The 144,179-nt window shown below is 43.1% G+C and overlaps 2 protein-coding genes across 3 annotated transcripts; both read left to right on the top strand.

The window, feature by feature from the left end:
• Positions 1-56,721: 56,721 nt before the first annotated feature.
• On the top strand, positions 56,722-132,212 carry LOC147615323 (uncharacterized). 2 transcript variants are annotated; one of them, XM_086779403.1, is made up of 3 exons: positions 56,741-58,558; positions 58,673-59,105; positions 131,783-132,212. In XM_086779403.1, the coding sequence occupies exons 1-3, from the start codon at positions 56,977-56,979 to the stop codon at positions 131,937-131,939; spliced, it is 2,172 nt and encodes a 723-aa protein (XP_086635529.1). In that variant the 5' UTR covers positions 56,741-56,976; the 3' UTR covers positions 131,940-132,212. The 2 variants fall into 2 exon arrangements, with proteins under 2 accessions (XP_086635528.1, XP_086635529.1); XM_086779402.1 differs by having other exon boundaries at positions 56,722-59,105.
• Positions 110,177-113,224, top strand: LOC147615324 (uncharacterized). The gene is made up of 4 exons (XM_086779401.1): positions 110,177-111,800; positions 111,912-112,257; positions 112,363-112,524; positions 112,630-113,224. Exons 1-4 carry the CDS (start codon positions 110,302-110,304, stop codon positions 113,050-113,052), a joined length of 2,430 nt encoding a protein of 809 aa, XP_086635527.1. The 5' UTR covers positions 110,177-110,301; the 3' UTR covers positions 113,053-113,224.
• Positions 132,213-144,179: the final 11,967 nt, after the last annotated feature.

Below are 144,179 nucleotides of genomic sequence, written 5' to 3'. Positions count from 1 at the left end.
GTAAGTCACACTTCAAATGTGTGTGTGGGGGGGGGGGAATGTGAGTGAGAAGACACACACAATGACTTAACTACTAAGCACCTTAGCATGTGTGTGTTACCCCACAAAGCACAAGTTAGTGGCCGTAGCATCCATCTTAAGACTCGCATTCACACTCAGGGTGGTGTTTTCATCTCGAGGAGAACTCTGAGTGTATTCATCTTTTTTCAAGTATGCCGTAGATGTATACAAGCATTCTAATATGCGTGATAAGGAATCATTAATGAACTTGACAATGCATTTGAAAAACTAATGACATGGTCCCATATGTTGACCATGAGTATTTGGCAGGATACAAGGGAAGGCTGGATTGTGAGTGGTTTTACTTACTCAAAATCCTCTGAACGGTCGATTTTATGACTAAAAATGTTAAATTTTCAGCCTAATTTAACATTTTTGTCTCTAAGTGTGTGTAGTCACACATGGCATTATCTATGAGAAGGGTTCTCGCGTAGCTGAAAAAGAATTTTGATTCATGGCCGCAGTTACCATAAAATTGGTGCCATTGTCGTATGAAGCTATGACCAAACAAATATGTACATTTATGAAATGACTGTGCGAGAATGCACATGAGTCATTTGCTTGCTTGTACAATCTGGGTGGGTGTTGTAGAGATAAGCAAAGTTGTGGTGCTCATAGTAATGATGCTATTTTACTCATGTGGCCATAGTGGTCTCGTGAATTGTACCATATTTTAAACCACAAATAATATCTTGAGAGTATGATGCTATTTTACTCATGTGGCCATAGTGGTCTCGTGAATTGTACCATATTTTAAACCACAAATAATATCTTGAGAGTATGATAACACTACAATGTTTGTTGCTAAACAATCAAAGTGTATTATGCTTGGTTTGTAGAGATGCAAGAACTTGTGCATGGTCCTAGAGATCAATTATTGTAAGATTTGTAATAATCTTAGAGTGAGGTCCGTAGGTGATCTTTCAATTCAGAGTTTACCAAAATCTGATGTTAACAGTCTAATTGTTCAACACAGCTTGTAATAGAGTACAAAGCTACTCTACCCACCTTTGGGGTATGTCATTTCTCCTTTCATTTGATAGGATGGGAGTGTCCATGAGAGGTCTTGCTCTAAAAGCTACCTTGTGGGCTAGTCTTTAGACCTTCCCTTGTTACTTCATATACTGGCTTGATCACTAGTTTATGTAGTGGGCCATTGGGACGTTGTCGGATTGTTCTCTCATAAATACTCTAGACTGAGTATCTGAGGCTATAGAACTTGATATAGCTCTTAAAATTATAGCCATGTTAAACTTTGGAGCAAACTGCATGGTTTGTCTAGTGCAAACACTCATGGGTACGTAGTCATCCACATGCTTGAGATTTTGTTTCTCAAGGACAGGAAAAGAGTCTGCTTGTGTGTCATGGTGAGCTTCATGCTCATTTGATGGTATGGGATATCAAATGTTCATGAAGGTCATTGCTTGGTGGTATGGGACACCAAGGCTCATACACAGAGGTTAAGCCTTTGATTGGTTGTATGCTTGTTCCGTAGTGATTAAGTGTTTGGACAAAATTGAGTTTGAGACTCACTTATAGCCTTTTGTTGGGAAGAAATCCAATGACAAAGTTCGAAGAAGCTTTGTGTAGCATAGCCATGATTAAACACTAGTGCTGATGACAGAGCAGTTTCTATTTTGTGAGTGCTATAGAACCATTGGTGAGCAGGGAGACTAGTATTGTTGGATGGTTCCAATATGTGGGGGACACCCTACAACAGTCAAGGAGTGTAATCTAGCCTATATCCAACACTGGTGTTCATTTTTAGGCACATGTTTGGTTGTTACCACACAAATTATGGAAGTATGGAATGACTTTCATAAATTAAAAAAGTAAATTCTTAGTTTGCTTGGGCTATTTAGTGTTTCAAAGTTCGTGTCCTTGTAGAACCTACCAGTTGTTGTTGTTTGCAAGGCACTAGGAAATGAATGAATCATTACTAGTATATGATGGGGTTACTACCTAGTTAAAGTGATACGTAATACACTCCACATGAGCATGGTTATTTATTGTCATTAGATCCAACATAGATTTATAAACCAGCTGGAGAGCTTAGCGGAGTATTCTAACATGTTTGCTGAGTTTAGGATTGAACATGGTGGTTTAAAAGTAAACTCAAGGTTTGAAGCTAATTTAGAGAGATTAGAGGCAAGCCACACTAGATTTGGCCTTAATTCAGAGTGATTACACAAATCTTGATCTTGATGTTGGTTTGGAATGCCTAGCAATTACCTTGATCATTTTATACTTTGGCATGGTATTGTTTTATGTGCATGCACTTTCCCCAACAATCATCACCTTCTGTTGAAATATACAAGTGAATAGGGTGTGTGCGGGAACAAGCCCTTGGCTAGAGGTTGTAAAAGAGAATCTATAAATGTGAGAGAACTTGTGAAAAGGTGAGAAGAATCTATTGGGAGAGAATAAAGGGTAGCATGAGAAGATTTAGGAAGTGTGGAGATATTCTGGGAGGAGAGGTGGAGAGAGAATCAAGCAAAAGAGGTGGAGTGAATCAAGGAGAAATCAGTGGGATTAGATGCTTGGATGTAAACTCTATAAATGAGGCATTGGCCTAATGAGAATTTGCTGGTTTTTGATTATCCATGCCTACATTGAGCTATTAGTTAATTACTCACTAATCATGTCTTAATTATCATCTAATCTCTTTGTTAATGATGTTGATTCTAGCATTTGATCCACCATAGCTCATCACATTGCTATAATTTAAAAATGGTATCAGAGCCAAGCCTAGAATCCATCAATTTGTGAGCCCATTATCTTGCTAATCTCTGGGCTAATTAGGATTAGTAGCTAACTAATATTTTCACCTCTTTTTAGGATTAGTAGCTAACTAATATTTTCACATATTTTTCAACTAACCTCTGCACCCCCAGCCAATGGAGGAGCTCTCTCTCCCTTCACACATAACCATTGCCCAAGCCCTTTTAGGGACTCATACTAGACTCAAGGGCCTACACACAGCCCAAAGCAATTGAAGTAATTCTGCGCAGAATGCCGAGCCCTTTTAGGGACTCATACTAGACTCAAGGGCCTACACACAGCCCAAAGCAATTGAAGTAATTCTGCGCAGAATGCCGACGACAGCGCAATTTACAGGTGCCAAATTTTTTAAGAAAAAAGCTCCATGCGACGTACCCACTTCAAGTTGGTCTAATTCCAGCTAGCCCCGGGGGTTTTCAAGCATGCTCTACAAGCTGGTGAAGTCAGAATTTGATTTGATCAAGTCTACAGTGAGATCCAAGCTCTTCATCAAATCTGCAGGTGACTTTGGTAAAACAGAGATTAAGCATTCAATGTTTGGTCAAATCTTGTGTTTCTTGGCTTAATCCTCTACTAAACTAATTGCTATTGATGGCCTTGAAAGGATTTGAGCTCATTTGAACTCTAAGGCCTCAGATCTGGGCTCCCACATACTCTGTTTTCTGCAACTAATCACTGTATTTTGGTGCAATTGACGGTTCAAATTAACCATTAGGTAACTGATACGCATCCCTATAATTTCAAATTGCAATTCGGAGATGGTTTGATACTCCAACCATTCCGTACAAAAATTGGTTACCCTTGATTTAATGTAATTTCTGGTGATTTTATGCTGATAAATTTGTTGTAATCATCTCTTAAACACCAGATTGAGTTGTAAAAGGGTAGACACTGCCCTTGAATCTTGAAATTGGATCAAGAGGTAAGATCCCCTTCACATCATCATGAGTACAGCAGCCAAATTTAATGGGGAGGAGTTTTACACATGGTAGACAAAAACCATGTATCTGCTCATGAGTAAGGAAAAATCTGTGGGGGCTAGTTGAGGGAAGAGATGAATGCCCAGAGGTGAGAGGGAAAAATCAGTGGAAGAGCAAGAATGAAAAAGCATTGGGACTTATTGCACTCAGTTTAAATGATGAAATCATTCATCACATCACAGGGATACAATGGGCAAAAGATGCATGGGATGAACTCAATAAATTATTTGGCACACAAGCTAAAAATTCAAAGATAAATCTGTTAATGCAATTCTACAAATTGGATATGAAGGAAAGTGAACCTTTAATCACACACTTGAACAGATATAAAAGCATTAAGCAACAACTGGCAGCTATTGGCAAAAAGGTAAACGATGATGAGGCACTAGCAGTGAGTGTGGACAAAGGTGAATATGAAAACATTGTAGCAACACTAAAGAATGTACCTGAATTGAAGCTACATGAGATAGAAGGAGCTCTACTAGAGCAAGAGAGCAGAGGCAAAGAGAAGAAATGGCTCGACTCAACAGTAGAAGAAGAAATGGCTCGACTCAACAATAGGAAAAGAAAAAGCATTCTTCGCCCGAGGAGGATTCTCTCGAGGACGAGCTCTACTAGAGCAAGAGAGCAGAGGCAAAGAGAATAAATGGCTCGACTCAACAATAGGAAAAGAAAAAGCATTCTTCGCCCGAGGAGGATTCTCTTGAGGACGAGGACAAGGAATAGGCAAAGTAGGAGGAAGGACCTTCACTTGCCACAACTGTGGAAAGCCAGGACACATGGCAAGAGACTGCTATAACAAACCCAGTGGAGAAGGAACGACATCGGCAAACTTCATGGAGGCTCCTAAGGAAGAGGAGTCGGATCATCTTTTCTGAGAGAGAGAGAGAGAGAGAGAGAGAGAGAGAGAGAGAGAGAGAGAGAGAGAGAGAGAGAGAACCCCACAACCCAATGTAACATGCCCCAACATAGTAAAACCACCTCTGAGCCATCGATGATGTAGGCCACATGGTAGATGTATGTGTGAGCACTTTAGTCAAGGTCGCGGGCACTTGCAGTAGCCTTGGACACATAGAGAGAGAGAGTGTCAAGGACTATGAGTTTAGGGACTTGAGGCACTGGTCGCGGACTATCAAGTAAGAGGGAAACTTGGTATAGGGTCCAGGTGTGCTAGTAGTATTCACTTGAGGGGAGGTGTTGTAATATACAAGTGAATAGGGTGTGTGCGGGAACAAGCCCTTGGTGGCTAGAGGCTGTAAAAGAGAATCTGTAAATGTGAGAGAACCTATGAAAAGGTGAGAAGAATCTACTGGGAAAGAATAAAGGGTAGCATGAGAAGATTTAGGAAGTGTGGAGATATTCTGGGAGAGGTGGAGAGAATCAAGCAAAAGAGGTGGAGTGAATCAAGGAGAAATCAGTGGGATTAGATGCTTGGATGTAAACTCTATAAATTGAGGCATTGGCCTAATGAGAATTTGTTAGTTTTTGATTATCCATGCCTACATTAAGCTATTAGTTAATCACTAATCACTAATCATGTCTTAATTAATTACTCACTAATCATGTCTTAATTAATTACTCACTAATCACATCTTAATTAATTACTCACTAATCACATCTCAATTAATTACTCACTAATCACGTCTTAATTATTGTCTAATCTGATTCTAGCATTTGATCCACCATAGCTCATCACATTGCTGTAATTTTAACACCTTCCTTGAAAGGTGTGTTAATCCGGAGTGATTAGTCAAGGTTTCTATCAGAAGGAGAGTGAGCACTGATCTAGAGTGATCAAACGAATCACTTGGGTTATATACTAAGACGAAGCACTTAGGGGTGGACCCTTCATGCTCGCCTTACCTTGTGTCAAATGGGGATGATAAATTTATCTGAAGAAAGTGATAGATTCATTTAACCGATATGGGTTGACTTCTAAACGAGCTCAAATTTTATGAAAAGTCACAAACCTTAGGTGCTTGTTATTTTAGATAAAGCCCTAACCTTGTCAATTTGGTGCTAAACCAAATTGGTAAGTGTGTTCAGTGTGTAGTTGAGTATGCATGAAATTGTTTTCACACTATGCTCAGGCATGGTAGATGGCCATGAGGTGGTACCACAAAGTTTTGAGAAACTTCTTTAGGGACTTTGCTATTTATATTCGCATTGAAAGTTGAAGTCTAAGGCTACTATCACAACCTAGTGAATGTCTTTGAATCAACAACAATTGGGTGCTAGAATGCCCCATACTTTGTGCACCGTATTGCCAAAGGTTTTAAGTCAATCTAGATGATCACTTCGCCATAAGTGGCTTGAGAATCTAGATGATCACTTCACCATAAGTGGCTTGAGAATCTTATTAAAGATGGATTTTTGGATATTCCAACTCGGGAAAGGTGTATCCATGAGTATGGAGTTGCTTGTAAAGAGTACGGAATTACTTAGCCAAATTGAGAAAGAATTTGGTATTTAAGATAGACTGGATAAGTGGCGAATTCCAACTTTACCAAAATACATAAGATGATTCACTTGTACAAATTTGTGTTTTGTAATATATTTATGAAGTGCGTACAACAGTGGTTATTTTTGTTATCATCGGTTCCGTTGGGTAGTATATTGCCACCTATGGGTAGGTATTGCATTGCCATTGTCATGGGAAGGCAACAAAGATTTGTTATATACTAGACTTCATATTGGTATTGAACACAAATTGGATGTTGTGTTATTCATGTCAAAGCAGTCTCAAAGTACATAGATCGATTTTGTTTGTCTATCAATGTAAAGGTGTGTTGGAGGCATACCTAATCCACATATTATAGCATATGTATATACAAATTGGGTAAGCGATAAAAATCTCTCATTTATTTCTTTATAGTAAATCATTTCCCATAATTGAAATGGTTTACGATATTGTTTCATATAGTAGAGGTGTCCAGGGAAACCACACTTGTAGAGGTGTGCATGTATGGTGCTATTAACTTTTGGATGTGACCGTAGATAGCCTATAAACATGTCCATAGAGACATGGTTGCTGTAGAGACATAGATATGTATTGCCAAGTAACCAAAGTGGTTGTAGGAGTAGAGATGTGGATAGACATATATCTACTCGTGGGGGCTAAGAATGGTACTCTTATTGGTTCACATTACTCTTGATTTTCTAGTAGTGCGTAGATACTGTACATCACATAGACGTTGTCTATGTGGAGATCATCTTCATTTGCAAGATGTGTAAACTATTCTTGGAAGAACGCAAGAAATTTTGGAGAGAGGAAAGTGTAGCTTTCCTTAAACTATGTGTAGTCAATTAAACTTTACCACATTATAGAACAATTTGCTAAAGACTTGTAACAATTGTGCAAATTTATTGAATTAAACTCCATGTGGTTTCTAACCACAAGATGAAACATCTTTGATGTCGTAGAATATGCAAAGGAATTCCTTGAATGTCAGAGCACATTCATTGTGAGGTTCTTGAATATTTGAGAACTTCTGGCGTATACGAAAGGCATGATGTTATTCAATGCCTTAGTAGCAATTTGTGTTATATTGACATCTTTCATAGCAACTTACAAGTCGCAACAATGGTTGGTGTTCCAAATGAAACACAAGTGTTGCATGTTTCCTTGGTTATAGTACTTAAGGAAAATAATATATGATGTGTGTCCTGCTTTCCTTATTGTAGTACTTAGGGAAGTTATAGAAGTAGATGACCATATGGTCTACACATAGACACTTGTTTACAACTTTCTGAATCATTTTTGCACGGATGAAAACTCTTCTTAAAGGAAAAGTAAAAAGGTCAACATTTGACCAAGTAGTAAGATGTGAAAACATCTGACTTTGAAAGGCTCTTTATCAAACATCTCTCTACAAACTATATGGCCTGCCTGCTGTGCTGCAAATATAGTGTTGGGTAGAGATAGAAAGTTTAATAGTCATCTTTGAAGGAAAATCTTCAAAGGATAAATATAACTCTAAGTAAGAGTGAGGTCAACCATCCATAGATTGATGGTGGTGAAATTGAATACCCAATGAGATTCTAGAGCATATGCTTGTGCATAGATGAATAATCTAGTGAAGAGGGAGTACCTCTTGTGAGACCCCTCTACCCCCTCCGTGCACCGGATTCCAGGTTGCTAGCAGCGGAAGTAGCTTCCTCTTGCGTGGGGCAGGGTTTCCCACTCGGGGCATCGCCCTCGAATGTCCAGACATAAGACTAATCTGGTGGTCATTCCGAAACCGAAACCGGGAAAATTTCCCTTGCCCGGAAAACAGGGATGATTCCACCTTTTTGATTTACTTAAACGAATTTTCTAACGGGGTCAAGAGACTAATCTATCCTTCACCTCATTAAACTGGATAGAAAGAAAACTATTACTGACTTAGTTTGAAGAAATCAACGCTTTTTTCCTAGCCGAAATCAGGCACAGTCGTTGATCTAATCATTTGAGAAATTCTTCAGGTTTTTATTTAACTACTCAAATTCTAAGCGTATTCCTATTATTTCAATTTAATTATTAAAACTCCACTGATTCCAGCCTATCCGTCCCATGGGTTAGCCACCACCCAACCACTGGAATTGGTAGAACCAGACAATTACTCACCCACCCATAATTGAATGCCTTTCTTAACTTTTGCTTTCGAATACAGATACGCACACACTCCTCTTTAAAACTTTAATATATAAAATAATCCATTGACAAACAGTTATTGGTTACAGATGTCATAACTCAAAAATTCTATCCAGTCCCTTGTTTCTCAAAAAATAGTATCACTCTCGACTCTCCGTTGAGACCAACTGGTCAGCAACAACAACAAGATCCAGTAATAGATTACAATAATCATTTCGTCCATCATACATATCTTCCAGTATCACTCTGGACTCTCCATTGAGACCAAGTGGTCAGCAAAACGAGATCCAGTAACAGATTACAATAATCATTTCGTCCATCATACATATCTTCCAGTATCACTCTGGACTCTCCGTTGAGACCAACTGGTCAACCAACGAGATCCAGTAACAGATTACAATAATCATTTCGTCAGTCATACATATCTTCCTCCATGACATACGCATGGGTGTCCTAGTAGGCACCGCGAGCCCGTACATCACCTGGTCAGAACCCTCCAAGATCCTCCTTAGGTGTCCTCGCACTTCACTCAGGGACCTCTTCATCGGCCCTCACCCATCGTACCGGAAGCACACCATTTTTCAACCATACCAAGGCTAGTCATGCTTTGCCGCGTGAGCCGTCCTTTGAACACTCCCCACCAGTTGTTGCAACCGAACTTCCCTTAGAAAAACATATACCAAATGCTCCCTCTAGCATTCTGGCGTAAGACAGTCCTTTAAGAAAACAAGGTTTCCATGCAAGTGTTCAGTTTGATTTTCTTTTGAATACAAGGAGTATTTCTTGAATCAGTATCCCCAAAACTTCTTGATCGTAATTCTGAATTTCATACCAGAATTCCTTGAATTCTATAACCTTGATCCACATATCAATTCGAAGGGTCTCAAACTTAGTTTCAGATTTGGCGGGAGTTTTGAGTGTATTTTTCTAAACTGGTCACACCTTCTTTCCTTGAAGTTGACGAAAGAGTTTGGTCTTAGTCATAGTTTGACTCAAGGTTCGAGTTGGATAAGATTTTTTTTGAACTATCTTTCTCGAAAAGGTTTAGTGATTCAATTACTATTTTACTGAATTTCTTTCTTTAAATATTCACTTAATTGATTTCTAAATTAGTTACGAATTCCAATGAGGAATAAATTAATCATTTATCTGAATATTTCGATCTCAATAGATTTCTTGAATCTTCTTTTTACAATCCGTGTGAATATAAAACGATAGAAATTTCTCTATTAGAGTATTTGATTATTCATTTATCAAATACTCATAGAATTTAAACATAGAATTTAAGAGAATCCTAATTTTGATATAAAAATTCTTTATTCATCTATTTATGCATAAAAATCAACTTCAATGGGAATAACACTTTTATAAAAAGAAAATCCTTTTATGCATAAAATCAAATTTAATAGGAATAAAACTTTTAAAATAAAAATAATTTCTTTATGCATCTTTCTATGCATAGAAATCAAATTTAATAACACTTTTATAATTTTAAAAAAAATCCTTTATGCATCTTTCTATGCATAAAAATCAAATTTAATAAGAATAACACTTTTGTAATAAAAAACATTCCTTTATGCATCTTTCTATGCATAAAAATCAAATTTAATAAGAATAACACTTTTATAATAAAAAATTCTTTTATGCATATTTCTATGCATAAAAATCAAATTTAATAAGAATAACACTTTTATAATTAAAAAATTTTCTTTATGCATCTTTCTATGCATAAAAATTAAATTTAATAAGAATAACACTTTTATAATAAAAGAAATTCCTTTATGCATCTTTCTATGCATAAAAATCAAATTTAATAAGAATAAAACTTTTATAATTAAAAAATTCCTTTATGCATCTTTCCTTGCATAAAAATCAAATTTAATAAGAATAACACTTTTATAATTAAAAAATTTTCTTTATGCATCATTCTATGCATAAAAATCAAATTTAATAAGAATAACACTTTTATAATTAAAAAATTTCCTTTATGCATCTTTCTAAGCATAAAAATCAAATTTAATAAGAATAACACTTTTATAAAAAAATTCCTTTATGCATCTTTCTATGCATAAAAATCAAAATAACATATTAATAAGAATAACACTTTTATAATAAAAAACTTCCTTCATGCATCTTTCTATGCATAAAAATCAAATTTAATAATTAATATCAGTGATATCTATGCATATTCATAGGTGAATATGTACATGGAGTAATTAGAATATTTCTTTTAGATGCAAAAATGGTGGGAATTACTCTTTTTAAAACATAAAAAATAAACTTTGTTTTTCACAGAATTGTGGAAAAATTTGCCATAACCTCCTTTGTATGGCTGACCATTTCTCATTTTTATCTATCTTTATGTAACTTAATTAACCCAATTTAGAATTATAGAACTCTAATCTACATAATTTTCTAAATTCAAAAGAGTAAATAATAAGAAGAGTTTAATTAATCCCTTAGTTAATCTTTCTAGGATTAAGAAAGGCTGGAATGTAAAGAAGAGAAGGGGGTGGCCTTTTCATCAAAGGCATAGCATTTGAATTTAATTCAATCATTTACAAAACATAAAAATCAAGAAAACCATAGATTTTTCATTAAAATTTATAAACAAAGTAAGAAAATCAGCTTACATGGAGCTTGTAAGCTCTCCTTTGGCTTGAGGGATTGAGGGTTCTACTCTTGTTTGAAGCAAGAGCGGCCACCAATTCACTTTGGAGAGGATTAGGCCAAAAACAATTGAATTATTAAGAAATTCAATGTAGATGGTCAGGACACGAGTAGAGTAACAGTGCATAAACACCATTAAGCTTTTACAAAGGGGGAGGCTTCTATTTATAGAAAAAAGTGAGCCTCTAACCAAGCAAACTGATTCTAGAATTTTCCAGATCAGTTTGGTCAATTTTTGACCATTTTTGGGTCAGTTCAGCTTACTTTTTGGATCTAGTTTTGAAACAGGAGAGAGGAGAGATGAAAATATCTCATTTTATTGATTCAAAATTAGGGATAATGATGAGAAAAGCGTGTCTACTTCATGAGGGGAGATCTTTCTATGCGTAAAAATCAAATTTAATAAGAATAACACTTTTATAATAAAAAAATTCCTTTATGCATCTTTCTATGCATAAAAATCAAATTTAAAAAGAATAACACTTTTAGAATTAAAAAAATTCCTTTATGCATCTTTCTATGCATAAAATTCAAATTTAATAAGAATAACACTTTTATAATAAAAAATTTCCTTTATGCATCTTTCTATGCATAAAATCAATTTAATAATTAAGATAGGTGATATCCATGCATATTCATAGGTGAATATGTACATGGAGTAATTAGAATATTTCTTTTAGATGCAAAAATGGTGGGAATTACTCTTTTGGAATAACATAAAAAATAAACTTTCTTTTTCACAGAATTGTGAAAAATTTTGCCATAACCTCCTTTGTATGGCTGACCATTTCTCATTTTTATCTATCTTTACTTAACTTAATTAACCCAATTTAGAGTTATAGAACTCTAATTTACACAATTTTCTAAATTCAAGAGAGTAAACAATAAGAAGAGTTTAATTAATCCCTTAGTTAATTTTTCTAGGATTAGGAAAGGCTCGAATGTAAAGAAGAGAAGGGGGTGGCCTTTTCATCAAAGGCATAGCATTTGAATTTAATTCAATCATTTACAAAACATAAAAATCAAGAAAACCATAGATTTTTCATTAAAATTTGTAAACAAAGTAAGAAAATTACCTTACATGGAGCTTGTAAGCTCTCCTTTGGCTTGAGGGATTGAGGGTTCTACTCTTGTTTGAAGCAAGAGTGGCCACCAATTCACTTTGGAGAGGATTAGGCCAAAAACATTTGAATTATTAAGAAATTCAATGTAGATAGCTCAAGACAAGAGTAGAGTAACAGTGCATAAACACCATTAAGCTTTTACAGAGGGGGAGGTTTCTATTTATAGAAAAAAGTGAGCCTCTAACCAAGCAAACTGATTCTAGAATTTTCCACATCAGTTTCGTCAATTTTTGACCATTTTTGGGTCAGTTCAGCTTAATTTTTGGATCTAGTTTTGAAACAGGAGAGAGGAGAGATGAAAATATCTCATTTTAAAAATTGGGGGTAATGATAAGAAAAAGGCGCCTACTTCATGAGGGGAGATCCCCACTCTGAGGTGTCAAAATTTAGATTTTTAATTCTTTTCTTTGGTCCTTAGTCCACTCTTCATCTTATGTGAGCATTTACTCATTTTTGGGTTTTCTTTTATTCTTCAATTTATCTCCTCCCTACATTTGGATTAATCTTATTGGTCCATAGGAACCTTAATTGGACTATAATCCAAAATTTTCAGACAATCTTGACCCATAGGCTAAGGTCTTTTGTGCACATTATAATTTATTTCTAATGCACCTTAGGAATTTCTTTTTAAACTTCTATTTTGAGGAAATTTATTTTAATAAGAAAGGATAATTTTCCATCCAAAGATATCTAAAAACTGAATTATCTCTCTCTAGAATATTTTCTCTCTCTAGGCCAAAACAGGTAGAAACAAGATCTTTTATTATTCTGAAAAGGGGATTGATTACAAGGGAAGAAACTGGACATCTTGAGGGGCTGGGGAGGAGTCTTACACTCTGGCTACAGATTGGCGCATAACTCTTTCTCTTTGGTTACCCCAGTTCTGGGAGGGAGTTTTGAGATTACTCTGAACAGAGGCAGATGGTTGAGCTAGAGTCCTCCTGGGATTGCCCTGATTTTGGCAAGACGGACCCTGATTTGATTGATACGAAGGGGCTGGTCTCTGCACTCTAGGTCCTTGACTTCCCTGTCCTCTTGACATGGTAGGAGTCGCACAGTCTTTAAGCTGGTGACCGAAACCCGAACACCCAAAACACCTGTTCTCACTTCTAAGCTCATCCCTTTGAATCCTTAAAAAGAGGTGGGACTCCTGAGACACTACTAGAGCTTGAGGGCATACCGACGTTAAAATACCGACGCAAATGTCGAACATCGGTATGCCCGTCGTAATCTTGGAGGAGACAAGTCGGGCGGGGTAATTTGAAATTTTCGTATACCGACGCGTATACCGAAGCACATACCGACGCGTATACCGAAGCACATACCGACGCATATTCCGAAGTATATACCGGCACTGATACCGACGTGCATACCGACGCTCGTAAGTTTTTTACAGCCGAGAGCGTATTTTCTCTGTTTTTCGCGGCGTTGCAGAGAAGGTATGCAACGTCTCTTTTCTCTCCTTCTCCTCTTTTCTCCTCTCTCCTCTTTTCTCCTTCTTTCTTCTTTTCTCCTCTTCTCCTTCTCCACTTTTACTAATATGCTCTTGCTTTTGCTTTTTAATTTAGGATATAGGATGTTTAGGGTTTTGTGTTTTTTTTGGCTCTCTATGCATGTTGAGAGCTCTCTATGTATGCATAGATCTCCTAATGCATGCATAGAGATTTTAGGGTTTTGTATTAGTTCTTATTCTTGTGTTTAATTTACTAATTATTTTGTTTAATATTTTGTTTTGCAGCTCTTTCACCAATCCTCTCCTTCAGCTTCGCAAAAAAGAGGTAGATCCTCTTTCGATTTTCCTTGTTTATGCTTTTTTCTACGTATTATTGCATCCCTGTTTTATGGTTTAGGGTTAGTTTAGGGTTCTTGTAAGCTTATACATAGGATTAATTCAAGATCTATGCATAAAACCTATCATAAGCTTGCAATCTCTATGCATAGCCTTCTTGCAAGCTTTACGCATAAGCTCTATTCATAGAGCTTGCGAGCTTGTGAAATCTCTATGCATAAGCTCTATGCATAGGCTTTATGCATAGAGTTTGCAAGCTTATAAAATCTCTATGCATAGGTTTCTTGAAAGCTTGCATGAACATTGTACATAGAGCTTGCATAGCCTTCTTGTTGAAAGCTCTATGCATAGCCTTCTTGTAAAAGCTTAATGCATATGCTCTATGTATAGGCTTTATACATAGAGGTTGTAAGATTATGAAAGCTCCATACATAGGGCTTGTAAGCTTATGCAAGCTCTATACATAGAGTTTATGCATAGAGCTATATGAATCTAGCTGAATGCATGAATTAAGATCTATGCATAAAGCTTAATACATAATGTTTTATGTATAAATCTTATGGATGAGCTTTATGCATAAGGCTTCACATGCGTTATGTTTTTATGCATAAAGCTTTTTTTGATGTAGAGTGCCTTGCATGGATGGAGAGCATAAGCTTTTTGAATGTTTATACTCTCTTATACATATAACATATATTTCTTATGCTCTGTTTTTCTATGCATAAGGTATTCTCTCTATTCATAGAGTTTATATATGTTATCAAGGTAAGATCTCTTATCCATGTAAGACAAGATCATGTTTATTACACCATTGGGTGATGGGATTAAGGGTTAGCATAGTGCATAAGGCTTATAGCATAGAGCTTATGCATAAGACTTATGCATATGGCTTATGCATAGAGCTTATGCATAAGTCTTGCATAGAGCTTATGCATAAGACTTATGCATATGGCTTATGCATAGAGCTTATGCATAAGTCTTGCAGCCTTATTATGCAAGCTTATACTTAAGGCTTGCAAGCCTTACTATGCATACGATTGCATAAACCTTATTCATAAAGCTTGCATAAGACTTACGTATAGAGCATTACACATAAGCTTATGTATAGATCATTATGCATAGGCTTTATGCATAAGACTCTATGCGTTCAGCTTTAGGTGTAGGCTTCTATGCATAGAGCTCAATGTGTAGGCTCTATTTATAGAATCTATGCATAGATTTTTGCATAAGGCCTTTATAAATAGCTATTTATGAATAGAGATAGCTTCTCTCTCCATCCTTGTTCTAATTACCTTCTTAATTTTGTATGGAGAGAAGATAAGCTAATGTATAAGTTATTTTTAAAATCTCCCTCAAAACGGCTGGGGAAAAGAAGCCCGTTTGACGCTTTTTTTAATATTTTTAAAGTCTCCCTCAACGGCTGGGGAAAAGAAGCCCGTTTGACGCTTTAAATGTTATTTTTTAAAATCTCCCTCACGGTTGGGAAAAAGAAGCCCTGTTTTATGGTTTACATAATGCTTTGTGTAATGCATAATGATTTGTATTTAATGAGCTACATATACATGTTATCCTGCTAGATGGAGCCTCTCAATCTTGAAGAGAGAATAGCGTGTCCATGCATGCGATGTAAGTACCAAATCTTTCGAAAACGAAGGATTTGCAACCAGCATGTTCATGACGCTGGCATATTTCCAATGGAGCGCTTGCAAAATTTACGGTTTCAATCGTACAACCAAGCAAGTGTGCAGCCGCATCTTGATAACATTGCGCCTGTGAATTCTCGTCCCCAACAAAGGATGAGGATATCGCAGGAGGGAGTGACAGATGGAGCTCAATTAACAGCACCCGAGGGAATGGAAGAAGGTCAGGAAATGGAAGAAGGTCCAATGGAAGAAATGTTGGATGCCTTCATCGAGCAACAAGAAGCTCTCTTCGAGGAGCATGAACATGAAGATCATCAACCACGACATTCTCAACGGTCAAATTATGAACCAGAGGAAGAGGCCATGCGTAAACTTGCACGCCTTCCATTATACAATGGTGCTAATATATCTGTATTGCGTGCATCTCTTATGATGCTAAATTTGCAGTCAATTTTTGGATGGTCTAATACAAGTGTCACTGAACTATTCAAGTAAGGACTTTTTTTGGAGATTACACCTACTGTTGAAATGATAAATTTTCAACTTGTATTTCAGAAAATCTTAATAGTAACGATCAGATATTGCCATACTTGCAGGCTTTTGAAAGACCAGATATTGCCCCCTGGCAACGAGATGCCTCCATCTCGTGCAGATGCCAAGAAGTTATTGAAATCCATAGGCATGGATTACAATAATATTCATGCTTGTCGCAATGATTGTTGTCTCTTCCGCCATGAATATAAGCATTTGCAAGAATGTCCCCATTGTGGCTCTAACAGATATAGAGAAGATGTTCAGGGGGAAGCTGTCCCGGTAAAGGTTCTTAGGCACTTTCCAATCATCCCAAGAATAAAAAGCATGTTCAGGTGCAAATCTATAGCAAGCTTGATGACATGGCATGCCACAACTCGATCCACAGATGAAGTGATGCGTGTGCCTGCTGATTCACCCGCATGGAGACACATTGAAGAGAAATGGCCGGCTTTTAAGGAAGAACCTCGAAACCTCCGTCTTGGCCTAGCAATGGATGGTGTAAACCCTTTTGGTTTAAGGAGCTCTTCATGGAGCACATGGCCTGTTTGCCTTGTGAATTATAATCTTCCGCCATGGTTAGCAATAAAGAAAGGTCATTTGTTGCTCTCATTAATAGTTCCAGGAAAGTACAAGGTGAAGAACATGGATGTATATTTGGCACCACTTATTGATGAGTTACGCACCTTGTGGAACGGAATTGAAGTGAAGGACATGTCAAAGCAGCAGAGTGGCCAAAGACTTACAACTGTGCAAGGTATTCTCATGTGGACAATGCATGATTGGTTCTGGCTATGGAGAATGCTCAGGTTTGTCTATATCGGGTTACAATGCATGTCCTGTATGTGGTCCTCGACTTGATTCAAGATACTCAAAAGCATTACGAAAGAATGTCTACCAAGGACATGTTAGGTATCTTCCAGAAAATCATGAATTGCGGGATGGTAATCTAGGAAGACCTCCTCCAAGTGCATTGTTAGGTTGGCTTCAGAAGTTTTGAGTTGTTTATCTTTGATGTGAAGTGGTTCAAGGTAATCACGAATGGGCCACATGCAACTGTACGTAGAGACAAGAGTGGCCTCATCCAAGTGGACTCCACAAAGGTATGGACCGATCAGCAAGATACTTTTGTGTGCCCAGAGCATTGTGAGCAGGTTGTCTTTAAAGCGGATCCAAAAGATCCACGCTGGCTATTTGTGGTTCAAGTCGCCCCCCAGTAAGCAAATTTTTGAAGAATTTGAGCTACAACAAGGTGATGTGGATGCACAGGGTGGTGGAGAGCAGCAAGAACAAGCCGATATCAACAATGAAGAGGAGCAAGCAAATGAAGAGGAGCAACTAGAGCAAGATCCAAATGAAGAGGTGCAAACCAAGGAAGCTGAAAAACATGTTGAGGAAGAAGACATAGATGATGAAGACATCCTTCATCAAGGGACTTTTAATGATGAGGATGCTGAAATGTACATAGACATAGATCTCTTTGGGGCTACTGATCTTAATGAGGATGATAGAATAGATAATGATTTTTAAAATGATGTATCTTAATGATTATGCAAATAGTTATGACATATTTGTAATGATTTTATGACATTGAAGGTCCTTTCATTGTTTACCATTGTTAATGTTTACCATCATAATCACTACTGTAGGAGCAAGTTGATATAGTTTTACCAATGTTGTTTATCATTGTTAATGTTTGTCATATGGTTCTTTCATTGTTTACCGTGTAATTTTCATTTCGCACAAGTTTGTCATATGGTTTTTTGTCCAACAGGCCATGGGTGACTCACCGCCCTATGACTACAGTCCTGATTTCTCATTTAATCCTACACCGCAGGGCATGAGTCCCCAGCAGTTATATGGTTTCCTTTCGTCCATGACTCCAGAGCAGAGAGCCATGGCTCAGAGTTATTGGGGTTCTGGAGCAGGGACATCTGCCTCACCATCTGGCTTCCCGACGCCAGTTTCCACACCCGTGGGTACGACAGCAGCTCCCACACCTCATACCACACAGCCTTCCACTCCTCTTACAGCTCGATCTACCACCTCTTCACATAGACGGCGCTCACGTAGTAGGTCTTCAGGGGGAGGTTGTTGTGGTGGTAGTGCCACAATGCTATGACACCACCACCACGTGAGCGTCGTCCTTCGCTCTCATCTGTTGATAGCACACCCATAGGGTCACCTTCCACTCCCTGGGGTGCACATGACCATGACAACAGCAAGATATACACAATTAGGGATGGGGCACCAATAATGAATAGTGCAGGGAAGGCAATGAAGACACGGATTCGACAATTGTGCATTATACAGTTTCACGACTCTGTCATGACTAAATGGGATCAGCAAGATAAGGGGAAGAAAAATTATATAAATACAAAGATAAAGCAAGAGTTTCAGCCATCTGACCCTATGAATGTCGTCTCTAATGAGTGGATACAGTATACAGCTCGCATTTTGATGGGGCATCGTAGGTCAGAGGCGAGGGATGCATTTAGAGAGGGGAAAGAGAAACCTGTTTGGCTAGATGACAGGGAGTGGGCAGCCATTGCTCAGGAGCTCACAGAGACACCAGAGAGGTTTCAACAACAAAGAGAGGCGGCAAGGGCAAGACTCCAAACAGTAGGGGCTTCTCTTCTTGGGAGTGGTGGTTACGAAACCATGCGCCATGAATTCGTAAGTATTTGTAGCAATTTTATTTATGTAAATGTATGTATGTGGGCTAAATGTTGATTTCTAAAAGTTATAATTGTTAATCGTTTGTGTAGGAGTTGGCCATGAATCACCCACCAAGTAGGCGAGAGGAGAAGTACGCTCACAAACATGGCCTTGTGGCCTTATTTGAGATGCTTGAAGAAGAAGGAGAGACCGTCAATTGGGAGGCATTACCATGATGTAAGATGACCTTCAAACTAATGGTATATGAGCAAAACATTCTTGAGTATTAATGTTTAATTTAATTTCTTGTTTATCGATCTGGAAAATAAAAAAACGAGCACGGTTGTTTTTGTGCTATATTTTAGACAGAATGGTGCTGTCTGTTTGCTGTTGTTGATCCTGTTCATTGCAGGCAGCCAGGCAACACTATTCTGCCCAAAAAAAAAAATTTGGTACAGCGTCGGTATATTCCCCAGTATGTACACCGGTATATTCATTGGTATATCTGCCGGTATTGCCGTCGGTATAGATGCCAGTGAACGTCGGTATGGCGGCAGGTATACACCCCGGTATAAGTGCTGGTATAATAGCCGGTATAGACGCCGGAATAGCCGTCGGTATTAGCGCCGGTGAGACGTCGGTATAGACACCGGTATATGCGCCGGTATTGTTTCCCGATGCTTATACCGACGTCGTGGTTCCGACGCGTATACCGGCGTTTATACCGATGACGGGGCTTTTTTAGACCCCGTTCAATGACGTCGGTATAAGCACCGGTATTAGGGTAACATGTAGTAGTGAGAAAGTGTTCTGAGGGAAGGGTCTTCCTTCACTTCTGAATCTCCCAGCATCTTGATTCTAAGGGCCTTGCTGCCTCTTTGGGGGTGAAAAGTTTGAAGCACTTCCAGGGTTTGGAACCTTATAAAGTTTGAGGGTGCAGGGACCTTAACAAAACAAATGCTTTGGCAAAGTTCTTTGCCATTCTTATAGCTTCTGCCATTGAGACTAGTTTGGCATTTTTCACTAAAGTGTCCAATGGCTCGTTCATCCCTGGAATAAATCTGGCCACCATCAGCTGCTCTTCATCCAAAAGTGGAGAATATTTGAGGAGAAGGGAAAATGCCTGATGGTATTTTTCAATCGTTCGGCTATCCTACTTCAGTTCCAAGAACTCATTCATTTTGGTTTCCAGGAAGCCCGAAGGACAGAACCTCTTCCTGAGGTAAGCTTTAAGATCTGACCAGGTCTGGGTATTTCGATCGAGATAGTTTGTCTCGCAATGGTTCCTCCATGCAACCCTGGCCGTTTCCACAATTTTCAACCTGGCAAGAGTCATCTTGCTCTTCTCGTTATAACCGGTTACATCAAAATACTCTTCCATTGCAATGATCCATTTTTCCACTCCTTCCCTTGAAGGGACCAAGTTGGGATCGGTGTAGGGCTTTACGAACGTCCGGATCTAACTCTTCATCATCGAAAAAAGAGGATCCGGCTACCTACCACGGGCCGCGTGCCTCATGACTCTGACAAAACAATATTTTTGTCAATTTAACTTTGTCATCATATTTATGACATTTAATTTTTGAGATTATTTCTTAAACAAATAAATATTCCATCATAATTCTTGAAAACAAGATTCACTCTGATAATTTTATTAACCAATATTCACAACCACAAAAACAATTTGGAATCTTTTGCAAAACATCATTTATTATCCAAAGCTTTTGATATATACATAGAGCGTCTCGGCTCCAAAAGTCACCACCTACAATCGCGTATGCATAAAAAGGTGATACTGCAATGGAGACATGCTATGATATACACGATTCATCACTGATAATGGTGCTGTAATTCTTCTCCTAGGAATAAAGCGGCTAAGAAGTCTAAAAATACAGCAAGAAACTCTAAAATTTTGAGGTGAATGTTTATAGACTTGTACATAATGAACAACTCCTAGCCTTATATCAAGATCATGGTTAGCGAGATATTCTATCTGAGTCTCTATTGTTGATTGGTATTTACGCGAATACTTTGCCCTCCAGAGAACCACATACGCTGACGTCGCTCTACTGGATCAAGAAAGTATGATCCTCAAAGTGACGAGTAAGTCTCACTCTGCTTTCTCAGGCTGTAGCGAAGTTGATGAGATTTTCGAAGGCAAAGGCGATCATATCCTAACTCTGTGAGAGTCCAGGAATGCTAGGACAGATCTAAAAATCCAGTTCAATTTATGAGTTTTCAATTTATGAAGTTCATTTCAGACATAATCTTAACAGTGAAAACATTATTTTCTAGATTTACTCTAAAATTTTAGGCAAGTTCTACTACTGTTTCGTAAGTTTACAACAACGCTCTTATACCAGCTGTGGGACCCCTCTGCCCCCTCCGCGCACCGGATTCCAAGTTGCTAGCAGCGGAAGTAGCTTCCTCTTGCACGGGGCAAGGTTTCTCACTCGGGGCCTGGCCCTCGAATGTCCAGACACGAGACTAATCTGGTGGTCATTCCGAAACCAAAACTGGGAAAATTTTCCTTGCCCGAAAAATGGGGACAATTCCACCTTTTTAATTTTCTTAATGAATTTTCTAACGGGGTCAAGAGACTAATCTATCCTTCGCCTGATTAAACCAGATAGAAGGAAGACTATTATTGACTTAGTTTGAAGAAATCAACGCTTTTTTCCTAACGGAAATCAGGTACAGCCGTTGATCTAATCATTTGAAAAATTCTTCAGGTTTTTATTTAATTACTCGAATTCTAAGCGTATTCCTATTATTTCAATTTAATTATTAAAACTCCACTGATTCTAGCCTAACCCCATCCGGCCCATGGGTTAGCCACTACCCAACCACCACTGGAAATGGTAGAACTAGACAATTCCTCACCCACCCATAATTGAATGCATTTCTTATCTTTTGCTTTCGAATATAGATACGCACACACTCCTCTTTAAAACTTTAACATATAAAATAATCCATTGACAAACAGTTATTGGTTACAGATGTCATAACTCAAAAATTCCATCCAGTCCCTTGTTTTGCAAAAAACAGTATCACTCTGGACTCTCCGTTGAGACCAACTGGTCAGCAACGACAAGATCCAGTAAACAGATTATAATAATCATTTTGTCCATCATACATATCTTCTAGTATCCCTCTAGACTCTTCGTATATAGACCAACTCGTCTCAGCACAACGAGATCCAGTAAGAGATTACAATAATCATTTTGTCCATCATATATATCTTCCTTTTATGCATCTATTTATGCATAAAATCAAATTTAATAGATATCACACTTTTAAAATAAAAAGAATTTCTTTATACATCTTTCTATGCATAGAAATCAAATTTAATAAGAATGACACTTTTATAAAAAAGAAAATTCCTTTATGCATCTTTCTATGCATAAAAATCAAATTTAATAAGAATAACACTTTTGTAATGAAAAAACATTCCTTTATGCATCTTTCTATGCATAAAAATCAAATTTAATAAGAATAACACTTTTATAATAAAAAATTTTCTTTATGCATCTTTCTATGCATAAAAATCAAATTTAATAAGAATAACACTTTTATAATAAAGAAAATTCCTTTATGCATCTTTCTATGCATAAAAATCGAATTTAATAAGAATAACACTTTTATAATTAAAAAATTTTCTTTATGCATCTTTCTATGCATAAAAATCAAAATTAGTAAGAATAACACTTTTATAATAAAAAATTTCCTTTATGTATCTTTTTATGCATAAAAATCAAATTTAATAAGAATAACACTTATAATTAAAAAATTTCCTTTATCCATCTTTCTAAGCATAAAAATCAAATTTAATAAGAATAACACTTTTATAATAAAAAGTTTCCTTTACGCATCTTTCTATGCGTAAAAATCAAAATAACATATTAATAAGAAAAAAAACTCTTATAAATAAAAAAATCCTTTATGCAATTTTCTATGCATAAAAATCAAATTTAATAATTAATATCAATGATATCCATGCATATTCATAGGTGAATATGTACATGGAGTAATTAGAATATTTCTTGTAGATGCAAAAATGGTGGGAATTACTCTTTTGGGATAACATAAAAAACAAATTTTCTTTTTTCACAGAATTGTGAAAAATTTTGCTATAACCTCCTTTGTATGGTATCGGAAATTCCGGACACGGAATCACCTGCCTCTATAGCTGTCCCTCCAACAGCCTTGGAAAAAAACACCATGAACGGGGGCACCACCAGCCACCGGCTGGAACACTTCTCTCACGGTTCACCACACCACCCACACCAGAAAGATAGCACAAAACAGGGGCACCATAGACCAAGTAAACACCCAGCAATTATATTCCCAGTCAACACATCATACAAGCTTCTCCCGACACAGAAGCCTTACTCACACAACCATTACAAACACTCGGGCTTGGATTTACTGCCAAGGGAATTCCACCACGGCCTCACAACCTCAGGAATTACGACCTTGCGTCTGACGACCAAGCCTCTTCAACCACACGACCCATCAACACTTCTCTGCACTGCACTCTCTCTCCTGATGGCAACCATACACGAAACGACCAGCCACCACCAGTAGCTTCCGTGGCTACGCCAACTACACCAGAAAGAACCTGGCCACTCTCTCTCTTCAGAGGGCGCCCCACCAGCAACCCTCAACTCTCTCTGCAGCCCATCACTTCTGTGTGTGTCGTCGCCAGCACTCTCTGAAACGGCTACCTCTCTTCCCTTCGCTTGCGTCAGTCACCGCCACGACCACTAGTGCTTCGACGTCGCCACCTTGTCTTCAGCAGCAGTCACAGCTAGCACCCAATTCCCAAGGCATTTTCCTGTCTTTGCCTGTGCATCCAGCCCCTGCCTGCTTCACGTGCCAGCCACCACCGTCGTTGAAGCGGCCCCTTCTCTACGTCCAGCACCACACTCTGCTGAAGACGACCCTCCTCCTTGTAGAGCTGCCCACGTCTGTCTCCTCGTTGCGCTAGCGAGACTGCAGGCGACCTCCCTTCCACTTCACCGGCCTCTGTCAGCCCATCACTTCAGCACCCGTCGGCGCTTCTACATCCTTGGTCTTGCTGCGCTACTAGCTTCAAAGGCGGCCCCTTCTGCACGCTCCCTTTGCCCAGTCAGCCACAGCCACGCCGTCCACCAGCCAAAGGCGGCCTCCACCTGTTGACGCCAGCCCCTCTCTCGTACCGCCAACCCGACCACCAGCGCTCACTGCCCCGTCTACCCCTCGCTAGACAGCTCCTCTGGCTGCCAAAAACAAACCCCAACGCCAGGCGTCTCCCCTGCGCCTGCGTGTGCTGCATTAACCCCTTTTTCTTCTTCCGAAAAACCCCCGCCAGCTCTACCTTCGCAGTTTTCCAGTTCGCCAACCTTCTGGCATCTTCCTTCGCTGTGCTGGCAGTTAAACAAGCCTCCATGTGGTTATTTCTTTGTTGGCCATGTTTATGTTATTTATTCTTTTTTTTTTTAAGCCTGGAAAATGGCCATCATCACCCTTTCCCTCCATCCAATGCTTTTGTGCCATCTCCTTCGCTACCATGCATATGCCCATCCAAACTTGACATTTCACTCCTTCGCTACCATGCATACGCCCATCCAAACTTGACATTTCACACCATCTATAAGGCAACATTGGCCCATGCTTCCACACACCTTCGAATACGACTTGGTGCCCACTCATTTCTTGGACGCGTACACAAACAAAGCGGCCGAAGAGCTGATACCATCTCCAGCGGACCACACTCCAGACAAACCTCTACAAGTCCAAAACCAAACCATCCACCCTGTACATCTGCCAAGGCATTTCAGGGCAAAACTCTCCACACGCCATGCATTCCATATGTACACAAGCCCAAAACCATACTCAAAAAAAACTCCTCATATATGGCTGACCATTGCTCTTTTTTATCTATCTTAACTTAATTAACCCAATTTAGAATTATAGAACTCTAATCTACACAATTTTCTAAATTCAAGAGAGTAAACAATAAGAAGAGTTTAATTAATCCCTTAGTTAATCTTTCTAGGATTAAGAAAGGCTGGAATGTAAAGAAGAGAAGGGGGTGGCCTTGTCATCAAAGGCATAGCATTTGAATTTAATTCAATCATTTACAAAACATAAAAATCAAGAAAACCATAGATTTTTCATTAAAATTTGTAAACAAAGTAAGAAAATTACCTTACATGGAGCTTGTAAGCTCTCCTTTGGCTTGAGGGATTGAGGGTTCTAAGCTTGTTTGAAGCAAGAGTGGCCACCAATTTACTTTGGAGAGGATAGGCCAAAAACAATTGAATTATTAAGAAATTCAATGTAGACAGGAGTAGAGTAACAGTGCATAAACACCATTAGGCTTTTACAAAGGGGGAGGCTTCTATTTATAGGAAAAAGTGAGCCTCTAACCAAGCAAACTGATTCTAGAATTTTCCAGATTAGTTTCGTCAATTTTTTACCATTTTTGGGTCAGGTCAGCTTACTTTTTGGATCTAGGTTTGAAACAGGAGAGAGGAGAGATGAAAATATCTCATTTTATTGATTAAAAATTGGGGGTGATGAGAAAAAGATGCCTACTTCATAAGGGGAGATCCCCACTCTGAGGTGTCAAAATTTAGTTTTTTAATTCTTTTCTTTGGTCCTTAGTCCACTCTTCATTTTATGTGAGCATTTACTCATTTTTGGGGGGGGTTTTCTTTTATTCTTCAATTTATCTCCTCCCTACATTTGGATTAATCTTATTGGTCCATAGGAACCTTAATTGGACCATAATCCAAAATTTTCAAAAAATCTTGACCCTTAGGCCAAGGTCTTTTGTGCACATTATAATTTATTTCTAATGCACCTTAGGAATTTCTTTTTAAACTTCTGTTTTCAAGGAATTTATTTTAATAAGAAGGGATATTTTTTCATCCAAAGATATCTAAAAACCGAATTATCTCTCTCTAGAATATTTTCTCTCTCTAGGCCAAAACAGTAGAAACAAGATCTCTTATTTTTCTAAAAAGGGGATTGATTATAGGGAAAGAAACTGGACATCTTGAGGGACTGGGGAGGAATCTTACATCCTCTCCCACTTGAAAAACGCGAGATGTCTCATCTCGCAAACTGGGGGTAATCCCGCATCAGTTCGGCTTCTTTCTCCCAGGTGGCATCTTCAAAAGGATAGAACTTCCATTTGACTAATAATTCTCTCATAATTTTGTTCCTGAGAACCTTCTCTCGAACATCAAGGATTTCTTCAGGTTTGAGTTCCATCTGCCCTTGGGTTGAAGAAGTTAAGAGTTCACATTAAGCACATGATTCGAGCTCGGTACATACTTCTTAAGTAGGCTAACATGAAATACATTATGTACTTTGAGATGAGGAGGCAGAAGAAGTTCATAGGCTAAGTCACCTACTTTCTTTGTAATCAGATATGGCCCACAGTATCTGGGAGATAACTTCTTGTACTTCCCCCATGGGATAGAGAACTTCTTTTGGGGCGTACTCGAATGAAGACCATATCTGCTTCTTTGAATTTTCTGTTTAACCTCTTCTTATCTGCATACTGCTTCTGTCTATCCTAGACAGCTTTTATATCCTTGTGGATTGACTGCATCTACAGCTCCATGTCGTCAAGCATCTGTTTGGACATCTCGACCCTAATCAATGGGTCAGACCAAGTTAATAGTGTTAGACAGTCTTGTCCATACAGAGCTTTGAAAGGGCTCATCCCGATACTTCGGTGTGATAAGAAGCATTATAGGCGAATTCGACTAGGTGCAGATAGCTTAGCCACTTCTTGGGTTCCCTGCCACAGTATGACCGAAGTATATCTTCGATTACTTGGTACTTCGGTGTGATAAGAAGCATTGTAGGCGAATTCGACTAGGTGCAGATAGCTTAGCCACTTCTTGGGTTCCCTGCCACAGTATGACCGAAGTATATCTTCGATTACTTGGTTCACCCTTTCTGTTCGACCATCGGTCTCGGGGTGGTAAGCTATGCTGAGATCCAAGAAAGTTCCTACTACTTCGAAGAATGCAGTCCAGAATCTTGATGTGAATTTGGGATCTCGATCACTTACTATTCTCTTGGGTAGGCCATGCAATCTAAAGATTTCCTTGAGGAACACTCTGGCCACATCCACTACAGTGTAGGTTTCTTTTACTGAAAGTGGAGCCAATCCATTTCAAGGATTCCATCGAAAACTCCCAAAGGTAAGATTTTGAACTGGTAGTTAGTTACATTCCCATCTAGATTAAACTGAATACGATCTGTCTCATAGTGAGTGAAAAGAATCTTCCCACTGGCTAATTCAACTTGCATAGGTTTCCCTGATTTCTACTCTAAGACTAGCTTACACAAGCATCTTGGGGAAATAAATGAATGAGTACTGCCTGAATCAATCAAAAGCTTAAATGGCTTACCCTTATACTCAGCTGGAGCATGGATGACACAGAATTGACGATTTGGCCCTTGGTTTTCAATTGCGGCATAAATCTAACCTCTTTCCTCTTCCACTACTTCTGCTATCGTAACTGCTTTGGCTACTTCAAATTGGGGCGGAACTCTTTCTCTTTGGTTACCCAAGTTCTGGGAGGGAGTTCTGAGATTACTCTGAACAGAGGCTGATGGTTGAGCTGGAGTCCTCCTGGAATTTTACCAAGAACTCGTTCATTTTGGTCTCCAGGAAGCCCGGAGGACAGAACCTCTTCATGAGGTAAGTTTTCCTGAGATAAGTTTTAAGATCTGACCAAGTCTAGGTATTTCGATCGAGACGATTTGTCTCGACTCGCAATGGTTCCTCCATGCGACCCTGGCCGTTTCCACAATTTTCAATCTAGCGAGAGCCATCTTGCTCTTCTCGTTATAACCAGTTACATCAAAATAACCAAGAAGAGCCGTCTTGCTCTTCTCGTTATAACCGGTTACATCAAAATACTCTTCTCGTTATAACCGGTTACATCAAAATACTCTTCCATTGCCTCGATCTATTTTTCCACTGCTTCTCCTAACTATTCCCCTTTACCCTTGAATGGACCAGGTTGGGATTGGTGCAGGGCTTTACGAACATCCAGATCTAACTCTTCATCATCGGAAAGAGGATCCGGCTACCTACTACCATGGCCCGCGCGTCTCATGATTCTGACAAAACGATATTTTTGTCAATTTAACTTTGTCATCAAATTTATGACTTTAATTTTCGAGATTATTTCTTAAACAAATAAATATTCCATCATAATTCTTGAAAACAAGATTCACTCTGATAATTATATTAACCAATATTCACAACCATGAAAACAAGATTCACTCTGATAATTATATTAACCAATATTCACAACCAATATTCACAACCATGAAAACAATTTGAAATCTTTTGCAAAACATCATTTATTATCAAAAGTTTTTGATATATACATAGAGCGTCTTGGCTCCAAAAGTCACTGCCTCAATCGCGTACGCATAAAAAGGCGATACTGCAATGGAGACATGCTATGATATACACGATTCATCACTGATAATGGTGCTATAATTCTTCTCCTAGGAATAAAGCGGCTAAGAAGTCAAAAATACGACAAGAAATTCTAAAATTTCGGGGTGAATGATTATAGAGTTGTACATAATGAACAACTCCTAGCCTTATCAAGATCATAGCTAGCGAGATATTCTATCTGAGTCTCTGTCGTTGATTGGTATTGACCTTAATACTTCGCCCTCTAGAGAACCACATATGCTAACGTCGCTCTAGTGGATCAAGAAAGTATATATCCTCAAAGTGACGAGCGAGCCTCACTTTGCTTTCTCGAGTTGTAGCAGAGTTGACGAGATTTTCAAAGGCAAAGACGATCATATCCTGACTCTGGGAGAGTCCAAGAATGCTAGACAGATTTGGAATATCCATCTAAAAATCCAGTTCAATTTATGAAGTTCATTTCAAATATAATCTTAACAAGTGAAAACATTATTTCCCAAATTTACTTTAAAATTTTAGGCAATTTCTGCTGCTGTTTCGTAAGTTTACAATAGCGCTCTAATACCACCTGTGAGACCCCTCTGCCCCTCCGTGCACCAGATTCCTGGTTGCTACTAGCAGCGAAAGTAGCTTCCTCTTGCGCGGGGCAAGGTTTCCCACTCAGGGCCTCGCCCTCGAATGTCCGGACACGAGACTAATCTAGTGGTCATTCCGAAACTGAAACCGGGAAAATTTCCCTTGCCTGGAAAATGGGAACGATTCCACCTTTTTTTATTTTCTTAACGAATTTTCTAACGAGGTCAAGAGACTGAACTATCCTTCACCTGATTAAACCAGATAGAAGGAGAACTATCACTGACTTAATTTGAAGAAATCAATGCTTTTTTCTAACCGAAATCAGGCACAGCCGTTGATCTAATCATTTGAGAAAATCAACGCTTTTTTCTTAACCGAAATCAGGCACAGCTGTTGAGCTTCTCATTTGAGAAATTCTTTAGGTTTTTATTTAACTACTCCAATTCTAAGCGTATTCCTATTATTTCAATTTAATTATTAAAACTCCACTGTTTCCAGCCTCTAACCCCATCCAGCCCATGGGTTAGCCCACCACCCAACCACTAGAATCGGTAGAACTAGACAATTACTCACCCACCCATAATTGAATGTCTTTCTTATCTTTCTCTTTCGAATACAGATACGCACACACTCCTCTGTAAAACTTTAACATATAAAATAATCCCTTGACAAACAATTATTGGTTACAGATGTCATAACTCAAAAATTCCATCCAGTCCCTTGTTTTTCAAAAAACAATATCACTCTGGACTCTCCGTTTGAGACTAACTGGTCAGCAACAACGAGATCCAGTAAACAGATTACAATAATCATTTCGTCCATCATACATATCTTCCACGACATACGCATGGGTGTCCTAGGCACCGCGAGCCCGTGCATTGCTTGGTCAGAACCCTCCTGGATCCTCCTTAGGTGTCCTCACACTTCACTCAGGGACCGCTTTGTCGGCCCTCACCCATCGTAGCAGAAGCGCACCATTTTTTAACCATACCGAGGCAGGTCAAGACCTGAGCAGGCTTTGCTGTGTGAGCCGTTCTTTGAACACTCCTCGTGCACTGCTAGCTGTTGCAACCGAACTTCCCTTAGAAAAACATATACCAAATGCTCCCTCCAGCATGCTGGCGTAAGACAGTCTTTTAAGAAAACAGGGTTTCTATGCAAGTTTTCAGTTTGATTTTCTTTTGAATACAAGGAGTATTTCTTGAATCAGTATCCCTAAAACTTCTTGATCGGAATTCTTAATTTCATACCAGAATTCCTCGAATTCTATAACCTTGATCCACAGATCAATTCGAAGGATCTCAAACTTAGTTTCAGATTTGGCGAGAGTTTTGAGTGTATTTTTCTAAACTGGTCACACCTTCTTTCCTAGAAACTGACAAAAGAGTTTGGTCTTGGTCATAGTTTGATTCAAGGTTCGAGTCAGATAAGATTTTTCTTGAACTATCTTTCTCGAAAAGGTTTGGTAATTTAGTTACTATTTTACTAAATTTCTTTCTTTGAATATTCACTTAACTAATTTCTAAATTCGTTTTACGAATTCCAATGAGGAATAAATTAATCATTTATCTGAATATTTTGATCTCGATAGATTTCTTGAATCTTCTTTTTACAATCCATGTGAATAAAAAAATGATAGAAATTTCTCTCTTAGAGTATTTGATTATTCATTTATCAAATACTCATAGAATTTAAGAGAATTCTAATTTTGATATAAAAATTCTTTATGCATCTATTTATGCATAAAAATCAACTTCAATAAGAATAACACTTTTATAAAAAGAAAATCCTTTTATGCATCTATTTATGCATAAAATCAAATTTAATAGGAATAACACTTTTAAAATAAAAAGAATTTCTTTATGCATCTTCCTATGCATAGAAATCAAATTTAATAAGAATAACACTTTTATAATTTAAAAAAATTCCTTTATGCATATTTCTATGCATAAAAATCAAATTTAATAAGAATAACACTTTTGTAATCAAAAAATTTACTTTATGCATCTTTCTATGCATAAAAATCAAATTTAATAAGAATAACACTTTTATAATATAAAAATTTCCTTATGCATAAAAATCAAATTTAATAAAAATAACACTTTTGTAATTAAAAAAATTCCTTTATACATCTTTCTATGCATAAAAATCAAATGTAATAAGCATAACACTTTTATAATAAAAAATTTCTTTTATGCATCTTTCTATGCATAAAAATCAAATTTAATAAGAATAAAACTTTTGTAATTAGAAAAATTCCTTTATGCATCTTTCTATGCATAAAAATCAAATTTAATAAGAATAACACTTTTATAATTAAAAAATTCCTTTATGCATCTTTCTATGCATAAAAATCAAATTTAATAAGAATAACACTTTTATAATTAAAAAATTTTCTTTATGCATCTTTCTATGCATAAAAATCAAATTTAATAAGAATAACACTTTTGTAATTAAAAAATTTCCTTTATGCATCTTTCTATGCATAAAAATCAAATTTAATAAGAATAACACTTTTATAATAAAAAATTTTCTTTATGCATCTTTCTATGCATAAAATAAATTTAATAATTAATATCAGTGATATCCATGCATATTCATAGGTGAATATGTACATGGAGTAATTAGAATATTTCTTTTAGATGCAAAAATGGTGGGAATTACTCTTTTGCAATAACATAAAAAACAAACTTTCTTTTTCACAGAATTGTGAAAAATTTTACCATGACCTCCTTTGTATAGCTGACCATTTCTCATTTTTATCTATCTTTACTTAACTTAATTAACCCAATTTAGAGTTATAGAACTCTAATCTACACAATTTTCTAAATTCAAGAGAGTAAACAATAAGAAGAGTTTAATTAATCCGTTAGTTAATCTTTCTAGGATTAAAAAAGGCTGGAATGTAAAGAAGAGAAGGGGGTGGCCTTTTCATCAAAGGCATAGCATTTGAATTTAATTCAATCATTTACAAAACATAAAAATCAAGAAAACCATAGATTTTTCATTAAAATTTGTAAACAAAGTAAGAAAATTACTTTACATGGAGCTTGTAAGCTCTCCTTTGGCTTGAGGGATTGAGGGTTCTACTCTTGTTTGAAGCAAGAGTGGCCACCAATTCACTTTGGAGAGGATTAGGCCAAAAACAATTGAATTATTAAGAAATTCAATGTAGATGGCTCAGGACAGGAGTAGAGTAACAGTGCATAAACACCATTAAGCTTTTACAAAGGGGGGGCTTCTATTTATAGGAAAAAGTGAACCTCTAACCAAGCAAACTGATTTTAGAATTTTCCAGATCAGTGTGGTCAATTTTTGACCTTTTTTGGTCAGTTCAGCTTACTTTTTGGATCTAGTTTTGAAACAGGAGAGAGGAGAGATAAAAATGTCTCATTTTATTGATTAAAAATTGGAGGTAATGATGAGAAAAAGGCACCTACTTCATGAGGGGGAGATCCCCACTCTAAGGTGTCAAAATTCAGTTTTTTAATTCTTTTCTTTAGTCCTTAGTCCACTCTTCATCTTATGTGAGCATTTACTCATTTTTGGGAGGTTTTTCTTTTATTCTTCAATTTATCTCCTCCTTACATTTGGATTAATCTTATTGGTCCATAGGAACCTTAATTGGACCATAATCCAAAATTTTCAAAAAATCTTGACCCTTAGGCAAGGTCTTTTGTGCACATTATAATTTATTTCTAATGCACCTTAGGAATTTCTTTTTAAACTGTTGTTTCGGAGAAATTTATTTTAATAAGAAGGGATATTTTTCCATCCAAAGATATCTAAAAACTTAATTATCTCTCTCTATAATATTTTCTCTCTCTAGGCTAAAATAGGAAGAAACAAGATCTCTTATTATTCTGAAAAGGGGATTGATTACAGGGAAAGAAACTAGACATCTTGAAGGGCTAGGGAAGAATCTTACACCTCTTACCTTTGGAATCTGTTTTTTGTTGTTCATGACTAGATTTGCTCCATTTAGATTGTTTTATGGACTCTAGTATAGATCTCCTATGGTCGTAGAGCTATACAAGGAGAAGAGTCAACAAGTTGGTACCATAGCGTGGTAGCTTAGTCTACGAATATTTAGTAGCATAGTCTACAAATGGTTGGTAGCGTAGTCTACAAACTTGAGTTGCCAAAGAGCTCTCGTGTACACTTAGTTTTTCATGTCAGTGGCATGTCAAAACAATGTATCACCAAGACAACATAGTTTATCTTAAAGTTGTAGCTAAGTCGTCGGAGTTACCGCACTTCCACATGAACCAAGGAAAATTCTTAGGTTCAAAGACCGGAACACAAGGTGTACTGTGTACCGATGAGAAATTGTTAAGTGGAAGGGCAGGTCTGAAAAGATCTCAAGTGAGAACAACTATATATGCTTACCAACAATTTTTCCCAGTTTGTTTTCGCATACGAAAACTCTTTAGAAGTGGGGGTAATGTCACGTAGCCTATAACAACATGCGTGAGTCGTCCGTATAGGTGGCAGCGGAGCTCGACCAATGTTATGGGTCACCTTAACCCTCCTTGAAATACATCCAACAAGAGATTACCTAATGAACTGCAATTGTCGTGAGTATCTTTCCAATGGCCAAGCTCGTAACCCTTGAGGTCTCCAAGCTCTACAAACTGCTTGAGAAGCAATTCCACCGTGTTTGTCACACCGCCGCGTTGCAGTACGGGTACTCGTCCCTCCTCTCACCTCACTTCACTCACAGACACTCACTAACATGCATTAGGGATAGAGATTAGCAAGAGCAAGACTCAATTGCACAATGGGAGAGTATGTTGTATTATGATAGATATTCACTTATATACATGGCCATAAGTGTTCACACTCGCTTAAATTGTGGTCGGCCGGGCACTTTAGTCTCATAAGAGGCCTAATGCTATTACAATGACTACTCTTATAATATATCCATGAAGTACATCATTAGGACTTCATCCTAACTTGCTACCACACGCTCTTGAAGCAGGAATCACCATAAATACTCCGTCATCACACCATTATGGGCGCCCGTTCAAGCTGTAGCTTAGGACACTATTGCTTCATATCTTGAATGTATGACCCTTTGGTGTATCTATCGTGACTCCTTGATGTAAGATAGTGGTGGTAGATCTTGTTAACCCTAGAATTGGGTTAACATCCCCCCCTTTCGAATAGCGATCGCGTCCTCATGGGGATCACATTGAAGACCTTTGTGTGGGGAGAATGGACAAGCTTTGTCGATGGCTTTGATGTTTATTGACGCTCAATGATCTTTGCCCCTCCGAAAGGAATAAGAAAATCTAGTTAGTGAATGAAAAGGTTAGTAGTTTATTGGGAATTCCTAACGGGGTGGGGGGTGGGGTTTTTGTTATGAATGATTGCATTTTTATATTTGTGTGAGCCTTTTTTTTCTCTCACTTTGTTTTTTGGCAATCATAAGCAAGGTTATATGTGATTTGTGTTAGTGGGGATACTAAGAGATGTTAATAATGGGAGAGAGAGAAACGTAGACTTAATCATTAAAACGAGATGGTGATTCTCAGTTGCTCAATTGATTCATTGAAGTAACATTCATCATTTGAAGAAATTGGCCTATGATGATGTCCCTTTATGTGGCAGGATTCTTGTTAAATATTGTTGAGTAGGGCATGTTCTTGCTTTCTTCTATCCATGTGGTTTTTATATTTTTATATATATTTAAATGCTCTTATGAAAGCAGATATACATAAAGTACAAGAATTGAGTCATATAGACTACTCTGTTGTTGAAGTAGCCACTTGTTGGAGAGGATTGAAAGAATTATGTTGACTTGCGAGGCTGATATAGATATTGATTTGTGAAGATGGTAGCGTCGTTTGGAGAGGTTTAGAATTTGAAGGAAATTTCCAGGCGATGGGTTATACCATTGACCAAGCTTTCGCCCACCATGGGCCCCCCATCCAAAGATGTATCTAGAAATTTGTCAATGGTGAGGCTTTGGTGTAAATGTTCTCCAGTGCATGAGTATGGATATGTACTCATGGAGCAACTGCTACATTAATTTAGCCAAAACAATAGTAAGCTATAAGCTTAACAAATATATAATGGGCTATTGAAGATCGTTGGGAAAGTGTTAATGTGTGAGATGGCTTAATCCTTGATATGGCTTAAATCATGAAAGTGCGGGTTCTTAAGCAGTGAGGCTATTAATTCGTGAGAGACCTGAACTCGTGAGATTGCAAGTTTTTTGGCCGTGATAGGATATTCCGCCTAATCCTGTGAAAGTAGCAAGCCGTGAAAGGGTAATTCCATGAAATGGAGTAAACACGTGAAAGTTAGTTCCGTGAAATGGAATTCTGTGAAATGTTCTAAGATCGTGAAAGTGCAGGCTATGAAATTGCAGGTTTTGACCCTGTGAAATTGCAAGTTTTGACCTTGTGAAATCGTAGGATTTAACCTCGATGGTTTTTTATTTGAAATGATTCTATGGGTTAGCTAGGGCATGACGTGCGAGCAATAGGTTCTTGTACACTTATGCTTCACATCCAGAGAGGTGACAAGAGCATTGTGAGTTTGTCTCGAATGCGCTCATAAGTCTCCATTGCAAACGTGGGTATTGATTCTTGAATTTTTGGCTCAAATGTTGTCGAGGCGGTAAGTAAAACTACTGGTTGGTTACCATTGAGGTTGTTTGAACACACAAGCTCTTGTATAGGTGCTGAATGCATGAGAGTGGTTGAGTGACTTGCTTGGTGTTTCTTGGGCCTCCATTCTTGTTGAAGTTTAGGTGAAGCTGTTGGGGTTGAAGTTGGTGGTGAGGTTGTCTTCACGTTGTTTGATTTTGGCAACCATATGATGGGATTACCATCATAGTATTCTTGTTGTTGAAGCACATGCATAGGCACCCATCTTTGATGAACCTTATAAATTGGTGGCTGATGCGTTTGGTGCTGAGGTTTCCTTCTTTGAGCAAGCTTGGGGGGCTTTGTGAAGCGCTTGGGAATCTAAGCTTTGGTATTATCTTGGTAGTACCCTTGTGCTTGCAGTAATCTTTTTAGTACCCACACTTGTTGCCTTGGTGGAGTTCTTTGTTGAGGAACTCGCATAGGCTTTTGTGGATAGTGTTATGGAGCACTTTTCTTTTTCCTTGGCCTCTAAGTGTGCTGAGTTGAGGAAGAGGCTTTAACTGTCGAGGAACCCAAATTTGATTGGCACATTTGTAGTAGCCTTGGGCTACAAGTAGCTGCATTTCCACCCACATTTTGATACCATTAAGATACCTTGATCTTGGCTGTCTTGGTGGAGTTTTCTTTTGGGTTAACGTGAAAGGTTTGGGACCCTCTTTGACTTTGGTTGGCGCTGAGGCTACAGGTTTGAGACTCATGGGTATTATTAATGATGATGAGGCTAGAGTCTCTTATGGAGTGGCTGTCGCGCGATGATGAGGCTTTCGAGAATGTGGTTGTCTCCTTTGGTGGGGTTTGTCAATGAAGAGGCATAGGCTCCGAGGCTTTTCCTTTGAGTTCCTTGTTAGAGATAGATGGTTGCACTCTGGGAACTTCTTTAGGAATAGCTATTGATTTCGAGGTATTGGCATCTAACTTTGTTGGTGAGGATGGGGTTGAAGGAGTAGATGCTTTATCAAAAGCGGTCATGACGCAGATGGTAGGTCTTTGTGTAGAGGGGCTTCTGTGGAAGAGGCTTGTAACGTTTTTTGCGTTCAGCATCATAGAAATCCATTAAAGTTGAATCCTCTTCCTTGCAGTATGGTATTGTTAACTTTTTGTCATTGACCATCACGATGACTCTATCACTAGCAAAGCAAAGTGGTGCTTAGGCAGCAATAGTCCATTTATGTCCCAAGATCATATCTGCTTCCAACACATACTCAACCATAAAAAACTTGCAAGTAAGGGGATTAGTTTCAATATACATTGTATGTTCAAAGTATCCCAAACATAGCATGTTCAAGTCTTGTGTAAAAGGAATCCTTTCAGGATGAGCCGTGAGTATTGGTTTACCTAACAAATCCCATAACTCAAGGGTCATGAGATTGTGTTCTCGTGTTGAATAAAGCTGTGCTTGAGCTGTGGTAATTTTATATGAAATTTTCAATCCAACAAGAATCCTAGGGATCTTTTCAATAAGATATGTTGGAAGTTCTAGCTCCTCCAAAGTCTCTTCCTCCCGTAATAGCAATTGTACATTGCGTGCAGGAGTGTTCAAGAAGGTGACTGTTTCCATGGATTCATCCATTGAATACAATGAGGCACGTATCCAAGTTCCACCAAGGATGACATCATACTTAAGGGAATCTAGGGTTACATGGAATGTAAATTCCACATCTCCATCGATTGTTTAAGTAGCATAGCTAAAATAAACCTAGAACTTCAATGTTTTGTCCATTGCCTCCTCTTGTAAGACCATTTTCTGTAGGGATAAGTTTAGGTTGTCCCGATGATAACAAAATATCAATTGTCATGATGTTATGACTAGCTCGAGGGCTAAAAAAAGTGTTTGCACTTAACATAATTGCTTGTAGGAAAATCCAACCATATCATGATAGAATCTTCTAGAGGAACCATGGATGTTTCAGTTTTTGTTTCATTTTCAAATCCCGTTTCGGTTTCATATTCCCATTCACTTTCATCCTCTTTTTGGCTCTCAGCTTTTTCAAGAGTAGCCAATGTGTACATTGGCACACTTGGTCCTCTAACAATTCTAAATGAGGTCTGTTTGGACACGTGCAAATCCTCACAGTCCTATTCTATGGAGCTCTTTAGGTCTTGGTATAACTCATGTTGAGCCCTTAAAGGTGCAAGTGCTGATGTAATGCTAGCTTTACCATGAGAGAAGAGCATTCCTCCAAATGAGATTTTGAGAGACTGCTTTAATTTTGTAAGGAATTATTCCTCATGTGCTTTATCAACTACGTAATTCGTGCAATCTATCTCGAATGACTTTTCTGTAGAGAGTATGTCTTCCTCTTGAAAGCAGTACTCCTCTGGGTGCTGTATTTTGGCTATTTTTTTAGGATTGGCATTATGAGGCTCAATCACAACCAGTGATCTTATAAGACATTCAACCAAGCTAAGCATGCTCTCTTGAGCTTGCTTTTTGTGTTTCGCATATGTCATGTGATCAATTTATTATCAATTTGGGGTGGTTGGGTGGGTTCTAGTTTCTTGATTGGTCTATTAAGTGCACTGAGTGACAAATCAGAACTTGTTTCATCTTCACGAAGTGACATACTAGAACTTGTTTCATCTTCTGACTTTCTTTGGATTGTCAGGTTTTCTTTATGTTTTCCCATACAATGGGATCGAATTTTTCTTTGGGCTTTTGGATCATGTGTCACACATATGGGTTTTGTGGTTTGTGTGGTGGCCTTTAAGGTGGATGCTTCTGCATCATGTATAGCTTTTGGCTTTTTTGGGTCCATGTCCCCTTTTGGGTTTATGTCCTCCACACGCTCCTTTTCCTTGTCCTCTTTTTCAACCTTGGTTTCGATAGTTTGTTATTCCTTGTTTGTCTTAGGTTTAGAAGGTTTTGTTTCCTGTTTTGGGTCCTGCTTTAAAGCATGTTCTTCTACCCATGTTGAGGTATTGTCTTTGCATTCTTTTTTACCATTTCTCGTGCCTTCGCTTGTAAGCGTGTAAGACCACATTCAAGGGTATCGTGGACAATTGCCAGTTTTGTACACTTAAGATATTGAGAATTGTATTTTGTGAGACAAGTTGCATTGAAGCAACTCATCTTGGGCAATCTTGGAACATGTAATCAATGCCACATCAGTGAGGTTGCAGCCACAGGCATTCGGTCTTCGGAAACCGAATCCAATCGACAAACGGGACCGGACGAACTGTCCACGTTCACACATGGGTCGCAAAGTGTCAATGACTATGGGCATGGAAGTAGTCCAAACTGTGCAGTCTACCACCTTGTGAGGTCCACAACAATAGAAACACTAAAGTGTTTGATTAACTACTTCCTGAGCAGTTTCTACCCTTTGGACTATTTCTATTTGGGGCACGGGAGATGGAGGTTTTCAGTCAATTGTGGATGAAGTGAAACACTTTTTAGTATCATGATCAAAGGTTTTACAATATATGCAGTATAGAAAAACAAGTGCCTTGTATGCACAATGGGGATTGGGATGGTCATAGTAGTGATTGCACTCAACACAAGGCATTTCATTCCTCACCTGTAGAGGCATTAAGGATGTTTGGTTTTGAAGGAGCTCATCTTCTCTTAGAGATGTCGATTGAAAGCTTTTAAGCAAGGCTGCATAGAATTCAGGGAATGACAATTTTGAGATCAATCTTTCTTTTGCCATTGCTTCACTTGGTTTAGATGAGGAACAACTCGTAGCATGATCATCTTCTAGCATGTCATCTAAACGTATCATCAGATATACGGTTTAGGAGATACGGGCCTCCAAATAGGGGTGTTTTCTAGAGTCCCTTTTTTTTTCCCAACGGACCCCCTTTCACATCGTGACCTAGCAGGGTGCAGTTCACGGTGTGAAGCGGACTTCACGAATTTTATCAATTTGATTATTATTATTATTATTTGCCACGTGAACGAAGGGTTTCACGCCGTGAAGCGGACTTCATGAAAAAATTAAATTTGATATATATATATATATATATATTATTTTTATTTTTACGAGAGCGTGAACGAAGTGTTTCACGTTGTAAAACCTTAGGGTTTCACGTCGTGAAGTGAACTTCACAAAAAAGTTAAATTCGATTTTTTTTAAACATGAACGAAGTGTTTTATGCTGTGAAGCGGACTTCACGGAAAAGTTAAATTCTTTTTTTTTGGGCCGCGTGAACGAAGTGTTTCATGCCGTAAAGTGGACTTCACGGCAAAGTTAAATTCAAATTTTTTTCGGCACGAACTCCTAGGACGTGAAACCTTAGGCCATGAAAGTGCAAAAATGGTTCACAGCGTGAACTTTTTTTTTTGGAGTCTAGTGGGAAATACGAATTTCTTTTTTTGGGGAGAATATTTTTTAAATTTAAAATAAAGGAGATATGGGCATTTTCCTTAAAAAAAGTCAACCTTTTTATGACGCCCCTTACACCCTTCATAAAATGACCCCCAAAATGGACAATTTGATAACTCATAAGCATCTACTCATTGAATGCTCATTAGCCTTAATGAATTATGTAAAAAAGTGATTAAGAATTAATCAAAGATTAATCCTTTCACTAATATTTTTCTCTTTTACACTAATCAAAGACTCTAATTAACCACTAATCCTTAATTAATTCACACAATTGAGCACATCATTGGATAGAGCAAGAGAATGCTTATCTATGTGCATCAACAAATGTGTAAATTAATCTAAAATAGGAGATTAATTAGACTCTTAATTTTGGTCTCCTCTTTTAAGACAAAATTAAGCAGAGAGTCAAATTCCTCCAATTGATGAAGAAACTGATGTAATTAGGCGTTTTGATGCATCTAGGTGCTCTCAAAACACTCAAAAACACTAACTTCGACTACTCATATGATCAAGTTAGACTCCAATTAACATATTTTCTAATCTTTTTATCTCTTGAACAAGATTAATCACCCTTAATAACAAAAACCAATCCATTAAGAGAAATTAGTCAAATTCAAGGGTTTTAAGAAATTTTTTGAAAGATTAAGCTACTCCTAATACTTGCTAACACTCTAAAGTAAACAATTCCAACAAAAAACACACAATTAAGCTAAAATTAATTATTTTAGTTCTATGTTTAACACTAAAGAGAGCTAACATTCACTAAAAATTACATTCCATTGCATTGTTTGATGCAATGGATACAAGCTAAGCCTAATACAACCTATGTGCAAGCCCTAAGAACATGAAAAACCACAATAACAACTATAAAAACAACAAATTAAGCAAAAAACATTCTTTACAAAACAAAAAAGAGAGCTATTCTACACCAAATCACCATCAAATCCACATCTTTTTCATGGGAAACCATTAATCAAGATAATGGGGAATGGGTAATGCGTACATTAGAGGAAAACGATGGAAAAAGCCAAGGGATGGCTCTTCGACAACGATGCCGAAAATGTTATGGGTCACCCTAACCCTCCTTGAAACACATCCAAGAGATTACTTGGTGAACTGCAACTATCATGGGGATCTTTCCAATGGCCGAGCTCATAACCCTTGAGGTCTTCAAGCTCTATCACTCCTTGAGAAGCAATTCCACCGTGCCTCCCACCCGCGAGCATTGTCACACCACCGCGTTGCACTATGGGTACTCGTCCTTCCTCTCACCTCACTTAACTCACACACACTCACTAGCATGCATTAGGGAGAGATATTAACAAGAGGATTAGCAAGAACAAGACTCAATTACACAATGGGAGAGTATGTTATATTATGAGAGATATTCACTTATATACATGGCAATAAGTGTTCACACTCACTTAAACTATGGTCGGTCGGGCGCTTTAGGCTCATAAGAGGCCTAATGCTATTACAATGACTACTTTCATAATATATCCATGAAGTACATCGCTTAGCACTTCATCCCCTGACTTGCTACCACATGCTCTTGAAGTGGGAATCGCCACATAAATACTCTGTCACACCATTACGGGCGCCCGTCCAAGTTGTAGCTTAGGGCACTATTGCTTCATATCTTGAATGTAGGACCCTTTGGTGTATCTATCATGACTCCTTGATGTAAGATAATGGCGGTAGATCTTGTTAACCCTAGAATTGGGTTAACAACCGGACACGTAGTCCACATGCCAAAGTGCATGTGGCGAGTGTGTCTAGGGTTCAGGGGTGAGATGCCCGGGTCGGAGGACTGTGGGGGCCAGGCTAGTGTGGGTAGGTAGGCCACTATATAAGCCAAAAATGTGGACACTTATCCCCATTCCTCTATGGTTGGGTGGTGACCAGAGCTCAGAGCCCTCCTTGGCTATGGCGGCAAGCGACTACCGCGATGTTCTCTCTCTCTCTCTCTCTCTCTCTCTCTCTCTCTCTCTCTCACACACACACACACACACACACACACACACACACATTTACCACTTTAATTTTCCCTACCTCTCTCTCTGTCTCTCCCCGCCTCTTTCTTCATATTGTTTTTAGATTACTATCTCTTTTTGCCTCTTTCTCTCTCTCTTTTTTAGACTACCCTCTCTCTCTCTCTCTCTCTCTCTCTCTCTCTCTCTTTAGCTCTCTTTTTCTCTCTATAGCTCTACCTCTCTCTCCTCTCTCTATATATATATCTCTCTCTCTCTATAACTATAGAGAGAGAGCTCTACAGCTAGAGAGATCTAAACAGATAGAGGGAGGGGGATAGAGAGAGTTTGAGATAGGGAGGGATAGAGAAAGAGTTTGAGAGAGATGGAATTAGGCTTTTTTATTATTTTGAAATAGAATTTTTTATTTTTTTCTATTTCTTTTTTTAATAAAAGCTCCGAGAGAGAGAGAGAGAGAGAGAGAGAGAGAGAGAGAGAGAGAGGTTAACATGGTTTTGCCCGCCTAACCTATCATAAGACGCTTTATCATATTGCTCATGCACAAATAGGCACTTATGTATTATAAGATAATGTTGGATTATATAAGGTGGCCTTACCATGAGCTTAATGTTAAATATAAAAAGTCAACGGACTTAGTGTACATAGTTACTTAAGACTAGTACAGAGGCCATACCATTTTTAAGTGTGATCGGCCTAGTGTGAAAACCTCTCTTCTTGCTTAATGCTTTTGAATTTATGCTTGCTTGATGGGGATGCATGCCTGAGTAACTGATAATCCCCTCTGCAAATAGAAGTTATATAGTGCATCCATGTGCTTTTGTAGTCCCTCTTGAGTCTACAATAAACACTATATCATCAACATATAAGAGAATAAACACAAGTATGCCCCTCCACCTCCCACTCTATCAATAAAGTCTAAGATCTCATCAATGTATAGCCTGAGGAAGGTGGGGAATATTGAATAGTCCTATTTCACCCCAATAGTACTAGATATCTCCTATGAGAGTCCTCCAGGGCATCTCGCCCTCCCAAACCACTGACTCATATAAAGCAATAATGCCCCAAATCATGTCTAATAGAACCCCAAGGATCTACAGGCACTGTAGTAGGCAATCACATGGCACCATATCAAAATAAAGCAATAGTAGATGCGTCGGTCAGTCAGCCTTGGCCTCCTCAATGAGACTCCTTAGTGTGAAGATGTGATCCACAGTGGAGAAGGTCTACCGGAACCCTACCTAGCCTCATGCTCTATGCCCCTCTCTCTCTGCCAATGAGCTGAGCTCTATCTCCAACATGGATTCATATAGCTTGGCCAAGGTATGGCAAATCATAATGCTCCATAGTGTCCCCAGCTTTGTGTATGGGTGAGATGATGTGTGATGACTAAGTTTGGGGAAAGCCTTCCGCTAGTGCCCTGTTAAACATGTAAGCCAAGAGGGGTGCAAGTGTGTCGATTGCATGTAATAGGTGCTCCAATCTAATCCCCTGATGATCTTGGGAGAAGCCATTTTGGAGACATTAGATGTTCCACCATGGTTCATGTGAAGAAAGTGGATGTAGTGGGGTGAGGTTCAGGTGGGTGTGGGAGTGGAGGTTGATTGGGAATATGGTAAAGTGAGTTTGCATAAGTGTGCAAGATGTGAGGATTTGTGATGGATGTGGGTGGACATCATTCCCTCAACTTATACCAGGCCTCCTCAGAGCCTCTCAAGAAGACTTGGTATATCTCTCAGTATTACTTTATCGGCATATGCTCGTTCTTGCAAGACGAGTGAGAGAGAAGATAATCCTTTGAGCATCATGCTCGAGGAGAGAACTTGTGAAAAGGTGAGAAGAATCTACTGGGAGAGAATAAAGGGTAGCATGAGGAGATTTAAGAGGTGTGGAGATATTCTGGGAGAGGTGGAGAGAATCAAGCAAAAGAGGTGGAGTGAATCAAGGAGAAATCAGTGGGATTAGATGCTTGGATGTAAACTCAATAAATTGAGGCATTGGCCTAATGAGAATTTGCTGGTTTTTGATTATCCATGCCTACATTAAGCTATCAGTTAATTGCTCACTAATCACATCTTAATTATCATCTAATCTCTTTATTAATGATGTTAATTCTAGCATTTGATCCACCATAGCTCATCACATTGTTGTAATTTTAACATGGTATCAGAGCCTAGCCTAGAATCCATCAAGTTTATGAGCCCATTATCTAACTAATTGGATTAGTAGATAATTAAGAAATAATTTTTTTTAGTTATTTTCAACGAGCCCACTGTACCCCTAGCCAGTGGAGGGGCTTGATCTCCCTCCAGGAGCAACATTAGCTCAAGCCCTTCTAGGCATACATAGCTAACATCCTTGAGCTCTAGCCCATCCAAACAAAATTGCAAACCGCCAAGCATAGTTACCAATTTTTGCTAAATCGCTGGTGCCTTTTTTTTAAAGAAGATTTGATATCTCTGCTGCTCCAGATCAAATTGCTCTAATTCCTCTTGGCCCTAAGGGTTTTCAAGGGTGCTCTACAAGCTGGTGAAGTCAGAATTTGATTTGATCGAGTCTACAGTGAGATCCAAGCTCTTCATCAAATCGGGGCCCTTGCATTATTATTTGGGGATTCAGTTTATGCAACGCAATAATGGCATTGTTATGCTACAGTCTAAATATATACAGAAGCTATTGAATAGGTTTAATCTTGAAGACTTTAAACTTGTGGCTACACCTATGGAGACATGTACTCAACTTAGTCTTCAAGATGCAGGAGACTCTTTTGATGCTAGTTTGTATCAGCAGGCTGTTGGATCCCTTCTTTATGTATGCAACACGAGGCCAGATATACAGTATGCGGTCTCACAGTTGAGCAGATTTATGCATAGCCCAGGTACAAAGCATTGGCAAGCTATCAAGCAAGTTTTTCGCTATTTGTAGGGCACTCAATATTTTGGGTTGTTTTATCCAAAGGGGGATGAGTCACAGTTGCATGCTTTTAGTGATACAGATTGGGTTGGATGTTATGACACACGAGTGTCCACTAGTGGGTTTTTCTTTTGCCTTGGTGATTCATGTATATCATAGCTCAGCAAGAAACAATCTACAGTGGCCACTTCCAGCTGTGAAGCTGAGTACATGACAGCTTTTACAGCTATAGTTGAGTGTGTGTGGCTCAGACGTCTTATGGCTGATTTGAGTGCCGTCTAGCACTATGATTTTCAATGACAGCCAAAGTGCATTAGCACTTGCAAGGAACCTAGTGTTTAATGCTCACACTAAGCACATTGAGGTGCATTACCACTTTGTCAAGGAAAGACTCTCTACAACAGAGATCAGCTTGGCCTATTTGACTTTGGTAAAACAGAGATTAAGCATTCAATGTTTGGTCAAATCTTGTGTTTCTTGGCTTAATCCTCTACTAGACTAATTGCTATTGATGTCCTTGAAAGTATTTGAGCTCATTTGAACTCTAAGGCCTCAGATCTGGGCTCCCCGTATACTCTGTTTTTTGCACACAAAACAAAGGATTAATTTGGTAATCAGTGATTAGTCAATGCTAATCACTATTTTTTGGTACAATTAAGGGTTCAAATTAACCATTAGGTATCTGATACAGATCCCTATACTTTAGATTGCAATTCGGAGATGGTTTGATACTCTAACCATTCCGTACAAATTGATTACCCTTGATTTAATGTAATTTCTAGTAGTAAAATTATGCTGATAAATTTGTGGTAATCATCATTTTGTATTCAACCCTTGGTTAATGCCTGCAAATCACACTCAAATTCAAGATTATTCACAGCCAGAGTTACATTTGGGAATGTGCATAAGAATGAATGCTATATGCATTATGTATTGGGCACAATACATCAGTGTAAAAATGGGATCAGACACTACCCTTGTCTAGAATAAGGCAAGAGGTAAGACCTCCCGCATAGATTTGGGTTTGCATTGCATAATGACACAAGATAAACATCAAAAGCCCAAAAGAACTGTCAACAAAACATTAAAACATGTTGCTCACATGGAGCAAGAACTGACGGTCAAGCTCATGGCCCCAGCCATGAAAGAAGAAGCACATCTCTTTCCAAGAGGAAGATCCACACCAAGAAGAAAAGCTAGAGGAAGCATTGAAGGAAGACATGGACACATGAAGAGAAGCTGCCATAACAAGAAGACTAAAGACAAAAGACTGAAGACAAGAGAAGATGTGAGGCTCCAAAGAGTGAGGAGCCATGTGAAAATCTCAGAGAGAGAGAGAGAGAGAGAGAGAGAGAGAGAGAGAGAGAGAGAGAGAGAGAGAGAGAGAGAAACCCCACAACCCAATGCAACATGCCCCAACAAAGTAAAACCACCTCATGATGTAGGCCATGGACGCATGAAGAGAAGATGCCATGACAAGAAGACTGAAGACAAGAGAAGATGTGAGGCTCCAGAGAGTGAGGAGCCATGTGAAAATCTATGAGAGAGAGAGAGAGAGAGAGAGAGAGAGAGAGAGAGAGAAACCCCACAACCCAATGTAACCTGCCCCAACAAAGTAAAACCACCTCTGAGCCACAGATGATGTAGGCCATGTGGTAGATGTATGTGTGAGCACTTTAGTCAAGGTCACGGGCACTTATAGTAGCGTTGGACACATAGAGAGAGAGAGTGTCAAGGACTATGAGTTTAGGGACTTGAGGCACTAGTCACAGACTATCAAGTAAGAGGGAAACTTGGTATAGGGTCCAGGTGTGCTAGGAGTATTCACTTGAAAGGGGAGGTGTTGAAATATATAAATGAATAGGGTGTGTGAGGGAACAAGCCCTTGGCTAGAGGCTGTAAAAGAGAATCTGTAAATGTGAGAGAACCTGTGAAAAGGAGAGAATAAAGGGTAGCATGAGGAGATTTAGGAGGTGTGGAGATATTTTGGGAGAGATGGAGAGAATCAAGCAAAAGAGGTGGAGTGAATCAAGGAGAAATCAGTGGGATTAGATGCTTGGATGTAAACTCTATAAATTGAGGCATTGGCCTAATGAGAATTTGCTGGTTTTTTATTATCCATGCCTACATTAAGCTATCAGTTAATTTCTCACTCTAATCATGTCTTAATTATCGTCTAATCTCTTTTCTAATGATGTTGATTCTAGCATTTGATCCACCATAGCTCATCACATTGCTGCAAATTTAACATGGTATCAGAGCCTCGCATAGAATCCATCAATCTTACGAGCCCATTATATTGCTAATCACTTCGCTAATTAGGATTAATAGATAATTAAGATCTTTTAACCTCTTTTTCAACAAGCTCTCTGCACCCCCAACTAGTGGAGGGGCTTGATATCCACCATAGCTCATCACATTGCTGTAATTTTAACACCAACATGGTTAAGATCTCATCAAACAATGATGCATAAGGGGACTCCTTCCTCTCCTCTATACCGAAGTGGTTAGGCTATCTTGAATATCCTGTATAGCATATCGTGAAGTATCTACTACAAAGTAGCAAACTACCACATGTATATATCTAGTGGGTCTAACCCACATGTATCTGGAATCCTCATCCTGCCTAACTATGGTGATCATACCCTAAAGTTGTAGTCTAACCCACATGTATCGGGCATGCTCATCCTACCTAGCTATGGTGATCATACCCTAAAGGTGTGACCTAACTATGGTGATGATACCCTAAAGTTGTAGTCTAACCCACATGTATCAGGCATCCTCATCCTGCCTAACTATGGTGATCATACTCTAAAGGTGTAACCTAAATAGAACTACTATTCCTCCTAAACCCCATACTCCTCCTATCCTACGAGTATGCCAGTTGTTGGAATTAGGGTTATAGGAAAGTACACAAAGCTTGGAGAAGAAGAAGCAAGAATGCACACAATACACAATGTTTTAGATTGTGTCAATGTACAAAAGATAAGTTAGCCCTAGAATGATGGGCATATATACAAGCCGAGGGAAAAAACCTCCTAAAGAGGGAAAAAGTGCCCCGACAGTCCTAAGTGTGTTCACACACATCACTGCCTATATATATGGCAACAAATCCCCCCTGGGAGTGATGGTGTGAACGAGAGCTGGCACTCATGTATAGGGAAGTGCCATGCCCGAAGTAGATCAGTCCACAAAGGGGAGCAAGCCCAAAGCTTTGCAGAAAGCTTCGAACTTCTCACGAGGAAGTGCCTTTGTGAAAAGATCGGTGAGGTTATCCTGTGTTGGCACATAGGCCAAGCTAATCTCTCCTGCTGAGAGTCTCTCCCTGACATAGTGATAATGCACCTCAATGTGCTTTGTGCGAGCATGAAAAACTAGGTTTCTCGCAACTGCCAATGCGCTCTGACTGTCAGTGTAGATAGAGGTGGCAGACTCCTGTCCAACACCCAAGTCAACCATAAGCCGTCTGAGCCACACACACTCAACCGTAGCTGTGAAAGCTGCCCTGTACTCAGCTTCACAACTAGAAGTGGCCACAGTAGGTTGCTTCTTGCTCAACCAAGATATGCATGAGCTACCGAGCATGAAACAAAAACCACTTGTGGACACTCTTGTGTCATAGCAACCAGCCCAATCTGAGTCCAAAAAGGCATGTAAATCTGGCGACAATGATCCCCCCTTGGGATAAAACAACCCAAGATGTATGGTGCCACTCAAGTAGCGAAAGATGCGTTTAACTGCCTTCCAATGCTGAGACCTTGGGCTATGCATAAACCTGCTCACCTGTGAGACTGCAAACTGAATGTCCGGCCTCGTAATGCATACATAAATGAGGCAACCATGATAGAGTGTGACATCAAAGTGATCTCCAGCATCATGAAGACTCAACTTCAAACCTGTCTCCATTGGAGTAGCAATAGGCTTGCAGTCTTCAAGGCCAAATCTCCGCAACAATGTCTCAATATACTTTGTTTGGCACAAAGCAATACCTCCATCACACTGCTTAAATTGCATTCCCAAATAATGATGCAAATGCCCCAAATCTGACATCTCAAAAGAGGCATTCAAATCAGCTTTAAAATCAGCAATATGACTCTCATTTGGTCCTGTGAGCAGCATGTCATCGACATAGAGAGCAATGATTAAATGTACATCATCCACATGTTTAACATACAAAGTGCTTTTTGTTGGACTATTCTAAAAACCATGTGCAGTCAAATATGCATGTATCTTTTCATACCAAGCTCGTGGAGCTTGCTTTAAACCATATAAGGCCTTTTTCAACCTGCACACCTTGTTTTCCTGCCCTCTTTGAACAAAACCACGAGGCTGCGATACATACACCTCCTCATGCAAATCTCCATTCAAGAACGCAGTCTTTATGTCCAACTGATGTACATTCCAACCATTATGAGCTGCCAATGCACAAATGCTACGAATGGTAGTCATACGACGAGCGGGAGCAAAGGTCTCATCAAAATCAATGCCCTTTTCTTGAGCATAACCCTTTGCAACAAGTCTAGCCTTATAGCGATCAACACTGCCATCTGGCTTTCGTTTCAACTTAAAAACCCACTTACATCCAATGGCTTTTTTACCAATAGGCAAATCACACAAAGACCATGTACCATTCTTCATTATAGCATCATATTCACTTTGCATTGCAGCCAACCAATTTTCTGATTTTTGTGCCTCATCAAATGAAAGAGCTTCTTCCTCTTCACACATACTAGACACAGCCAAAGCATAACAATCTGATGCATAAGAGGCATGCTGAAAACCTGAACGAGTACGACTAGTCATAGGTGCATCAATTTTACTATCACGCAAGGTTTCTACCAGCCATTTCGGCATACCTCTAGCCTGCTCATTTTCAACCCTATCCTCATGAATTACATCTTGTAAATCTGCATCAGAAATAGGCTGATCTATGACGTCGTTTGAAATCTGCATAGGCTGAATATTCACCTCATTAGGACTTACATTTGAATTCCCACCTGTAAAGAGAGGCAACAACATATCAAATACATCCCGTGAGCTTACCTATCTCTTTGGTACATGATAACAAAGGCTGCACAGCATCTTCCACAAAAACAACATCTCGACTAATCAAGATACGCTTTGACTGCGGATGATACAATCTGTAACCCTTGCTCTCAGCACTGTAACCAACAAAAATGCATTTGACAGCCTTATCATCCAATTTTCTACGTTGTTGCACAGGCACTAAAGCATAGGCCAAGCAACCAAAGACACGCAAGTGACCAATAGAAGGCTTCCTGCCATGCCAAGCTTTGTATGGAGTAACAAACTGCAAGGCCTTAGTGGGACACCTGTTGAGTACATATGCAGCACACATGACAGCCTCAAGCCAAAACGCATGTGGCAAAGCTTGGATCTTGACCATATATCGTGCCATCTCCATAAGTGACCTGTTTTTTCTCTCAACAACACCATTTTGCTGAGGGGTATACGGCACTGTACATTGGTGTTTTATCCCACGACCAAAAATGCATCAAACTCTTTAGACATGTACTCCCCCCCTCGATCAGAACGGAGGGTGCCCACATTACAATTGGATACATTTTCAACCATAAGCAAAAACTGTTTGAAGCACAAAAACACTTCGGACTTTGCCTTCAGTGGATATACCCATGCATGTCTTGAGTAATTATCAATGAAAGTCACGAAGTACAAGTGTTTTCCAAATGATGGAGTTTGCATAGGCCCACATACATCACTATGTACAAGTTGCAATTTGCGAGTGGCCCGCACAGAACCATCCTTTGGAAACGCAAAATGCTGCATTTTGCCCAAAATACAGCCTTCACAAACATGTTTCAATGGTGCCTCAAGAGGGGGCAATGAAGCAACCATATTAAATTTCTGCAAACGCAGCAAACTAGCAAAGTTCAGATGACCAAAACGAGCATGCCATAGTTTTGCATCTGAAACTGCCTTTTCATCAGAAACTGCATTTGCTGAATCTTCCACACACTTGTCATAAGAATTCAGCCTATACAGCCAACGAAACAAGGTGCCAGATACAATAATCGTATCACCAGAAGTCAAATCATGAACAGTACATCTGTCATCCATAAATTTGACTACAAGTCCAAGTCTAGCAAGCGCAGAGACAGACAATAGATTCTTCTTTATCCCTGGCACATACAAAGCATCTGAAAGTGTGAAAGTGCTGCCATTTGCAGCAGTAAGCATAATTTTACCAATGCCCTTCACTGGGTAAGAAGCATTATTGGCACATGTGACAGTATTCCCATTAGGGACAGCCTCAAGACAAGTGAACATATCACGATGCGAGGTAATGTGCTTTGTAGCACCACTGTCAAAATACTATACATTAGAGTCAACAGAAACTATCAAACATGCATCATGTACAGATGGGTCATACTGGCAATACACGCTAAACGCCCATTCTGTATCCTGCACAACATTTACAGAATCTGCATTTGTAGAAGCATCCGCTATTGTGGCTGCATTTGACTCTTTCTTTTTTGCCTCTTTAGTCTTTAGCTTAGGGCAATTCTTAATGACATGATCATTTGCCTTACAATAGTTGCACCTGATTTTTTTCTTGCCTTTATCAAGAGCCTTCTCAGACCTATTGTTGGTACTTGTGGAAGGAGAAGAAGTTGCAGACCTATTGATAGGAGAAGAAACAGTGGAAGGGATTGCCTTACCACTTCTTCTCTGCTGGGCAGCAACAAATGCCTGATCAACTGCACGCTGCCTAGCCCTGTTTTGCCTGGACTGCGCTTCTTGTAAGAGCTTGTTGACTAAATTATCATACTTGACAACATCAAGTCTGTCCTCAGTAACAAGTCTCCACGTGGAAGCAAAAGTCTGATATGACTCAGGTAAAGCATCAAGAACAGTCTACACAAGAGAATGATCAGGAATAATCTCACCTGCAGAAATCAACTGTTCCTTGAGATCTTTAATCTCAGCAAGAAAAACATTCATGTCATCATCTTCCTGCATAATCTTCGATTCTAGCTCTTTACGCAGGTAAGAGATTTTTGCCTCGTTACGACCTACATACAAACCAGCTAGAATATCCCAAGCCTGTTTTGCTGTTTTAGCTGAACGAATATGTGGGGTGATGTTACGTTTGACAGAAAGTGCAATCAAGGCATGAGCCTGCGCATCTTTACCATCCCAACAAGCTTATTTAGCAGTGGGTAAAACAGCAGCAACAGTAGAGCTGCTAGAACCTACAACATCCTCAACATATCCTACATCCACAGAACCTAGACGTACATCCATACCTTGCACAATGTTCCACACTCCTTTTGCAACCAAAACATGCTGCATCATGTATGCCCAAAGTGGGTAGTTGCTGTCTCCATCCAGTTTATCATCAGCAGACAACATGCGAAATACATCATTGCTGTTATCAGCCATGGTCACTGACTGAAACTGATGCAAAAGCTACCTGTAATGAAGCAAAGACTGAACAGAAAACAACTCGTGCTATGTAGCACAGTCCACAATAGAATATGTATGCCTGTTTTGCAGAAAACTACAATGTCGAAATTTCTGCACAAAATGACGAAAACACCTGTGCAGAACTTGAAATGCAAAAATGGAGCCCGAAACGACCTCAGATGCAATTTCTGAGAACGCAGAGACCTACGGTTCAATTTGCAGAGTATAGGGACCTGCAAGCGCTTGAGAAAGCTCACCTCAGTCGGAGGGTGCTAGCGGTGTAGCCCTGGGAGCCGATGCCTGCTCTGATACCAATTGTTGGAATTAGGGTTACAGGAAAGCACACAAAGCTTGGAGAAGAAGAAGCAAGAATGCACACAACACACAACACACAATGTTTTAGATTGTGTCAATGTACAAAAGATAAGTTAGCCCTAAAATGATGGGCGTATATACCAGCCGAGGGAAAAACCCTCCTAAAGAGGGAAAAAGTGCCCTGGCGGTCCTAAGTGTGTTCACACATATCACTACCTATATATATGGCAACACCAGTACGTGGACTCCCACTGGTGTATCTGATGACACGAGGCAATCCCCTCTCAGAGATTTTGTGTCTCCATATAGACGACGATATCTTGTCCTGTAAACATCTCCCGAAAGCCTCCCACATTTGACCATAGAATCCCATTACAGTAGTTCCAGACTACCAGCCTAATGTGTGTAGTCTCATAGACCCCACGCCCCTATTTAGGGGGTGGGGTGCCTCTCCATAATAATAACTCTCCCATCTCGATATACTACCCACTTTCCTTCCTTATGGGCTGTCGTGTCCTTCTCCATTGAGGCCTTCTTATGTGCCACCTGTGTCGGGGTCATATCCTATTCAAGTAGATTTTCTCCCCCTTCAAGGCTATCCTGGTATTTGAAAATGCTTGGTGACTCCCTAAGTCTAGGAAATGGAGGACAAGTGGTCGTGGTGGTCGGGTGGTATACTTTCTTGCTCTCCATACATCCACAAATGGGGACGTGGTCATGTGGTATCCTTTCTAGCTCTCCATACATCCGAAAATGGGGACGTGGTCATGTGGTATCCTTTCTAGCTCTCCATACATCCGTCAACCCATACCCACACAAGTTATTTTGTTGCTACCATACTCTCTTGAATCTTTGCCTCTACACTCTTGATAAGCTCTTTCATGTGTGTGAGTTCCTTGATAGCACTGTGGCATTCTTTGAGCTCGTATATGAGTTGCTCTTTCTGTCGACTCACCTCACTAGAGAGCTTCTCAACTTGTAAGGTGTGGGCTACCTTCATTTCCTTCTCATGGGAGTCCTCTTGGATCCCCGTTATGTCCCAGATTGCCTTAAGGCCATCTTTGAGTAGTGCCTAGAGTTGGTTTCTCTGTGCATGCATTCAAGTGTGTATTATGGATAACTGTAATGGCACATTCGGCTCATTCCTGACCATCATTCACATAATTCTAATACCTTTGGAGACAGCATCCTTGTTTTCATGTGGACGAGCAATTGAAATCCATTTTTCCTTCTTGTATTCCATTTTTTTCCTTGTATAACACTTAAAATGAACCATCAACCCATTAGAGTACGTTCACATGTGGGTTGTGATGGCACCTCCAACTGCTCTAGGTCCAATTATAGAAGGCTCCAACATGCTAGCTCCACATGCACGTTGGTCACACAACCTTGCTTGGAGCACTCACCACACAAAAGATTTTTTTTTTTGTAAGGTTTAACATTCTTAATAAAAGTTTGTAGCCAAAGCATTTTTTGAATTTCAGTGAAGAGCGTTTTGGCACCCCTATTTCTCCAAGGGGCTCAAGAGCACTCCATGGATGGGTCTTGGACCTGATGCATTCACGCGTCCTATGAGGTGGAGCATGTAGGTGCTTCAATTGTTGTGCATGAATACATTCTTAGAGTTTTGCATGTTGTGAGGGGAGCCTAGAGCTCAAAACAAACATGAAATGTGGGAACATCCAATGTATATAAGGAGGATCACATGGATCCTAAGTGGCAAAAAAACAACGTGGTGACATGAGTGGATAAGAGCAGATGTAAAAAAATCAAAATAGAAGGAGCATGGAAGAACAAGGTAGCTAACGCAATTGTTATAGAAGGTGATGAGGCGGCGCGACAGGCCAAAAGGGGGGGAATTGGGATAATTTACAAGAGGGAAGACAAGTAAACAAGGAAGGGAACAAGAGAAGAGAGTGAGTGAAGTGTGTGAAGGATCTACAATGGAGAGACTAGCTGCAGACGGAGGCTTTTCCAATTTACGAAAGTTGCAGAATTGGAGTTCAGTGCAGTTGAGGTAGAATTGGGTAAATTAGAGCAGAGAAGGCGCGAAGGTCCAAAGAATCAGACAGGAGATGTGTCCCCGATGATTTCTATGAGATGACTTTGTTAGAGACATGGTTTAGTCCAAATTCATGTTCAATTGTTGCTGCTATCAGTGAGCTGAGTGTTGAATTGAGTTTGTTTAGGGAAGGCCTACAGTTTGTGATTATAAATTCATTGTAGTTTGCATAGTTGCTGGAGCCTACCTATGAAAAACCCTAAGTTTTTTAGTGTGTTCTTTTGATATGTTTGAACCCATTGTCTTAGGGGTGTTGAGATAGTCTGTCTTTGTTTTTGTGAAGAAAGGCAAGAGTTCAAAGCTTGTATATGTGTCGTGATTGATGAGAATATGAGATATGGAGCTTGGTTTGAGTTGTTTCGATTGTCTTTGTTGTTGAGATAGAGCAAATGTGAAGGTATATCTGACGTCCTGAAAGTCAGAGCTGTCTCATAATTAAAGCAGCCATCTTCTGTTGAGAGAATACAGTTAGATAGGGTTAGAAGAGTGGCTACTACAGGCAGCTGTGTCTAGGGGGTCAGTTGATGAGGTAAAAGGGTTGTTTTGATCTTTTTGGATTCAAGGGAAGTTATTTTGAGTTGAGCATGACAAATAGAAGTCAGATAGGGTTGTGGGCAAATTGGTCATTTTGGATCAGCTACCACCTATGAGTTCATTGTGATCAGTTGGATGTCTATAAAGTTGTATCTTTGTGTGGTTTGAGTGTTTAGAGGGTTTAGAGGACTCAGGGCTAAGAAAGTTTGCTCGAGTTGAGTTAGCCGTCTGCAATCAGCAAATCAACGGTTAGATCAATCCATAGTAAGTCAGCTATGGGTAGCAACAAAGAGTCTTTGAAGTCATATCTTCATGAAATTAAGGTAGCCTAAGGGTTAGGAGGATTCGACGGACAAGTAAGAGAAAGTCTATGATCCAGATAAGGCTTCTGAGTCGGTTGGTTTTGCCTCCGAAGGCCGAAACAATATCCGTTAAGACCATTTTGATTAATGTCGGCAGAAGGTATGTAGAGCTTAAGAGGATGTTCAGCATTGCTCTAGGGTTGAGAGATTGAGGCTTGATGGACCAAGGGGACAAAAAGAGAGCAAGGAGGATGCATATTGGGATCGGATTCTGGGTCAGTCATCCAAGCTAGTTTATAGCAGCCAGGGCAGACTAGTGTCAGCAGGGCGTCAGCAAAGGAGAACTAACAAGTTCTAAGAAGTCCATGGTCTAGTGTTTGTAGTTGGCTGACGTTGGACGACATTCTGGAGGTCAGGCGGACATGTTTCTATCTAGAACTTGCTAGCAGGCATCTGTTCTAGACTATTATCAAAATTTGATCACTTCTACATGAGTTGGGAGAGATTTAGGTCAGCTAGGGTGGTCAGTTGATCACTTCTACATGAGTTGGGAGAGATTTAGGTCAGCTGGGGTCAGTTGAGGCGTTTAGGCTAAAGATTAGAAGTCTTGGTGGTTTGATCTGACCGGGGAGGACATTTGGTGGTTTGATCTGACCGGGGAGGACATTTGGAGGTAACAACCAAGTCGAATTGAAGGGGTAGAGGTGTTCATTTGGGTTAGCTAGGTTAGAGGTTAGAGTCTAAGCTGATTGGTGCCTTTTGAGCTGGGATCCTAGTGTCCCCAAGTTCTGATCCTTATACGTTTTCCTCTTGTGTGTCTGTGGTGGTGTTATAGAGGCCATCACCCAACCACCACACAACGCTTTGGTTCTGGCATTCCCAATAGTCCACACTTGTCCATGAGAAACCACAAGAACAACTACCCAAGCATGCTAGGTTTTTTCTTGGGTGTAGGGCTGAAATTTGAAGGCCTACCTTAACCTTTAGTTTCAAGGCCTACCTTCAAAATATATATGTTTATGTTTATTTTTTTTCCCCAAAATAATGGACTTCTTTTGCAACCCTATTTCAAGGTTTGAACGAGGTTACGGGTAATAAGTGATTTTTTAAAAGTCAAGACAACAAAGCTAGCTGGATGACAACGTAACAATGTTCGATAAAAAGTATTTTCCCAAAAATAAAAAACAAAAAATTTGTGAAATTATTTATTAAAAAAATATTGAAATCTTGAAGGTTTTTGTTCTATAACTTCTCAAAACCTGTACCTTCAAGTTTTAAATTTGAAGGTATTTTTCAAAATATGCACATCGAAGGTATTTTTCAAAATATGCACATCGTGACCATGCTCTGTTGTTTGAGAGCCCATGGCTCAAACCATGATGGTCTGTAGAGCTCAAGAATGATTGGAGGATACCTTCAACCCTAATTGCGCTTCTCAACCAGGGTCTATTCTACATGTTGTAAAGATGGTGATTGGTGCCTGACAGAGCTTCGGGCAAGCTTACTGTGCTGCTGCACATGGGTTTCTTACATCGCCTGCTCAAATCAAACCCTCTCAGGACATCATCATCATCAGTGGTGGCGGCGGCGGCGGCGGCGGCGTCGTCATCATCATCATCAGCAACAGCAACTACTGCTACTGCTACTGCTACTGCTACTGCATTTTGTGGCACTGTCGCATCTGCGCTGCCCTTACAGCCCATCTGGAGAGCTCACAGTGTGCCAAGCTTTGAAAGCAGATGTGTGGAAATACAGTCCGCTTTGAAAAGCTATGCAGCCCTCCAGGGACAGATGGCTTCAAGTGGTTCTGAATGCTCTTCCAACCTGCCAGATCATATGTTGGATAGTTATGTTGATGTGGAATCATGCAAGTATTTTTCCAAACCTGCAGTTCCAAAGAACGTATCACTTAGATGTGGGCGTCATTGCACTGGTGACCTTCACCAGCACTGCACTTGGCCATTCACCAAAAAATGCCTGATGCACAGTCTCAGGTTCGACCTTCATCGACTCAACATCTGGAACCACAGAAGCTTATGTGCATTGGCTTCACAAGCTGTCGAAAGGCAGGCAGGGGGCTCTTGTACTTTAGAAGCATTGGAAATGCACACAGCAGGATCACAAAAAGCTGAAATGCCTGCTAACAAGGTATGTATGGGAGATAGAAGTGTATCAAGTCATAATGCACTGATTGCGAAAGAAACCGATGCAAAGTGTAAGGCAAGTGGTAGAGTAGGAGATAAGCTGGATGAATCAAAAGCAAAACTGGCACAGGGAGAGGCTTTGGAAGCCCTGGAAGCTTTGTTAATGCAAATGGAGGCGTCTGCTGGTGCTAGTGACCCTAGAATAGGTGCAACATGTTTGAGGCTAGCCCAATTGTGTGACTCTGCAGATGAGGAGCCAGAAAAAATTCTCTCATATGGGCAAAGAGCATTGAAGGTTTTTGGATCTTTTGAAGCGTCCTGGGAATGTGCATCATGCCTGCATGTGATAAGCTATGCCTACTTCAAGATGAACGAGTTCAAGGAGGCGGTGGTGCATCTAGAGCAGTCAGCCATGGTTTTAAAGAAATTGGGGGCAACAGTCAGCGAGCAGGATAGAAGGACCCTGAAGCATGCAGTTGAAACTCTTCTGGGGCAAGCCAAGATGTCTCTTGGAAGGCATCACGAAGCGCTAACTCATTTTCAGGAAGCTATCGCAATAAACGAGAAATTACTGGAGCCAGGGAACCCTGACCTTGCAGCATCCTATCTGCAAGCAGCACAGGCATATAAGGAAGCAAAGGATCCTGATGAAGCAATATGCCTGTGTTTCAAAGCACTGCCAATTTATACTAACTATTATGGTGCAAGTTCTTCTCAAGTAGCGGACGTACGCAGACTCATGTCAGTAGTCTACTTTGACCTTGAGGAGTTTGAAGATGCTCTCTCTGAGTATGAAATAGTTAGGCCCATTCTAGAGAGTTTAGGGAAGTCTGAAGAGGTGGCATCTCTGGATCTGGCCTCAGTGGAATCTTTCTTTCAGCTTGAAAAGTACGATGAAGCCATTGCGAAACTGAAAGAGGTTGTTAAAGACACTGCTGACACAAGCCCCTCTCATGGTAATGCTTTGGTTATGCTTGCAAGAGCCTATGCACTTTTGAAAAGGGACAAGAGTGTTGCTAAGTATTGCAAGAAGGCCTTAGATGTGCTGAAAAAACAAAATTTGTCTGTAGACACAGGAACAAGCTTGGTAAGCCTAGCTTTGGTTCATCAGCGACAGCAGGAGTATGAGCAAGCCATCGAAATTTATAAGAGGGCCCTAGAAAGCTTTAACCAGTGCCCCAAGCACCAAGCAGCTGCAGCTGCAGCAGATATTGAAGGCCAAATAGGCTTCCTGCTCCTTCACGTGGAGGAAGTTGATGAAGCTTTGCCATATCTAGAGAGCTCTGTTGCAAAAAAGAAGAGTGTACATGGGCCAGAAAGCGAGGAGGTACTGGATGTTTACAACCATCTTGGGGTTGCATACTCACAAGTAGGGAAGCTTGATGAAGCTTTGGAGCAGTTTGAAGCTGCCAAGATAGTATTATCTAAAAACTTCACAGGGGTTGATTCACTCACAATATCAATTTACAACAACCTTGCAAATATGTACAGTGTTTTTGGCAGGTAAGTGGGCACATGCTCATGTGTGTATTCTTTTTTTTTTTTGGTTCCTGTGCTTGTCATATTGCATTATGTAAGATTGATAGCTTTAGTTTTGTAAAAACTCTTCAAAGTCTTGCTTTGCATGCTTTTCTCCTCCTCGAAGGAAAATGAGAGAGAAAGGGAGTGGCTTCCGTTTGCACAGGCGGTCCTTGGAGGGGGACTACACCTAAAAGATGGTGTGGGGAAAGGAAACCTTGCCTCAATAATTTTACCAAAATGCAGCTGAAACGGTTAAGTACATGACCTAGTCTCAATCATAGTTGTTTGCATTCGTCGCATTCGTGCATTCGCGCATTCGCATATGAGTTTACAAAGTTTGCTAAAGAATGCTTCAACGTTGGAAAGAGTTGCATTCGTGACCTTATAACGTATGCATAAAATCATGAAACTTATGATTAGATTACTAGTGAATGAGGAACAAAGAGGCACCATTGCACAAATTGAGATCTACAACTTTGACTAATACAAAATTACAGATAAAAAAAGCCCGTCAATTACACTTTTTTCCCCCTTTTGGCCATTATTTTGTCCACTGCTAATTTTTTTAAAATAAAAAAAAGCCAAGTTTACAAACTTTGCAAACTCCAAGAATACAACAAACGTTTGCAAACCCCTGCAAACGTGAATGTTTGCAACTATGGGACTCTCAATGGAGGAAGACGAGAAGAAAAAACAACAGATGGGGACAGAGAGGGGCTCTTCCTCGTTGGGCAGGCCGCTCTCGGAGGAAGGCTATCTCATACAAGGGCTTGGGGGGGGGGGTGCGTGCGGGGGGGACAACCAAATAGGTGGCGTGTAATGCCAGGTAACCTCGTTGTCTCTAACCGTGAGGAAAGGACCGTTGCTCTAGATCCGCAGAAAACCCCTGGTGTTCCACATGCGGTTAGAACCGCCTTGCAGCTTCTCCCACTGGCCATGGAGGGTGTGAATGATGTCCGTCCATATGCTCTGGATGGACTTGGTGAGTGGCGGGGTAGTGCCCTCTATGGTCTCGCTGCAGCGAGCACGCGAAATGTACCATGCTGCAATACTACTAATGATCTCCCACCTCAGATAGGTGCTTGTGGTAACTCCTCCCTTGTGGGATTGCTGAAAACGAGGCTGTCGTGATACTGCGGTGAGAGAGGAGAAGGGTGAGGCCCTCTCCCGTCTCCTCATATGCTAGGGCCGATGTTGACTCAGAGGCCTAGGCTACCACCCCCTAGGTAATGGTGTGCGCTGTGGGCATAAGCTTGGTCCATGGTGAAGATACTGAGGATCCACCGCTAGACTTGTTGTTCCTTGGGACAGTCCCAAAGGGAATGATGCTGTGACTTGTTAGAATATTGTGCATCTCTTTGTGGTGTGGGAACATGGCCTTTTATTGGCGCATATGTATTTTCACGTTTTACTGTAGTCGTGGGCTGATTTAAGCTTGTCGGCCAGCTTCATCATGCAGGTGGCCAGCTACATGGCCTCCTTTATAAAGGCCGCCTCTCTCATTACCTGAATTCAATCCATTCACAAGCACATTGTAATGCTCATCTGCTGGCTATTGCCATTGTAAGCCTCTTGCTAATCAATAAGGTGATCTTGTCTACAATCTCTCTCTCTCTCTCTCTCTCTCTCTCTCTCTCTCTCTCTCTCTCTTTGTCTATGCTTCCGCTTGTGCATACTCCAACATAGTATCAGACGCCTAGGTACTTGGCCACCATCATTTGCGTTTTTTGATCCCCTCCTTCCTCCTGCGTTTTGGTGCTTCTTCTGCGTTCTCAGTGGCTGCGTTTTCTTCGGGAGAAGCTGCTGCATTTTCTATGCCTCTCCTTTATCAGCGTTTCTGACTGTTTTGCTGCTGTCCAGCCTCTTTTCTCTCTCAGATTTCAGAGGGGGGTGTTTGGTCCTCGTGCCTAGCTCCATTGGAAAGTAGTCGTGGAGTGTTGAGATTTGTGTTTTTTGCGGTGTTCGTTGTTGCTGTGGATATGGCTCCCCCCTGAATGAACAAGGAGGACAGGTTGGATGGAACCAACTATGCTCATTGAAAGGTGAATATGTGGATCTGGTTTATTCATAAGAGTCTAAGGGAGATTGTTCAGGGCAGTGAGAAGAAGCCCGAGCATCCTCAAAACTCGAGGCGTTGGACCTAGGTTCAAGAGGATGAATTCCTTGCGGAATTACCAGACTGGGAGGATCGTGATTCGAAGGCACACTCGGTGCTTGTGCAGACCATTACATGCTTGTGTGGACCGTTACGAAGGAGGTTTCACTGACCGTGCAGTTCGATGCATCCGTTTTTAATGAAGGCCAAGGTTATTGTAACCGCTCCCTCTATAGGAGGCCTACAAATTGGAAGATAAAATACACATATTTTAGATCACTTAACTAATACAAACAATGGACAATACTTGCAACATTAAAATTGAAAATGACAAAGAACACTTGACACCAACATTGGGGCTGGAAAGCTCCCCCCCCCCTCAATACAGTTGTATTTCTTGGAGTATTTATATGTATAAGTGTTCACGGGCCCATAGCTAGATTTCTCCATAACAAGGAGTGAGTACAATTGGTAAACAATAAGAATTGGTCGATGAAGAATCAGTTGTCGGAGTAGACCAAGTCACAGGCAGTCTCCCACCTTCACTGGGTGAACACCTGCCCTCACTGGTCTTCCGGGACCGTGCGCCAACAGGCACGCTTGTACTAATGCCTGGCAAGGTGAAACACCGCTGAGGGAGTAATACCTGGTGCTCCCAAGTCAGCTTTGATCCTAGTTTTCCTCATACCCAAATGACCTTCAATGGCTCCTCAAAATGTGAGGGCGCGGTCAGGGTAATCATAGGAAAAGTCACCATTCCGGTGGCCTTACTTGGTGAAGGCAACGGGGTGATGCTTGCCTGACAAGACTTGTAAAAACAACATTTAATTTTAATAATATTTGAATCTAAAAATACAAAAATAAGTACCTGACAAGGATTCAAATTCAGATCTCAAGAGAGAAGTTCATCCCCTTTTCTAATGCACTCCAATACTGTAGGCAGGTACAAGAGCTGTAGCAGATACTGGGTAGCAGGTGGGTATAAAGGACTGCACATGGATACATCAGTAGTAGGTACAGTCGGGTACAAGTTGTAGGTACAGTCGAGTACAGAGTATGTAGGTATAGTTGGGTACAGGCTGTAGGTACAGTTGGGTACATGCTGTAGGTACAATCGAGTACATGCTGTAGGTATAGTTGTGTACAAGCTGTAGGTACGGTCAGGTACAGTTTTCCAGAGGTGGCAGCCAGGCAGGTTGGAGGAGATGGATTCAGTGCAGCCAACGGTTTCAACCATCCGGGCGGGTACAGGGCTGCCTACTTTCCATCAACCACCCACGTGTGTAGGGGAAAAAATATTTCCCATGCAATATATATTGTAAATATTATTATTATTAAACCTTAATAAAGTTGGGCACCTACACTAAATCAAGTGCCTAGTCAATGTTTTAAATGTGTGTAAACACCCAACCTTATAAACATTAAGGTTTACATTACTTAATGGATTTTACATTGGAAAAGGCCAAAAAGGGTAATACTTACCACATGTTCACACGCCACACCAACTTGTCAGCAGACAACACACCTACGGTACACTGGGGGTGTCATCGTCCAGTGTACTAGCACGACATAGCAGGCAAACACACGAAAACAAGTCATGCGAAAACAAGTTTATGCATGCAAACATAAATGCATGTGCACATGTAATGGACGAAATCTCCCTTTTATGAAACTTGTACAAGGATTTCTTGTCAGGCACAAAATTGGCGTGACAGAAATGTGAAGTCCTGGTTTTCCTATGGAGTGACAGTCCCATAGGCAAAACACAAGTCCTGGCAACGAGCCTTCCTATGGAGTGATAATCCCATAGACAAGGTCGGCACAAATATCAGTCCTACCATGGAGTGACAGTCCCATGGATAAGACGCAATCCTGGTCATACAAGGGTGGCAACAAACATGCTCCCGTCCATATGGCACAATGCTGGTCACACACGAGTGGCACAAAACTGGTTCCCTTTTATGTGACACTAGATGACTGATCCTTTCACATGAGGCACTGGCCTGGCCACATGTGAACATGGTACAAATCTGGCCGCTCTATGGAGTGACAATCCCATAGAAGTGGCTCTAGAAATGGAGATGGACCAAATGGTGACATCCCCCCTGGCTTCTAAATAGTTGACCTCAATTGAAAAGCCTCATGATAGGCTTGCAAAAGCTGCAGGTAATCAGTAAAATAATCCTCATCTATCCACTTTGCATCAATGGGTAAGTAGTTCTTAAATTTCACAAGGTATCTCCTGGAAAGCTTTCCATGTGGTAGCTTTCTCTCCTTGTGAAATACAATCTGCTCTCGCTGGAGGATACCCACAAGCTCATCAATCTCGAGCGGATCTTCTGTGACAGGCTCTTCCGGATCTGGCCCCACATACTTCCGTAAAAGACTCACGTGAAAAGCATTGTGAATCTTCCAATGATTGGGTAAAGCAAGCCTATAAGACACTTCATTGATCTTGTCGATCACTTTGAAGGGTCCATAGTATCGAGTAGAAAGCTCGGGATATGATCCCTCTCGTTCTAGCCTCTTCCGAAGCCTAGCTTTCTCAAATTTCAGCAATACCCAATCACCTTCCTTGACTTGCATGTCCCTTCTATGCGTGTTGGCAGTCGTCTTATGCTTGTCTTGTGACCTTGCAATGGCTGTCTACACTTGAGCAAAGGCTACATCCAAGTCACGCACATACTCATCGGCTGCAAAAATCTCATCCTTTGTACGAAGGATGGGTGGCAAGATTACTCTACCATAAATAATCTCAAACGGGGCCTTTCTCATGGAGGCATGTACTGTGTTTTTGTAGGCAAACTCTACAAGTGGAAGATACTTCTCCCAGGCACTCTTTTGATTTGCCACATAACACTTTAACAAATCCAACACAGCAGAATTTGCAGCCTCACTTTGACCATCGGTTTGGGGGTGATAAGTAGATGAGAACTCAAGCTTAGTGCCCATGTTATCAAATAAAGCCCTCCAAAAGAGGCTCGTAGTCTTGGGATCTCTATCCCCAACAATGGACTTAGGTATACCATGATGCTTGAATATGTGAGCAAGGAAAAGCTTCACCATATGATCAACTTTAATGGTTTTCTTGACGGGAAAAAAGTGAGCTTGCTTGCTAAACCTATCAACTATGGTCCAAATAGCATTATTCCCATGTTGGGATCTAGGCAAATCCATAATGAATTCCATAGTAATGCTTTCCCATGGCTGCGAGGGAATAGGCAAAGGCTGAAGCAAACCTGGAGCTTTTTGCCTATCAAATTTCATCTTTTGGTAAGTAATACATACGCGTACATAAGACTCAATGTCTTTACGCATGTTTGGCCAAAAGAAATATCGTTCTATCATGCGTGTCGTAAGTAAAATACCTCTATGACCAGCATAAGGTGGAGCGTGACATTCCTCCATGTCACATGCACTCTGCACTGTAGTGCATGGTGACAAGCTGGCTCATCATCATCAGTGCAACATTGTACAGTATTAGTAGCTTTTAGGATGATAATTGTCGTACGCCGTGACTCCATTGTAATCCTCAGTCTAGAATAAGTCAGGCACGAGCTACGTAGGTCATTCTCAGCCTACAGTCAGTCAGTCAGTCAGTCCAAGTCCCTTAACCCACTTGAAGAGACGCATTCATGCATGTAGAGTCAATAGAAACCTTAGGGTTTGCATTAGAAAGCACTGTGCATATTGCATATCATTCATCCATTGCATCTAGACCATTGCAGAACCCCTCAGATATCATCTAGTATTTATTAGAATATTTATTAGGATTTATCTGGTATTTTTTTCACAATTTCCAGCATTTATACACCATTTATCAGTCGTGTTGTAACACGGGGAAGCTCTGGGGGTCTTCTTTTAGCCCTAAACACCACTGAGAACATGCTGATGCAAAAACGCAGACAGAAGGGAGAGTAGAGAGAGAGAGATAGCTGGAAAGTCCATATATTCATATGGTACAAAAAGGTACCCAGTCTACAGCCCTAGGCTGTCTCATATAAAAGGTGGAATACACCAAAATCTGTCCTACTCTAAGGACCCAACTCAAAAGGAGTTGAATGATCTACTCAAGGAGCACATGTGCCCTTTTATAGCCCCTTTGGACACTTGGAGAACTGGCCGACTGCTGGTCGGCCAGCTGACTGGACATTAAATCGTATATATTGATGCGCCTGCAGCAGCTGATAGCATCCTTGCTACAACCGGTTCTCCTGTGTGCAGCCGACAGCCCCTTTGGTACAGTTGACAGGATATCCTTCTCCCCTTCATGCACGACAGCATCCTCTTCATGTCCTCCTCCTAGTCCACTACTGCCACATCTGCACTTTGTGCTCAAAATCCTAGCTCTAATCTGTTTTTCTGGTTGCCCCTTTAGGATTAGTTCCGGGGTATGTCTATGGGCAAGCATGCACATGACACGTGTAGCATTTATTATGCAGTCGGCCAGCATCTAGTGCCAACCGACCAGCCTCAGGGTAGTATAAATAGGAGTGCTTTGCTCATTCATTCATATCATCTCATATATCAGAAGTTAGCCTCAAGCACTTCAGCGTTTCAGTCTTCAGCCCATAGTTCACTTCAGCAACCTGCGTTTTGGAGAAGCGTGTCATCCTACAGCCCTAGGAGCATCAACACATGTGCATGCAACCCTCCATCAGCAAAACGCAGCAGTCTACAGCATTCAGCCATCAGTAAACCTTGCGTTTTCTACATACAAACAGTTTTCAGCATTCATCTCTTCATCGTTTTGCTACAGCCAATTGGTGAAGGTAAAACTTAGCATTCATACATAGCCTAGAACAGTCCCAAACAGCCCCTATCTCAGCCTCAGATTTGCAGCCCTTCCTCATTCCATTGGGAACAGTGCATAGGCTCGAGATTGGACATCATTGGTGCTTCTACAGCCGTGTACAGTTCAGCCCGACTCTGGTCTTCAGAGATCTTGCGTTTGGCTTATTGTCAGTCACACCGTCAGTCTCTTCAAAGTAATAAAGCAAATACTATTCCGGTAATGGGATAGGGGGCCCTTCAATGGGTAATTCGGGACCCCATACGGTGTACAGTTTCCATCTCTCTCTCTCTCTCTCTCAATCTCTTAAAGTTTGATGTCTTAAAGTGGATTGCTAAACTTGCGAAACTCAGGATACAGAAGATGGTGTGAGTATTTGTGTGACAGGATCCTCAATTACGAATACTTCTGCTGCATGTTACATTGGTATCAGATTTAGCTTGTCCACACACACCGTATCCTAGCGTGAGGGCATCCTTGGATGGTCAGATTGCGTTCCGGCACGACCACCGACTTCAGCATCATGTCTACATAGGAGAGTACCCATCAGCCGGAAGAAGTGCGTCTCCAACTCTTGGAGGCAACAGCAGCACGTCCTCCTCCGCCTCTAGCAACCCCCGACTACATCTCCCTCTTCTTTCAGATCGAACAACAAAGAAGAGAAGACGAGGACAGATGGAGAGAAGAAAAAGCACAAGCAGAAGCAGAAGCAAGAAAACAACAAGAAAAAGCAAATAGATAGGATTATGAGGAAGCCCAACGCAAGATCAAAGAAGACCAGCAGTAGGCTGAACTCACCGCTCGGGAGCACGTGAAAGAATGGCTGTAAAACAGAAAAAACAGCAAATAGATCTTGCAAAGAAGCACATGTGCAAAAGAACTGAAGTAGAAAACTTGTTATCTGCTGAAGTAGAGCATGAGGGCTTCCCGTAGGTGCATACAACCAACAACAATGGCTGAATAATGAAGTGCTAATGATGCAAACCCAAGCCACCTATTTATAGGTTGGACAAGAGCTGGTCGGCCAGTATAAAAACAGTGGGCTGGCCGACTATGCAAAAAATACTAAAATAATGTCTAAAAAATAGACAAAAATAGGAGAAAAATATCTAAAATAAGATGAATGCATGGCCTCATAAATCTGGCCAGATACAGCATGAAATATGCACATATATGCCCAATCTGGAGATGATAATGCCAACACCTCCTCTTCAGCGCCAGATGGGCGGACTGACTCTAGCACGCTGAAGAAAGACCTCCAAAGAGTCTAAAGGAACAACCTCCTCATAAAAGGCACAAAGCTCGCGAAGATATGGTACATCTGAATATCGAGAAGGTCTTCGGAAGAAGCCATGAGAAGATCGAGAAGATATCGAAGACGAAACAATAGGATCAATCTGAAGAGAGAAGCCCTCAGGAGATGGAACCATAGATGGTACCTCCTCCGCACATGCAACAAGTATCGGGACCGAAGTAGACTCCTCCTCTGAAGAAGAAGGAAATGAAACAACCATTGGAACAAACTGATCATCAGTGATAGCAGAAGTTGCCAGGTTCAAAGTAGGGATAGGCTCCAAGATAGTGGAAGATGCCTCCTCTGAAACATAGGAAGGAGAAGCAACTGCCAAAGTAGGAAGCTCGAGAATATGTGAGGATATCTCGGCAAAATCATCCACGTGCCCAATAGAAGAACCACTATCCTCCTCTGAAAGAGACGAGAGAAAATCTGCAATAATAGCATCAGCATGAAACAACACAAGGGAAGGGAGATACTCATCCAAAGGGATTAGAGGAACTGATAAGGTCTCTATCAGAAACTCTTGTAAATAATCCTCTGTTGCGGATAGGGCATTGACTTCTGAATCAGAAGTCTCCTCTGTGACCACCAGGATGGACTCATCCTGCTCCTGCGAAGATGAAAGAACAGGGGGATCATAGCCAGCAAGAAAAGCCATCTTAGCATGAGACTTCGTACCCTCCTCTGTCGTTGGCAAAGTATCTGAACCATCTGTCGTGGGTGAAGTGTCTGCGCTATCGGAGGAGGACTCCTGTTTTGCTTTAGCTTTGGCTTTAGCTTTGCGGGAAGCAGCCTGTCTGGCAAAACATTTGGCCTTAGAATGACCAAGTCGGCCACAAAACTCACAAGATTCCTTCATCCTGGAACCCTTGTTGCTGTCAGAATCGTCGTCGTCAGAAGATGACTTTGTGGTGACTTTCCGCTTGTTGTTGGAGTTCCCTTTTCCGCCTTTGCCTTTGTCCTTGCCCTTGTTAGAGGCAACAAAAGTAGACTCTAACTTGCCTTTTCCGCGAAGCATGCACTTGTCGTGGAGATAACTCACGACTTCCTCAAAAGGGGGGAGAGGTTCACGGAAATAGATGTGATCTTTGAAAGAGTCAAAGGATGATGGCAACTTACCAAGCAGTTTATGGATCGGGTTGTTGATTGAGCTCCCATACTCCTCAAGCTACCTCTTGATCCTTGTGAATTCCCCAATCTTATCAATGATATTATCTAAGTCACTGATGGCAATCTTCTCAAGATCCGCCTCCAACTTAGCAATCTTCACGGAAGATACTCTCCCGAACCTCCTCTGAATCTCCTTCCACATTTGACTGGCATCACTCCGAGAAGATATGAATTGTGCCTGGATAGATGGTGTCATACAATGGATGATGATGAGACGGGCCCGTGCATCCAGAACTCCACGAAACGCGGGATCCACCAAGTGAGGAGTGGTGACAGAGGGCCACACACCTGCTCCTTCAAGAAGCAATTGCGTATAAAACGACCAAGTATGGTAGTTGGTAGTAGTCAGCTTCATGGAATCACTCACTTGAGGGGGTGAATAGGATGGCACATAGTGGATTTCGTGCCACGGCCATAGCACTCTGGCTATCAGTGAGAATGGTGGTGGGTGTCTGCTGACACTCACGAAGATCAGCCAATAATCTTCTCAACCATACACAATCTACTGTAGCTGTGAAGACTGCCCTGTGCTCAGCCTCACAAGTAGATGTGGCAATAGTGGGTTGCTTTTTACTCAACCAAGATATGCATGAACTGCCAAGAAAAAAACAATTCCCACTGGTGGATTGCCTGGTATAATAATCACCAGCCCAATCTGAATCACTGTATGCATAAAGCTGCAAGCTGCCCCCCCCCCCCCGGGATAGAACAAACCAAGATCGAGGGTACCCTGAAGATAACGAAAAATGCGTTTGACTGCTTGTTGCCAATGCTTTGTGCCTGGGCTGTGCATGAATTTGCTCAACAAAGACACCCCAAAAGATATGTCTGGCCTCGTGTTACACAACTAAATGAGACATCCCACTGCTTGGCTGTAAATGCCGGCCTCAAAAGGCTCTCCAATATCATGCATAGTAAGCCATACACCTGGTTCTACCGGAGTAGAAATGGGCTTACATTCATCCATGTGAAACCTTTTATGCAAACTTTTTATGTACTTAGTTTGCTGCATAACAATGCCATCATCTGTATGCATAAACTGTATGCCGAGATAGTAGTGTAAAGGCCCCAAATCTGACATATCAAATTCAGCTTTCAAATCAGCTTTGAAATCTGAAATTTGTGCTTTGCTAGTACCTATAATGAGCATGTCATCTACATACACGATGACTATGAGAATATCGGCATTGGTTTTCTTCACATACAATGTGCTTTCAACTGGACTATTCACATAACCTTGGCTGGTTAGATGAGCATGTATTTTATCATACCAAGCTCTTGGAGCTTGCTTTAACCCATACAATGCTTTGTGTAACCTGCATACTTTATGTTCCTCACCAGGAACTACAAAATCAATGGGCTGATTTACATATACTTCCTCATGTAAATCCCCATTTAAGAGTACAGTTTTGATGTCCAATTGATGCACTTTCCATTCTTTATGTGCAGCTAATGCAATCATTGATCTTATTGTGGTCATTCTCGAAGTAGGAGCAAAAGTCTCTTCATAATCTATTCCCTTTTGTTGGGAGTAGCCTTTATCCACAAGTCTTGCTTTGTACCTGTCAATAGTACCATCAGACTTTCTTTTGACTTCGTACACCCACTTTGTTCCAATGACATGCTTGCCTTTAGGCAATTCCACAAGATCCCAAGTATTATTCTTCATGATATAAGAGATTTCATCTTGCATAGCTTGCACCCAATGCTCATTCTCATGTGCTTCTTCATAAGAAGAAGGCTCTTCTGAATCAAAGAGACCACCCATGGCTAATGCAGACTCCCCACCACGATGTATATTCAATGCATGGCTGGAACTAGCCCTTGTTCTACCTGTGAGTGGAGCTACAAGTTTGCTTTCTCGCAAAGTTTTCAGCAACCATCTTGGCACTGACTTGGCTGTGTCTATGGCTGTTTGCTCTTCCCTGACAAGATCTTCCACTTCTTCCATAGAAGGGGGCTGAATGGTTGGCTGTTCCACATGTTCTACATGAGGATTTTCTTGTGTAAGGGCTGGCTGATCTGAATCTCCCCTTATTGCAATGGGTAATAGTCCATCAAACATGTCCTGTATGCCTGTATCATTACTTTTATACAAGCTGTACATGGGCTGTTCTCAATTTGCAGCAAATACCACATCTCTATTGACAAAAATCCTTCGTGTTGTTGGATTATAAAGACGGTATCCTTTGCTCTCATTGTTGTAGCCCACAAAAATGCATTTCATTGCTTTGTCATCTAGCTTTGTTCGGAGTTGTTCTGGCACATGTGCATATGCCAAACACCCAAATGTACGCATATAATCCACTGTTGGTTTTCGGCTATACCAAGCCTCAAATGGTGTTATGGTTTTCAAAGCTTTTGTTGGACACCTGTTCAACACATGAGTTGCACACATTATAGCTTCCATCCAAAAATTGTGAGACAACTTTTGTGCTTTCACCATGCATCTTGCCATCTCCATGAGAGATCTATTTTTCCTTTCAGCTACACCATTTTGCTGCGGTGTATAAGGCACAGTACATTGGTGTTTGATGCCCTTTTGAAGCATATAATCCTTGAATGCATTTGACATGTATTCTCCACCTCTATCTGAGCGGAGTGTTTGGACTTTACATCCACACATATTTTCAGCCATTGCTACAAAGTGTCGAAAGCATGTAAACACATCTGCTTTCGCTTTCAAGGGGTAAACCCAAGCAAACATGGAGTAGTCATCAATGAATGTGACGAAGTAAAGATGCCCCCCTATGGATGGTGTCCGCATTGGACCACATACATCACTATGTATGAGCTGTAATTTACTTTCAGCTCTAACAGCTACATCTTTGGGGAATGGTTTTCGTTGCATCTTTCCCAAAATACACCCCTCACATACATGTCTTGGTGGAGACTCAAGAGGCGGCATATTATCAATCATATGATGCTTCTGCAAAAGCATCAAACTCTGAAAATTTACATGCCCAAAACGAGCATGCCATAGCTTTGCATCATGCATAGCAGGAGTGTGGGCAGCCACTGTATTTGCATCATAAGTACGCTTGTCATAGCTGTCCAGCTTATACAAGCCTTTGTATCGTGTTCCAAAAGTGACTATTTTATAACCCTTTGATGGGTCTTTTACCAAACACTTCCCATCTTCAAATTCAACCTTTAAACCTTGGTCGTTTATGGCTGAGACGGAGAGCAGATTTTTCTTTATCCCTGGAACATACAATACATTTTTCATACATATATTGGCACCATTGGCTGCAATAAGTATGACATTGCCAATTCCCTTTACTGGATATGTGGTATGATCTGCACATGATACAGTGCGGCCATTTGAAGCATAAACCAAGTGTTGAAATACATCTTTGCATGAAGTGATGTGGCTCGAAGCACCACTATCAAAATACCATGATACATCCTGTCTGTCAGATGCAATGCAAGACATATCATTGTCTGAAGCACTTGGTGTGCCACTAGTGCATGTGACCACTTGTCTGTCAGATGCAATGCAAGACATATCATTGTCTGAAGCACTTGGTGTGCCACTAGTGCATGTGACCAAAAAAGTGTACTCTTCCTGGATTACATTAGCTGATTGCTGTGCTTTGTCATCAGAAGAGTCTGCTACTGCATTGCCTGCTTCTTTCCTTTTCTCTTTTTTTTGCAATCCGCTTCCTACATTTACTGATGTAGTGTGCAGGCTTATGGTAGTAGTGACATTTGCCCTTCTTTTTGGGCTTGTTTGCATCCCCTTTGTCAGACTTTTCTCACCACCAGAAGAGGGCTGTCCATGACCAGCCTTGCTAGACTGTTGTCCCCCATGCTTAAAGCTCTTTGCTTTACCTTTATCCTTGGCTGTAAATGTCTTGTCTCCACCACGGTTGCTCGCTAAGTTTGCTCTTGTTTGCTCTTCCTGCAAGAGTAAACCCACCAGCTCTTCAAAAGTGACGGGATCACCACCTCGTCTCATTGAGAGGTTGAGAGAGGTGTGAAAGCCCAAGTAGGAAGGTGGTAAAGAATGAAGAGTGTTGGTGACCAGCTGTCTGTCTGGGATAACCTCATCAATGTTGAGCAATTGTTCCTGCAAATCTTTCACTTTGGTGAGATGATCTGCCATGGAATCACCCTCATCCATAGAAAGAAGATCCAATTGCCTCTCCCTGATACATTGCCTCCAATGTGTCCCATGTAAGCTTCGATGTCTTGCAAGAACGAATGTGCGGAATAATAGTCCTTTTCACTGAAAGGGCTATCAATGACATGGCCTGTGCATCCCTAGAGTCCCATCTCTTCTGCTCTTGTGTGGGAGCAGGTTCTACATCAGGAGCTCTTTGAGCACCTCCCCTTTGAGGCGTGGCTGGCTGTATGGTAAGTGGGCGTGTATCATCACCACACACGATGCCCCAAGGCCCTTTGGCTACCAGCAAATTACGGATCATGAAACTCCAGAGGGAGTAGTTAGATCCATCCAACTTGTCCTCTTGGGTTAGCACACCAAATACATCTGTAGCATTTTGAGCCATTTCAACAAAATATACCTGCAAGCAAACCAAGCACCAATGTGCATTGCCAGGCAACCAAATGTCCTGTGCAAATGTTTGCCTGCAAATTGAAGCAAGTGTAAACCTGCACCAAATTGTCCAATTACACACAATGTACATACGCGACAAATCACAACTGTAATGCCCAATTACATGCTCCAATATGAAAAGCCCCAATTTTTATGCACTCCAATCGCTTCAATGTGCATTTAATTGGCCAATTTTCACAAAAGCCCTAAATTTCTGCACAGCTGAAAGAGGCTCAATTTGCTGATTTTGACCTCAATTTGAAAAACCCCCAAATTGCAAGCAAAGCAACATGTCCAATTTTTCAGTTTGGCCTCAAATTGAGAAATCCCCCAAATTGCCTGAACCCTGTACCACCTGCAACTTTTCTTTGAATCTGACTTGCATTGAAGTGTCTGCAAAAAGTGTATTTTCATGTGAACAAAATTTTGTCCAAAAAGTACGTGCAGTACGGATGGCAATGATGTGTAATGAAGGCGACAGCCGGGGGTGTTGCTGGGCATGTGAACCAATGGATGGAGGCACTAGGCGCTGAGCTGCGATGGCTACGGGTTGTAGACGGCCAGTGACGAAAAGCAAGGACAAGGGCCGGAGGTGGAGATGGGTGTAGGAGTGCCGGCTGTGCTGGGCGGAGGTGGCTGCCTGCGCACTAACAGCACCGGCTGGGAGCGGTGTGCGCACACTAACAGCACCGGTTGGGAGCGGCGGCGGCCGAAGGAGCTGGGCGGAACGGGCTGCGGAGGAGATGCGAGGAGTAGCGCCGCCTGTTGGAGCCGCTTGAGACGGGAGGCACCGCCCGTGGGCTGAGCGGCGGTTGTTCGGTGCCCACTAGTGCCGCCGGTCCTGGGTGGCAGGGGTGACCAAGCCTGGCGGATGGAAGGTGGTCCGTCGACGGAAATTCGCCAGTGACGGACAAAACTGAGAGATGGAAGCTAAGATTGCTGCAGATTTTTCAGGGGCAGAAATCCAGGGTCAGCTCCCAGCTCTGATACCAATTGTTGGTGTTGGACTCACACACTCACACACACAAACCTGCACATTAGGGTTAGGTGCAGGATAGAGAAGCTCACACACAGAAATGAGAGAGAGAGAGAGAGAGAGCCAAAAGTGTGGTAGCCACAAAATGCAAGTCAACCCTTGCATGTGTGCCACATCCATATAATATAGAAGTACAAAATATTATATGTAGAGTGTCCTTTCACACTTGATATCCAAGGGGAAAAACCTTCTTCATGATCTCCTCTTGTTGTGCAACACTCACATGATATGTGGGTTTGTTAGGTGGTGAACTACCTGGCACAAGATCTATGCGATGATCCTCGGGTCTCTCAGGAGGTAGCTCTCATGGCAATGCATCGGCAAAACAATCTGTATAAGCATTAAGAAAATTCAGCCTTTCTTGAGTCAATACAACTACATTCACATTACTTTGTTCAATTTTGTCATGAACAAAAAATAAGTACGCGGAAAGACTCTTTTTTATTGCCTTATTAATTTGGATGTGTGTAATATGCAGCGGAAGTCTTCGTATTGGAGGATCCTGTCACACAAATGCTCACACTGTCTGCTGTATCCTGAGTTTCGTGAGTTTAGCAATCCACTTTAATACTTCAAACTTTAAAGATATATGAGAGAGAGATATGAGAACTGTACACCAGATTGGGTCCCAAATTACCCACTGAAGGGCCCCCTATCCCGATAACGAGATAGTATTTGCTTTATTACTTTAGAGAGAATGACTGTGGACTATAGATAAGCCAAACGCAAGATCTCGGAGGATCGAAAGCTTGGCTGAAATGTACACGGCTGTAGAAACATCCCAATGAACTGATCTCGAGCCTATGCACTCTTCCAAAGGGCATGAGGAAGGGCTGGACACCTGAGGCTGAGAAAGGACTGCGGTGGACTGTTCTAAGCTATGTAAATATGCTGTAAATGCTTATGAATGATATGTTACCTTCACTAGATGACTGCAGCATGTATGGATGATGCACAGAGGGCAGAATACTGGATAGAAACGCAGACTGTAGACTGAAACGCAATGCTGGAAATTGCTGCAGATCTGCAAACGCAGGACTGAACTGTCTAGAATACTTGCTGGCTGTGATCTATGCTCAAACGCAGAGGGAACGTGTTGTACTGGGGCCTGGCAGGGTGTTGTATGTAGGCACCTATGGGCTGAAGGGACAGAATTGTTGCGTTAGGGTACAGATGGCTGGGCTTGATGGCTGTAGGACTGTGGAGCTGTTGGCTGGTGAATGGACTGCAAGAAGGGCTGTGCTTGATGACTGTGGAGCTGTGGGTTGCTTAAGGGGACTGCAAGAAGGCTGAAGCACAACACAAACTCCAGAAGGGCAGGAACCAGTCTAGGCTTAAGGCAGGGAATGCTCCTAGTGCTGAGGAGGAAGGTGCCTAGCTCACTGAAGACTGAATGGGAGAACTAAGCCCTATGCAAGCCTATTTATACTAACTAGGGGTTGGTCAAGTTGGTTGGTCATTTATTTAATAAAGTTTATGTTTATAAATGACATTAAATGCTAAATAAATACCATAAAATATGAAAAAAATACCAGATAAATCCTAGTAAATTCCCTAAGGCTTCTGGGATGTTCTAAATGATGCACAGGCATATGAATGCATATTATGCAGGATGCAGAGTGCTTTCTAATGCAAACCCTAAGGCTTCTACTGACGCTACATGCATGAATGATTCTCTCCACGTGGGTTAAGGGACTTGATTGACTGATTGACCCGCTAAGGTTGAGGAATGACATACGTAGCTCGTGCCTGACTTATCCTGGACTGAGGATGTACAATGGGGTCACGGCGTACGACAAATATCATTCTATTGGGTTCTAATAATGTACAAATGTTGCACTGCTGATGATGATCCAGTTTGTCACCATGCACTGAGTGCAGAGTGCATGTGACATTCCCTCCTGCATAGCTTGGCGGAAGGTTCATGGCTTCCAAGTGGTCCGCCAACAACTGGGGATACTCCTGGAAGAACTCCTCGTCGAGCCATACGGCTTCGTGGGTGCCTCGATCTCGGAATTTCGTATAGGACTGACGTATCCGTCGATCGGAACCATGCATCCATCGACGAAGAAGGATCTGCTCAAGCTCAATGACTTCTACTTCGTCTACCACGTCTGGCTGCTGTTTATCTGAAACATCAAACACTTCTGGACCAACATATGGTTTTAGCCAAGAAACATGGAAAACATCATGCATTGTCCAATTGGTAGGCAACTTTAACTTCATGGAGACATCACTTAACTTCTTAACTATTGGAAAAGGGCCAAAACTACGGAATGAAAGCTTGGGACAACGTTTGTCCACTTGTTTCAATCTCTGTTTCATGATACGCAAATAGACCCAATGGGCCAATTCCCTTCCTTGAAGTGGACATCTCGTCTAGACTTATTTACCTGTCTGCTATATGCTACCTGAGCTTTGGTCAAGCGGTCCTTGACTGACTCAGTGATCTCGGAAAATGCTTCCGTGGTTTTATTAGCCTCTAAAGATGGAGACACCATTCTTGTCAAAAGAGAAGAAAAACGGCGACCAAAGGCTGCTTCATATGGAGTCCGTCCGATACTGGATGAATGAGTGTCGTTTAAGATAGCCTGGACCAATGGAAGATAATGTTCCCATTTGGATTGCTGGTCATGACAGTATGACTTGAGAACATCAAAGGCAACTAGTTATAAATTTCTGTTTGGCCATCTGTCTGTGGATGGAATGCACTAGACAACTGCAACTTAGTTCCGAAGTTTTCAAATAATGCCCTCCAGAAATGCGAGGTAAACTTGGAATCTCTATCTGATGTTATGGTGCTAGGCAAACCACAAACTGGATACCAATGCTTGAGAAACAGACGGACTATGTCCTCGGCTGTTGCCGTATGCTTGCATGGGATGAGCATGCAGAATTTACTAAAGCGATCCACAATGGTAAAACACTGAGTGTTACGGGATCCAGTGGATGCTGGTAGAGGCCCTACAAAGTCCATAGATATGTCGATGAAAGGTCCGTCGGGGATAGGCAAAGGTTGAAGTAAACCTGCCCTCTTTGTATGGGGAACCTTGACTTTTTGACAAATCTTACAGGCTTGTACATGTGCGTAGACATCATGCCTCATCTTTGGCCAATAAAAGGACCGTTCTAATTTCTCGAGAGTACTGTTGATACCCCTATGTTCTCCAACTAAGGAGTCATGGGCATCGTGGAGAAGAGCAGAACGCTTTTCCCAAGTAACACAGAGACGGTTCTTGTAGAATAACCAACTGTTCTGTACTGAATCCATAGAACTCATCTTTCAGACTGGTCATGTACTGGGGCGGGAGAAATCTGGTCTTCAGGTCATGGACAAAGATGTCCCAGTCAAAGGCTGTGACACCTGTGGCCTGGTCTGTATGAATACTAGACCAATGTTGCCACCAAGTGACTGCCTCACCAGTGAGATGGGGAGCCGCTAAGTGGACTTTATCTTGTGGGTTTGTGATCCTGGCTAGTGGAAAATGAGCATTAAACTGATGAATAAATTGATTAACTGATGAATGATTGCACTTACCATCATACTTACTGAAGTTTGGTTGATTGCGAATGACGGTGGTTGATGCTGTTGCGGACTGCGGGCTGGTGATACCTATGACTGGGGAGATTGAGGAGAGCTGCTGATACCTCGAGTGTATGGTCTCCTTTTCCCGTTGGTGCTCAAGTAACATACGTTCTCGATCAAGCTCACGTTGGTGTTCCCGAGCGGCGAGTTCAGCTTGACACCGGTCTTCGTCGATCCTACGTTGGGCTTCCTCATAGTCCCGTCTTTCTGCTTTTTCTTCTTTCCTTTGGGCCTTATCCTCTCTCCTTTGTTGTTCCATCTGAAAGAAGAGGGAGATGTAGTCGGGTGCTGCTGGAGGCGGAGAAGGACGTGTTGCTGCTGCCTCCAAGAGTTGGAGACGCTCCATGAGCATCTGGTTCTGAGCTCTCAGAAGAGCTATGGTGTCTGCTGTAGGCGGAAGAACATGGTCTCCTTCGGGGGAAACGTCTTCCGGCTGATGAGTACTCTCTTCTGTAGACATGATGCTGAAGTCGGTGGTCATGGCGGAACGCAATCTAACCATCCAAGGATGCCCCCACGCGAGGATACGGTGTGTGTGGACAATCTAAATTTGATACCAATGTAATATGCAGCGGAAGTCTTCGTATTGGAGGATCCTGTCACACAAATGCTCACCCCGTCTTCTGTATCTTGAGTTTCGTGAGTTTAGCAATCCACTTTAATACTTCAAACTTTAAAGAGATATGAGAACTGTACACCAGATTGGGTCCCAAATTACCCACTGAAGGGCCCCCTATCCCGATAACGAGATAGTATATGCTTTATTACTTTAGAGAGAATGACTGTGGACTGTAGATAAGCCAAACGCAAGATCTCGGAGGATCGGAAGCCTGGCTGAACTGTACACGGCTGTAGAAACACCTCAATGAACTGATCTCGAGCCCATGCACTCTTCCCAAGGGCATGAGGAAGGGTTGCACACCTGAGGCTGAGAAAGGACTGCAGTGGACTGTTCTAAGCTATGTAAATATGCTGTAAATGCTTATGAATGATATGTTACCTTCACCAGATGATTGTAGCATGTATGGATGATGCACAGAGGGCAGAATATTGTTGTAGAACTGATGCTAGACTGAAACGTAGACTGTAGACTGAAACACAATGCTAGAAACTGCTGTAGATCTGCAAACGCAGGACTGAACTGTCTAGAATACTTGCTGGCTGTGATCTATGCTCAAACGCAGAGGGAACCTGCTCTACTGGGGCCTGGCAGGGTGCTGTATGCACGCACCTATGGGCTGAAGGGACAGAACTGCTGCATTAGGGTACAGATGGCTGCGCCTGATGGCTGTAGGGACTGTGGAGCTGCTAGCTGCTGAATGGACTGCAAGAGGGGCTGCGCCTGATGACTGTGGAGCTGTGGGCTGCTTAAGGGGACTGCAAGAAGGCTGAAGCACAACACAAACTCCAGAAGGGCAGGAACTAGTCTAGGCTGAAGGCGGGGAATGCTCCTAGTGCTGAGGAGGAAGGTGCCTAGCTCATTGAAGACTGAATGGGAGAACTAAGCCCTATGCAAGCCTATTTATACTAACTAGGGGTTGGTTAAGTTGGTTGGTCATTTATTTAATAAAGTTTATGTTTATAAATGACATTAAATGCTAAATAAATACCATAAAATATGGAAAAAATACCAGATAAATCCTAGTAAATTCCCTAAGGCTTCTGGGATGTTCTAAAAGATGCACAGGCATATGAATGCATATTATGCAGGATTCAGAGTGCTTTCTGATGCAAACCCTAAGGCTTCTACTGACGCTACATGCATGAATGATTCTCTCCAAGTGGGTTAAGGGACTTGATTGACTGACTGACCCGCTAAGGCTGAGGAATGACCTACGTAGCTTGTGCCTGACTTATCCTGGATTGAGGATGTACAATGGGGTCACGGCGGATGACAAATATCATCCTACTGGGTTCTAATAATGTACAAATGTTGCACTGCTAATGATGAGCCAGTTTGTCACCATGCACTGAGTGCAGAGTGCATGTGACAATGTGAGATACAACTGGGATAGAATCCTCTTCTTTGTCAGCATCAATGGCATGCATGCGGCCTTTATGCATAAAGGTGATCCTATTGGTTTTATATTCTTTGCGGGGCTCAAGCCTATGATCCCATGGCTTGCCAAGCAATACATCACATCCATTGAGAGGGGCAATCAAAAAATGCTCATGATCCAAATAACCTTGTATATGTATGCACAACTTGCCAATAAGAGGAGTCACCTGCACCTCTTTGCCAACAAAAGCAGCCTCTGCCTCAATTTGGGGTCCCATGTCCCCAATCTTTATGCCCAAGGCGGCTGCCATCTGTGTAGAGATGAAGTTATCTGTTGCACAATCATCAAACATGAATAAGGCAGGCTGATCCTTGATTTGTCCCCAAGCTTTGCATACCACTCTCTCTTTGCCATCATGCTCAATGTTACCCTGCACATCGGGAATGGCATGCACATTTGCCTTGGGTGGCTTGTCCTCTTGCTTTTGCTTGCGGGTAGGACATTGCCTAAACATGTGTTCTTTACCACCACAAGTAAAGCATTTCCCCTCTTTTGCATATTGCTCCCTTTGCTCGGAGGTCAAGCCAAACTTATTCTTCTTTGGTGCAATGTCCTTGGATGGGGTAATTTCAGCTTTACCTCCCTTTTGGGCTTTCCGAAAGCTCTTTTTAGGTGGCTGTCCAACTTTTTGCAGGTTTAGGATAGCCAATTGCTCCGTAGCAACCGCTCCCCCCCTACTCGCGCTGCAGCCTGCACGCACACCCCCCTCCCGGCCTCCTGTCTGCCTTCGCGTCTACTCCCCCCCCCCCTCGCCTTTGCTCATTAGCGCCCCCCCGCCTCTGCTCATTCGCCGCCTCTTCTCATTCGCGCCCCCCCGCCTGTGCTCATTCGCGCCAGCACACCCCCCCCCCCCCCCCCCCCCGCCTCTGCTCACTCGCGCCTCCCCCCCTGCTCCGTGTCCTTCGTTCCCCCCCTTTTTCGGTTTTTTTCACCCGCCTCCCCCCCCTGCCCTTTCGTCGCCTTTGTTTTAATCCCCTCCCCTCATTTTCTTTCCGCCCCTCCCCGCTCCGCCTCTTGTCCAGCTCGGTTCTTGCAGGGTTTTCCGTTTTCGCTTCGCCTTCGACAAAGCTTTAGACACTGATGGAGGCTCCTCCCGCCCCACGTCAGAGGGACTCTTCCGCAGCCCCCTCGCCCGCCCCTGAGCATACCCCCATCAGGCTTTCTCTTTCGCAAGAAGAGGAAGCGAGCCTAGCCGCAGAGGTGGAACGCCTCCAGGCACATTCCACCATCTGTCGTATAGTCGGCACTCGCACCAGCAGAGGGGAGATCCGGGATCTTCTCCAGGCCCGCCTTCTTGCAGATGTGGGCAAGATCCTGGACGTTCAGCTACTGGGCCGCGGACACTACCAGATTGAGTTCGAGATAGCCCAGAGCGTGGCCCAGGTCCTAGCCATGAGTCCCCTTGACATCAGGGGCGCTCGAGCCTTCTTCAGACCTTGGCAGCATGGCTTCGACCGAGCAGCGGCCGAGTAGGGAGAGCGCCTATTTCATGTCACAGTTTGCTTCCCTGGACTCCGCCGCGAGTACCTTCCGCTCCTTTCTAGGATAGGAGCATTGGTGGACTCGGTGCTTGAGACTGGCCCCACAGCAGCTTCAGTGGTGGCTAGAGCAGCTGGCCTGCCTTCGGTCAGAGTTTTGGTTCCTTACATCTCCTCTCTTCCGAAGGTCATTCAGCTACCTAGGATAGGGGTGGGATGGATCGATCAGAGAGTGGAGTTCTCGGGGCTCCCGAACCAGTGTTTTATATGCAGGCAGGTCAGCCACCTGGCCAAGGCCTGCCCTCGCAGGAGACCCTGACCTTCACCGCAGCAGCAGGCCCCCGATGGCCCGCCCACAGATGCGGCTCGACAGGCAGCCTCCGGGACACCTGCTCAGCCCACAAAGACCTCGGATTGGCAGCCTGGACAGGGGTGCCGTAGAGGGAGACAGCCACAGTAGCAGGCCCAGAGGCCGATGCAGCAGCAGTCACAGTCTCAGCATCACTGGGTTCCAGTGAGGAACAGCTTTGCTCCCCTCCAGGAGGAGACCCCAGCGCGCAGACTGAGGATCTGGAGATGCCAGCACCCCCTCCTTCGCTCCCACCCCCCCTCCCCCATCCCCCCCTCCCGCCTCGCTTCCGCCTTCGCCTCCTCCCGTTCCTGCTCCCGTTTTGTCAGCGGCTCCTCCCCCCCCCCCTCCCCCTACGCTCGCCACAGCTCCTTGGGAGGCCTTGGCAGTACCCTGGCGCTCACCTGCTGTCCGGCGGGCATTGAGCACCGGCCTTGCTCGAGCACCGCAGAGGAGACCTACCATGCCGATTCGGGCTTCACGGATATCCTCTATCCGCAGTCGGCTGAGTAGGCTCGACACTAGTCAGCGCTCGGAGGCTTTTGACTACTCCTTCACACGGCTTTTTGAAAGGAGGGCCCCCATGAGCCAGCACCCATCAGAGTGCATGTGGTGATACCTTCGGCCCGAGGGGAGGAGGCACTTGATTCAGCGGTGGCCTTCTCCTTCCCTCTCTGTGGCACTAGTGACAGGGAGTGGTCTCTGGATCTCGCTCTTAGCATTCTGAAGACTCAGGCAGTTGAGTTTTCTTATCATGTGAGCGATCTGGAAGTGACAGACGTGATAGGCCGACTCTGGGAGCTGGCTCACTTCTTTGATTCCGGGAGTGCGGATGCCTCCGGGGTTCGCCACTTGGTGGTTCGCATAGTGGCAGACCTAGCATGCGACCCTGGATATGTATGTATACACGAGGTTGCTCTCTCTGAGCGGGAGGCAGTCGCCATGGGACACAGCCACTGGCGCCTGATCCGAGATTCTTGCAGCACACCGGGTGGGCAGATTCGTAGCCGCTCGGATGGGGACTATTCTCCATCCAAGCCGCTTGCGAAGGCCCGCCGTATGGCTGAGACAGCCTCCACCTCAGTAGGTCATCCATGAGGATCATCTCATGGAATGTACAGGGCCTTGGCGGCGCACACTATGTACGCTATCGTGGATGCTTGAGGCAGGAGCTTCAGAGATGCCTGGTTGGGGGCAGTATTGATATTCTGATGATGCAGGAGCACCATTTGAGTGAGAGCAGGATTCGGAGATATGGTTTCGTGATGCCTGGCAGATGGGACACATTTTGGTCTGCAGGGTTTGGCCCCTTGGGTGGGCAGGGAGGAGTATGTATGGTCATTGGGGATGCATAGAGCACAGTATGTTATTCTGAGGATGCACGATGAGCTCTTTGGCGTGCTCAATGTCTATGCGCCCAACCATGCTAGTGCGAGAGCAGAGTTCTGGACCCTTGTTACAGATGCATTGCCTGAGGCTGCACATTGGTGTGTCGGAGGAGACTTCAACATGCTTGAGGACCCGGCCGATAGGGTGGGAGGCAGTCATGTTAGAGTGCACGGCACGGAGCTTGCAGCTTGGGAGCGATTTTGCATGACACTGTGGATCACTGATGCATGGCAGCATGAGGCTTTCTCTCGCTCTTAGGACAGTCTTAGTTTTTCTCGGTCGGATCGCCGGCAGGGAGGGACTAATCTATCATGGATTGATCGCTTCTATGTGGGCGACAGGTTCGGGGAGCGTGAGGGCTCCATTGGCATTCTCGCTGGCACTTCTTTTTCAGACCATGCGCCAGTTATTTTGACTCTTGAGGAGGGGACACGGGAGACCAGCTGCAGTTGAGGATCCCAGAGAGGATACTTACAGATTCCAGTCTTTCTGAGGACATTGAGAGGATATGGCATGATAGCCAGAGCTCTCACCTGGATGCACCAGGCCAGTGTGCCCAGGGACTCATCGAGCTCAGCTCTTTTTTGCACGCTGTAGCCTTGACACGGTTGGGAGAGACACGAGAGCGGGAGCGCCGCTTGAGACGTAGCCTTGCCTTGCTCCAGCGCCTTCAGGAGCAGCAGCCTACATGTGAGTGGGTGGCGTCCCAGCTGAGCCAGGCACGCCAGGAGGTTAGAGAGGCAGAGGAGCAGAGACATGAGTTCTACTATCATCGCCAGGCCTCACAGTGGACGCAGCTTGGTGATAGTGACTGGGGAGTTCTTTGAGATTACCGGACCCCGCCATGCTTGAGCAGGTGTACGCCAGCTCAGGAGACAGGACGGCTCGTTAGCCACTGAGCCCGAGGAGATTAGAGCCATTGCCACTGAGTTCTATCGAGACCTGCTCTCAGCGGAGCCAGCCACGGAGGCACGTGATGCTTGCAGACAGACTGTGTGGGCCCATGTACAGAGGAGGGTCACAGATCGTATGCGCACAGTTCTGGGTGAGCCTCTTTCAGAGGATGAGCTTGTTGAGGCTTTGAGGGTCCTTCCGCGCCATAGTTGCCCTGGGGAGGACGGATTGACGCCTGCCTTTCTTATGCGCTATTGGTACATTTTGGGGCCAGGCCTCCGTAGGGGCTTTCAGTATGTTTTGGACACTGGGGTGATGCCACAGAGCTTTTCAGAGGGCTTGATCTTTCTTATCCCCAAGGGGGAGGGAGTGTCTGATGATATTCGGCAGTGGAGACCTATCATGATCCTCAATACTATCTACAAGGTCCTGGCCAAGGCCTTGAGTTTGAGGATCCAGCCCTTCCTTGGGGAGTTGATTCATGCTACCCAGACAGGATTCGTCAAGGAGCGCAGTATCCTTGACAACATTTTCACCTTCTGGGAGGCGACGGCCCGAGCTAGATTTCTCGGCGAGGACTTGGTCGTTATGCTTCTCGATTTTGAGAAGGCATACGATAGAGTCGATTGGGGTTTCCTTGAGGGCACTATGCTTCGCCGGGGTTTTGAGCTAGTCTGGATTCGAGGGGTGGCGGCTCTATATTCCACAGCTCGTAGCCAGGTGCTGATGGCAGGAGGACGGGGGCCGAGTTTTGAGTTGACCAGATCAGTCCATCAGGGGTGCCCTCTCGCCCCGTTTCTTTTCCTCTTCTTTGCTGAGGCTATGAGCATGTATCTGACAGCAGAGGAGGTTGGTTTGAGAGGACTCCAACTCCCAGTCCGGAGTGAGGATTTTGAGTTTGCTGATGACACGGGATTATTTTTGCATGGCCAGGAGGCCAATCTTCAGAGGGCAGAACAGTCGCTACAGGTTTTTGGTGCAGCTTCGGGAGCATTGATCAATTGACGCAAGACAGTGGCCTTTTGGATCAGTAGTGCTCCCACTCCGGCATGGAGCCCAGACCCGGGTTTTAGATGGATTCCTCCTGGCACAGCAGTGCGGTATTTGGGATGCCAGATTGGACTTGATTTGTCACCTGAGCAGCAGATCACCCCGCTTCTTCTGAGCATTCAGAAGAAGCTTTTGTATTGGAGTACAGCTCGGCTATCCTTGGCTGGGAGGGTGGTGGTGACAAATCAGGTGCTTTTAGCAACCATGTGGTACATCACGTCTTGCTGGATCTTCTCGAGCTCTTGCATCAGCCAGGTACAGAGGTTGATCAGGAACTTTCTTTGGTCTGGGCGGGACGGTCAGCCAGCCCGGGCTAAGGTTGCTTGGGCAGTTATTACTCTTCCGTTGGCCCAGGGGGGCTTGGGCATTATAGATCCAGTTGATCAGAGTAGAGCCTTATTGGGGAAGCTTATTGTTCGGGGGCTGCTTCCAGGCGCTGAGCCTTGGAGGAGCTTCTTTTTCAGCGCGACTGCAGGCTAGGGCTCCTCCAGCAGGGGGCACTCGGGCACCAGAGATACGATGGATCTTCATAGAGATGAGGAGGACAGGCCTCAGTAGAGGATGGAAGGACAGATTTGCCTTGAGCATCCTGCGAGCTTGGGAGCTGCTGAGATCGGGGCTTTCTCAGAGACCTCCTACTTGTGATGAGGAGCGGGCCAGACAGCCGCTCATCTGGAGCCCCGCGGTACGCACTGAGCAGGGTCATATGCTGGGTTCTCGGCCTCGTCTAGCCTGGGGACCATTGGCGGCAGGCCCAAGACGCAGTTTTGGAGACTGGCAGGTCTTCTGCAGTCTCCCAGAGGAGGTCCAGGTGGACAGGCTGAGTCACTTCAGAGGGGGGCTGATTATGAGGGATGACATTCAGGAGGCACTCATTGAGGAGTGGTTCACGCCTTTCGAGCCAGCAGCCCCACGGTGGGAGCCTTTACATAGATGGAGATCTTGATTGCTGTCAGAGCTTGCACTGAGGATGGCAGATGCCTCTACTATGAGATCCAGGATGAGGGCAGACTTCAAAGAGTGGAGGTGGAGTCGCCTTTGGTTGCAAAGTGCATCTTTCAGAGGATACGGGTAGTGGCTGCTGCTTCCCGGAAGTGGCATATTGATCCAGACCCTGCACATGTGGACTCTGATTGGCACATTTGGGCATATGCTGCGCACCCCTTGGCCCGGCTCCAGTGGGACCCTGGCGAGTACGAGTGGCATGATCCTAATGCGTCCCCCGAGGCCACATAGATTACCTTATTCCAGTACACTGTTCGGTTGGGGAGGCATATTTTGACTGCGAGGAGGATGGTCTCTCTAGCCGCAGCGGAGCATTGGCGGCTACAGGGACTCTCACAGGAGTTCCTGGGGGATTTTTGGGCCAGGCTCTGGGCTAGTGAACAGGCACGCAGGATCTCGACTTTTCAGTGGCTGGTTGCCCACAGGGGCTTTGTAGTTGGCACCTGGCTTGTCTACAGTGGTCTTCCGGCGGCCTGTGTCCGATGCGGCCACCCATTGGAGACACAGAGACACTGCCTATGGGACTGTCCACAGGCGCAACAGATTTGGCTGAGGATGCTGCGCATTTTGACCCCCCTCTCTCCAGAGGGCATGTATACGTGGGGTGCCGTTGCTTGGTCGACATCGTCAGGGCCTGTTTTGGGATACGAGACGGAGCAGGACAGCCAGGCCATCAGATTCATTAGGGGCCAGCCTCGCCTTGTTCCTTCACCGGATTTCTCGTCCGTCGTCTGGACACAGGAGAGGGATTTACGATGGGAGCTCCTCAGCAGCCTCACCATCTGGTTCACCTGGAGAGCCCGGTGTTTCAGGGCCTTTGAGGGGAGACTGGAGCCACCAGCAAAGACTGTTCGGGGGATTTGGCAGGAGCTGATCCACACCCTGCGCGGACAGTATGACCGCATCCGGGGCGACTCGGACGCGGCGATCTTGCGGCGCCAGGCCTTCCACACCACTTGGCGCAGCGGCCCCTTCTATACACTACACGCGGGTACCCCCGCTGGCATTACAGGCCACCTGTTTGGCTTTCCCCCCCTCCTATTGTATGATATAGCTCTCAGTTATTTGTACTGATCTTTGTACCTTTTTGCACCTAGGGAGAGTCTCCCTAGCTGCCTTGATTGGATCTCTGCTCTGCCTTCTTATGAGCAGGAGAGCTTTTTGTAGCCCAATGGGCGTTTTTTTAAAAACTAATGAAAGGATCTTTTCTCGAAAAAAAAAAAAAAATTGCTCCGTACCAAGAACAGATGCTATGAGCTGTCCACCTTTTTGCAGGTTTAGAACCTCCTTGATCCTACTTAGTTTTAAGCACCAATTACTCCGTAGCAAGAGCAGATGCTATGAGCTACTGAAGGATATGTTTCGGGTGCAATTCGATGCCCGAACGGTAAGCTGGTTGCAACCCGGAGCGAAACTTCCTTTTTCTTTCATCTTCAGAGAGTTGCATAAAGGGAGCTACCTCAAACAAAACTTTCCAAAATTCGTTGACATATTGTTGCACACTCTCATTGTCTTTTTGCTCAAGTCTATTCCACTTTTGTGTGAGAGTTTGCTCCGCATTTGGAGGCAAAAATTGGGCATAAAATGTGTCCTTGAACTCTTTCCAAGTGCAAATGGGATCTTTGGTGGTCTTTTCATTGATCCACCAATGGGCTGTTGGATTATATCATCTCCAGAGAGTCTACATCACCTTTTTCATACTTGTATTGGCCATTTATGAGGCCTTGCATTAGCATATCTGACCAGAGATTATTCAGCATTTTTCTACCATTTTTTGGTATTTTTAGGCATTTTATGTAGCATTTTATGCTATTGCCATGCTATCGGCTTGCTACAGCTGGCCGACTAGCATCCTGGGGGAATACATAAGGGCTGCCTCCCTTTCCCCCAATTCATCTCATTTTTCAGCATTCAGTTGAGGTCATTAGCAGCTGCTACTGCTTCTCACCATTGTACAGCACCTATTTGCTTCCCTTGTGCTCAGATTTCAGCAATAAACATCAGTTTCCAGCATTTACAGGTCTTGTACCTGGGCCTACATCTGTGTTTTATATTTGCTTCACTTTCTTTCATGGTATCAGAGAAAAACACTGACATGTGAGCAAAAGAAACCTGCGTTTTCTGTTTTGGAGTAGAGGCTTCGACAGTTTGCTGCGTTTTCTGCAGATTTCAGCGTAGAAGGTGCTACGTTTTCTTCCAGGAGGAGAGTTTTCCCGTATCAAGCTGCAACTTGAGAAGTACGAGATCACCATCAACAATCCCATCCATACACTTCTTGGTAAGTTGCCTGCTTCCTTTGATTCTTGCAGGGATGATATTTATTTCCGTGATCCTCTCCCCCCTTTTGAGGAAGTCATGAGTTATCTCCACGACAAGTGCATGCTTCACGGAAAAGGCAAGTTGGAGTCTGCATTGGTGCCTCTGACAAGGGCAAAGGCAAAGGCGGAAAATGGGAACTCCAACAACAACAGCAACAACAACAAAAACAAAGGCAAAGGCAAGGGTAAACAGGATTCTAAGGAATCCAAGGACAAAAGCAATGAATGCGATTATTGTGGCAGGACAGGTCATATTGAGGCTCGCTGCTTTGCTCGTCGTGATGATTCTTGAGCAACAAAAGCCAAGTATAAAGCCCAGGATGCTTCTAAAGCATCTGACAAGGACAACACCAAAGATAAAGGCAAAGTTTCAGAGGAGGGATCTGCCAAAGTTGCATACATGGCAGTCACAGATTCATCCACTTCTTCAAAGGATTCATTCCTCATGATTGCAGACATGACTTCTCCTGAAGAGGTTAGTGTCACACTTGAAGTTGTGGAATGGGTTGGTGATAGTGGTGCTTCTGTCCACATGACCAATCAGGCCCATATCTTGGAGGACTACGAGACTATCTCTTCTTCAATTCGTATCGGTGACAACTCTTCGCTTTTTGTCACCGGTGTTGGTTGTAAACGCTCCCTACAGGAGGCCTACAAATCGGAAGACAAAATACACATTTTTAGATCACTTAACTAATATCAACAATGGACATTATTAGCAACATTAAAACTGAAAATGACCAATAACACTTGACAGTAACACTGGGGCCGGAAAGCCCCCCCTCCCCTCTCAATACATTTGTATTTCTTGGAGTATTTATATGTACAAGTGTCACGGGCCAATAGGCCAAATTTCTCCTCACATGGAGTGAATACAACTCAAACAATTTGGTACTTGTCGATGAAGTCTGGACAGTCGAAGAAGTCTCGAGTCACATGCACACTCCCACCTTCACTGGGTGCACCCCTGCCTTTCACTGGTCTTCCGGGACCGTGTACCAACAGGCACGCCCGTACTAGCACAGGCAAAGGGGTACACCGCGGAGGGAAACATTGCCTAGTTCTCTCAGATAAGCTTTGCTCCCGGATTTCCTAGTGTTTCTAACCTTCATTGGCTCTCAGAAATTCTGAGGGCGCGGTTAGCACTGCCACTCAGGGAAAAAATAACCAAACTGGGAAAGCTTCCCGAGTATGGTTAGCATAAACATACTTTGTTCCTGCTCTGCACAAAACTTGAAATCTTTGAACTTAATTTAGCAAATTTTAATTTTACACAAATAAGAAACATGAGGCACTTGGTATAGCTTGTAGTAGGAGTCAATGGAGAGTTGAAGTACAGTAGGCGGGTACAGGTTCAGCAAGCCGTACAGCAAACGGGTGCAGGTATAGTAGCAAAATGGGCTGGAGCTGGAGGCGGGTACAGCACACAGGTGCAGGTGGGAGGCAGGTATAGTTGAGGTAAAGCAGGTGATGGAGAGAAAGTAGCTGGCCACCACCCACGTGGGGGAAATATTCTAAAGTTCCATGCAAAACCTTTTTTTAAAAGGTTACAAAGCCTTAATACTTATTTAACACTTATGGGCACCATCCAAAGAAAATGTCTAGCCCAAATTTCAAATGTGTGTGAACACATTAGCTTATAAACATTAAAGTTAACCATAGCTTATGGATTTCACATTTTAAAAGGGCCAAAATGGTAATACTTACCACCTGTTCACACGCCACACCAATGTGTCAGCAAGCAGCACTCCCACGGTACATTTGGGGCGTCCCCGTCCAGTGTACTGGCACAGCAAAACAGGCAAACACACGCAAACAAATCATGCAAAAACAAGTTTATGCATGCAGTCATAAATGCATGTGCACATGTAGTGGACGAAATCTCCCTTTCATGAAACTTGTACAAAAAGTTCCTGTCGGGCACAAAACTGGCGCGACAGAAATATGAATATATGTCCTGGTCTTCCTATGGAGTGACAATCCCATAGGTAAGACGCCATCCTGGTCATACATGGGTGGCACCAACAGGCTCCCGTCCATACAGCACGAAGCAGGTCACACACGGGTGACACAAAACTGGTTCCCGTCCATGTGACGCAGTATTGGTCACACACGGGTGGCACGAATCTGGCTCCCATCCATGTGACACCAAAAGACTGGCCCTTTTACATGGGACACTAGCCTGGCCCCATGTGAACACGGCACAAATCTGGCCGCTCTATGGAGTGACAGTTCCATAGAAGTGGCTCCAGAAATGGAGATGGACCAAATGGTGACATCCCCTCGGCCCTCGGGCTTCTAAACAGTTGTCCTCAACTGAAAAGCCTCAAAATATGCTTGCAAAAGCTGAGGGTAGTTAGTAAAGTAATCCTCGTCTACCCACTTTGCATCAAGTGGCAAATAATTTTTAAATTTCACAAGGTATCTCTTGGAAAGCTTCCCATGTGGTAACTTTCTCTCCTTGTGAAACACAATCTGCTCTGGCTGGAGGATCTCCTCAAGCTCATCAATCTCGGGCGGGTCTTCTGTGACAGGCTCTTCTGGATCTGGCCCCACATACTTCCGCAAAAGACTCACGTGAAAAGCATTGTGAATCTTCCAATGATTGGGTAAAGCAAGCGTGTAGGACACTTCATTGATCTTGTCAACCACTTTGAAGGGTCCATAATATCAGGTGGAAAGCTTTGGATATGATTTCTCTCGTCCTGGCCTCTTCCGAAGCCTAGCTTTCTCAAATTTCAGCAATACCCAATCACCTTTCTTGACTTGCATGTCCCTTATATGCTTGTCAGCAGCCCTCTTATGCTTGTCTTGTGACCTTGCAATGGCTGTCCGCACCTGAGCAAAGGCTACATCCAAGTCACGCACATACTCATCGGCTGCAAAAATCTCATCCTTTGTACGAAGGATGGGTGGCAAGACCACTCTGCCGCCATAAATAATCTCAAACGGGGCCTTTCCCGTGGAGGCATGTACTAAGTTATTGTGGAAGATACTTCTCCCAGGCACTCTTTTGATTTGCCACATAACACTTCAACAAATCCAACACGGCTGAATTTGCAGCTTCACCTTGGCCATCCGTTTGGGGGTGATAAGCCGATGAGAACTCAAGCTTAAGTGCCCATGTTATCAAATAAAGCCCTCCAAAAGAGGCTCGTAGTCCTAGGATCTCTATTCCCAACAATGGACTTAGGCATACCATGATGCTTGAAGATGTAAGCAAGAAAAAGCTTCACCATATGATCAACTTTAATGGTTTTCTTGACAGGCAAGAAGTGAGCTTGCTTGCTAAACCTGTCCACAATGGTCCAAATAGCATCATTTCATGTTGGGATCTAGGCAAGTCCATAATGAAGTCCATAGTAATGCTTTCCCATGACTGCTGTTGGGTTTTATGCTGTGTATGCACCCAGGGGAGTGCTAGTGATCATCAGTAGGTTACTGGGGCATTTTTTACTTCAGTTAGTGGAGGTTTTTTTCCCCAGTTTTAGCTTAGTTTCACTTATAATGGTTTATAAGTGATTTGGTCCACCTTGCACACTTAATGGCCGGACCATGTGAACACACCTTTTAGGTCACATCTTTATGTGGCTATTGTACTTCATTTTATCAACACAAAATACATGAGCAGTCGTGTTCTCTCTCTGACTCTCACCCCTCTTGCTGAAGTGCCTTCGTACCATTCGCCGTTAGCTGCACGCCTAGAACGTGCAGCTCCGTACAGCACCTGTAGGCGACCAGTTCTGTTCAGAACTCTGCAGCTGCTTGTACAGTCAGACGCCAGCAGAGCAGAGCAGGTTCGCCCAGTTTCGTACAGTACTCTGCTCTGGACAGTAGCCGTACAGTCGACCGTACCTGCTATGTACAGCAGACCAGTACTTGCTGCGCCTGTTTCCGTACTGTTGTTTCGTACAGCCTGCGGTCAATCTGTACCTGACTACTGTTCCGTACAGCAAACAGTCGAGTGTACCTGCAAAATAACATTTTTTGGTAAGCTTTACATGTTTTGAAATTTGGGCATTTTCTCTGTGAAAATTTTCTGGCAGATACAGGGAGATTTTCTTGCAAAGAAATCTCTACAGGGCTTTTGCAAGGTTTTGGGTGCAGTAACTTTGGGCATTTTTGGGCATTTTGGCACTGTGCGAACCATTTTTGTTGCTCTACTCAGTCAGTGGTGCATTGTGTTGTACATTGAGAGTGCAGGCATATTTAGGTCAGCTGTATTTAGTGGAGTACAGTTGCTTTCAGGGTTATTGCTTTTGGGTTTTTTGATACACAGGTACAGCATTGTGCACTAGCATAATGGCAAATCAACAGCAGAGTGATGTGTTCACGTACTTGTCTAAGGAAGACAAGTTGGATGGCATGAACTACTCCTTGTGGAGTTTTATGCTGAGAAATGTGCTCGTGGCAAAAGGTCTTTGGGATTTTGTTAGTGGTGATGAACCACGTCCAAGTCCATTGGCTCCAGAGACTCCTCCCCAAGGGGGTGCTCGTGGAAAAGGACAACAGGCACATGCACCAGGTCAGCCTCTGCCTGTTCAAAGAACAAATGCTCAGAAGACATGGGATGCCAAAGATGCACAAGCCTTATCACTTATTGCATTGTCAGTACAGAGGTCTATTATACCTCATATTTGTTCAGCTGGCTCTTCACGGAATGCATGGGTGACTTTGGAGCAGATGTATGCTGCTCATAATGAGGCACGGATCTCATTTTTGAAAAGAGAGCTGGAAAATCAGAAGATGCATGAAGGAGATGATATGTCTAGCCACTTGAAAAAGCTGCAGGATTTAAGAGAGCAACTCATCAATGTGGATGAGATTATTCCTGAGACACAGCTTGTATCCACCATCTTAAACTCTTTGCCAAGATCCTACTTGGCTTTTCATACCTCTTTGAACCTCAGTATGAGGAATGCTGTTGAGCCCCTTAAGTATCAGGAACTTGTTGCTCTCTTGTTACAGGAAGAGCAAATCAGGAAGAACATGAACATGAACACAAGTGCTGAACAAGCATTTACGACAGGTCACAAAGGGAAAGGCAAATCTCAGCCAAAGAGTTCAAATCAGAATTCAGGTGATGGTGGTTCATCTCAGGACACCAAGAAAGGTGATGGATAGACCAAGAAGAAGGGCAAATGCCATTACTGTAAGAAGCATCACAGAGTGTAGGAAGAGGATTGCCAAAGAGAAGGCAAAGGAATCTGGGATGTCTGTAAATGATGCCTGTAAAGCTTCTTCGGAGACTGCTTCTTTTGTTGAAGACAGGGATTACTGTTTCCACACATGCAGTTATGATGCCTCTTGGTCTTCACAGGCACTCAATGTGATTGAGCATGCATGTACTCGGTATTTTGATAGTGGTGCTTCAAAGCATATCACATCTCGCAGGGATTTGTTTTGTAATGTTTGCCCTGCCCTTGTTGGCAAAACTGTTCAGTGTGCCAATAACGCTTCATATCCAGTTCGTGGCATTGGGGAGATTCAGCTCACAGCCATTGATGGCTCTATTCTTCACCTTACAGATGCCTTATATGTGCCAGGGATAAAGAAGAATCTGTTGTCCATTTCTTCTTTAGCACAATGTGGTATGCAAGTCAACTTTGATGATGACAAATGCATGGTCAGAGACAAAGCTAATGCCTTGACCTTGATGCTTACTGGTACATTATGTCATGGACTTTATCAGTTGGATGCATTTCAGCCAGTGGATCAGTCTGCTTATAATGCATTCACTCTTACTTCAGCTATGGTTGATGCGGAGTTGTGGCATGCTCGCATGGGGCATGTAAATTTTGGTAGTCTTATGCTTATGCAGCGACATAACATGTCGACAGACCTACCTCTTATGGAGAAGCCTCAAGATCACATATGTGAAGGATGTATTTTGGGAAAAATGCATCGGTTTTCCTTTCCACGTGATCAGGCTCTACGAGCAACTGCAAAGTTGCAGCTTATACACAGTGATCTTTGTGGTCCCATGCAGACGAAGTCATTAGGAGGTTGCTTCTATTTCGCTACATTTATTGATGACTTCTCTCGTATATGCTGGGTCTATCCGTTGACACAGAAATCACAGGTATATGATGCATTTTTGGCCTTTGTAGCACTTGCTGAAACAGAGTCAGGATGCAAGGTTAAGACTCTCCGTTCTGACCGAGGGGGGGAATATGTGTCACACGTTGAATTCCTTTCTTGAGAGTAGAGGTATTAAGCATCAGTATACTACTCCTTATACTCCACAGCAGAATGGGGTTCAGAAAGGAAGAATCGGTCACTCATGGAGATGGCCAGATGTATGTTAAAGGCAAAGAAGCTACCACATATCTTTTGGGTGGAAGCTGTTATGTGTGCTTGTCATATTTTGAATCGATGTCCCACAAAGGCATTGGTTTCCATTACTCCTTTTGAGGCTTGGCATGGCCGCAAGCCTTCGGTATCACATTTTCGTACTTTTGGGTGTCTTGCATATGCACACATACCCAAAGAGTTGAGGAGGAAGTTGGATGATAAAGCCACAAAATGTATTTGTGTTGGGTATAGCCATGAGAGCAAGGGCTACCGGTTATATGACCCATTGTCCAAGAAGATATTCACTAGTCGGGATGTGATTTTTGATAAAAAATCAGAAATATCCATGGCTGGTTATGATGTAAATCAGGCTGAAAATGATGTGTTTGAAGGTCTACTACCTATGGAGTTTCATTCCACAGTTGGTGATCCAACCCATGAGGGTGCAGGACAGCCAGCTAATCATGAAGATGGTGCAGAAATTCAGCAGGCAATTGAGTCAGAAGTTGAGCCAAATATGGGGCAGCAGGCTCCACAGGTCAGACACATACCTAGATGGTATTTGAGGACATTACAGGACAGCCATCTAGAGGGTCCTCTTGCTGGCCGTACTCGTAGGGACACACGGACTAATGAGCATGCACACATCATGGATTTAATATGGTTATGGCAGTGAGTTTACAGGATGATGATGAGCCTGATTCATTTGTGGATGCACGAGACATTGGAACAAAGCCATGCAGGATGAACTTGATTCTATTAAAAAGAATCAAACATGGGATTTGGTTGATCTGCCCAAAGGCAAGAAAGCCATTGGTACTAAGTGGGTCTATAAGTTGAAAAGACATGTAGATGGATCCATTGACAGGTACAAAGCCCGTCTAGTTGCAAAGGGCTATGCATAGAAGAAGGGCATTGATTATGAGGAGACATTTGCTCCTACATCCCGTATGTCGACACTTAGGTGTGTCATTGCATTGGCTGCACATCGTGGTTGGGTTGTTCATCAGTTGGACATCAAGACTGCGTTCCTAGATGGGGACCTCGAGGAGGAAGTTTATGTACATTAGCCCATAGGTTTTGCAGAACATGGTCATGAAGGGAAAGTATGCAGGCTGAAAAAGGCCTTGTATGGTTTGAAACAAGCTCCACGACCTTGGTATGCAAAGATAGATGCTTTCCTGCTCACTCAAGGTTTCGTGAACAGTCCATCAGAAGCCACTTTGTATGTAAAGAAAGAAGAGAAAGATCTGCTGGTCATCAGTCTTTATGTAGATGATCTTTTGCTCATGGGATCAAATGATGACAAAATTGCAGCTTTTAAAGAGATATTGCAACAGACATTTGACATGTCTGATTTGGGGCTCGTACACTACTATGCAACAGACATTTGACATGTCTGATTTGGGGCTCGTACACTACTATTTGGGCATACAGTTTGTGCAGGATAACAGAGGCATTGGGTTGTTGCAATCTCGGTATGTTGCTAAACTTCTGGAGAAGTTTAAATTTCAGGATTGCAAGCCTATCAGCACTCCTATGGAGCCTGGGATGAAACTGTCACTACAGGATGACAGTATTTTATTTGATGCCACTACATATGCTCAGGCTGTTGGGTGCCTTATTTACTTGTGTACTACATGGCTAGATATTCAGTATGCCGTATCTCAGTTGAGCAGATTCATGCACAGCCCGCGATTGTCACATTGGCAAGTTGTGAAGCGTGTATTTCGGTATTTGCAGGGTACCTTGTCTCTTGGATTGCTTTATCCTGAGGGGGGTGACATGCAGCTATATGCTTACAGCGATTCAGATTGGGCTGGTGATTTTGATACCAGACATTCCACTAGTGGAAATTGTTTCTTTCTTGGCTCTTCATGTATTTCTTGGCTACGCAAGAAACAGACCACAGTGGCCACTTCGTCTTGTGAGGCAGAGTACAGAGCAGCTTACACTACTACCGTTGAGTGTGTCTGGCTGCGTCGTCTCATGACTGATATGGATATTTCAGTGGAGGAGCCTACACCTATCTATGCTGATAGTCAGAGTGCCATTGCCGTGGCCAGGAATCCTGTGTTTCATGCTCCGCACGAAACACATTGAGATTCACTATCACTTTGTTCGGGAAAGACTCCAGGCAGGTGATATTAGTCTGATTTACTGCCCTACAGATTTGAATGTGGCAGACATCTTCACCAAGGCATTACCACGTCCGAAATTCGAAGCATTCCGCACTGCTTTGAATTTGTTTCCTTTTGGTGGATGATGTACAGTGATCACATATCACTCCAGGGGGGTTTGTTGGGTTTTATGCTGTGTATGAACCCAGGGGAGTGCTAGTGATCATCAGTAGGTTACTGGGGCATTTTTTACTTCAGTTAGTGGAGGTTTTTTCCCCTAGTTTTAGCTTAGTTTCACTTATAATGGTTTATAAGTGATTTGGTCCACCTGGCACACTTTATGGCCAGACCATGTGAACACACCTTTTAGGTCACATCTTTATGTGGCTATTGTACTTCATTTTATCAACACAAAATACATGAGCAGTCGTGTTCTCTCTCTGACTCTCACGCCTCTTGCTGAAGTGCCTTCTAAACCCTAACCCCAAAAGCTCATACCCTACAACTGCGAGGGAATAGGCAACGGTTGAAGCAAACCTGGAGGCTTTTGCCTATCAAATTTCACCTTTTGGCAAGTAATACATGCTCGTACATATGCCTCAATGTCTTTACGCATGCTTGGATGGCATTTTTGAGTTGCAAGAAGGCATCTTGCTCATTCGAAGTCCATTTGAAGGTGGCTTTCTTCTTTGTAAGATCATGCAATGGCGAGGCAATCTTGGCAAAATGCCGGATGAGTTGCCTATAGTATGAACATAATCCAAGAATGCTACGCACTTGATGTACCTTTTGCAACTCTGGCCAATTTTGAATGGTTTCAATTTTAGTAGGATCCATTCTCACATCCACTTTGGATACGATGTGTCCCAAAAAGTGTATCTCTGAGAGGAAGAACTTACTTTTCTTAGCATTTATGGAGAGTTTATGCTTTCGCAACTCTTCAAACACTGTAGCCAAATGAGTCTTATGCTCCTCCTCATTCTTGGAGAAAACCAAGATGTCATCAAAGAATACACTGTGAACTTACGATGGGGTCGAAATATCCTGTCCATCATAAGGTTGAATGTTGCCGGGGCATTGGTAAGGCCAAAAGGCATTACCATGAATTCATACAATCCAAAAGCTGTCCTGAATGCAGGTCCCACATGAATCTGGTGGTAACCACTCTTCCAATCTATACGGCTGAAACAAGCCGAACCATCAAGCTTATCCAAGATGTCATCTATGCGTGGGATTGGAAACGTGTTCTTGATGGTGAGCTTGTTTAGAGCTCGATAATCCACGGCGGAAAGATCCATCCTTCTTTTGCACAAGAAGTACGGGAGAACAAAAGGGTGAGGAGCTTGGCTGAACCAAACCCTTTTCTAAGAGCTCATTAACCTGCTTCATAATCCCCTCTTGTTGTGTAGCACTCACATGATATGCGGGTTTGTTAGGTGGGGAACTACCTTACACAAGATCTATGCGATGATCCTCAGGCCTCTCAGGTGGTAGTTCTCCTGGCAATGCATCGGCAAAACAATCTTTATATGCATTAAGAAAATTCAGCCTATCTTGAGTCAATACATCCACATTCACATTACTTTGTTTAATTTTGTCACGAACATAAACCAAGTACACGGAAAGACTCTTTTTCATTGCCTTATTAATTTGGATGTGAGATATAACTGGGATGGAATCCCCTTCCTCGCTCGCATCAATAACATGCATGCGGCCTCTATGCATAAATGTGATCCTGTTGGTTTTATATTCTTTGCAAGCCTCAAGCCTATGATGCCAAGGATTGCCAAGTAATACATCACATCCATTGAGTGAGGCAATCAAAAAATGCTCATGATCCAAATAACCCTGAATATGAATGCCCAACTTTCCAATAACAGGCGTGACTTGCACCTCTTTGTCCACAAAAGTTGCCTCTGCTTCAATTTGAGATCCCATGTCCCCAATCTCTATGCCCAAGGCGGTTGCCATCTGTGTATAGATGAAATTATCTGTTGCACAATTATCAAACATGAATAGGGTGGTTTGATCCTTGATTTGTCCCCAAGCTTTGCATACCACTCCCTCTTTGCCATCATGCTCGGTGGTACCCTGCACATTGGGTATGGCATGCACATTTGCCTTTGGTGGCTTGTCTTCATGCTTTTGCTTGCGGGTAGGGCATTGCTACTACCACAAGAAAAGCATTTCCTCTCTTTGGCATATTGCTCCCTTTGCTCGGGGGTCAAGCCAAACTTGTTCTTCTTTGGTGCAATGTCTTTGGATGGGTTCTTTCAGCTTTACCACCCTTTTGGGCTTCCTGGAATTTTAGGTGGCTGTCCACCTTTTTGTAGATTTGGGACAGCCCTCTCTTTGCCCTTGGAACCTCCCTGATCTTGCTTAATTTTTAGCACCAATTGCTCCGTAGCAAGAGCAGATGCTATGAGCTGTTGAAGAGTGTGTTTCAGATGCAATTCAATGCCTGAACGATAAGTTGGTTGCAATCCGGAGCGAAACTTCCTCTTCCTTTTATCCTCGGAGAGTTGCATAAAGGGAGTTACCTCAAGCAACACTTTCCAAAACTTATTGACATACTGTTGCACACTTTCATTGTCTTTTTGCTCAAGTCTATCCCATTTTTGGGTGAGAGTTTGCTCCGCATTAGGAGGCAAAAATTAGGCATAAAATCTGTCCTTAAACTCTTTCCAAGTGCAAATGGGATCTTTGGTGGTCTTTTCAGTGATCCACCAATGGGCAGCTGTCCCCTTCAAGAACATGCTTGCATGACGAATGTGGACTTCTCAGTGAAGTCCTCATCACTAAAAGCAATGTCAAACTATGCCACAAAAGCTAGCACCTTAGAGGCATTATACTCTCCATGAAAGGCATCAAATTTCACGGACTTGTCCCCTGCCTTGAACTCCTTGAGTTTCTTGGGATGTGGTACATGTTCTTCTCTTTTTCTCTTTCCCTTATCCAACGGGGCAGCCCTCTCTCCATGGGCTTCATGGGCAATCAAAGATGTTTCAAGAGGCACGGTGGCATGTGCATTATGAATCTGTGGCCCCGATATATGTGACCTCCACAAATGATGCAATGTCTCACCACGAGACAACTCAATGGGCAAAGTCTGTCGGCTTGCATGCCGACCACTCTCTCCATGCACAAGGCCATCATGTCGCCCAATAGCTCCAACATGCACATACTTGTTGTCTCCTGTCCCATGAGGAGTAGATGCATGGCGAGAAGTGACTGATACCTCTTCCTTGTGTATAAAAGACCTCAACCGTTGAGATGCTGGGTCTCCTTGCTTCAGACGAGGTGGATTCTTGAATACTAGCTCTCCATCCTCTCCTTCCTTGAGATGACCCTTGTGGATGAGATAGGAGAGTGCCAACTCCCTTGGCTTCTTGCCCACTTCACCTAGCCATGGACTCAAAGGTCATATCCACCATAGCATCAACTTTCCTTGCTTCGTCATGCAAAAATTTCAGCTCTTGCACCTTTGCTTGCAAAAGCTTCTTCATGTGCTCCAATTCAGCCCTCAAAGCATTGGGCTCATCCTCATGCATGGACTCTTTTCCACGGGATGAATGTCCCATGAATGCAGTGTCATAACCTCTCTCAAGAGGCTTGTGCCTTCCAAGCAATGCATTAGAATCACGTGAAGCACTTGATTGACCTCTTGAATCTGGCACCTCCAAAGGATTACCTTGGCTGTCCATTGAGTCAAGTGTCTGTGTATGCTTCCAATCTCAAAACACTGTCTCCTCTCGAGAAAGAGAGACGATCGAGCTCTGATACCAATGTATCCGCTCCCTACAGGAGGTCTTCAAATCGGAAGACAAAATACACAATTTTAGATCACTTAACTAATATCAATAATGGACATTATTAGCAACATTAAAATTGAAAATGACCAATAACACTTGACAACAACATTGGGGTCGGAAAGGGCCAGTCCCCCCCCTCAATACATTTGTATTTCTTGGAGTATTTATATGTACAAGTGTCACGGGCCAATAGGCTAGATTTTACCTCACATGGAGTGAATACAACTCTTACTTGTCGAAGAAGTCTGGATAGTCGAAGAAGTCCCAAGGCATAGGCACACTCCCACCTTCACTGGGTGCACACCTGCCTTTCACTGGTCTTCCGGGATCGTGCACCAACAGGCACACCTGTACTAGCACAGGCAAAGGGGTACACCGCGGAGGGAAACATTACCTAGTTCTCCCAGATAATCTTTGCTCCCAGATTCCCTAGTGTTTCTAACCTTCACTAGCTCTCATAAATTCTGAGGGTGCGGTTAGCACTACCACTCAGGGAAAAACTAACCAAAGCTTCCTGAGTATGGTTAGCATAAACATGCTTTGTTTCTGCTCTGCATAAAACTTGAAGAAATCTTTGAACTTAATTTAGTAAATTTTAATTTTGACACAAATAAGAAACATGAGGCACCTTGTATAGCTTATAGCACGAGTCAATGGAGATGCATTCACTTCACCATGCAGTCAGGTCCACTTAGTACAATAAGTACAGGTCTTGGTACAGCAAGTTTAGACCTGGTACAGCAAGTATAGGTCTTGGTACATCAAGTACATGCCTGGTACAGTTCAAGTACAACAAGGTACAATCAAGTACAGCAAGGCACAATTTGGTATAACAAGTACAACTTGGTATAGTCTGGTATAAGTACAATCTGGTACCGCAGGTACAAGTGCAGTTTGTAGGTAGGTATAAGGCAGGTGTGCATGTATGTCTAGGTACATAACACGGGCAACAGGTATAGGCAGGTACAACAGTCGTTCAGTAGGTACAGCACACGTGCAACAGGTACAGGCAGGTACAAAAGTCGTACATGTACAACAGTAGGTACAATACACGGGCAGCAGGTACAGACAGGTACAACAGTCGTACAACAGATACAGTCAGGTTGCAAGTGTGTACAGTTGAAGTATAGCAGGTGGGTACAGGTTGAGCAGTCGTACATCACACGGGTACAATAGCAAAATGGGTTGGAGTTGGAGGCGGGTACAGCACACGGGTGGAGGTGGGAGGCAGGTACAGCTGAGGTAAAGCAAGCGATGGAGAGAAAGTAGCTGGCCACTACCCACGTGGGAGAAATATTCTAAAGTTCCATGCAAAACCTTTTTTTAAAAGGTTACAAAGCCTTAATACTTATTTAACACTTATGGGCGGCACCATCCAAAGAAAATGTCCAGCCCAAATTTTAAATGTGTGTGAACACATTAGCTTATAAACATTAAAGTTAACCATAGCTTATGGATGTTACATTTTAAAAGGGCCAAAATGGTAATACTTACCACCTGTAAATACCAATGTGTCAGCAAGCAGCACTCCCACGGTACACTGGGGGCGTCCCCGTCCAGTGTGCTGGCACGGCAAAACAAGCAAACACATGCAAACAAATCATGCGAAAACAAGTTTATGCGTGCAATCATAAATGCATGTGCACATGTAATGGACGAAATCTCCCTTTCATGAAACTTGTACAAAAAGTTTCTGTCGGGCACAAAACTGGTGCGATAGAAATATGAATATATGTCCTGGTCTTTCTATGGAGTGACAATCCCATAGGTAAGATGCCATCCTGGCCATACACGGGTGGCACCAACAGGCTCTCGTCCATACAGCATGAAGAAGAAGGTAACACACGGGTGGCACAAAACTGGTTCTCGTCCATGTGACGCACAACTGGTCACACACGGGTGGCACGAATCTGGCTCCCATCCATGTGACACCAAAAGACTGTCCCTTTCACATGGGACACCGGCCTGGCCCCATGTGAACATGGCACAAATTTGGCCGCTCTATGGAGTGACAGTCAGACAGTCCCATAGAAGTGGCTCTAGAAATGGAGATGGACCAAATGGTGACATTGGTAATGTTTCTTTGGGTTCCTCTGCCACCTTATATGATGTTTTGCATGTACCATGAATTTTCAAAAATCTGTTTTCAGTATACAAAGCTTCTCAAAAGGGACTTGGTGTGTACTTTGATGATGAGGTTATCGAAGTAATCGACAGGAAGACTCTCTCGGTTGTTGCCAAGCGGAAGTATTCGTATTGAGGATCCTGTCACACAAATGCTCACACCATCTTTTGTATCCTGAGTTTCGTGAGTTTAGCAATCCACTTTAAGACTTCAAACTTAAGAGATTGAGAGAGAGAGAGAGAGATGGAAACTGTACACCGCATGGGGTCCCGAATTACCCACTAAAGGGTCCCCTATCCCGTTACCGGAATAGTATTTGCTTTATTACTTTGAAGAGACTGACGGTGTGACTGACGATAAGCCAAACGCAAGATCTCTGAAGACCAAGAGTTGGGCTGAATTGTACACGGCTGTAGAAGTACCAATGATGTCCAATCTCGAGCCTATGCAGTCTTTCCAATGGAATGAGGGAAGGCTGCAAATCTGTAGCTGAGATAGGGGCTGTTTGGGACTGTTCTACACTATGTATGAATGCTGTAAATGAATATGAATGCTGAGTTTTACCTTCACCAAGTGGCTGTAGCAAAACGATGAAGATATGAATGCTGAAAACTGTATGTATGCTGAAAACGCAAAGGGGACTGAAGGCTGAATGCTGTAGATGCTGCGTTTTATTGCATAGAGGCTGACTTGCTCAAGCGTTGATGCTCCTGATGAGGAAAACGCTGAGGTATGAGGTGCTGAATTCTGCAATCGCTTTATGCTCCTTGTGCTGAAGGCTCTAGGCGATAAGGTCTTCAAGGCTAAATAAGTTATGAACTAAATGGATGATATGGTGGGCTATTTATATGGACATGGGGTGCTGGTCGGCTGGCTACAGGGCTGGCCGACTGCACTTGTCCAATAAAAATATAAAAATGATGTAAAAAATGCCCAAAAAATGCTGTAAAATATGGGAATAATACTAGATAAATATTGATGGCTGCTAGATGATATTTGAAGGCTTCTGCAATGGTCTGCTATGCATAAATGCACACATGTCTTGATGCAAACTCTAAGGCTTCTACTGACTCTACATGCACGAATGCATCTCTTCAAGTGGGTTAAGGGACTTGGACGGACTGACTGACTGTCTAAGGCTGAGAATGACCTACGTAGCTTGTGCCTGACTTATCTTGGACTGAGGATTACAATGGGGTCACGGCGTACGGCAATTATCATCCTAAAAGGTACTAATACTGTACAATGTTGCACTGATGATGATGAGCTAGCTTGTCACCATGCACTACAGTGCAGAGTGCATGTGACACCAATGGAGTCCATGATGGGGGTCTTTGGACACAGAGGCATTCTTGGATTGAGGGATACATGGAGATCCGGAAACCTAGTATCTAGAGATTGGTGCTCAACAAGCTCAGAGTTAGAGGCTTGAGTACTAGGGCTGTAGCCTGTTGTAGACATTGTGGGCCTCTAGGGTGTCTAGAGGGGGTGCCAACAAGGAGATAGTTTGGTGGTGTTCTGTAAGGAGCAGATTTTTTTTTTTCTTGGAGATAGAGTCTGACGACATCCTTTCTTGGGTTGAAGAGGGAGCACATTGTGTGGACTGGTGTGATACAGATTGGGTTGGAGATATGGACAACTGGTGGTTCATTTTTGGATTTTGTTGGACTTTTGGATCGGGAGGAGTTTCTTGGAGTAAGTGGCATAGGCGGGAACAGATCGACTTCTCGACTTGCTTTGGAGGTTTCCTTTTCCAGCTCCTTTGACCGGTTCCTCTCCTAGGATCTGAGAGGGGGTGTTAGCATTATTCATCTCCTGGTAGTGTGCCCAAGTTGTGGCTCAAGGGTGCCTAGATTTATCTCGGGCAGCACCATATTTTTCCGTGTGTTCAGGGCCCTTGGTTGTAGGGTTGGCCACCCATTTTCACATGTTTATTATTTTCTAGTCGTGAGTCTTTTTTAGAGCAAGTCGGCCAGCTCTTGACAGGGGCTTCCAGGCCCGGGACCTCCCTTACGGGAGTAGTTGTTCATCATGCCCTCACCTACGGGGACCACCCCTTGCATAGGGCTGTTTGTATCATTGCTTCTTCATCATTATGCAGATTCATTTCTTTCTCTCTGTGCCTATGTCTCATGCTTTCCACTGCGCACTTTTGACAGTGTGTAGGGGGAAAATATTTCCCATGCAATACATATTGTAAATATTATTATTATTAAATCTTAATAAAGTTGGGCACCCACACTAAATCAAGTGCCCAGTCAATGTTTTAAATGTGTGTGAACACCCAACCTTATAAACATTAAGGTTTACATTACTTAATGGATTTTACGTTGAAAAGGCCAAAAAGGGTAATACTTACCACCTGTTCACACGCCACACCAACTCGTCAATAGACAACACACCGATGACACACTAGGGGCGTCCCCATCCAGTGTACTAGCACAACATAGCAGGCAAACACATGAAAACAAGTCATGCGAAACAAGTTCATGCATGCAAACATAAATGCATGTGCACATGTAATGGACGAAATCTCCCTTTCATGAAACTTGTACAAGGATTTCTTATCGGGCACAAAATTGGCACGACAGAAATGTGAAGTCCTGGTTTTCCTATGGAGTGACAGTCCCATAGGCAAAGCACAAGTCCTGGCACGAGCCTTCCTATGGAGTGACAATCCCATGGACAAGGTCGACACAAATATTAGTCCTACCATGGAGTGACAATCGCATGGATAAGATGCAATCCTGGTCATACACGGGTGGCAACAAACATGCTCCCGTCCATATGGCACAATGCTGGTCACACACGGGTGGCACAAAATTGGTTCTCTTTCATGTGAGACACCAGATGATTGACCCTTTCACATGGAGCACTGGCCTGGCCACATGTGAACATGGTACAAATCTGGCCGTTCTATGGAGTGACAATCCCATAGAAGTGGCTCGAGAAATGTAGATGGACCAAATGGTGATAGTTATCCACGACTAGTTACTGGCAATGGGTGTTGTCCTTGTCCTCTGCTTAGTTGGCTGCACTTATCCTCACAAAGTGTCCTCCGGAGTAAGATATGGTTTCTTGGGCTTTGCAGTGCCAAGTAACAAAAAGCAAGTTGGAAGCTCAGCTCCCTTCTCTTGGAAGAAAAGTCCGTCCTCGTTTCGCAGGGTAAGGTCAATGTGTCTCTCAATGGCAGGATCAGGCACTTGCTTCAGTATAGAAGAAAGGTCGGACCCGGTGCTACTCGTGGGAAGAAAGGACGTTTGTCTAAAGATTGCTTGTCCAAGAAGAAGAAGAAGGGCAGAGGAAAGTCTTCATCCCAGAAGACAAGACACAGGACGATGATTCAAATGCTTCTAATGACTCATCTAGGGCTCCTAGGCACTTTCGGCGGAGGAGAAATTGGATGGTGTTCTTCTACAGTTATACAGATAGTTTTTCTCTGTGTGCTTCCAGCCAGAGGAGACTTGTGGGCGGGAGAGGGAGCTGTTAGTAGCTCCAATTTGTTGGTGCATGGAAACGGTGAGTCGGAGTTCCAAGCATGAAAAATCTAGTAGAACAAGGTCAACTTTGGGCGCTATGTAGTATGAACTAGCTGTGTGCCAGGTTCATTGCTTGCTGTAACAGAGACTATGGACAAGATGTGTTCTGAGTTCATTGCTCGAGGTTTTGGGATGTGATGTGTTCAGAGAACCATTGGAGGATAATGGGTGCGGATTGTTCGACAGCTCATCATTCTGTATACTTGGAGTTCACTGCACACTAGTGTGGGAATTCGCAACCAAGTAGATTTCTTTGCTGTTCAGGGTTGCATTTTTTTTCGAGGAGTTAGGTTGACAAGTGCTCTTTCTGAGGTGTATCTGATACTGGGCACTACTGGAGTGTCCATGGTTGCATCTTCGTCACCTTATCTTCTTCAGATTTTTTGCACACTATGAGCTGCAAAGGGGGTGTTAGCATCTCTTTGTGGTGTGGGAACATGACCTTTTATTGGCGCATATGTATTTTCATGTTTTATTATAGTCGTGGGCTGATTTAAGCTTGTTGGCCAGCTTCATCATGCAGTCGGCCAGCTACATGGCCTCCTTTCATCACTTGAATTCAATCCATTCACAAGCACATTGTAATGCTCATTTGCTGGCTCTTGCCATTGTAAGCCTCTTGCTAATCAATAAGGTGAGCTTGTCTGCAATCTCTCTCTCTCTCTCTCTCTCTCTCTCTCTCCCCTTCACCAAATCATGGAGAGCCAGGAAAGACTCAACACGCAAGCGAGCCCTCATCCTACAGTTTGCAGGAGAGACGGAGAGGGTCACCTTCATGAGGAAGAGGGTGATTCTACGAGGATTATAGGGAGATCCCATCTATTTGGATGACGACCTTACAAGAATGCAGATAGAACACAGGAAAACATGATGCCGAGAGTCCTACAGGCCCGGAAAGAGGGCAAGAGAGCATTCTATCGCGATGGCCGTGTCATCATCAATGGCAAGGCCACCGATTAGTGCCAGGCGGCCTATGGGACATCGGCTATGGAGGATCCAGATTCACAGATACACACAGTAGTTTGGAACTGCAATGGAGCACTTTGGACACATCCTGGGAGGATGGAGGAGGTCATGGAGGGACGGGACATCATACTACTTATAGAGACGCACCAGAGCCCCGAGAGGGGGCTACCCAAAGTAGAGGGCTATCAGTGGGAGTTTACATACAGGGGGACCACACGGCAGAGTACATCGAGAGGATTTGGAGGTATAGCAGTACTCTTCAAGCGAGAGCTACAGGAGCACCTACAGGTGGTAGCACGTGACCAAGAGGCTAGATACATGTGTATTAGACTGCAGCTCTCAGCAAACAGGGTGTTATACATTGCTCTATGCTACTTCTCTCCTAGAGGATCGAGATATGCCATGACAGCAGAGGATGAGAGTAGAGGCGAGGAGGAGGACACAGGGCCATTGGGAGAGTCACCATATGCAGCCCTTTCAGATGAGATCATACACTACTCCAACCTGGGGGAAGTCCTCCTTATGGGGGACTTCAATGCACGGACACAGAGCCGACAGTGCGACATTTATGATTTCGAGCACCCCAAGGTGATGCACACACTAGAGGTGGAGGACACGGGAGCTTGTAGGGTGTCAAAGGACATGGGGCCGGATAACACCAGATATGGTCATCACTTACTTGAGCTGGGAGCGCGACACCATCTCGTTATCTATAACGGGATGAGACAGTGGCAGGATTCACGAGCGCTGACATGCTTTCCACGATCAAGGGGGGGTAGCATAGTGGACTACATCATGGGTCCATGGAGACCACACAAGCAGTGACATCTTTCACCATCCCCCCCTGTCCTATTGGTGCGGATCACACGTACCTCTTACTGTCACTGGCGAGCTCCACACAAGCACCCACACAGCCCACACAGGCATCGCATACAACTTTCTACTTCACCCATGACTTGGCAGACATATATGAGCATCATGTATATGACGGGCTATTCCAGATGGATCCCTTGTCACCTCTAGACACACTCACCACCCAGCTGTCATCTCTACTACATACGGCCGCCACCCGGAGCTTCCCCCATCATACACACATTGCACACACAGATAGATCTGGGAGCATGCCCCAGAATCGGTGGTATGATGATGAGTGCAGAGAGCTATATAGACACCTCCGTGCCCAGAGAGCACTGGGGACCATTACACAGAGATAGGCGAGCCGACACATGAGGATCCTCACACGTCGTAAGAGGCGTCCATAAGAGGAGGCACAGTACTGGGATATATACCACCTACTCATGAGCAGAGATGCAGCCACTGCATGGCGCAAGATGAGAGAGCCTCGCCCTCGTACCTCGATTGAGGATCCACACACATGGCGCACACATGCAAAGAGCCTCTACCATATCCCTCAGCAGCCGCCCATACCACAGCCACAGGAATTCCGCCCTACCACCTCTACTTTCTTTACCGCCTCGATGGTAGAGAGAGCTATCCACCGGTTACAACATGGGAGATCCACTGATCACACAGGTATACAGAGTGAGCATCTTCTTTATGCAGCTGACACACTGGGACCCTTTGTTGCTCACCTCTTTAATAGGGCACTAGTGGAGGGCCTACCAGCTGAGTGGACTATGCACACCATCGTGCCTCTCCACAAAGCGGGAGACATGCTAGACCCCAGCAACTACAGGACTATCGTGATTGGTCATACATTGGCCAAACTTTATGGCGCAGTGCTTGAGGCAGAGTTGAGCTCATATGCAGAGAAGGAGGGACTGCGAGCACCAGGGCATGTTGGATTCCGACGAGCTTTCTCCACTATTGACCATATATTCACTCTGAGATGTCTGATTGACCAGGCTAGGGCGTGGGAGAAGAGATTATACTGTTGCTTTGTGGATTTCCGCAAAGCATTTGACACGGTGCCACGAGAGAGACTCTTCTAGCGCCTACAGTCATTGGGGATCCCATCAGAGATGGTTTGGGGCATCTATGCTTTATATGAGCAGGTCCTCAGGCGCATACAATGCCCCGGGGGGCTATTTGATGTTATTGCTAGCACCATAGGTGTGAAGCAAGGATGCCCACTCTCTCCTACACTATTTGGGCTATACATTGATGAGGTGACTGACTTCATTGGTCACGGTGGTGGGGACAGGGTAGACATCTCAGGTACCATAGTCCACATTATGCTATATGCAGATGATATTATTCTGGTCTTTGAGTTGCGGATGGGACTACAGCACCATCTCCATGCACTTGATGACTTCTGCACATAGAGGGGGCTTACAGTGAACCTTGGGAAAACCAAGGCCATGATTTTCCACACCTCAGGGCCGGTTCGACGACATGCCATCTTCACACTAGCAGGAGGACAAGTAGAGGTGGTAGACTCATGTGTGTACCTGGGGATTACATTTACGACTCTGCCAGGAAGATTTACTATGCACAGGCTGCCAGGGATAGACTCACACGAGGGTATGCAACTTTGGCCATGCTAGAGAGACAGTGTCACCAGGCACACTTCCAAGAGCCCCGCACGAAGGGGTGGTTGTTTGACACACTAGTCACCCTTGCTTTGATGTATGCTGCAACAGTATGGGCACCTGGGCTCGCCACCTCCACGTGGTCTCAGATAGAGAGGCCTCAGATTCTCATGCTCTCACGGATGATCCGCAGCAAACCCTCCGTCCCACATGACATTGTCCGGACGAAGTTTGCCGCACCTCCTATGCTAGTAGAGGCCCTCTTCCAGACGATCTGCTTCATACAGAGGATCAGAGATATGCCATCAGATCGACTCTCACATAGAGCTTTTGAGGCGTCCAGGCAGCTTGCAGAGAGTGGAGATAGGAGATCATGGTATTCACAGATGATACAGTGGCTCACTCAGCATGGTCTTGACATAGATCACCTGCCACCTTTCCAGTATGATATACATGCACCACACATCCAGCTCTCTCACAGTGAGAGGCAAGGTTGATGCCGTACGCACGTACGGATCCGTACAGTACGGTACAGCCGTACGGTACGGTACGGTACGGTACCGTACGGAAACATTTAAAAAAATAATAAATGGTGTGGCGTGGCGAAACGCGTGTGGCGACCATGCGCTTGTGGATAAGCGACCAAATTTTGGGCATTTGTGAATACTTGCACAATCGTGTGTACCTGCAAAACTCTGCAGAGCAAACTTCTTCGCTCTTCTTCGCTCTCTCTCACGCCCAGGCTTCATCATGCCGCGCAAGACTAACCCGAACTGGGCAATCCACACCAATGTCCTGAGGGTTGTTAACACCCCTTCTCAGCAAGGGTCAGGTACTCGGCTATGGGCATGCAAGTATTGCGGGGAGCAGTACACTAGCACCATAACTCGCGTCATCAAGCACATGACAGGTATCGGGTGCACCAATCAATGTGGTCCATGTGATAAAATACCACAAGCTGTGAGGGACCAATTGATTGCGGAGAATTGTCCTGCAATGGGTGGTGCAAGCAGTGTTAGAGGTGGTGAAAGTACGCAAGATGCTCTCCATGATGCTTTTATTGGAGATGTTACAGGTTCAGGTACAGTAGATGAGGGTGAAAGTCTTTCGGCTTCAGCCCAATCCACCACAGGCAGGAAGAGGGCACGTATTGCTGATGATGAGGACCTCCTGCCACAAGATGCGAGAGGTACAGGGGAGGCATCAAAGCAATCCACTCTGCGTTCTTGTATCTCATCACAAGCTTGGGTAAAGGAGCGGCAAAGGGTGGCAGAAATGGAGATTTGTCGTACTCTTATTGAGTGTAATATATCCTTCAATGTGTTAAGGACAGACCAATGGAAAAGAATGGTGAAAGCAATTGCGCAGGTAGGGCCTACTGAGACATGGACAGGTCTTGAGTATACGAAGATGCGTACATCCATGTTGGATGAGCAGAAGGCCTTGATAGACAAGGCGCTCACTCCTGTGAAAGCAGGTTGGCAGGAGTTTGGATGCACTATTATTTCAGATGGGTGGGCAGACATTCGCAAGAGGCACATAATCAATATCCTTGTGTCATCTTGCTTGGGCACCTATTTCTTGCGTGCCGTGGATGCAGGGAGAGCAGGCGACAGGATCACAGGGGAGTTCATTTATGGCCACATTCGACAGGCTATCCTTGAGGTTGGGGAGGACAATGTTGTGCAGGTGGTGACCGACAACGCCTCTAACTGCAAGGCAATGGGTCAAATGGTCAAGGCAGAGTTTCCACATATAGTGTGGACTCCATGTGCTGCCCATTGTCTTGATTTACTTATGGAAGACATTGGGAAGCTTGTTTGGGTGCAGCCCATTGTTGCAGATGCTGTAAAGATCACCACCTTCTTCCGCGAGAAGCATGAGGCTCTTGCCATCTTTCGGAGCCATAGCCCTTTGGATATGGTGGGACCCTCCAAGACCAGGTTTGCCTACATATTCTTGGTCTTGGATAGGCTCTACAAGATAAGAGATTCACTATCATCAACAGTTGTGGATCCAAGGTGGCGACAGATGCATCATTCAGAGGATGAGCGTACAAAATACTTGCAGAGGCGGATCCTGGATGATGATTTTTGGCAGCAAGTTCATAGCCTTTCAGTTGCACTTAAGCCCGTGTATGTCCTTCTCCGACTTACAGACATGGAGGGCTCAACTTTGGGGCTGGTCTTTCATTTGTTTATGCAAATGAAAGACCATGTTGCTCAGTGCTCCATGATGACTGCGCAACGGTAAGCAATAGTTCTAATTTCTTCCTCTTTCTTTGATTTTTATGACTTCTCGATTCTCGATTCTCTTAGCACTATAACCTAAGACATGTATGTTCAATCTCTCATTTTCAGCCGAGGTGAGATCTTGGACATTGTAGACAAACGGTGGACATTCATGAGCCGTCCCATCCATGCGATGGCTGCCATGCTCCATCCTCTCTACAGGTCGCCAGAGCTATGGAATAATACTGCTTTGAGCATGAAGCAGTCAGAGTATGTGGGAAGGATGTTCTCAGAGGAGGAGCAACTTCAGATTGATAGAGAGTTCACCACTTACATGAGTGGTATTGGTGCTTCATTTGCGAGACCTGTGTCATTGAGGAAGGAAGCCATGAAATTCCCTTTGACATGGTGGCACTCTTATGGAAGGGTTGGTCTTCCAAACCTTTCACGAGTTGCTCTTCGTGTTCTATCTCAGGTAACTTGTAATTAATCTCTAAAGTATACTCTTCGGAAATGAAGATTGATGTTTTAGCATTAAAAGATTTACAAATTTGCTCGCATTGCACTCATTTTTGCACAGGATTGCTCAGCTGGAGCATGTGAGCGGAACTGGAGCTCATACTCTCTTATACACACTAAGATTCGGAATCGCCTTAGTACTTCTCAATTAGAGAAGTTGGTGTATTGCAGAGCTAACATGAGGCTCGTGCGAAGCTACCATGCTTTGGGGTCACCGAAGCAGGTATAAATTGAAATTTGGACTCAAGAAGAACTTAGAAGTAGAAATTTTTTTCTAGTTCAATGAATATCCATTGTCCAATATGCAATTTGTGGCATGTTTAAACAGGTTGATCCAACACTACTCAAAATGGTAGATGAACCCAGCCCGGAGCTTGTGGATCGGCAGATTAGAGATGAGCAAGAGGAGATTTTGAGAGCTTTACATAGAGAGCTTGAGAGCGTGGATCGTTGTGTGACCCGCTCACGTGCACGATCTCTCAGCATTCCTCTACGCCCGGCAGCTCCAGATCCAGGCTCTGTGAGACGAGAGAGCATTCGCAGGGGAAAGCTTCCAGTTCGTCGCACCCAGCAGAGGCGTGCAAATGAGGCTGTCGAACTCATTCACACTCAGATTCCCGAGGCACATGACGAGGATGCACTGGAGCTTGTTGCTGCTGAGCCAGAGTTCGATGAAGAGGGCAATGGTATCAATGATGGAGGCATGCTCTCTTCAGAAGACTCATCATCTTCATCTGATGATGAGATTTGAGACTCTTGCGTCTAGACTCTAGAGTCTAGACAACTGTAGTGTTTCATTGTTTTGCTTTTTGCACTTGTGGACCAGGACATGTGCTGGCAGCTGTAGACATGATATTTGTACTCTCTTTTATCATCTATGACTTTCATGGTTCTTGCTTATATCACTATGACTGTTAACATGAGGTATTGTGTAATGGGCTTGGTAACTGATAATTGATTTAAACTTTAAGTAATGTGGTTCAGTCTTTATTTTAAGTATTTTGGTTGCTATGTCTACAAAATATTCAGGTTTCTAGGACTGTTTACAAATGGTACGTACTGTTTACGTACCTTAAAATTTGTTCCGTACAGAAGTACGTTCCGTACGTACTGATAGCTTGCCGTACACTACGTACCTTACCACCTTGGTGAGAGGAACAGAGTCCTTCGGTAGGATTTATGGCAGCAATACACTCAAGAGACTTGGATTACACCCAGTCAGCCTCTATCGCCGAAGATGCTGTACTACAGAGATCAGTCTATGCGTATCTCAGCGGATGGATTCATACAGAAAACTGGATACATGGATGTGTACATGCCTCACAGTGCCCGAGTGGTGATTGGCCAGCTTAGAGTGTCATCACACCAGCTTGAGATTGAGGCAGGTAGGGCAGCACGGATCCGCAGAGGAGAGAGGATATGCAGACTATGCCAGGAGGAGGTTGAGAGTGAGGAACATTATGTATGCAGATGCAGAGCATATAGTGTCATTAGAGAGAGAGACACCACCATCTTCAGTGGACATTCCTCACTCCGCCAGATCATGGAGTCCGCAGACCAGCGTAGATTTGGCCAGTTCTTGCTAGAGACACAGCGCCACAGAGAGAGACTGCTACGGACTCATACCATAGGGAGAGGTGGGCGACAGCTCCTATTCACTGATTTCTTCCAGAGATCTATCCCAGTGCCTACCCAGACACAGGAGGAGGTTACACTTCAGCGTGTTGCGGACCTCCGAGCTAGATGGAGACCGAGAGCACCAGGCTACCAGACTCCCAGACTACATCAGAGGGAGATCACAGAGATACGGGCTCGACATTAGCACCATATCCAGGAGCGGCTAGCTTACTTACACTCACACTCGGAGATCATGCTCTAAGGTATTTTTGCCTCGCCATCGCCTATGTATCACATATTACACCCCCATTATGGTATTGGTTGGAGCTAGACAGATCTGCATTGCATTCTTGTATACCCTGCGCATATAGGTTGCATACTGAGCCTCTAGCAGTAGTGCTCCATCCATCACACCCCCCCATAGCTCAGTACTTTCATAGTTTATTTCATGTTCATTTTGTCCTTTTTTTTTCTGGACATCCAGAAGACATTGACAGTTGTACATTGATTTGTCTCATAGGTCGAGTTCGGCCTCTAGTAGACGTTAATACAGCTTTCTTTCTTTCTTTCTTTCTCTCTGTCGCCTGCTTCGCATACTCCAACATAACTCTTGTGGGTGTCCACATCTAGAACAAAGGGTAGGCCGACTTCCAACTGCCAGCTAGGTGCCCGTTGCCAAGCTGTTGTGAGGTATCCTCAAAAGGAAAAGAGTAATCTTCCATGATTGGAAGCTGTTTCATAGCTGCTGTTTCCAAAAATCACGGAGGAAACGCATGGGGATGTCCTGAGTTTGCCAATGTATTGTTGTCGTTGGTGTACCATCGACCTCTGGCATCTGAATCTTGCGGCCATAGAGACTATATACTCATAATAGGGGATGTTGGGAGCATGCTCATGGCTGAAGGGATCGTGCCAGTGCCACTGACTTGGATCCCATTGTAGTCGCATCAACGGTCGGCCTCCTATAACCATAATCTCCATAATCTCTTTGTGGCCACTTTGGCTAGGGAGGGACGACATGCCATCTGTGGTCATGAAACCTGATCATTCTCTCTCTCTAAAGTCTAGCTGTTTACTTCGGTCCTCTGTTGAGGGGGGAACTGCTTGTTGGAATTAGGGTTAGGGTTGCAACAATGCACACACACAAGATAGAGAAGCTTGAGAGCACGCAAACTCAGTAGATAAGAATGAACAAATGTGTGTCAGATACAAAAGATAAGTACACACCCCAAAATGAGTAAATAAGAGGGTGTAGATACGAACGGGGAAAAAAACCTCCTAGTGAGGAAAAAAGTGCCCTGGTGGTCCTAAGTGTGTTCACACACATCACTATAGGGTTAGGGTTGCAACAATGTACACACACAAGATAGAGAAGCTTGAGAGCACACAAACTCACTAGATAAGAATGAACAAATGTGTGTCGGATACAAAAGATAAAATTTAAATACACACTCCAAAATGTGTAGATAAGAGGGTGTATATACGCATGGGAAAAAAACCTCCTAGTGAGGGAAAAAGTGCCCTGGCGGTCATAAGTGTGTTCACACACATCACTACCAGATAATGCTACAAATCTCCCTTGGAGTGATGATGTGAACATGTACAGGATATGGCCGATCAATCCTGAAAAGGCAGTAAGCCCAAAGCTTTACGAAAAGCTTCGGACTTGCAAAAGCCTTCGTGAATAAATCTGCCATGTTGTCATGTGTAGGCACATAGACCAAGTTGATCTTTGCTGCAGAGAGTCTTTCCCGGACATAGTGGCAATGCACATCAATGTGCTTAGTGCGAGCATGAAACACTGGGTTTCTCGCAACTGCTAATGCGCTTTGGCTGTCAGTGAAAATGGTAGTGCTAGACGACTGTCCAACACCCAAATCAACCATAAGACGTCTAAGCCCCACACACTCAACTGTAGCTGTAAAAGCTGCCCTGTACTTAGCTTCACAGCTGGAAGTGGCCACTGTAGGCTACTTCTTACTGAGCCATGATATACATGAATCACCAAGGCGAAAGCAAAACCCACTAGTTGACACTCGTGTGTCATAACATCCAGCCCAGTCTGAATCACTGAAGGCATGCAGCTGTGACTCACTCCCCTTTGGATAAAATAATTCAAAATACTGAGTGCCCTGTAAATAGCGGAAAACCCGCTTAACAGCCTGCCAATGCTTCGTGATTGGGCTATGCATAAATTTGCTCAACTGTGAGACCGCATACTATATATCTAGCCTCATGTTGCACACATAAAGAAGAGATCCAATAGCCTACTGATACAAACTAGCATCAAGAGAGTCTCCTGCATTTTAAAGACTAAGTCGAGTACCTATCTCCATAGGTGTAGCCACAGGTTTACAGTCTTCAAGATTAAACCTCTTCAATAGCTTCTGTATATATTTAGACTGCAGCATAGCAATGCCATTATTGCGTTGCATAAACTGAATCCCCAAATAGTAATGCAAGGGTCCCAAATCTGACATCTGAAACAATGATTGCAAATTAGGCTTAAAGATTGAAATCTGATCGATATCGGGTCTTGTGAGCAACATGTCATCAACGTATAGAACGATGACAAAAAATGTGTCCTTACTCCTCTTCACATAAAGGAGGGTACTCTTCATTGGACTGTTGCAAAAATCATTTGTAACCAAGTATGCATGAATCTTCTCATACCATGCTCTAGGAGCCTGCTTAACGCCATAAAGAGCCTTTTTTAACCTGCAGACTTTAGACTCTTCTCCTTTTATAGCAAAACTAGGAGGCTGCGATACATACACCTCCTCATGTAAATCACCATTCAAAAATGTAGTCTTAATGTCCAACCGATGTACATTCCACCCATGATTTGTTGCCAAAGCAATGAGACACCTAATGGTAGTCATACGAGATGTGGGTGCAAAGGTCTCATCATAATCAATGCCCTTTTGTTGGACATACCCCTTTGCAACAAGTTTGGCCTTGTAGCGATCAATGCTACCATATGCTTTGCGTTTTAACTTGTAAACCCACTTAGTACCAATGGCCTCATGAGGTAGATCCTTCAAATACCAGGTGTCATTCTTGAGTATAGAGTTATACTCATCCTACATAGCATGCATCCAATGATCATCATCCTGTGCTTTCTCAAAGGAAACAGGTTCCTTCTCATTACATATACCCCTTTGCAACAAGTTTGGCCTTGTAGCGATCAATGCCACCATTTGCTTTGCGTTTTTGAGGTAGATCTGTCAAATACCAGGTGTCTGAAACCGGCCTTCAAAAACTTGACGGGTGGTGAAACAAACACTCGCACACAAAACACTTCAACACCTTTGAGGACTTGAAAAAGGAAAACAAACAGGGAGAGCTAGAGTGCTCTTGCAAAAATTACAGGGACATCGATTGGCCCCAAAACGCAGTGGCGCCCCTTGCGGTATTTCTTTACTTGATCAAATTTGAGTACAAAGTACAACTTGTAGAATCCTCCACCAATAGGATCCCTTATAGTTTCACCCAGGACTACTAAAAGAGAACTCTCGTTATTACAGCACCACATACCATACAGAAGGCACACCTGCACAACACCTCCTTGATTTCCAAAGGTCTTCTCCATCTCAACTATGGATCCTTCAAACCTTTCCCCAAACAGCAGTAGGGCTGTACCGTAACACACGTCCTTCCCTATAGCCATAGCTTGTATGTAACCTTGAGAAAACTACAACCTGTTCACATGAATCCAATGACATGTTTTCCGCATGAAATCAAAGACTTGTATCCGATAAACCAAAGACCTGTATCCCATAAACCATAGGCCTGTTTCCTCGAAACCAAAGTTCTGTTTCCTCTCAAAAAACCAATGTCTTGTTTCCATGAGAAATCCACAGATACACCATCCAAGCACGGTGCTAGAACCAGGGTTGATTTCCACAGCAATGCCCTCTGCTTTTTCCATAACTCATAGAGAGAAAGATAGAGAAAAGCCTATCTCTATTCTCCTTCAGCCAACCCACCAGCATCCCATAGAGAGAGAGAGAGAAATCGGTGGATGCCAGCTGTCCCCACATGTATGCTTCTGTTCAGTCCTATGGCAGTACACCTCTTTCCAAGAGAGAAAGCGAAACTCTGCCTGTATTTCTAGGCGCCACCTGAACGCTTCTACCTCTCCCACAGTCCGCCTGTTTGCACAAGAGAGAGGGAGACATTCCAACCCTTGTGCGCCGGCCTGTTACAAAAAAAAGAAAATCTGCAGCTCAGCCCGTGTGCGCCGCCTAGAGACTACTCGCCATGAAACAAAGCCAGCCCCTCTGTGCGCCACGTGAGCTGCAATCCCAGCCCGGCTCCTTCACTCTGCGCCTGTGAGTGCTGTAGCGCAGCCCGCCAGCCTCTCTACTCCAAAAAGCAAGAGAAAGAGAGAAACCTTCAATCGGCGCCTGTGCTTTTTGGCGACCAGCTTTTCCAAGGAGATGTGCCACTTACTACTCACAACTGCTCGCCCACACATACGTGGAAGGAAGCCATGTCCTAGGAGAAGAAGCCATGCCCAAGGAGAAGAAGCCATGCATCCTTGACTCCACCACCTTTCCCTTTAATAAAGAGGCGCTTCATCCTGCTTTTCTCCAAAAAGCAAAAATCTAAAAGCAATAGCAAAAAGGCGCATCCTTTAAAAAATAATTATTATTATCTTATCATCAAAGGTTTTAAAACCTTAGAAACTTTAATTCTTTTGTCCCCTTCACACTTGGGCTGGCCACGCATGGGTTTCCTTTTCAAATTCAAACGGATGCCATTCACACTGTCCATCCCGTGCCCGTGCCCACTTGCATTTTGTCCAGAGAAAAACACAGGGTCGTAACATACCCCCCTCTTGAAAAAATAGCAAGCGTCCTCGATTGCACTCAATAACACAGTAAGGCATCGTAAGAGCAAAGATTCCCCATATGACAAAAGCAATGCCCCTCCAGTGCATTTGGGTGATGAAACAATCATCCTGGACAAAATAGCCACACTGTCACATCAGAGTGACAAACAACTCTTGCTTGTTCCTTCAGAACCTGCAGCAACTCAAAGGCATCAAGATAAAGCTGCAATACCTAAGGTGAATCTGCTAAGTCACCCTCCTCCATCCACTTCGCATCCATTGGTAAACGTTCTTGAACTTCACAAGATAGCGACGGGAAACTTTACCCTGTACCTTTCTTTCCTTGTGTGCCAGTATCTACTCGGGAATAAGAACTTCATCAAGTTCCTCCACTTCCGTATGAGCCTCATCTGATACATCCTCAGGCACCCAAAACCTGCTTGCACACTCCACCCAAGTGGTAAGCACAAGTTCCCAATGAAGCATAGTAGATCACCACTGCTAAACATAGAAAGAAGCTGCCTTTCGAACCCCATGAAGCCTCCGTGAAGATACCACCGGTGACAAAGTGTCGAAAGCCATAGCCTTCAACCCATCTTTTGCACCATAACACTTCACCTGCGTCTTGTTCCTGGCCGACAACTTCCTATCCTTGGTGTCTTTTCTCTTGAGCTTCATCTTTAGCTTTTGCTCCTCACCTCATACAGGCAGACACACAATCCTGCACTCTCCTGCACTTCCTTTTCACTTTCCACATGTTGAAGCTTTTGATGTGAAATAACCATGGGCTCGCCTCCTTGAGAAAGTCGACGGTATCCCAGCGATGGAACCATGAAACTGGCCTTCAAAAACTTGACGGGCGGTGAAACAAACACTCGCACACAAAACACTTCAACACCTTTGAGGACTTGGAAAAGGAAAATAAATAGGGGAAGCTAGAGTGCTCCTGCAAAAATTACGCGGACACCGATTGGCCCCAAAACGCAGTGGCGCCCCTTGTGGTATTTCTATACTTGATCAAATTTGAGTACAAAGTACAACTTGTAGAATCCCCCACCAATAGGATCCCTTATAGTTTCACCCAGGACTTCTAAAAGAGCTCTCTCATTATTACAACACAACATACCATAGAGAAGGCACACCTGTACAACACCTCCATGCTTTCCAAAGGTCTTCTCCATCTTAACTATGGATCCTTCAAACCTTTTCCCAAACGAGAGTAGGGCTGTACCGTACCACATGTCCTTCCCTATAGCCACAGCTTGTATGTAACCTCGAGAAAACTACAACCTGTTCACATGAATCCAAAGACATGTTTTCCACATGAAACCAAAGACCTGTATCCGATAAACCAAAGACCTGTATCCCATAAACCATAGGCATGTTTCCTCGAAACCAAAGTCTTGTTTCCTCTCGAAAAACCAATGTCCTGTTTCCATGAGAAATCCACAGATACACCATCCAAGCACGGTGCTAAAACCAGGGTTGATTTCCACAGCAATACCCTCTGCTTTTTCCATAACTCATAGAGAGAAAGATAGAGAAAAGCCTATCTCTATTCTCCTTCAGCCAACCCACGAGCATCCCATAGAGAGAGAGAGAGAAATCGGTGGCTGCCAGCTGTCCCCACATGTATGCTTCTGTTCAGTCCTATGGCAGTACGCTCCTTTCCAAGAGAGAGAAAGCGAAACTCTGCCTGTATTTTTAGGCGCCACCTGAATGCTTCTACCTCTCCCATAGTCCGCCTGTTTGCACAAGAGAGAGGGAGACATTCCAACCCTTGTGCGCCGGCTTGTTACAAAAAAAAGAAAATCTGTAGGTCAGCCCGTGTGTGCCGCCTAGAGACTACTCGCCACCATGAAACAAAGCCAGCCCCTCTTGTGCGCCACGTAAGCTGCAATCCCTGGCTATAGCCCGGCTCCTTCACTCTGCGCCTGTGAGTGCTGTAGCGCAGCCCGCCAGCCTCTCTACTCCAAAAAGCAAGAGAAAGAGAGAAACCTTCAATCGGCGCCTGTGCTTTTGGCGACCATTTTTTCCAAGGAGATGCGCCACTCACTACTCACAACTGCTCGCCCACACATACGTGGAAGGAAGCCATGTCCTAGGAGAAGAAGCCATGCCCAAGGAGAAGAGCCGTGCATCCTCGACTCCACCTTTCTCTTTAATAAAGAGGCGTCTTATCTTGCTTTTCTCCAAAAAGCAAAAATCTAAAAGCAATAGCAAAAAGGCACATCCTTTAAAAAATAATAATTATTATCTTATCATCAAAGGTTTTAAAACCTTATAAACTTTAATTCTTTTGTCCCCTTCACACTTGGGCTGGCCGCACATGGGTTTCCTTTTCAAATTCAAACGGATGCCATTCACACTGTCCATCCCGTGCCCTTGCCCACCTGTATATTGTCCAGAGAAAAACACATGGTCGTAACAGTGTCATTCTTGAGTATAGAGTTATACTCATCCTGCATAGCATGCATCCAATGATCATCATCCTGTGCTTTCTCAAAGGAAACAAGTTCCTCCTCATTACATAAAGTAGAAATGAGAACATGATCCACATGAGAATAATCTGCATGATGAGAACCTGTACGAGTTCTACTAGGTAAAGGAGCTGCCAACTTGCTATCCCTCAATGTTTGCACAAGTCATTTTGGCATACGTCTAGATTTTTCTATGGCTGCTCTCTCCTCATCCACTACATCCTCAATAATTGCCTCAGCAAAAGATTGATTTGCAGGCTAATTTTACACCTGCAAAGGCTGAATTTCAGCACTTGGTTGAGCATTCAATTGCTCTACATATGGCTGCCCTCCATTAAATAAAGGTAGAAGCGAATCAAACATGTCTTGTGAGCATACATTCTGCTGTTTTTTGCATGAAAGCATGGGCTGAACTGAGTTTTCAACACAAACAACATCTCTAGTTAGTAAAATACGCTTTGAGGCCGGATGGTAGAGTCTATATCTTTTGCTTTCTGAACTGTATTCCACAAATATGCTTTCAACTGGCTTATCATCAAGCTTACTGCGTTGTTGCTCAGGCACAAGAGTATAAGCAAGACAACCAAAAACACGCAAATGAGCCACAGAAGGCTTCCTGCCATGCCAAGCTTCATAAGGAGTTTTAGACTGCAAGGCCTTGTTGGTAGGGCATTTGTTCAACACATAGTTTGCGCACATAGTTGCCTCTAGCCAAAAACCATGAGGTAAATCTTGGGCTTTCACCATACATCGTGCCATCTCCATGAGAGACCTATTCTTCCTCTCAGCCACACCATTTTGCTGAGGTGTGTATGGCACTGTACATTGATGTCTTATGCCTTTTTCAGCCATATATGCATGAAATTCCTTGGACATATACTACCTCCCTTGATTTGAACGAAGGGTGCCACCTTTACATTCACATGAATTTTCAATCATGGATACAAAGTAACTAAAGCACATAAAAACCTCTGACTTTTGCTTTAATGGATACACGTAACTATATTTGGAGTAATCATCAATAAAAGTAACGAAGTAGAGATATTTCTCAATAGATGGTGTCCTCAAATGACCACATACATCACTATGTATAAGCTGTAATTTCTTAACAGCTCTCACAGATCCATCCTTTGGAAATGATGTCCAATGCATTTTGTAAGCGCTCCCTACAGGAGGCCTGACAAATCGGAAGATAAAATACACATATTTTAGATCACTTAACTAATTCAAATGATGGACAATTCTTGCAACATTAAAACTGAAAATGACAAAGAACACTTGACACTATCACTAGGGCCGGAAAGGGCCACTCCCCTCCTCAATACTGTTGTATTTCTTGGAGTATTTATATGTACAAGTGTTCACGGGCCCTAGGTCAGATTTCTCCATAACAAGGAGTGAGTACAACTAGTAAACAATAAGATGTTGTCGGTGAAGAATCAGTTGTCGGAGTGGACCAAGTCACAAGAATCTCCCATCTTCATTGGGTGAACACCTGTCCTCACTGGTCTTCCGGGACCGTGCACCAACAGGCACGCTCGTACTAACGCCTGGCAAGGTGAAACACCGCGGAGGGAGAAATACCTGGTGCTCTCGAATCAGCGTTGCTCCCAGTTTTCCTCATACCCCAAATACTTAATGAAGGCAACAGGGTGTGATATTTTGCCTGACAAGACTTGTACAAACAACATTTAATTTTAATAATTACTAAATTTGAAATACAAAGATAAATACCTGACAAATATTCAAATTTAATTCTTAGGAGAGAAGCTCATCCCCGCTTTAATGCACTCCCAAACTGTAGGCAGGTCTTGGCAGCAATAGTAGAAGCTGGACAGTAGCTGGTACAATTGGAGGTACAATTGGGTACTCCAGTAGCAGGTACATCAGCAGGTGCAGTTGGGTATAGTGAGATACAAGCTGGTACAACAAGTACAGTGGGGTATAATCAGGTAAATGTTGGTACAGCAGGTACAATCGGTACATTCGAGTATATGCTAGTATAGCAAGTACAGTGGAGTACAGTCAGGTACATGTTGGTACAACAGGTACAACCGGGTACAGTCAGGTACATGGTGGTATAGCATGTACAATAGGGTACAATCAAGTATATGCTGGTACAACAGGTACAATCGGGTACAATCATGTACATGCTGGTACAGTCAAGTACAGGCTGATACAACAGGTATAACAGGCTACAATCAGGTACAAGCTGGTACAGCAGGTGCAGCCGGGTACAGGGTACTGGACAAAGGCGGGTACATGCTGGTAGACAGAGGTGGGTACTGGCAACAAATCAGAGGCGGGTACTGGCTGCAAATCAGAGGCGGGTACAAAAGCTGGTAATACCAAGGTGGATACAATTGCATCTACCACCCTCCCACCAACCATCCACGTGTGGGGAAAGAAGAACTTCTTCATGCAATACTAACTATAAATACTATTAATAATGTTGGGCACCCACATTAGAGCAAATGTCCAATCGATGTTCAAATGTGTGTGAACACCCAACCCGATAAATATTAAGGTTGATATTACATTTGAAAAGTTTAAAAAGGGTAATACTTACCACTTGTTCACACGCCACACCAACTCATCAACAAACAGCACACCCACGATACACTGGGGCGTCCCCGTCCAGTGTACTGGCACGACATAGCAAGCAAACACACGAGAACAAGTCATGCAAAAACAAGTTTATGCATGCAAACATAAATGCATGTGCACATGTAATGGACGAAATCTCTCTTTCATGAAACTTGTACAAAGATTTCTTGTCGGGCACAAAACTGGCGCGACATAAATGTGAAGTCCTGGTTTTCTGAAGGAGTCAGAGTCCCATAGGCAAAACACAAGTCCTGGCATGGGCCTTTTTATGGAGTGACAATCCCATAGACAAGGTTGGCACAAATATCAGTCCTACCATGGAGTAACAGTCCCATGGATAAGACGCAATCTTGGTCATACACGAGTGGCAGCAAACAGGCTCCCGTCCATATGGCACAATACTGGTCACACACGGGTGGCACAAAACTGGTTCTCGTCCATGTGACACCAAATGACTGACCCTTTCACATGGGGCACTGGCCTTGCCACATGTAAACATGGTACAAATCTAGCCGCTCTCTGGAGTGACAGTCCCATAGAAGTAGCTCCAGAAATGGAGATGGACCAAATGGTGACACATTTTACCAAGAATACACTCCTCACATACATGTCTAGCAGGGGTCTCAAGAGTTGGCAACTCAGACACCATATCATACCTTTGAAGGTGTAATAAACTGCCATAATTCAGATGGCCAAATCGTGCATGCCATAATTCTGCATCACTCATAGCACGAGTCGTAGAGACTGAGCAATCATCATGCTGCAACTTCTCAAATACATCCATCTTGTATAGGCCATGAAACAAGGTACCTGAGACAATGATAGAATAACCATCATTTCTATCTTGAACTGTATATCTGTCATCCACAAATTTCACCATCAAGCCTGACAAGGCCAAGGCTGAAACTGACAGCAAGTCAGCCACAACCATGCCTGATTCTTTCTTTTTCTCCTTCTCTAGCTGTCACCAGCCTGGACATTTCCCAGTATGAAAGGAGTCTGGTGGACTCCAGGATGTCTAAATATTTGGAAAGTACAAGCTTTGGGAATGGGGGATTATCCTAGAATACAAAGGACCGCACTCCTAAAATTTAGGAGAGTTGCTATTTTTGGCCTGACTCCGATGGAAATCCTCAGGTTTATGGATTATTCTTTTTGGCTCCCTTTATTTGGGATGCATTGGACTTGTGAAACTCATGGTTCACATACCTTGTGGAGTGTTCTCTTGTCCTATGTGCTCTCTTGAAGATTGTTTCTACCATGTGTGGGTGGAACAATAGAGAGCAGATGGAAGGGAACATGGGCACTTCAGAGGATAGTGTCGAGCACAACATACCGTGTGTAGTGTTCTCTTGTCCTACGTGCTCTCTTGAAGATTGTTTCTACCATATCTGGGTGGAACAATAGAGAGCAGATGGAAGGGAACATGGGCACTTGAGAGGGTAGTGTGAGTTGGTGGCCAAAATGCCTATGTGTAGCAGAAATGCTTATGGAACACCAGGTTATCTATGCCTGCGAGTGATTGTTTTATCTTGTTACTTGAGCCCACCTCTTATCCAAGGTGTGTGGTCAGAGCACCAACACGGAGTGCAAGTGGTAAAGTGGACATGAGGCCTGGTTGTCACGGGACTTATGTCTATGCCAAGGGTCATGTGGACCGATGTCTTGTTGGCAGGAGACTTACTTTGTCTTGCCCATTTACTTGGAACATGATTATGATATCTGGACTTATGGGACTGTTTTGTCTCGCCCAAAAAAAAAAAGCCATATTAGAATCACTATCTCTTCATACAGAGACCAAGAGGTTCATTGTTCATCTCCCCATGCATGTGGATTCATGTTGGGATTGTGAGAGGGCAATTCAATGAACACTTCACCATACACATGGATTCGTGTTGCGATTGTGGAGTGAGTGTTTCATTGTTTCCACACAATGCTTGTTGATCAGAGTTGGGATTGTATGGGAGAACATGGAAACTCTTCGGATTGGGAGAAAGGATTGCCAGAACTATGGAGAACCAGCTTTTCTGTCATCATGGTTTGTGCTCTTGAATGGCACCAGTTTGTGTGCATAGCACATGTTTCTGTGTGAGGCACTAGTTTCTTGTGCATGGCACTTATTTAAGTGTCTTAGCACCTGGTTGGTGATTTTCATTGGTGTATGATTATCTCATTGATATTGGTGATTGAGGCACAATTGGCTCTTGTGCGTGTGTCTAGCATATCTTCCATGGAATTCTCGCCCATTTATTTTGGGACATGATTTTGATATTGGTATTATGGAGACTTATTTAGTCTCACCGATTTCTTTGGGACATGGATTCTTTAGTTATATTGGATTTTTGAGACTGTCTCGTCTCGCCCACTCGATGGGACATGGTTATATCTTGAATATATGGCTTCAAGCTTAAAGTTGCGGACAACTTTTAAGAAGTTGGGAAGGATGTCACCAGCCTAGACATTTCCCAGTATGAAAGGAGTCTGGTGGACTCTAGGATGTCTAAATATTTGGAAAGTACAAGCTTTGGGAATGGGGGATTATCCTAGAATACAAAGGACCACACTCCTAAAATTTAGGAGAGTTGCTATTTTTGGCCCGACTCCGATGGAAATTTTGTTCGTGTCATTACATCTGGAATTGAGCAGATACCAAGAGTTGGCAAATTGCCTATGACAGAATGTCTACCAGTTGTGTATTTTTAGAGATAAAGTTTATGGAAGGACCCATCTCTTAGATTGGGACATGTGGCAAGAAAGTGGACCAAAGTGAGACAAGTGGCCTAACACTTGTTAGAAAGTGGATCAAAGTGAGACAAGTGGCCTCACACTTGTCGCTTCAGCTATTGTGTGGCTCTCCACTTGTCATTGTAGCCTTCTCTTGCCATTTTAGCTCATGGGAGGCCCAAATCTATAAATTGGAGTCCTCTCTCTTCATTAATAGAGGCTCTCTTGCTACACACTAGCCTCTACCACCGTTACAGGCTGCCCTAATGATGGCTACTCTCTTTCTTTCTCTCTTGAAGGCTGCCCATGAAGAATACCGACTGTTGGGGACTGTTTTGGAGGTTTCCATCGCGAAGAAATACTGAAGGCAAGGGTATTTAATCATTTATTATGATTTCTAGCATTTGTACTTGTTGTACTAGCCCTTGTACTTGTTGTACCAACCATTGAACCGGTTGTACCAGCCATTGTACCTGTTGTACCAGCCACTGTACCTATTGTACCAGTCATTGTACTTGTTGTACCAACATTTGTACTTGTACCTGTTGTACCAGCCATTGTATTGGCTGTACCAACCATTGTACCAACCACTGTACCTGCTGTATCGGTTGAATGGAGAGTTGTACTTGCTGTACCAGCTCTATTGCATGAAGACCCGTGGTTTTTGGGGAAGAATCAATACCCACATGGAGGTATATGGATTATGTTGTTGGCTTGGCATTTCTACAGCCTATGTTCCGGCTCAATTGCCTTGTGTTGGGCTGTGTTATGGCATTTGTATATGGATAATCCGGCATCTCCCATGGGGAAGAGTAAGGCCCTCAAATCTTGTACATGATATTATTCTCCTTGGGTAATAAAATACTCCAAGGGGCGGGGTCGGCCCATTACGGCCTCTATGTGGTGTCACATGTGCAAGATCCATTTTCAACATTTATGGATGTTTTGTCCAGCTTTTATGTTTTATTCAAAGTGATGATGGATGTGTTAAGGCTATGGCCATGTTTAAGTATTTTAATATGCATTGATGGTATCAACAAGTGTGTCAAAGGCCCTAGTCCCCCGGGCGGCGTCGCGAGTTTCACTAGCTTTTTCTTGCACTCATTTATGTAGTTCCTGCAATAGTGACACTTGTCCTTCTTTTTAGACTTATCACCTTCTTTTCAGGCTTATCACGTTCTTTCTCTGTATCCTTACCTGAGGATTCTGATTTTGGCTTATAGCCACCATGCGAAGAAGCTTTACCTTTGCCTTTCTGACTGGCAACAAAAGCTTGGTCACCAACTCGCATAGCAGATCTGTTTTGCCTAGACTGCTCTTCTTGGAAGAGTACTAAAACGAGCTTATCAAATGTAAGCAAGGGCATTTGGATTTCCCTTCATCATGAGTCTAAGAGTAGAGGCAAAACTCTGATAAGAATCCGGTAATGCATTGAGAACTGTCGGCACCAATGTACTATCAAGATATATCTCATTCACACTAGTGAGCTGCTCCTTAAAATCTTTGATCTTGGTCAAGAAGATGTCCATTGAGTCTCCCTCATTTATGTGCTGAGACTCCAACTGTTTGCGCAGATATGCAACACGTGCTTCATTGCGCACCTAGTATGATGCAGCAAGTGCATCCCATGTCTGTTTTGAAGTCTTACATGACCGAATATGAGGAATAATGCTTCGCTTCACAGACAGTGCAAGCAATGCATGTGCCTGTGCATCTCTTCCATCCCATCTCGTTTGAGCAGCAATGGGAGGTACTGGTGGTACATGTGGAGGAGCCACATCTGTATCAGATTCTACTTCAGATGTACTTGCAGCACCTGGTTACATTGGTAGTTGTGAAACAGGATGAGTTTCACTACCATTGACTATATTCCAAAAGCCTTTAGCAACCAGTACATGTCTGATCATATAGGACCACAATGGGTAGTTAGTCCCATCAAGTTTGTCCTTAGCAGACAACATGTTGAATACATCACTACTGCCAGCCCATGACTGTCTACTAAATGCAAAATTTTTCAACACACTGCAAGTACTCAGTATTCACTGAATGCAACCCCGGACATGTTTTCCACATGAAACCTAAGACCGTATCCGATAAACCAAGGACCTATATCCCATAACCATAGGCCTATTTCCTCGATACCAAAGTCTTGTTTCCTCTCGAAAACCAATGTCCTGTTTCCGTGTGACAGATATACCATCCAATCACGGTTGCCAAAACCTCAAGAGAGAAAGATAGAGGATGTGCCAAGCAACCCCTAAATACACATAAGTCCAAGACGAAGAGCAACATCAAATCTCTTCCAAGAACATCATCCTATGCGTCTTAGCTTGATCCTCTGTATCCCAATCTCGTAAACAAGGCCTGCAATCCACGATGAGAGAGAGAAAGAGAAAAGCCTATCTCTATTCTCCTGCACCAAAAAGGTTTGGAGAGTAAGGCCTCCTGCCACAGCTTGTGAGGTGACGGTGCTAGAGATGCCACCTGCCATAGCTTCAGACATGCCATCAACCAGGCTTTGATCATGGACCCCGGTTCCATGGTAGAGCATCCTCCGGTCCTTCAACTGAGCTCTCTGCATCATAGCTCTCTTGTAGAAGCTCGGTAAGAACCTGCACCATAGCTCTTCTGCTGAAAGTTGCCCGCCTGGCTGCTTCCACGCATGCAGCTGCCACCATTAAGAGACCTGCTCCATGCTGCAGAGGTTCGCCCATAGCACAGTGGCGCGCACAATCAGCAGCCCATGCACGCTGCTGAACACTGCCCGCCTGGCTGCTTCCACACGTGCAGCTGCCTGGCGGTTTCCACACACGCAGCCGGTTGCTGGCTGTTTCCATAAGCGCAGCCGCCTGAACTTCCACACGTGCAGCCCAGCCCACGAGTCTGCAACCCTGCGCAAGCCTGCTTGCCTATTTGCCTATGTGCTGCAGGGCGGACGGCCATGACAAGAGAAGCACCACATGCCAGCGTGATCGCCCAAGGGGATGCGCCATACGCCATGCGCCACTCGACTCCACACGACGACCTCCTCTCCTTCAGCTCCGCCACCCTTCGCTTAAATAACGAGGATGCGATTCGCTTTCTCCAAAACGCCAAAAGCGATTAGCAAAAACGCATCTTCCAAATAATAATTATTTTTAATCATCAAAGGTCATAAAACCTTATAAACTTTAAAATCCCTTTTGTCCCCTTTCACACTTGGGCTGGCCACACATATGGGTTTCCTTTTCATATCCAAACTGATGCCTGTTCACACTGGCCATCCCGTGCGCGTGCCCACTTGCTTGTTGTCCAGAGAAAAACACAGGGTTGTAACAGCAGCTATGCGAAGCAATGTGGGCTAGCCCAAATGTGTGCAGCATATACCCGGGAAAGAGCAAGTGCAAATCTGTGGGAGTCAGCTGTGAGGAAGATAGAGGTGTGTGTATGAGGCTGCCTGCGCTGTCGCCAAAACCAAGGAAAAAGCGAAGCCCCTAAAATAAGGGTGACGGGCTGTGCGCTTGAGGCTGCCGGCTGTGTGCGCTTCTACTTGGGGGGGTCGGGAATCCTTGCATGCACAGCCCATCGGGTGGCAAGAGCGAGAGCTGGTAGCCGGTCGGTTGGCCATGCCCTCCACGGGGTGCCAAGTGGTGCGGCTTCCCCTACACGTGGCATGGGCAGCCTGTGGTTGGCTTATGGGATAACCCACACCTGCCTGAAGAGAAAGGGGTGCTTAAGGTTGCCCTAACCCCCCCTTTGCCATAATGGTGGTTCCCGCCCACTGAAGGTTATTCACCCAATTTTACTGAAGTGTGGACGTGCTACAACACTCAAAACTAGTAAAAATATTATAAGTATTGCAAGAGTTTTGAGGGATTACTTACCACCTGTAAAACCCACAAGCAATGACAACATACAGATTTATGCACATGGTCTTACGGGATGTACTTACAAGCGTCCCCGGCCCTGTAAGATTGACACACACACACACATCATACACGCAAACAAAGATTGCATTCGAATCCATTATGCCAGGCAGTCATGAGTGCATGTTGCATGTGCATCAAATGTATTTGTTGAAATCTCCCATTCTCAAAACATGTATCTGCTTGCTCAAGAGATTTAGGTGTGAACACACATCCTAGACCTGAGCATCATTGGCTCACCCAAGCCATCCTGGGCTCATTTAAGCCCTTGGGTTCATCCAAACACTGCGTGGCCCATCCAGGCCAAAGGTTTTGTTGGAGTAGTGTCCAGTTGGTGACATGTTCTTACCGGGAGGACAAGAGACAAGCATATAGCTCTTTTGAGTAGAGGACAGGCCAGCATTTCTGATGATCAAGCAAAGACAATGCTTTGGAAGATAGGAGGTTTGTGTAAATTAACAGTTTTAGAAGAGCTCTTCATGTGGTCCAATCTGTGTCAGTGGAATGCCTTTGCGTCATGAGACTCTCCTCTTAACATCTGGGATTTGTAGATAAATAGTTTTTTGTCTCTCCAAAGAAAGATCAATGCATTAGTGAAAAAAAGAGCTTATCTGCCTGTAATGACCTTTCAAAGAGATGGTAGCACTAAAGAAAGTAGTAAGTCAGGAAACTTTGACAGGTTGTTGATTGAGAGATCGACTACAAACCCATAGCTGGATCAGTAAACCCTGCACATATGCCTCCGTTAGAGCAGTAAAGACCACTTCCAGATGAGCTAGCCACAAACACCCAGTCAAGTTGCTGGTCCAAACCTTGGAATCCCATATTGTTTGAGCACGCGATCTGAGTGTATGGCTAGAGCGTGGCCAAGGACTAATTTGGGTCCTTGTATCTTGGGAGGCCTTGTCATAAGCAGCGGTCTCACTCATCCTCATTTGAAGTCACTGCACACTGTCCAATTAGTTGATAATAATAGCTTAGCCTCATGAATAATGCATATGAGTTTTGACCTGTGGGCACTTAATAGAATAGAAGGGCTGTTGAGAGTGAAGGGACAAAAGAGGCGGGGGGGTTTTCGGCGTTCTCATTGATGATGCCTTACATTAGTGATTGCATTATGTTACACGGTTTTATTTGTGATGCTAATAATAATTACATGGTGGTCATGTCTGTGTACTACTATGTTTGAGAGTGTAGGCTTATATTTTGTTACCTCATACATTGATGAGTATCACTATTTGAAGTATTGATCTTCTGGATGAAGCTTTTATTTCTGTTCTAACAGACACACAATTGCTCAATTTTTTGCAGGCTTGATGAGGCAATTGAGTGCCAAAAGATTATAGTTGATTCAATAAAGAATAATAAAGGTGTAGAGACTATAGTTTGTCTGGAAGAAGCTGAAAAAACGCTCGAGGAATTCTTACAAGAAGTCAAGTCTCGTAAGAGCAGTCATGGAAAGGATTGACCTGAAGGGCTAACCTCAATGATTGTCAATGTTGAAAGGGCCTCCCATTTTAGGAAGAAACAGGCAACCCATTTTAGTATGGAGGAGGCAGCCGGGCGGCCCGTTCCATAGCAAGCCTTGACCAAATCTTGGCTGTCACCTTGCTGTGGCTGATGTTAAGCTTTTGCTTGTGCATAGCTTTAGGCCATATTCAGAATGTACAAAAAAGAAGAAAAGTGAAAAAAACTTTGGTGCTTATATAACAATTGCAATGTGCCATGTTTTGTTAATTTCTTTCATTTGTGATGGTTCTCTCCCTCGTGCGTGCGCGCACACACCCACACATCGTTACCTTCACATCTACGCTCTAAACCTTCACACTTTTCTCTTTTTGCGAAACCACTATTTTATTTTATATTCGAGAACCAAGTGAGAGGCTCTCATCAAAGTACATCTAAAAACAGTGGAATACCTTCACACACACACACACCTTCACCTTCACAGCTACACTATCCTTAACTTTACACTTTCACACACACACACACACCTTCACCTTCACAGCTACACTATCCTTACTTAATGATGCTATGCTTTGGTAGGTATTGAATATGTATTCATGTATAGCACTTAAGTATTTATGGTTGCATGCCAAGCTACCACTTCTACTTCAACTATCAAATTGTCAAAGCCGTCAACTAGCACATGCTAGGTAGGTGCTGGAAGGGCTCAGCCTAGTATTTATTGTTTGGATCCATGCATATATTTTACTAACTAGTACATGGTTAAGTTGATCTGTCGGGACTTGCCTGCTAAATGGCTTTCTGTTAAATCTCAAAAATTTGAAGGGTAGGCAAAATTAGAACCGGTTTTTCTTAGTTTTACGTTGAATGCATACACAAAACTGTTGCATGGAAGCGTAGCTCTACCACCTTGCTAGACTGTGTGGTTGTTTCTCATGGACTTCAGCTAGTGCTTATCATATTTTTATTGCTTGTATTATCCTAACTGTGTGGCTTGGCTTAGGCTGCCAACCTCTTGAACCTTCCCTGACTGGAGTGCCTTCTTGATTGTTGTCATGATTGGTTGATCCAATCGAACTCTTATATGGGCTTCCTCCTTCAAGCTGTCGTTACGCGGATTGGGCAAGGATCTTTCATCTCGTATCAGAGCAAATTGGCTAAAGTGGATCAACCGAGAAGCAAGAAATGTCAAAAATTTATGAAGTACCAGTAAAAGATTATAATTGTGTGATGAAATTTATACAAATTGTTATTCAGAATGAAGATTTGTAAATTGGAAATTGGGTCTTCAGATAGAAGTACCGCAATTGTATGGAATCCATGACTTGTTTGAGGCCTAGATATAATGGTATGTATCTTATAACTCCAAGGACCGTGACTATCCGTATATACGGTGGGTATAACTGCAGCTCTTTATTGACAATATTTATTTACCTAAGATGATGTTGCTTTCGGTTAGTGGTAGGCACTGGACATGTTCTTTTCACTATTGTAGTTAGTATTATTGCATCACTCTCTATTATCTAAACACAAATGCCTTCTAATCCTCAAAGACATGCTTTGCCTCTCTTCTAGACGACTCTAAACTAGAGGTATTATTATTGATAAGCATGGTTTTGGGTAGCCTCTGTGATTTCAATACACTTTTTTATTTTAATGATTGAATAGCTTGATCCTCAATTTCTTAAGCCAGATTAGCTATACCTTTTTCATCTTAGGCATGCATTGCTCATCTACATTTTATAAGGACTATTTGACCAAATGGCTTTATGTGCATTAAATTTCATTTAATATAAAATGAAGTATAGCAGACTAAGTAGTCATTGCTATTTGGTCCACATTCTCATATGTGTGATAGCAATAACACACTAGGTATGGCATTGACACCTACCTGCCCACTGTGGTAACACCTATGTTCGAAGTATGTGTTATAGTAGTTGGTAATAGTCTTATCTCCTCACATTCGGAGTGCTAGTTTGGTGGTAGTGACAAGAAGTCTATGCGAAAATGCTATTGATATTGTTTTTTGTATAATTGGCTATTTGTGTGATTTATGTTGTAGGATAAACTCTAAGCATAGGGATGCTTGTTCTTGTATGCTTAGTTGTTAAGGCTAATTTGAGAGCTCTAGTGTTGAAATCTATTTTCTAGTTGTGGTCTAGCACTCTATGGGATGGTAAATGCAATACACAAAATCAATTTCCCTACTAGTTGGTGGAACAACTAGGCTAGACCATGGCCTAGTGGTAGATTGCCCATCACATTTTCTTTACTTTAATCACTTTTGACCTTTATCTTGAGCTGGTTTAGTTCTATTTACACACAATCCTAGTGCACTTGATAGGTTGATTGGTTTTAAGGCTAGCTTTGAAGTAAACTTGGTTGCTCATTTGCTTGAAATTTTCTCTTTGACTTCATGCTTTTCATTTTCTTTTTATACATCTATCTTTTTTGGTGGGCAGTAATAAGTGGTAGCGTACTGCTTCACCTGTGTGAATCTACACACGCACGCACGCATGTATGCACACATGTTCACCTTCACAACTTCACTCTAAGCCGAGCCTACCCAAAGGTAATCTTATGTTCTAAGTATGTTTTTTGGATGGTGGTAGTCTTACCCCCTCACGTCTGGAGTGCTGGCTTGGTGGCAATGACAACATGTCTACTATAATCTACACTCTAAGCCGAGCCTACCCAAAGGTAATCTTATGTTCTAAGTATGTTTTTTGGATGGTGGTAGTCTTACCCCCTCACGTCTGGAGTGCTGGCTTGGTGGCAATGACAACATGTCTACTATAATCTACATCCTATGCAAAAATGTCCTTTTGGCTATCCATATTGTTTCTTGTATAACAAATGGCTATCTGTTTGATCTAGTGCTATGTTGCAATACAAACTCTAAGGGTTTCTTGTTCTTGTATGCTTTAATGTTAATGCTAATTTGAGAATTCTATTATTGTAATATGTTTTCTAGTTGTGGTCTATTACTCTATGGAGTGGGAAATGCAACACAGCAACACACACACACACACACACACACACACACACGCACAGGGGTTCGTACATTGCATCTAAGGTCTAATGGGTTGTCCCCTCACCCTTCCATCCCTTGTGCAAAGGCAAGACACACTTTTGGTGAGATCACTCCACGTGAGACCACATACTAACACATCAAGCCATCATTCCAAATGCACTAAGTATCCTCTCCGAATAGATTTTGAAGTTATAAGGTGGCCGACCACCACCAATCTAAGGGACTTTGAGTAACTACAGAACCACAAGAAGTTAGGGATAAGCTTTTGAACTTGGTTGATGCATGAGCAACATAAGGACTCTTTTTCCTTTATGCACAAACACTGCTTGCTTATCCTCAGTGAATCATCTTATTCATGGTCTTGAGGTTGGTCTCATATACTCCCCCAACCCTCTTACAGAATACATTCCATGACCACTTGACACATACTTGCTTGTTCAATGGGCATGCTTAGGATTTTTGAATTTCTTAGTCAACCACTAGACTAGCCTTCCTCCAAGGAGTTAATTAAACATTCACACATTACCCTACATTTCGGGACCATTCGCATATGATGACTCTTCAGTAATCTCACTTAATCTCATGCATGTGAGATTTTACTCGCCTTACAGATTTGTTCATTTTCGTGGAGTCCACCTTGGCCGCATGCTAATGCTTTCTTTATGGCAAGCCGCCTGAGCTGGCTAAAGTTTATGGACCTGCACATTACATGTGGAAGCCGACAAATGTAGATTATGGCTCTGCAGATGCGCTGGCGAGAGGTGTTGATAGCGGTTTGGAAGCGTCCTCCAAGCTCTACCTATATAAAGGGAGCAAGGTGAGTGCTAAGACACTGACTTAGCCCGTGGATTGTCTTGTGCTTGTTTGCCATGTCTCTAGTGTTAGCATCGGCTGGGAGTTCCTCCTCTCAACAAGTAACTCTTGTTGATCTACCTCACATAATGACCAAATCCTTTATGACTACATGGAAACCCATATTATGCTAATGCCTGTGTATGACTTGTATTACATGATGGGATGATGACCTTTGGGAATCCTATACATAATACATATCTGATTTTCGATAATTTACATGCTCGTTTTTTAGAGATGTTTCTCAATTTTTATACCACAATCAATTCTGAATTGTTTTTCTTAAAAGATTCTTAGTTTTTGGATTTTACTGATAATGCTAGCATGTGCATATCTTATGAATAAGCTACGCTGGTATATGAGTCTTGTCTGTTTTTTTCAAAAAATTTAAAATAAATTTGAGCACGGCTCATAACCCTGGTTTTCTGTGCGTGTTGATCATGTATCACTGATTGATAAGCAAGGCACGCAAATTCAGTATCATATTTTCTGGGTTTTTTTTTTGTTGTATTAACTAGGGACTCAATATCATGTATGATATTTTTTGAGTTTTTTTAATTAATACAAACTGATTTTTGAAGTCAATAAGGATTTATATTGGCACATTGAGGTTTATCCTCAAACGCTAATTGACGGTACATCGCATATGGATGTGTATTACTGTGATAACTGGCCAATGTCTTGTAACCGGGCATGCATGGTGGTGGTTGAAACACGGCGGATTTTGGAAATTTTATCAAACCTCAATATAGGCCAAAGAATTGGTTACAATAACGTATAATCTGAGAATTTAACCCTCTGGGTTGTTAAATAAAGAATGGTTATATAAGGATGTAAATAGATTCGAGAATTTCATGGAGGCCGCCCACTAGAAAGTCATTCATAATACTACTGAGATAAGTTGAGATAAGTAGTGATTATGTATTCTTATACATATGTAGTTTTTTGAATTCTCCTGACTTGCTTAACTAGATGAACAATACTTGGACTTTATTAGTGGTATCTATTGATTCTTTTTAGGAATACTAAGATGCTAATCATCTTTCATAAGAAACAATATTGGATCTCTCTAACTGAGATCACTTTGAAGCCAATTATCTTCCACTTGGTAGATTACCCCTTTACTTTGAGATAATACTATATTCTAGATATATCAAGGGAATTGATCCCATCACTGCATAAACCATAAGCTATTTTGATAGGTCCTTTGACACTTGCAAGACACACACAAGCTAACTCTTTGTCTATCTGTTTGAATGGATGCAGGTAACATGATCTATTCTCTCGAAATATTTTTGTGGTTTATGCTCTATAACAAGTTTTTTTTTTCACTTAATGGAGTCACTTGCTCTTCGTACTTGTAACATGATTATTGTACACAAATCTATTGTTATATAATCATGTTTAATGTTTTTACTAGTCAAGTTAGATATGGTTCTTGGAGTTTCTCTAACTGCTGATGTAGAAGAGTGAAAACACACATATATATACATATATACATACATATATATATGTGTGCATGTGTGTGTGTGTGCATGTATGTATGTATGTATGTATATATGCGTGTGTGTGTGTATGTATGTATGTACACATATATATGTATATATGCGTGTGTGTGTGCGTGTGTGTGTGTACACACACACACACGTACATATATACATATATACATATATATGTATATGTGTGTGTATTAAAAAAAAAAAACTTGTATCCTTGTTATATATATAAATGCTTATAACTTTTATGAATTTAACATAGTACGTATATATATATATATGTATGTATATAAAGCTATAAAACACAAACCCACATATATAATGTATAATATAAATGTTTAAAACTCATATGAGTTATGTACTACGTTGAATTTAACATAATACATAACTTATATGAATTTAACATATTACATAACTCATAAGTATTAAACATTTATATTATACATTGTGTGTGTGTGTGTGTGTGTGTGTGTGTGTGCGCGCGCTATAAAACACACACAATCACATATATAACATATAATTAAGGAGCAACCTATAGGAACTTATATACTTATATAACATAAAAATGTATTCCTTAGATATAAAGGTTACACAAATTAATGTTTTATTTTTATTTTTTACAAACCTCAATTCAGCTCCACTTTTGTCTATCCTTGGTGCTAGGGTTTCTAGTTTAGGATTTAAAGTTAAGGATTTAGGATTCATGTAAATAAAAATGGATTTTTTGAATCATGGATCCCAAAGACTATTTGTAATGGCCACACGATGCACATGCTTGGGGATCTGTGGTTCACAAAATCACTTTTTGTGATCTTGTAAGTAATTATTCATATAGAATCAACCCCAAATTTTTAATTAATTTTTATACAATGAAGCCTATTTATAAGAAATTTATCCAATCATCCAATGGTTTTTGAATTGCACCACCCAAAAAAGGTAGCATAAGAATTTTAGGCAGAAGTGTTATCCGTAAGTTTGGGCTTCCAAAAAATAGCAACGTTTCATATTTTCATAAACAAAACTGTATCGTTTCCTAAGATTGTTTAATTGTAAGGTTTACTAAGAATGTTCTTCAACTATTTAATTCATATTCTTGTTTTACTCACTTTGGCTTCCTATTTTCTTTAAGATTTAATCTTTAAAAGGTTAATCATTAATTGTGACTTAATCTCAAATTCTTAATCCTTAAATTGATTCCAAGAATAGATATAAAAGTTGTGATGGTAGTAGTATTTTGAAGGTGCCTACAACTCCATAGGGAATTGTCTCTTGCTCCTCCACACCTGTACCCAACCACCCACACACCCTCACAGTTACACTAGTCCTTCGTTGCTCTCTCTTGCCATCTATAGTGCTAAGTTTTACATTCCAAAGACCTATCTTGCAAAAACACCTCTCATGCAAAAGAGAGAGAGAGAGAGAGAGAGAGAGAGAGAGAGAGAGAGAGAGAGAGAGAGACGGCTATATATTGGATGAGGGTACTCCGAGCTACACCTATGGTTCAGAGTAATTAGTGAGGGAAAGATAGTACATCACCTTGCGACAATGTGGCCTTTTATAGAGAGAGAGAGAGAGAGAGAGTTGATTGTGCACAAAGGACTAATAAAGAGGGGAGAGAAAGAAGGAAGGATAGTAAGAAAGGGTCGTTCCCCTCCTCCTACATATGAAATGATATATTAACGTCTTCAGAAGGCCAAAATGACCTATGAGACCAAAAAGGTTACAACAATTGGTGGATCTGATACGATGTCTGTGTAAGAAAAGCTAAAAACAACTAACTGAAACTGAAATAACTATGAGGAAAAGTACGGTACTAGGAGCTCCTAATGGATAACATCTGGGAGGAAAACTCCAGCAACAAAGGTAAGCATCATACACATCACTATCCAAAGAAGTCTCTCATCGGTCGATGGCGGATATCCTCAATGTCCTCCATGGTGAGTACTCTGACTGGACGTCTCCCATACCGTGCTAGTATGGTCCTGATCCTCTGTTGTAGTCTCCGCCGGTGTCGAGATGGGCCTCTCATCTTGGGGCGCCTGGACCGCCCCAGCTCTATAGCCCGATCAATCAGTGTACCTCTAGTGCGGCTATACTCTGGGGCTAGCTGCAATGCCTGCTGGCCTGACTGCTCAATCTCTGGTCGAAAGAAGTCTGTAATCTGCCTCTGTAGGTGTCTCTCCCTCTCTGATCCCCTCCCTCTCAAGAGACCCTCTCTATGTCTACGAAGCTCCAGCAAGTATAATCCGAGGCATCTCTGATCCTGGTATCTCATGACTCTAGAAAGTGGTCCGAAACCCTCTCTAAACAGGCAGTGAAAACGGCCTCGTACCTCATAATATACTGGACAGTGACATATGTAATGTAACTCTGTCTCTGGCTCCATCTAGCACAGCTGACAAATCCTGGCCTCAGCTGGTACTCCTCTGAATCTGCCAGTCTCAATCTCTAGCTGGTGTGAGGATGTGCGCATCTGACCAATAGCACACCGTACCCCATGAGAAAGATGAGTATCCATGTAGCTGGGTCTAATCACAAACCCATCTTGCGTGAGCTGGAGAAGATGATCTCTATAGAAAGCCATCTTCGTACCAAGCTCCTGTGTCGGCTGTATCCATGTCCTCCTAGTGTCCAGCTGAATCAAGTCCTGCCTGATAAGTCTGGTAATCTCTGCCCGTGTGAGAGAGAGGGAGGGTGCATCTAGGGAGTACTGAAATGGAGGTAGCCTTTCCATACTAAAGAGGTAGCCTTTCCATACTAAAGCCATGCAATTGGAACCAAGTTGTCATCTGTGCATACCAACATGATCCGTCTCCCTGTGATGCCAACTCTCGTGAAGACTCCAGGGCTAAGCGAGCATATCTGTCTCTAGGGAGAGCCCAAGTGCTATGTATAAAGGAGACTGATCGAGTGAGTGCCTCTACTACCAATGGGGGGGCAGCCATCTCTGCACGGATAATATCATGTGGTACGGAGGCCTTGGCCCTAATCATCCGGGAAATCATAGAAACCAAGGGCCTCTCCATATGTCTCCATCCATCAGTGCTACCAGCTCGGCTCTGGTGATCTACTGAGGGTCCCCATATCTCCACTCCATACAGCATGGCTGAAGTGACCAAAGTGTCAAAGAGCCAGAGCTTTGTTCGAGGTTCCTGAAACTGAACCTGCGAACACATTCTCTCTAGTCTCCCCAATGCTGCATAAGCTCTGGTCAATCTGGTCTCCGCTGCTCTCCTCAAGGAAAATAGTGGGCCACTGAAAACCACACCAAGGTAAGTATATGCATCTGTATACTCCATTGTCTCCTGACCATATGTAAAGGTGGGTACTGACCTCCTAACCCACTGTGCTGTGGTGTTAAACACCATCACCTTGGTTTTACCAAGGTTAACAGACAATCCACTGTCCTGTGCAAATGTGTGCAATGCATCCAAATGACGCTGCATCCCCTCTGGAGAATCTGAGATCAGCACAATATCATCAGCATACAATAACAGCGGAATCCATGTCCCTGCTAGCTGTGCTCCTCTGTCACCCTCCCACTCTACATAGTCTGAAACCTCATCCACGTACATCCCAAATAAGGTGGGAGAAAGGGGGCAGCCCTGTTTCACCCCAATAGTGGAGTGAACCATCTCAGATATACCATGAGTAGTACATACCTGCCCCACAACTGTCCTGTATAAAGCCATGATTCCCCAAATCAGCTCTGTGGGGCACTCCCATCTCCTGTAGTCTGCACATCAGTCTGGCTCTCGGTACTGTGTCAAAAGCTTTGCGGAAATCCACAAAGCAACAATAAATCCTCTTGCCATATAATCTGCCCTCCTCAATAATAGCTCTGAGTGTCAAGATATGGTCAAGAGTGGAGAAACCTCTCCTGAACCCTGCTTGCCCTGATGCACGTATGCCCTCTCTCTCTGCCCATCTACTCAACTCCTGCTCAAGAATAGATGCATATAATCTAGCCAATGTGTGACCAATCATGATGCTACGATAATTCCCAGGAAGCATGGGATCCCCTGACTTGAAGATAGGCACAATCGTGGACATATTCCAAGTCTCAGGAAAACCCTCACACATGGCTCGGTTAAACATCATAGCAATAAGCTCTGCAAGCATATCTCTGGCATGAATAAAGTACTCTGCTACCAAACCATCATGATCATATGCTCTCCTAGTCCTCATCCTGTCAATAGCTTTCCTTACCATCTCAGCAGTAAAGAAAGCACATGTCTCTGGGCATGGCTCCGATGGGTCTGGCAAGGGCGGCTGTCCTGCTGCTGTGTACAGGGATGCTGCATACTCACCCCAAATCTCTGTGGAGGTAATGGCTGGTGATGGTGAATGCTCATGGAATAGTCTCCATGCCTCGCCTGAGTCCTGACTCATAAATAACTGATACAAATCCCTCTCTAACTGAGCAAGATAAGCCCTCTTCTTCCGTCGCACTAGGTGCCGGAAGGTAATCCGTGACTGTCTGTGAGTGGTAACACCCATGAGCACCTCTCTCTGTAATCTGATCCTCATCTCTCTGCACTCCTCATCATACCAACTGTTCTGGGGCATGTTCCCAGATCGTCTCCGTGTAGGCTGACTATGGGGATATGCCTCTGATGCTGCAGCATGAAGCGTATCTATCAATATCTGAGTTAGCTCATCTAATAGTCGTCCCGGCTCCTCGGCACATAAGCGTCTGTATATCTCATCCGTGTACACGGTGTCAGTCTCCCTCGTAAAGGTATAACGAGTGTGTGTGGAGACCTGTCCCAATGGAGCGGTGCTGAACTGAAATGTGAGAGTGAAGGACAAGATAGCATGATCCACTGCTATTCCAACCGGCCTAGTGCCTACCATAAAATCCTGAAAAGAGGGCATGAGACTGGGCTGAGCCATAACATAGTCCACTGTACTAGCACCATGCCTATGTGGAAAGCAAGTGAAACCGCCCGATGTCGAGAATCTCTGTAGGCCATTCAGGATGGCCAATCCATGTGCAGTCCCCATGTCTATCAAATACCGCCCATACACTGTATGTTCCTCATCCTGTGAGAGTCTAGATAGGCCCATATCTCTAACATCAAGCTCCCTCAACATCTCCTCTGAGGTATCATAAAATACTGTCTGGTTATGGGCGGTCCTGGCATTGAAGTCCCCCAGGAGAATGATGTCACCATCCCTGGAGAACTCCCAAATGTCATCATCCAAAATAGAAAAGGGAGACTGCCCGCTAGGTGATGCATACATTGATGTACTAGGAGAAAAATAGCATATAGCAATGTAGAGATATCTGCCCGTCTCTGCCCTCAGTCTAACCCACATGTACCTAGCCTGCTCATCTCTGCGGACTATATGTATCAGTGGCTGTAGCTCCTCTCTAAACAATACTGCCACTCCTCCTGAGCCCCGTCCTCTATGCTCTGAACGAGTCTCCTGTCTACAAGCTGTCTCCCATCGGTATCCAGTAACATGTGGCATGGACTGTCCAGGAGCCTGATGCGTCTCAAAGTAGAAGATGATGTCCCTCCCAGTGAAACTATCCTCAAAAGCCCCTACATCAAGACGTAGAGATCCATTACAATTCCAAATAGCAACTTTGAGTAGTCCCATAGGTCTCGCGCCGTCATGAAGAGCGCCTCTCCATAATCACCACTCTACCATCTCTATAGAAGGCCACTTTCCCTTTCTCTCAGGCTGCCCTTATCTCTGGCATAACTTCTTTCATGTGGGCAAGTTGCGAGAGTGTGAGGTCATCTCCAAGAAATATTCCCGTCTTCTTGAGTGTAGGACGTCTCTTCAAGAAGTCCTTCTTCGCTTCCATGGAGGGGAAACAAATGATAAGTGCTCTCTCCTTAGAAGATTCGCCACCACTACCTTCTCTCTTCTTTCCCACTCTCCATGCCTTTGTGTGCGTAGCTTCAATGCCCATCATAGAGAAGAGCTCCTTGGTTTCCCCTTCCGCATCATCACGGTCTTTTAGACCGGACACTCGTACATGTAACGCCCGGGTCTTCCTCCTTTGCTCCTCTTCAAGGGTCATGTTGATGATGGTGGGAGTGGGGATGGGTGGCGATTCTTTACCTTTCCCTTTCTTGGCGACCTCGATCCATTTCTCCGCCTCGTCCATCTTCTTTTGTGTCTTTGTGATCACCTCCACCCATGAAGATGTCTTCTCTTTATGTTGCTCCTCCTCCTCTCGAATGATCCTCATTTGTTCCTTGATGGTATTCAGCTCTTCAATAAAGGAGGGCTGAAATTTTCCATCCTCAAGATTGCTTTTTGAAGTGGCTGCCAACTCCTTTTTGAGGGCTGAGATTTCAGCCACTTGACTCTTAGCATGCAATTTGGCCTCCACTAGTTCCTCTTTTAAAGCTGAAATCTCAGCCTCTTGCTTGGAAGATCTCTCTTCGAGCTCTTGGATTTTGTCAAATCCCTTCTCGAGTTTGGAGAGGCGGTTTATGATTGCGGTGACGGAAGAGTCGACCATCTTCTTGTTTTCTTTGATAATTGTGCCGAGCTTGTCCTCCACCTTCACGAGCTCCTCTTTAAACCCGGTCTTGGTCATGACTTTTTGCAGATTCCCACAGCCAATGGACTGAAAATTAATCCATGACACAGGAGCAAAACAGCAGCAAACAGGGGGGGTTCAAGTCATGTAGGGAAAAGGGGAAAGAGAGGAGAAGAGAGTTATGTTGTTGCTGCCTTGGGGGACTGAGGAAGGGTGGGTGGGGACAGGGAGGCAGAGAGACAGGCAGGCGAACAGCGAAGAGGGCAGGGCAAGGCGGCGCAGGGGCGAAGGGGGGCACAGGGCGGCGAACAGCGAAGAGGGCAGGGCAGGTCAGCGAACAGCGAAGCGAAA

Source organism: Cibotium barometz, chromosome 40 (assembly GCF_041138505.1).
Source record: "Cibotium barometz isolate CiBa-2024 chromosome 40, ASM4113850v1, whole genome shotgun sequence".
NCBI classification, from domain to species: Eukaryota; Viridiplantae; Streptophyta; class Polypodiopsida; order Cyatheales; family Cibotiaceae; genus Cibotium; species Cibotium barometz.
This window is presented reverse-complemented; position numbering and strand designations above follow the sequence as displayed.

Coding starts and splice junctions, on each gene's coding strand:
- LOC147615323 (XM_086779402.1), top strand. CDS start 56,977: ATGGGTTTCTTACATCGCCTGCTCAAATCAAACCCTCTCAGGACATCA. Junction 59,106..131,782: donor ATGTACAGTGTTTTTGGCAG/GTAAGTGGGCAC, acceptor AATTTTTTGCAG/GCTTGATGAGGCAATTGAGT.
- LOC147615324 (XM_086779401.1), top strand. CDS start 110,302: ATGCCGCGCAAGACTAACCCGAACTGGGCAATCCACACCAATGTCCTG. Junction 111,801..111,911: donor TCCATGATGACTGCGCAACG/GTAAGCAATAGT, acceptor TCTCATTTTCAG/CCGAGGTGAGATCTTGGACA. Junction 112,525..112,629: donor CTTTGGGGTCACCGAAGCAG/GTATAAATTGAA, acceptor ATGTTTAAACAG/GTTGATCCAACACTACTCAA.